Here is a 138743-nt window from a genome sequence, read left to right as displayed (position 1 = left end):
CAGCCCAAGTTTATTATCTCAGTTTCCATGGGTCATGAGTCTGGTCTTGTTTTATCGGGTTCGCTATTGGGGCCTCAGCTGCAATCCAGGCTAAGCTGCGGCCTTATCGGAGGCTCAGGGTTGTTGCCAGAATTCGGCTCCTCGTGGCTGGAGCTCTTAGCTCCTAGAGCCCACTCTCAATCCCAGCCACGAGACGCCCTCGCCATAGGGGCCACCCTCTGGTTTCACTTTCTCAAGGAGGGCTCACTTGATTAGGTCAGGACCACCCGATCCCTCCTTTGATTAAACTTGAAGTCAATTTATTAACAACCTGATTATGAGAAAGATGCCCCACCATATCGGCAGGTTCTGCCCACAACCCGAAGGGATTATATGTTTGCACAACAGAGGGTGGGAATCTTAAAGCAAGTCTTAAAAGACACTCCAGGAAGCAACGGCTGTGGACTTTGTGTCCAGGTTATTGCCCGACACTCAGAAACAAGAGTAACAGAAAATGGCAGGAGAGTGCTGCTAAACCTCCCTGACTAGCCAATCATTCACCAACTGCCCCAAGAGGAAGAACAGGACTGTATTAATATGTTCCAGATGGCTGCCCTGACAAATTACCCCGCAGCTTAGTGGCTTCAAACAACACGAATTTGTTATCGTAACAGTTCAAAAGGTCAGAATCCCAGAGCTCAGTTGCACTGGGCTGAAGTCAAGGTGACGGGCAGGGCTGGCGATGGTGCAGGCTCGCAGCACAACCTGCGTCCCCTCTCCTCCGGCTGCTTAGAGTGGCTTGTGCCCCGGTCGCCCCAGTCTCTGCTTCTGGGGCCGCATCGCCTCCCCCTCTTCTGTGGTCGAATCTCCTGCCTCCCTCTCATCGGTACCTTTGTGATCCCACCACCAGGCCCACCCAGATGATCCAGAACCAGCTCCCATCTCACGATCCCTAACTACTTCATGTCTGCCGAGTCCCCTTGTCCATGTAAACTGACATTTAGCTTACCACATTAGCTTACCATGGTGACTAAAAGCAAAGTCATGGTTTTACAGAATGCACAAAAGTTTGCGATCCTAGAAAAATGGACATAACAGCTACAGGGGTGGGGGAGGGGTGGAATGGGGTTTTAGAAAAGTGGGCTGTTTTTGTTGCTGGCATTCGAGGAGACCCACGTTGTTTCTGAGGATCATGGGAACTGAAAGTCATGAGTGCCCGAGCTGACCTCCTAACGGGAACCATGCTTCGGACTCATGTGGATTTCTAAACAACAAACTGGAACTACACAGCCCCCTTCCAGCTGGGAAAACCCGGAACACAGCCCTCTATTGCTCTGTCCCTCACACCCCACACCAACAAGCCAGGGATTTCGGAGGCAGTGATGCCAGGTGCTCTATGTTAAGACAACTTCTCAACTCTTGCACCTTCCAAGATGGTCAACCTCGTAGGACTTTCCTACCAAAGAGTGCCTCGCGCCATCTCTCCTTATTTCAGCAAGCCTAAGGTGGTGTCATTTAAAATGCACTACCAGGGGCGCCTGGGTGGCTCAGTCGTTAAGTGTCTGCCTTCGGCTCAGGTCATGATCCCAGGGTCCTGGGATGGAGCCCCGCATCGGGCTCCCTGCTCAGCGGGAAGCCTGCTTCTCCCTCTCCCACTCCCCCTGCTTGTGTTCCCTCTCTCGCTGTGTCTCTGTCAAATAAATAAATAAAATCTTTAAAAAAAAATAAAATAAAATGCGCCACCAATTTCCGAACCCCTAAGACAAGGAATATGCTGCCAATTAATTACAAAACACCACCAACAATTAGTTACAAGACACAACCTGATTTCGGAGACACTAAAACGTGAGGGAAAAAAATTTTGAAAAACAATACAATGTGAGGGGAAATATGCACCTTTGAATCAATGGGTTTATTTTGAGTCAAAGTACAGTTAAGCCCCTCCTTTCCTGAGAACCTGTTAGGTTGTGATCTGAACAATGAGAATTGTAGGATGAGCTCCTCTACACAGGATAGATCTGGCGCTTCCTCCTGAGCTGGAGCTTTCTATCCTTCCTGCCTTAAATGAGATCCCCCCAAGCATGGAACCTGCTATTTCCATGACTCCAAGACATCATAAAATGTTTATTTCTATTTCCCTGGGGATGTGTCATGGGGTGACCAGGCAGACGGAAGTAGGGTGACTCTTGTGAAGCCCTTTCCTAACTTGCTCCACTGTTCTTTGGGTTCCGAAGCCCAAGATATCTAAATGGTGATCACAGCTGAACAGGGGATCACCTGTCCTCAATGGAATCCTGAAAATAAGTTTTAATTTTGGCTACTTTATAAAGGAGAGGCCACAAGGCTTTGAAGAGAAAATGCCCTTTAACTTGGACATGCTATTTCTGCAAGAGATCATCTGTGTTCAAGGTGTGTGGACCTGGTGAAATGGTCACTGATTCTTCCATTGTTATGCCCATCACCATGGCTCTAGCTGGAGACTCAGATGCATCACCTTGATGATGGGAAAGTGAAGCAGCTCTTTCCTCCCTTAAGCAAGTTTTGATTAGCGCACTAGGGTTGGTTGGCTCTTCCTGGTTATGGTGTGCCTTTCATTTTTTCTGACCCTTAGAAGTAGCACGTGGAGGGGGAGGGGAAGCAGACGGAGAAGCATCATGGTCATCTTTGTGCATATGAGCAAAGTTGTGGAGAACGCCCTGCTGCTCATCAGGATCCACGCTTGGAAAGCACTGGTCTGTGTCCTCGTGTGCACTCACGTCCTGGGATGGGCATCTTCCACCTCAGTTCTGAGCTCCTGGAACTGTGGCTGCTACGTGTGTGCTTGCAGCCTTCCTCCTCCAGGTAGAAACACAACACCCCTCCCATGTCCGGCGTTCCAGAGGCGGGACTTACTCCTCTGTGCTGATAACCCCCGTACTCGCCCTCCTAGCTTCTGTCCTGACCCTCTACTTACGACGTGGGCAGATGGTGCATCTCTCCATTGCCTGAGAGCTACCACCCCTCTGCCAAAACACACGGTCGACCTTAAAAACGCTGAGTCTTGAAATTCTAATCTCATATTTATGGTAAAGGGTCCCACCAACAGGGCCAGAAACACTGGTCTCCAAGCATGTTTGTTGTGTTTTCTTCTCAGCTCCAGATGGTGAGACTCTCCACTGCGGTCATGATGGTCTGTGCAGCGGCTGAACTTGTCATTGCCAGAGCTTGTTCTCTTGCTTCTCAAGAATCTTTTAATATTTATATTTATTCTCCTTTGCTCCTGGGGCTGTTGACGATTCTGAGCAACTGTCAAAAAACAGACACTTTCTTACCTCTGGAAAAGTGAAAGTGTCTAAAAGGGCTTCTGTCGTGCTTATTTCTAGGTCTGGCAGGTGTCCTGCCAGCACCCTAAAAAAATGTGTAGTTCACTCAAAACATGATACTGCTATGTGTGAAGAGCTTTGGCTTAAAAAGAAAAAAAACAAAAACAAAAACAGCGAAAGCAGAGGCAACCTTTTTCTAGGCCATTCCTTTTGCTTGCAGGGTCCTTCTGATGCTGCTTTCCTCTGAAGATGCCCCCGCCCCATTCAAAAAGCAATCTTAAGAGACTAGCAAGGGAATCTTTTGTATCCACGTGATATTTGACGTGCCCCAGATGGCCACTTGGTGGCGCCAAAAGGTCCACTCTCTTCCCCCTGTTGGTGTGGGTCCTGGGGGGGTGACACTTTTTGAGTAACCCAGAGGCCCAAAGCCAGAGGGGGAATATCCAGCCAAAAGGGCAGCTGATCCTCGTCCTCGAGGGCCATTTGATAATACCCATTTTATTCAGATAGAGAAAGGTTGGGGATCTGAAAATGATTTGGAGGGCACCTTGGTGGCTCTGTCATAAGCATCTGCCTTTGGTTCAGGTCATGATCCTGGGGTCCTGGGACTGAGCGCTGCATCAGGCTCCTTGCTCAGCGGGGAGTCTGCTTCTCCCTGCCCTTCCCCCCGGCTCGTGCTCATACTCTCTCTCTCTCCCTCCCTCTCACAAATACATAAATAAAATCTTAAAAAATAATAAAAATGATTTAGTTATCCTGTGCACTGCCTTGGGATGGACAGATGCATGCATACACTCGTGTGTCAAAGTCATCAACACAGGGCCCCCTAAAGACATTTTATTTCCAAAGTCGGTCATCTCTGTCCACTAAGCATAAAGGGACTCGGGCATTTCAGACCAGACTGTAAAGGAACTTTGAAAAGCTATAAAAGCAAATAAAAACTTCACTCAGGTACCGTTTTCCATCCAATTGGAAAAAAACTGGGTACAGACAGACAGTGCTGGTGGGGACTCGAGAAACATGTTCTCTCCCACGTTGTTGGGGAGGGTCTAAATTAGAACCATATCCGTGGGGGCACCTGGGTGGCTCAGTCGTTAAGCGTCTGCCTTCGGCCCAGGTCATGATCCCAGGGTCCTGGGATCGAGCCCCACATCAGGCTCTCTGCTCTGCGGGAAGCCTGCTTCTCCCTCTCCCACTCCCCCTGCTTGTGTTCCCTCTCTCGCTATCTCTCTCTGTGTCAAATAAATAAATAAAATCTTTAAAAAAAAAAAAAAAAGAACCACATCTGTGGAAGACAGTTTGGCAAAAGTGGGCTGAATCACAAACCTGCATTCCATTTCTAGGAATGTACCCTATGAATATGTTTGCACACGTGAATGTCACATTGGAGCATGGTTTGTTTTAAGACTGGAAAAAACACTTAAAACATCCATAATAGGAAGCATGAAATTACGAACATCTACATAATGGAATACTGTGCACTAGCAAAGAGGGAGAGGTCCAGGGGAGCCCCACCCGAAACCAGTGCCCAGGTCCCCAATTTGTTCACCCCTTGTGAGGCCTTCCAGCCATCTGTAATTGCTTGCTCCAGCTCCTCCCAGGTGACCATGGTGACTTCTTCTCCAACAGGCATCAAACTCATCTTCCGGCTCACTAGGTCCTGATAGTAATAGACAACATGCAGGCAGGCAGGCAGGCAGGCAGGCAGGCAGGCAGACAGACAGACAGACAGACACACACCCCAAGTTTAATCCCAGAAAGCTTTAGGAACAGAACAGAGCTAACAGAATCCACAGCCCTAGTCCTGAGGAGAAGTCACTGTCCTTCAAGTGACCAGTGAGATTTGGGCAGCCAGTTTCCTGTCCTTTGTGGGCCCCTGGTGGGACACCGGGCAGGGATGGAAAGGATTTCCCCTCAATCCAGGGGCAGTGCCCAGAGGGGCAGAGAGCCTCACCCAACTTCGGAGGGACACAGACATCTGGGGTGGGAGTCTGGACATCCTCCCCTACTGCCTGCTTGAGGGCCCTCTGTTACAGAACTCGCCCATATTACCAGGATTTCATTCCGTTCTCTGACTATCTTCTCTAGTACATCAATCCGCTGGAGGGCTTTCTGGAAGAAAAGTTCAGAGATGGAGGATCAAAACAGCCCCTCCTGTGGTCCCTACACATACGTACACACCCACACACGCACACACACATACATGCACTCACAGGGGAGAAGAAGAAAGGAGGTGTGTGGATCTTACAGGCGCAGGGAGTAGAGAGCTGCTAAGTCAGCTAAGTTGTTTTCTTTCCAGCCAACAAGAGGCAGGAAAGTGAGGTGTGTGGTGGGGGACAGCGTGCCAAGAGCAAATGCTAACCCAAGGGTGGGAACCTTTGCTCCTGGGATTCACTTCATCCTACCCACGACCGAAACATTCTGGCACTACAGAATGAGGCTGACCTCGCCTCTCAAGGACAAAAATGATCAGGTCCTTCAGGGGTGTCTAAATGGCTGTGTGGTTTAAAGAGAAAAGCATCCCAAAAGAACCAAAACAATGGCCACCCACATGGCTCAGTCGGTTAAGCGGCTGCCTTTGGCTGGGGTCATGATCCCAGGGTCCTAGGATCGAGTCCCACATCGGGTTCCTTGCTCAGCAGGGAGTATGCTGCTTCCCCTGCTTGTGCGGGCACTCTTTCTCATAAACAAACAAATAAATAACGTATTTTAAGAGAAAAGAACCAAAACAAATGGCTAAAACTTAAGTTATTCCATATGACTTATGCAAACCTCGGGAAAGTAGGAATCTAGAGGTAAAACAAGCACTTGGTTAAAAAAAAAAAAATCTAAAAACACCACACTTCGAAAAGAAAAGCTTCCCAAGGCAGAGGTGAGTCCCGCTTGGGGCTCAAGGCTTGGGATGAGGGGCAGAACCGAGGCAGGGGCCCCCGTGGCCTCCCTCAGCCTCTCGCTGGGCTTCTTCCTAACCGCCTCTCCTCCTCCTTCCGGCGCTAAGCCCCTGGATGGCTTCTGGAGGCCTGAACTAAGAGCACTGCCTGGTGCTTTGGGCCCTACTGTTCATCTGAAGGGGGTTCTACTTCTTTCTCCAAGAAAACAAAGATCCAAGTGAAGGTGTGGCTGGGGTCTGAGAAGGGGCAGCGGAATGGCGAGGACAGGCACTGCATGGGAAGGTGGCGCCTCCGCGATCCGCGACGTGGGGTCCCTGCCGTCCCTCACCGCAAGGCTCGACTCAGGGAGCTCCTGCGCCTTTTCCTGGGCTTCTTTGAGAGTTTTCACGTCCTCCACTACATCGTGCAGCAGCTCCATGGCCTGCAAGGTGGACACGGGGCCGTTCCGAGGCCTGGCGCACCCCCACCACACCCGCGCCTCCCAGCTCCCGCCGCCTCCCTTCCCGCCCCCGGGGAGCGGCCTGTGGGCTCCGCCCCCCCCCCCCCCCCCCCAGCTCCGCACTCACCTGGGAGACCTGGGAGACGGTGGCCCGCTCGCCCTTCGCGATTTCCAACGACCCTGCTCGCGCCCTTGCCGGCGTCAGCTTGGCTGTCTCCTCCTCCAGCCAGTCCCGGGCGCCCAGCTCGCTGATGGGGGCCGTCAGGTGCTGCACGTGGCTCACGATGCCCTGCACCTGGTTCGTGACGGTCTTGAGCTGCCTGCTGAGGCCCTGCACCTGCCCGCCCAGGCCCTTCACCTGGCTCTCCAGCGCCGCCGCCGCCGCCGCCGCCGGTGGCTTGGCCAAGCTTCCGCGCGGCTTCTCTTTGGACACAGCCAGCTGCGGGGCGCTGAGCACTGCCTGCGGGGGCTCCAAGGTGCGGCTTGGCTCCGGCGACGGCAACGGCGACTGGAAGTCGATGCGCACCTCCTGCAGGCTGAGGCTCCGGAGCATGGCCACGATGAGCGTGTGCAGGGCCGTGAAGTTGACGGCGCCCACCTCCGGGGTGCCGATGGCCAGGTCGGCCAGCTCCCGGAGGGAGACCGTAGTGGTGGCCGCCGTCGCGGGTGGCATCGTGCGCCCTCTCAGCAGCGGTCCGCGCCCTCGGCCGGCGGGGCGGCCATGTCCCCCTCACTGCCCCCCGCGCGCCCCTGGGCGCTCTCCGGGGCACCAGTCACTGTCTGCCGCCCGCCTGGAGGACGGAGGGGAAGCGCCCGGCCTCCGGGCTTCCCACCCTCTGCTCCTGGGGACCCGCGCCCGCCTCCCCGGCGGGGTCCCGACACCCGCCTACCCTCCGCCGTCCAGTCTCCGAGCCACAGCCCTGGGCCGCCCTCCCCTCGCGCCGGGTCGCGGCCAGCGGACGTTTGGAACGGGAGGGACAGCCTCGTTCGCTGCCAGGTGGTGCTGGCCCCCGCGCGCCCCCAAGGGTTCTGCGAAAGAACTGGCGCCGTCTAGCTGGCCACGGCGCGGTGCGGGACCTGCCCATACGCGAAGCCACCCCCCAACTCGCAAGGGGAGCCCATCCTAGCGGGGTCTGGGGAAGCCTTGGCCATACCCCAAGGCACCACGAGTTGTTACTATCAGTTATCGCTCCTAAAGGGGCTATGCGGCTGTGTCAAGGCACTGCTATGGGAACACAGTAGTTTGGGGAGGGGAGGCGTCCTATGGCTCACCTAGATTCCAGCCGTCCGTTAACCTAGGAAGGCCTCCCATTCATTCAGCCACTAAGAACAGGACATTTAAGAGACACCATGTGTGTCCTTAGCCTGTCCCATTATTTAGGGCAGTGGCACATGTATCTAAGGGATGCAGTCCTGAGACCTCGGCCTTTTGGGGACAGTTCTCATCTCATTTTGCTTCGTCAGAAAGGAGGGTAACTTGGAAAAGACCACTCACCACCCAGGCAGCTCCAACCCGCCACCAGATGACGTCTAGACCTTCACTGTGCCACCCTGGCCTAGTTTATCTCAAAACAGACTCCTCTGGTCAGGTGCCAGCATTTCAGCTCATCCCAAGGCAGGATTAGACAAGACTAGAGGAATTTGGTGCTCTCAGCAATTGGGGATTGACTTCCCCACACCAGATTCTTCCAGAAAATGTAAAATGTCAGTGTTTACATTCAGGAAAGCTAAGGAAAACCTGTGCAAAAATCTGTACCATGTACTCCTATTTTAACTACTTCTCAAATTCAAACTTTTAGTCTGAGCTGATAAAATGTAATGGAAACCCTTCATGCCCCTCATCCCCAAGTGTTGCCTGGGAGTGGAGTTAAAACATCAGTCTAGAACCTCCAGGAAGGTTAACACCTGAGGATTTTTGTTCACCATCATAGTTCCAGCGCCTGACACTCAGTGGGGCCTTCATGTGCTTGCTGATACCATCAAAAGAACAAATTCTCTGCAGCTTTGTGCACCCCATAAAACAAAAGGCTGGATCACAAAGTTAAAGCCTTAGTAGTGGGGCATCCATGGTCCTAGAGGCTGTGGAAAGTGATCTTCTTGATTCTAAGTTCGATGTTACCCTGCTACTACTGTGCTAGCTCGGGCCAGAATCTTAACTCCCGGAATCCTCACGACCTCCTCTGCATATGCCTGAGACCTGGCATCATGCAAGGCACATATTAGGACCCACTAAGTGCCCATAGAAAGGGTGTATCTGAATATATTCTAATTCTAATCCCAGGAAATATATTCTACTAAATAAGTACATAGAAACACCTCTGTTCTTATAGGCGCAGGAAAAGAAACATTAACTGGATGTATAAATGGAATTTTGGAGTTGAAAAGGACCTCCCTCAGCTGTCAGTTCCAAACCTCCCTTTTTATATCTGATGAGAGATCCAGAAAGGACTAGTCATCTGCCTGGCCATACGAATAAGAACTAGGTCTCCTGAGTAATAGTCCATAGCCCTTCCTCCACCACCACGCTATCTGATAATTAAGTTCTTGCTCAAAATGCCCCTACTCGGACTATTAACAGAAGGCAACTTGTGTGCTTGAAAAAGCTAATGTGCTCAAAGTCTTGATTGTGGCTTGGGAACTTTTCAAGTCATTAGGAAAGGGGTAAAAATGTCAAGGAAACGTCCCTGCAGAGAAATATAATTGTACAAAGAATTGAATTGTCCTTTACTATCCCTCAGGAACAGAACCAGTTCCAGCTCATTGCCCAACAGACAGGCTCTGCTCCTTCCCATTACATCCAGTCCTGCCCAGAGCAGGCTGAAGGTTTAAAAGGCCTACCTGACAAATGTGCTATAAACTAGAGTAATTTTCATTGCTGGGTTCAGGTGCAGTCCTGAGCAATGCCTAACATTGTCACCCATCACACAGGAAAAAGTATAATTTGTTCCGTTTTCTAAAAATTTAGATTTTTAAATCCATTATTCCAACAAGGATTTGACTTCGATGTTTAGGAAGGGGATGGAACCCACAGACGGAGACTCCTGTCCAGGGTTTGGGACCAACCACGGACCTGGAACACCCTTTATTTTGTACCTGTTGTCTTCTGCACTGTCCGGGCAGAAGTCAGCCACCCCTAAGGCAGGAGAGCGGGCAGTTCTGCAATGTAGTGAACAGACTTGCAAGACAACAAATTCTTTTATTTGCCATTGAAGAGCAACGCAGGTATCCAGAGATAGGGTGCTCCTCTAATCTGACCTCCTCGCTGGGGTAATGCCACAAAGGCTTTGTTGTTCAGTGGCTGTAGGCACAGCAGCTTCTCAAAGAAAAAGAGGGTTTCCTACAAAGACTTACGTGAGGCTGACGGGGGAGAGGACAACCAGGATGGAAACAGTACCAGGGCACTCAGCTTCCCTAACCAAGTTCAATGCTGACACACATTTCCCTGCGGTAGAAATACCCGAATGTTACAGGGCTAAGACTATCTGCCTTTAACTCCTTTTCAGTATCAACAAAATTTGGGGATTCTTTTCAGGAAAGCGTCGGTAACTTTTGTTTAAGGAACAGGAGGGCGACGGCAGATACTTAAGGCCATTTATCCATCAGCTCTGTCTTGCCCTTGACTATCTTAATGCCTCCTACCTACCAACTTGGTGAGACAGACTATCTGACTTCAGGCTACTTCCAGGCCTCCCTTGAGAGGAAACACTGTGTACGTAAGTTGATGGCACTGCTCCCCACACGTTTTCCTCAGGAGTTCCACGGTCAAGGCAACGGTGACAGCTAGTCATCCACAGTGATGTTTCGGAAAAGGTACGCCATGGACTCCCCATTGTGGATTCTCCGAATTGCTTCAGAAAGAATCAGGCTGATATCCACAGTCTTTATCTTGGGACACTGCAGCTTCTGCACCTCGTGAGGGACAGTGTTCGTCACCACCACCTAGTCATTGCAACAGTGGAAGATAAGCACTGTTACTGATGTGTCCCCAGCGTGGTCACCCAGAAAAGTCTGTCCCGCATTTAGTTCCCACAGCCCAAGTTCCAAACTACAAAACCTTATTCCACAGAGTATAGTTTTTACAGACCAAACTTAACTGCCCTTATACAAGAAAAAGGTTACATGGTTCAAAACATAAGATTACGAAGGTCATGGTCTACTTATGCAGAAATGGTAGGGTGAGGCCCAGCACCACGCAGAACAGGAAGAATCCAAGTCTTGAGAGAAATGCTACCACGGTACCAAACTATACTGAGATACGAACCATGCTGAAGTACATAAAGCAAACCTTTATGACAAGAGACATCTATTCCTAACTATACATCTGTCCCAACACACTGCTAGCCACCAAGGGCACTACTTCAGAGGTCCTCCGGAGAGGGGTTAAGCAACATTGATGGAATCATTTTACTATTCACAGAAAAGAGAGCAGCAAATTCTAGGCCCATTAAGCGCAGACAGACCTCATCAATGGAGGACTCCTCGATCAGGCGGGGGGCCTCCGCAGACAGGATGCCATGAGTGGCCATGACGTAGATCTTGTAAGCACCTCTCTCTTTCAGGATCTCTGCAGCAGCAACAAAACTTTCCACATCATCAATAATGTCATCCTGAGGAGAGGCCAGAGTGAGTAGTAAGGAGCTACCCTCTATCTCTATAAACACACTCCTCTTTGCTCTTCTCTGCACTTTGTTTCAGAGGATCTCCAACCGGAGACCAGAGCCACCTGCCTGGGCCCAAGACAGAACATCGGGCAGGGGCAACAACCGTGTGGACCGTGCTCTGTGTGGCTGTCAGTACAAAGAGCAGCAAAGCCTGGCAGTCACCTGTGACATGCACAGCTAGAGTTCCAGACTGCCAAGACTCATTTCCCTGTTGCACACTTCTGATTAATCCGACATAGCTGGTGTCCCATTTACTTTTTTTCAAGACAAAGTGAGATGACAAGAACACAGAAATAAAGCAAACCATTGTAATCAGGCCCGGCAAAGGCATTCAGAGCGGGGAGCAAACAGATCCTGCTGAAGCACGAAGAATGGGACACTTGTTCTCATTAGTGAAAACGGAACCGCTCATCTTTAGTTCCTCACGTGGCCCTAAAGCTGAAGGCTGAGTAGGGCAAGTCAGCTGCTCTGGTGGAACCTAGACCCCTTAAGACAAAGGTTATTTATTGGGGTTGGGATTTTCTTATAGCAGATCCTATGCTCTTTTTACATCTGTAGGTTATAATAATCCCTGTTCAACTACCTAAAAATTTCTACTTGTCCTAAAGGAGTTTGGGTGAGAAAGGAGAGATGGATCCATTTAACTCCATCATCTTTACTAGAAATATAATCCCAAAGTGGACAACCTACAAAGAGCCAGCAGTGTCATCTGTGCACACGAAGGATGACACATGACCGTACCACTATGATTGCGATGCGCCCGCCAACATCTCCAACTACGGTTATCGGTGGCTTCTCTTTGGCCATCATCACTAGCAAAATAAAACAAACCACAAGATTCTAGTTAGTCATGTGTCACTAAATAAATATAATTGCAAACCCATTCCCTGGAAGCAGTGAAAAAAATTATTAAAAAAAAACAAAGGGCAACCCTCTTGAGTCTCCTCCCTCCTCAGGAGCTTTGTACTATCACTTTGCTGTCACTCAATAAACCTTGCTTTGCTGCCCACCCCAATCAATCAATCAATCAATCAATCAATCAATAAGGCGGAGGGGGGGAATTCTCCGAAATGAATCTCGGGGCTCTCAGAAACAGATTTTCTAGGGGCGCCTGGGTGGCTCAGGTCGTGGTCCCAGGGTCCTGGGATCGAGTCCTGCATCAGGCTCCCCGCTCCGTGGGAAGCCTGCTTCTCCCTCTCCCACTCCCCCTGCTTGTGTTCCCTCTCTCGCTGTGTCTCTCTCTCGGTCAAATAAAATCTTTAAAAAAAAAAAAGAAAGAAAGAAAGAAAAGAAACAGATTTTTCTAGAGCAGTATTGTCCAATACAAACAGGTGAGCCATATGTAATTTTACATTTTCTAGAAGCCACATTAAAGAGTAAAAAGAGGGGCGCCTGGCTGGCTCAGTCAGTGTAGCATGCGACTTTTGACCTCAGGTTGTGGGTTTGAGCCCCGTTGGGTGTAGACATTATTTAACAATAATTTTTTTTTTAAAGATTTTATTTATTTGACAGAGAGGGACACAGCAAAAGAGGGAACACAAGCAGGGGGAGTGGGAGAGGGAGAAGCAGGCTTCCCACCGAGGAGGGAGCCCGATGAGGGGTTCGATCCCAGGACCCTGGGATCATGACCTGAACTGAAGGGAGACGCTTAACGACTGAGCCACCCAGGTGCCCCATAAATTTTTTTTTAATTTTAAAGATTTTATTTATTTATTTGACAGAGAGAGACACAGCGAGAGAGGGAACACAAGCGGGGGGAGTGGGAGAGGGAGAAGCAGGCTCCTGGCCGAGCAGGGAGCCCAATGTGGGGCTCGATCCCAGGACCCCAGGACCATGACCCGAGCCGAAGGCAGACACTTAACGACTGAGCCACCCAGGCGCCCCATAAATTTTTTTTTTTTTTAAAGATTTTATTTGTCAGAGAGAGAGAGAGCACAAGCAGGGGGAGCGGCAGGCCAAGGGAGAAGCGGGTTCCCCGCTGAGCAAGGAGCCTGATGTGCGCTCAATCCCAGGACCCCGGGGTCATGACCTGAACCGAAGGCAGACAGACGCTGAACTGACTGAGCCACCCAGGCGCCCCAAAAATAAAATCTTAAAAAAAAAAAGTAAAGAGGGACGCCTGGGTGGCTCAGTTGGTTAAGTGTCTGCCTTTGGCCAGGGCTCCCTGCTCAGCAGGGAGCCCACTTCTCCCTCTCCCTCAGCCTGCCGCTCCCCCTGCTTGTGCACGCTCTCTCTCACAAATAAATAAAAATTAAAAAAAAAAAGTAAAGAGAAATGACTGAAATTAATAGATTTTATTTTACCTGGTATATCCAAGATATTTCAGTATGTCACTGATATGCAAATCTATTAGATATTTTACCTTTTTTTCATCATAAGTCTTCGATAGCTGGTGTACATTTCACAGAGTCAGCACTTCTCACTGAGACTGGCTAGCCATGTTTCAAGAGCTTAAGGGCCACATGTAACTACCAGCCACCGGTCCTCAGACACCACAGGTCCAAAGACCGAGTGGCAGAGTGAGGAAGATCTTACCACACACAGAAGCAGCACTGCAATACCAGGCAAAAGAGAAATAATCTGACTCTCGCTGAGATTGATAAATGTAAAATATTACTGATAATTACTGATAATGTAAAATAAACGCCACTCTGTAGAAAACCAAACAGGTAAAGGCTGCCAGACAGAGAGCCAGCTTTACTTCATTTTCTTCCAAAGTGACTTTATTTGGACAATGTGACCTTATTATCACATGACTACACAGCTGACATCATAAGTTTCCTGAAAATTAGGGATGTGAAGACAGTAACTATGACTCCATCATTTCTTCCTGATATTTTTTAAAGATTTTACGTATTTATTTGAGAGAGCGCGCGCGCATGTGCATGAGCAGGGGGAGGGGCAGAAAGAGAGGGAGAAACAGACTCCCCGCTGAGTAGGGAGCCCCAACGCAGGGCTTGATCCCAGGACCCTCAGATTATGACCTGAGTGGGAGGCAGACACATAACCGACTGAGCCACCCAGGTGCCCCCATTTCTTCGTGATTTGACTGGCCCTTAAAGTACAGGCTTCCTATCTCACTACATAATTTATACCTGGAACAGGCCCATCCATGTACAGACAACTCCAGGATAGAGAAGGGAAGTAAGAATTTACCCTCAAAAGGTTAGTAAACAGAAAGAGAAAGAAAGAGAGAGAATTTCAGAAAAACAGGCTAAGTATTCTTTTAAAGCTTTTTATTATTCTGAAATATTAAACCAGCAGTGGGAGAGGGACAAAAGAATAAAACTCAGAGTAATTCTCTGGGTTAGCAACTATCAGCAAACAAACCACTTTAGCAGATTCCTATCTACAGGTACTGTGAATCTCAAAGAACAGGTGTGCCTTTCTACATACCAGCACATCGGCCAAGCTGAAATCCAGCACTATTTTACTGGCAAATTTCAATCAACATTTCCTGATTTCCCATCCCAGAAACAAGGTCAATTTTTTGAACTTGGGCAGTCAAAAAGCTCTGCATATAACTACCACCTAAAAGGAGGAGAAGATAAACCACCAACATTAGGAAAGGCTTCCCTAAATTCTGTCTAAATTAGGCCATGTGGGGGGCACCTGGGTGGCTCAGCCGGTCAAGCGTCTGCCTTCAGTTTAGGTCATGCTCCCAGGTTCCTGGGATCAAGCCTGGAGTCCAGCTCCCTGCTCAGCGAGGGAGGCTGCTTCCCCCTCCCACTCTCTTCCTCTGTGCACCCCCCACCTCCACTCATGCTCTTTCAAATAAATAAATAAAATCTTTGTAAAAATTAATTAATTAATAAAACCATTTGGGTAGATGGCTGTGTTGACCTACCCACTTCTCAAAGAGATGTGGTCCCTTTTCTTGACCATTTTCCTCTATAAAAAGAGAAAAAAATTGCAAACCGGTATCCCTCACCAAAGACCAATAAAAATTCAACTCTAGTTGGATGAGGAAAACATGTCACAGTGCTCCTGTTTTAAAAAGCAAGCATCTCTCCCGGTATGTTCATTCTCTGCTCACTACTGGTTTTAGGATCTGGATGAAACTGAACATATAATTTGGTGGCTACTAAAAAACAGAAACAGACTTTATTAGTAGGGTCAAAGGAAATGAACAGTACCTCATAGGCTATTAAAAAAAAAAGTCCCCAATTTTCTAATAGGTTGCCCCAAAAATAAAACTCTGAAAATTCAAAATTTTCAGTAGAAGTAAGATATGTACTGGAGATTAAGGATAAAGGGTGCTAAAACTACCCCATGTTTAAGATTCTGTTCCCTTTCTTCATTTTCTCAAACAAAACCCAATCTGTTTTAGAATAAAATGAATTGTGTACCATTACTTATGGCCAGAAATCACAAACTACATCAACTTACCGTAGTGAAAATGTCAATTTATCAAGTGACCTCAAATCTTGAAGGAAGTAGGAAATTATCTTTTGCTTTTAAAGTTAGCATTTTCTACCTAAAATAACACTGCATTCACAACCACCCCTAAGTTTTACACACTCTCTTTTACTCTCTCCCCAGAGTCAATTAACCAAACCTTCCTCTCTTAGAATATAGGATGAGAAAGGACCAAGAGGAATTATTCAGTTCTTATCCATTTTGATTTTGGTCTATTTTTAGTTCAATGGAAGGTCAAACTTTATCAACAGACTGACATTAAAAAGAGATAGAATAAAATAAAGTCTCCAGTAGGACTGGAACTAAAATCATTCTCAAAGCTCACGACTCTATCCACATGCAAGCAAATAAAAACTTACATTTAATAGATGCTCAAGAGGAGCTAATGTCTGTTTTCACTTTAGTGGTGAAAACCACATCTTCATTTGTAAAATTATCAAGCCAGGAAAATCAAGCCAAAAAAGGTGACTTTCTCTCCTTTTTGCAATCCAAACTCTTAATTTTCACTACTGTGGCAAGCACAGAGCAGTGTTTAGAGAACCAACGACATACAAACCTTTCAAGTTCATTAGATGCCCTTGCCACCAGGATGGAATGAACTCTATCTTACAAAACAGAAAAATTTATACAACTTCACTTTTAATTTCTCAGCTTTGGCACTACCGACATTCTGGACTAGAGAACTATTTGTTACACTGGAAGGACATTCAGCGGCTTCTCTGGCGTCTACTCACAAGATGCCCGTGGTACCCTCCCTCCCGCTGGGTGGAGAGACCAGCAACGTCTTCAAACATTGTGAAATATCCTTGGGGGGGGGGGGACAAAACCAAAGATTCTGAGAGTGAGTACTTTTGGTCTTGTCATAGCACTTCAGTATCTTCATCCTCATTTCTATTTTATTTTGAGAGAAAGAGAGTGCATGCGTGCGGGCAAGCAGGGGGAGGGGCAGAGGAAAAGAGAATCTTAAGCAGATTCTGTGCTGAGCTGGAAGCCCAACTGGGAGCTTGATCCCACGACCTTAAGATCATGACCTGAGCCGAAACTAAGTCAGTCACTTAACTGATTGAGCCACCCAGGTGCCCCTCATCCTCATGACTATTTTTTAAGATTTTATTTACTTATTTGAGAGTGAGCGAGCACACACACAAGCAGGGGGAGGGGCAGAGGGAGAAGGAGAAGCAGGCTCCCCACTGAGCAGGGAGCCCAAGGCAGGGCTGGATCTCAGGACCCTGAGATCATGACCTGAGCTGAAGGCGGATGCTTAACTGAATGAGCCACTCAGGCGCCCCTCATCCTCATTACTATGAAGTAAACTATTGAAACATACTGGAAGCATAACTGATATATAGATATGAAGCCTATTTAATTTGGAAAGTATAATTACACAAAACTAGCATTTTTTTGAAGCATTCCCTTGCCCAAATCTGTAAGAAGGAATCAGAGAATGATCCTATGGCAACTGTAAAAGTTGTAATGTAAACATACTAACAGGTCTATGAGGGAACACACTGCTGTACATCACCATATAAAATATTACACTAATTTGGCAATATCTATCAAGATAACGTTTGACCCAGAAATTCTATTTCTCGGTCTTCATCCTGTAAGTACACTGAGTCACTTATGAAAGAACGTTAGTCAATGTGAGTCACAGGGAGTAACGTGTGGTGACTGAGCGCACGCTCCAAAGCCCACATCTTGGTCTGTAAATACCACTTTCCACTAAAGGAACTGGGGCTGCTCATTGAAATGACTGATTCCAGGACTAAGAAAGTACGAGATAAATATGGAACATCTAGTTGGACCAGGAAGTAAGGAAGTATCAAAAACTGATACGAACATGTCAAAAGAACACAGAGAGGGGCTTGAAGAGGCGCCCTTTGGCCAAGTCTAAGACAAGATGAACATTACAATAAACAGTAGCAACGGGTTAGAACACCCGGAATAAACTAAGATTCTATGAATCCATTCTGATATTGGTGAATGAATGAATAGGGAAGAAGGGGAATTGGAAACATCACCACTTGACCACAATCACAGTAATAACTGATTCAACCTAATATGAGAAAAAAGCCTCAATAAAGCGATATTCTATAGAACTGGCCTGTATTCTTCAAAAATATCAAGGTCATAAGAGACCAAGAACAGAGGAGCTGTTCCAGATTATATGAGACTAAAGAGAAAGGTCAACTGAGTCTGATGTGTGATTTTTTTTTTTTAAGATTTTTATTCATTTATTTGAGAGAGCGAGAATGAGACAGAGAGAGCGCACATGAGAGGGGGGATGGTTGGAGGGAGAAGCAGACTCCCCGCTGAGTGGGGAGCCCGATGCAGGACTTGATCCCGGGACTCCAGGATCATGACCTGAGCCAAAGGCAGTCACTTAACCGACTGAGCCACCCAGGCGCCCCCGATGTGTGATTTTTATTGGGTTCCGGGCCAGAAAGAAATGATTTTCCTTTGTTTTAAAGGACGCAGTGGGACAACTGGTAAAATATGAATATGGTCTGCAGATTAGGTAATAGTATTGTAACAATGTCAGTTTCCTGAGTCTGATAATTACACTGTGGTTATGTAAGAGAGTATCTGTTTTTTGAAATATTTAGTGAAGCATTTAGGATACAGGACATTATGTCTACAACTCATCTCAAATGGTTCAGAAGAAAAGAGTATGCATATAAATGTTAAATCTGGGGTCTCTGAAGAGTAGAGAGGAATTCTGTATTATTCTTTCAACTTTGCTCTAAGACTGCAGTTTGTTCAAATTAAAAAGCTTCATTGCAAACCCCAGCTCCACCAGCTCCCGGCTGTGGCTCAGTTGCCTCACCGGCAGAATAACGCCTAACACAAATACCTACAAGGCTGTGTGAAGACAAAGTCTGAAGATCCCCTGAAGAGCTCAGAAAACTCTTGGCACATAAGGGCTCAAAAGACGTTTATTACTGGCGCTTTTTCATAGCCAAAGACTGGAAAAACGCACATGTTCGTCAACAGGGGACTGATGAAGAAAATTTTTGTCTATCCACAAAACAGAACACTCACGAAACTGTGAAAGGCTGAGGGTGCTGTACAGACTGGCGGGGAAGGAGTTCTTGAAGGAGAAAACCGAGGGGTAGAACAATGTGGTCTCATATACTACTGCTGTGCGGAAATGAGAGAAAGAGAAATACAGTATTTGCCTGCATATGCATAGAGCCTCTGAATGGATATAAGAGACCAACTACACTGGGAATCAGAGTAGCTGGCTGGGAGGCAGGGGGACAGAAAAGTTTAGGTGGGGTAGGAAAGTTTTTTACTATAAAGAATTTTATACTTTTTAAATTTTCAAATATGGGAATATATAGCCTAGTCAAGAACTCTAATTATGAAATCCTCAAATAAAATTCTGTAATACCAAAAATTTAAATTAAAAGAGTTTATTACTTGTTTCTCTTGTATAAAAAATCTCCAGGGGCGCCTGGGTGGCTCAGTTGGTTAGGCAGCTGCCTTCAGCTCGGGTCATGATCCTGGAGTCCCGGGATCGAGTCCTGCATCGGGCTCCCTGCTCGGCAGGGAGTCTGCTTCTCCCTCTGACCCTCCCTCCTCACATGCTCTCTCTCTCATTCTCTCTCAAATAAATAAAATCTTTAAAAAAAAAAAAAAACCTCCAAAGTTTACACCTTAGACAGGAGTCTGTCTGAAGTAGCCTGTCTGGGGTATAACCATTCTGGTATTCCCCTCCCCACCCATTAATCTCTGTATGTTTCTGAGCTATGGCAAACAGATACAGATTTTAAAAAGAAATAATCTCCTTCCTCTAAAAAATATACTTTTATCTTCCCGTATAGAATGCCAGTTATTACCACTCAAAATCCATGGAAATAAATAGCCTCCACACTGCTGGATTAATAACAATTTAGTCAGGGGGCACCTGGATGGCTCAGTCGGTGAAGCATCTGCTTTCAGCTCAGGTCATGATCTCAGTCCCAGGATCGAGGTCCACACTGGGGGGGGGGGGGGGGGGGGGGGTCCCCTGCTCAGCAGGGAGTCTGCTTCTCCCTTTCCCTCTGCCCCTGCCCCTTCTCTCTCTCTCTCTCAAATAAACAAAATCTTTAACAAAAAAAAAATAACAACTTAGTCAGGGATCAGGTCAAAGGGTTGTATTACTAAAATAAGTGTTAAAAGTTACCTGGATCACCAAAGCCTGGTATATAATCAACGGTTGCTATCGCCCACCTTACCAAAATATAAAAGCTTAAGATTTCACACCTACAATTTTTTCACTAAAGCTAAAATTACTTCATACTCTCTGAATGCTAAGTGCTACCCAGATTAGTTCAGTTGTCCTTACACAGTCTGTGAATATAATGCCATCTCCTTTTACAAAAGGGGAAATCAATATAATACCATTCAATTATCTAAAAATACCAAGATGGGTGCCTGGCTTGCTCACTTGGAAGGGCATGTGACTCCTGATCTCAGGGCTGTAAGTTCAAGCCCCACGCTGGGTATAGAGATAACTTAAAAATAAAAATCTTTAGGGGCGCCTGGGTGGCTCAGTCGGTCAAGCATCCGCCTTCAGCTCAGGTCATGATCCCAGGGTCCTGGGATCGAGCCCTGCATGGAGCTCCTTGCTCGAGGGGAACCTGCTTCTCCCGCTCCTCCCAGCTCAGTGCTCTCTCTAATAAATAAAAATCTTAAGAAAAAATTAAAATTTAAAAATTAAAAAAAAATCTTTAAAAAAATAAAATAACTTTTAAAAAAATACCAAAATAGCATACATCCATATACGTATTAGCTCCTAGCCATTCATATTACTCAAAACTTTCTTCGATTTACAAGTGAAATAATAGAGCTCATCTTACACGGCAACTCCAGACCCGGGTGGACAGTAGCATTTTTGACCATCGGGGGAGAATGGCGACCGTCATCCATGTCCAGCTCTGTACACTGGGCTTCTCCGTGGATCACAGCTAACCCCAGACGGAGTCTCTCAGCGTATGACTGGGCCCTACGAGAAAGACAAGAAACAGGGAAATCCACGGGAAGAATACCCAAGTGTTGCTATCTCATCACTATTAATCATCAAATGAAAACATTACTCAAACTTCTAGGGACACGCAAATGATTTAGACAAATCAGAAGATAAGGCCCAGACCAGAATGTAAATGCCTCAAGAGGCACAGTGAGGCACAGGAGTTGAGACGTGCGCCAGCATCTGATTCTAGATAATTTCAGTTCTACCCTTTGTCCAATATTCTAAAACTCATCTTCAGAAGATGGAACTTTGTTCAAAAAGGTCTCTTAAAAAAACCACTGCCTAAGAAATGCTCATAGCCCTCCGCCGTCCTTTTCCTGAGAACCTGAAGGAAGAACTTCCTTTTCTCCCACAGGAAAACCGAGTAACTCAGGGACCGCCTTGTATTGTTTGGAGAATGGCGATAAAGCCCTGGTGGGGAACAGGACAATAACGTGGGGGAAGCTGGAGCCAATGAGCTTTTCCAGGCCATGTGACAACAGACGCTGAGTTCCAAAACAGCTCATTTTGCCTTGAGAAGCTCCCGAAAGGAATTTTTATGAATGTCCAACTTCCTTACCTTTTGGCAGCATCAGGAGACTTAGCCACAATGACTGCATTCCTGTAATTTGGAATCTAGATTTGAAGGAAAAATAAGAAAATACTGAGAAGTTATCACAAAGTAACACCTGGATGCTGGTATGACACTTTTTCCTCTCATAACAATGATCCATACTAGCAAGCAAATAACACTAGAATTTCATGGACACATTTAAAATTTAACACTTAACAATTAACATCATTGCAAAAGTACTGCTATTTCAAGAAGATAAAAAATAATTACTTCTTAACACCTTCATTTAAGAAAACATAAGCAAATTGCTAAAGATACTTAGAAGGAAATCCATTTTTAATGGCTTTAAAAAAATGATCCTCCATGCCTACATGCTGACCCTATCTGGCTGCCTCAGGCATTGAGACTTAAGGGAAAGATATCTGATGTGCCTTTCAATATTGAAATCTGATACCAGAGAAAAACTACATAGGGTCTCTTTTGAGGACAATGGGGTGTTTGCTGGTGGCTCCTCACTTCTTCCTGGATATACTGAAGCAGGAAAGGTGAGGCTCTAAGGTTGTCCACGGGAAAGCTGAAAAAGCCTTGTATTTCCTTTTGATGAAGATCCATAGTGATAATGTGAGTTAAACCTGAAATTTTAAAACAAAAAATTACAAAGTTCACCCCTACAAGTTAATGGCTACAGTGGACACAAATTAGACGCCCACTCCTGTTTCCTAACCGAAGACTGAAAGCAGGGAATATATTGTGAACAAGCATATTAGTTACAGACTTCACTGGTAACCTTAACAACACTTAATGAACTAAAGAATGTTGTCAAGCCTCATGTAAAAGAGCCTATAACCTTCCACATGGACAGAGAGCTAAAGCAGAGAAAAAAGTGCTCTCCCCTACTACCATAACTAGCTTGGCCCTGAAAATTAAGAAAAATCAGGCAGAAGCAAAAATATTAATATGGAATTAATAAACACTGAAGAAGTAATGGATGTAAACAATAGCAAGGCCTTGGTTAAAGAATCTAGGAAGAAATGTTAAAGGCCTGTGGCTGGAGCGGAAGGAATAAGAACACAAAAGCAAAGTAATAGACGTATTAGAAGAAAAATCCATATCGAAGAGTTTGGAACAGCTTCTAAACGTCATAAAACAATGAGTCAAGGAGTACTCTTATAGAACAACAATAAAGACATACTCTTATAATCACTCGTGCTGAACAAATAAAAGGTACATATATAAAAACATTGCAAATGGACGAAAGTCACTGCAACCCTTCTAGAGCAAAGAACCAGTATTACCCGTTCCTCCCCAAACACTACACATTTTTAGAGAGAATGGAATCCAAATGTTTCTCAGGACTTGAATGTATATTAGAGTTTTTAAGTAAACATACCAGGCAAATAAAATCCCAACTGCTATCAAGTGTCATTACATTTGGCTCATAGGCCAGAAAGCATGTTACTGCTATAAAAACACAGAATAAGAGCAATGAGAATGAGCTGCTATACAGAAAGATGTCAGAGAGGGAGGAAAAGGAGGATTATATAAACTGGAGAAGCAGTAAAAGAAAAACCCAGTTTTAATATTATGTACATAAATGGAATCTAGCTAATAACCAAGGCAAATAGGTAAATCTACACCTGCAGCTCAAAAGATCCCATACGGACGCCAGGATCGCAGCTAAAGTTTTCATGAGAAGATGAGATGGCACAGAATGATGAAAAAGCCCAGGATTAGAGAAGAGACAAGGTCACTCACTGTCAAGTAAGACAAAGAGGAAGGGAAAACATAAGAGTTTATACCTCGGCTCACATATCCCTAACCAGGACTATCAAAAGTAAACAGGAAGAAAGGAATTAGTGAACAACACTTAAAGAAAACAGAGGTCCCAAATTAGCTCTCTGACGTAAGGCCTAAGCTGGTGCACCAAGAGTCCTAAATGACAGGGCGGGACCCCCGGGGCCTGCGCCCACACTCACCCGCTTTCGCCAGCATGGACGCCAGGAGCTTGCACACAATGGAACCCCGCTTCCTCATCTTGCTCTGCTTGCTGTAGGGGAAGTAAGGGATGACTCCGATAATGTTCCTGGCACAGGCAGTCTTCAGTGCGTAGGCCATGATCAGTAGCTCCATCACAGCTGTGTTCACATCTCTGAAACGGGAACAATTTGTATTTTGGGGTCAGGTTCATTGAAACGGCAGCATTTTAACCTGGGCTGCCAGGATGGGCATCACGGACATTTTGCCATCACACCAGCTGATGACGGCACCTCACCAATCCAGGGGAAAGCTTATTAGCTCTTCTTTTGAGCTGTGGTTTGCATCTGCAGTTACGTAAATCCAGTGCCCAGTTATCCATGCTCACCTTTGCCTGGATCTTCTGTCGGTGACATGGTCACTGGGGTGGCACACGAAGCAGATGTCAGCTGCCGGCCAGGGCGAGCCAACACCTGCGGCACCGTCCCAGGGACCATAGGCTCAGGCCAGCACACCAGCCCCTCGCTTCCTATGGATGCCAAGGGAAACCCACTGCCCTGCTGTTGGGCTGCCAGGGCCAGAAAGGATTTGTTCTCTTTGTTCTTCACAGGGTAGAGGGTAGGGGGGAGGATGGGGAGGTCTTGGAACTAAGTTTACAAAAATCTCCTCATTCCTTTTTTCTAAAGATACACAGATGCCCGACAAAGATTACCCAGAGAGACAAAGAAAGAAATATGAATCTGGAAGATATTCAAAGGAAAGGCTACTTCCGATTTTAAGGAATGTGGATTGCTACCCCTTGCCATGACTGGTCGAGCCTAAGGTGGGCTCTGCCCTTAAAAAAGGTGAGAACCTTAGGGTAGAGGGAAGCTCATCAGTGGGGCCATGAGCTGAGTGCCTTGCATCACTCTACCCCATGTTACCTGGGAAGGTCTGGGACTAGAGCCAAAAGTGGCCCTAACAGGATCCTCCCCGAGTTTCAAAAGAGGTGAGTTTTCAGAGAATGCAGCTTGTTGCTCCTGAGGGCGGACTGGGTAGGAGATGCAGTGGACCCTGCCCTTGGGGACGGGCCTGGCTTGGGAAGGGGCCTGGCAGATGCCTCCTTAGCCTGAGCTTGGAACAGACTCTCACAGCCAGGGAGATGAGTTCAATGGCTGCGGTGAGGTACCCTGCCCGGGGGCCTCATAACCCAATTCAGATCACTTTCCCCTATCCTCCAAAGAAAGGAAAAAAAAAAGGTGAGAGTCCTCAAGTCCTTCGGATACTCTTCCAATGCTCAACCTTCCCTCTCTAGCCTCTTCCCACTCCTCCATGGATTATCCAAGAGTCCTCAAACACCCCCTCTTTTGGATCAGGAGTGTATCTCCCTTGCCTTCCTGAGAAAGAGGATCATTTCCCATGTAGTTTCTACGTGAGGAGTAGACTCTCAGGTGTCAGTTCTTGAATTGTCGATACATAGCAGTGATGCTGCCCTCATTTAGAGCAAAACGGAAAGCTTGCCGTCAACATAGCAGAGACTTCATAATGCTTAAGTAGTTAAATGAAATACTCATCACGAGATTGCTTTTTAGCCTGAAGGACAGAGAGACCATATCTTCGCAGTCTGCCAGTTTGTTTGCCTCTCTCCCCAAGGGCGCCCGTCCTTAGTACACCTGGGAGTGACACACTGGAGACATCGTCCTCTGACAGTGTTTTCCACGTCCACATTCAACTTAGAGAACTCCCAACCTCACCTTTGTAATTTGGATTTTTTGTAAGTATTTCAGGGTTCTGTCATAAAAGCATTTCTCCCAGAGGGTAGATATAATTGATTCAGGATTTGACTTCAAGACAACTACAACATTCCTTTTGGATTGCTGACAGGTTACACTATTTTCCAGTTGTTTCCTTCCTCTGAAATATACTGGAACATTTTCCTCCTCATCGTCCCAAATTAATAATGTCCCAAGTCTGGCATCAAAAGGTTAGAGGACACACAATCTTTTGGTAAAATCAGGACAAAACACTTATCAAACACTTTCAAGGTACTTGGGAATTCATTATACTTGGTCAATGTTAGTTCATTCATACATTCAACAAATATTAATTGAGCAACAGGAATCAGGCAGTGTTAGGTGGTGAAGATAAAATGGCAAACAAGGCTGACGACATCTCAAGAAAATGCCAGAGACCCACACTGGACCACCCTTGTGGTAATCATCTGTCCCAAGAAGGAGCACATCTAACTCAATATTCTGCCTCCCAAAGGCTTTCATACTTGATTCCAGAGGGGAGAGCGTCCCTTCCCCCATCACATCACCTAAATTGATACCTTATGGGTTCTGAATGTTCAGCTGGAAGGCTACGCAGTACTTGAAGGATAGTGTGTAAAGAACTCAGGAGTCCACATCTAGACTAAACACCGGGCATCATATACAATATAGCAAAAATCCTCTTCTGCATACAGACTGTTGGTCAATGTTAGAAATACAATCAGAGCTTTCTTAACCTTCCACTGGTGTGATAGTGTGTGGCAGGCAGCATAAAAGCTCCACTGGCCGTGGATTTTTTTTTTTTAAAGATTTCATTTATTTGACACAGCGAGAGAGGGAACACAAGTGGGGGAGTGGGAGAGGGAGAAGCAGGCTTCCCTCCAAGGAGGAAGCCCGATGTGGGGCTCAATCCCACGACCCTGGGATCATGACCTGAGCCGAAGGCAGACGCTTAACAACTGAGCCACCCAGGCGCCCCCTGGTCGTGGTTTCTTACGTCAGCTGTCAATACAGCAATATATTCAGAGTTGAAGTTAATTTAATAGATTCTGGAAGAGTATCTGTCCAGGTGGTGGGCTCTTAGCTGGCCTTGTGACAGCATTTATAACACACAACCACAGGCTACAATGAGGTTTCGCTAGCACGCCACAAGGTGGGCCCAGATAGTGAGATGTTAACGTAACAAGATGAACACTTTCGGAAGGGCCTTGATTTCAGTATAACTTTCCTTCCATTAATTACTAATTTCTTTTTTTTTTTTAAAGATTTTATTTATTTATTTGAGAGAGCGAGAATGAGAGAGAGAGAGAGAGAGAGAGAGCATACAAGAGAGGGGAGGGTCAGAGGGAGAAGCAGACTCCCTGCTGAGCAGGGAGCCCGATGTGGGACTCGATCCCGGGACTCCAGGATCATGACCTGAGCCGAAGGCAGTCGCTTAACCAACTGAGCCACCCAGGCGCCCCCCATTAATTACTAATTTCTGCCATGAGGTTTCATTTTCTACTTGTCCCTTTTCCTAATGACCCTTGCCAAGGGATTCAACATCCTCCAGCTCAAGGCTAAGGAAAGCCTCCCATGCCCCACCCCTTTGGTCAGGAAGGCGACAAAAGAGCCTTTGTCACATTGGCTTTCCCCATGCACTGCCGGACACCAGACAAACTGGACACCAGGCAGTTAATCTGTGGGCTAGCAGGGTGAAGAGAAGTTGGCTGGCAGCCTCTACTTTGTTTATCTGTTCCCTAAGACTGTTCCAAGTACATCCTGGCTAGTTCTTGGGGCCTTTGTATCTAAGTAGGACAATCTTAATTGTTTACCAACCGACTCGTTTTTCTTTCCCCTAAGATAAGCACATCCTATATTAAATTTGACCCTTACTGCTCTGTCATTTTTGATAGACAAGGACAAATGTAAGGAAACAGACATGGTCTATACACATCAATTGAACAGAAGGGGACTGCAAAGACAGGCCAACACCATAGATGAAAGTCACGAGGGCACGGGAATGCGGTAGGATTTCCCCCACCCCCAACCCTAAGAATTAATCATCTGCAGCAAATAGTAAATGTGCTTTTAGTGACCCTTCTTACATTACACCAACACACTAGAGCTTGTAACATAAACAGGGAAATTGTCCCTCAAGAAACACTTGGTAAGCTTCATATCCATTTTACTTTCCTTGCTCAGTATAACTGAAAGCTCCTCGAGTATCACACATTTCACTCATGCAACAAAATCACTTCCTTCTGAATGGCTTTTTGCCATTTCCAAATAATTAAATTCCGCCCGCAGCAATCAAAAATGTACCTTGACTGGAGTGGTCACAAGAAATAGGCTGTAAGCTCTGAGTGGTTTCGGAAGGTGAGCCCCAACGCCGGAGGTGTTGGGGCGGCGGCCACAGCAACAGGAGTGAGGACAATGCAGCCTTACCCTTCGCCAAGGACAAAAGCCAGGGTGACAAGCACAACACCAGAGGGCGGCCTCGAGGGGTGTCCCAGGGCCCTCACTCCGCAGCATTTTACTCCCAGGAAAGACCCACAGGTCTTCCCCTCCTTTCCAAGGTGCAGCATCAAACAAAGCACTAGGCAAGAATGCCATGACCAGGAGGCAACCAGCACAAAACCCAAATTGCTGGAGGACTAGAGGGCGATAGAGGAGTGGCCATCAACACTGCGCCCCATCTACCAATACTACAAAGGCCGGGATCCTCGCACCCAGCACTCTAGTTTCTTGGAATCTTCCTGATCACCGCTAAGACAAATAGGACGCAGGCAGGTTTTTGCTGCAGGCACCTCTGTATCGGCTACTGAGGACTGATTCACCCCCCGCCCCAGGGGGAGGGAGGAGCTGAAAGTTCCAACCCTATAAACCGGCTGCTGTTGGTCCCCTGGTAACGAGCCCCCATCTCAGGGCGCCTGGGTGGCTCAGTTGGTTGAGTGACTGCCTTCGCCTCAGGTCATGATCCTGGAGTCCCGGGATCGAGTCCCGCATCGGGCTCCCTGCTCAGCAGGGAGTCTGCTTCTCCCTCTGACCCTCCCCCCTCTCATGCTCTCTCTCTCTCTATCTCATTCTCTCTCTCAAATAAATAAATAAAATCTTTAAAAACAAAACAAAACAAAACAAAACAAAAAAAACGAGCCCCCATCTCAGCATTACCTAGGTGCTTTCCAAAAACCACCTCAGGCATGGTTGAAAGGGGGCTTGTTAAATACAAAAGACACCTTTATTGCTCTTATCCCTTAGGAAATTCCAAGGGTTTTAGGAACTCAGCACCAGGAAAGGAAGACCAAACATGTATTTCTTTCTTTTTATTTATTTTTTAATTAAAGATTCTATTTATTTATTTGACAGAGACACAGCGAGAGAGGGAACACAAGCAGGGGGAGTGGGAGAGGGAGAAGCAGGCTTCCCGCGGAGCAGGGAGCCGGATGCGGGGCTCGATCCCAGCATCCTGGGATCATGACCTGAGCCGAAGGCAGAGGCTTAACGACTGGGCCACCCAGGCGCCCCCCCCAAATATATGTTTCTTATTACAAGTCACATTGTCACTGAGGCTCAGAATAGCTTCCAAGCCCGATGTGGTTTAAGGATGAAAGATGATACAGGTACGTGGGTGCGCGCTGCTGGAGTTCAGCGCCATTCTTATTACTGACAGTCTCAGGAATCTAAATTAACCAAGACACGAAGGTCTGCATTTTTCAAAGACACACATAGCCTAACTACCCCATTCACTGGGAGGGGATCAGAGTAGATAATCCCACAGGGAAGGTCACCCTCAGGTAGGCTAGGATTTCCCTAAGGGAAGGGGTGGCAGATGCTATCTACAATAGACAGCTAGAAATGGGCCACTGTGCAAAAAAAAAAAAAAAAAAAAAATACAGTGCAATCAAAAGCTAATAATGTACCATATGCTGGCTAACTGAACATAAATAAATAAATAAAGTGCAAAGACTGTCTTGATGGGTACCAATCGGCAGCAGTTATGCATTGCATTTAACAACAAAAAGCTTTTTAGCAGAGCGGAGCAGACATGGACTAGGTTCAGTGCATATGGAGGTAAGGAAGGTATTTTTCCCCTTGAGTGGTTTAAGCTTGGATAGGAAGATCAATAGTACAATGTGACAAACAGGGTAGGAATGTTAAAAGCCTACAACTGGATTTTGGTAAGCATTCAGCTGAACATGCAAACACATTTATAGTGAAAGAAAACTCAATTGTTGTTTATATGATAACATAGTAAATTGCATCACTAAGATTTTTAGAGGAAAAGGGATACATAAAGTAGTGCTAACTCTTACCTGGGTATTGTCTGTATAATGAAAATATCTTGGCCACGAACAGACTCTTTTATTTCAACTCTTGTTTCTGAAAAATAAAAAAGTTCTATTGTTTAAGAAAAGCACTTTGTGATACAATAATTAGGCAGCAGTTGGAGGGAGTAGAGATGAATCTAAACCAACACTTCATCTAGTGCACCAAAATAAATTCGGAATAGATCTCAGAATGACAAGTATGTATACAAAAAATGTGAAGCTAAAGGGAAAATAAGCCAAAAGTATGCCAAAAGGCAAAAGTAACACCAACAGGTCCACAGAAAATCTCAAGGTTCAAAAAAGAAAATCCAACACCAAAATAAAGATGAGAGGCTTGGGGAAAAGTCTACAGCAAATAAAGAAGTCAAAGGTTAACATCCTTCTTTCAACAAATGCCAAGGCCTCCTCTGTGCCAGGCCCTGTCCTTCGGGTCCTGAAGTGGAGGACGTGGGCCAAGTGTATGAAGACCTATACAGCAGAGACAACGCAATGCCAAAGGCTGGCCGACTTTTCAGGCCAATGTGCCAGAAAAAGACCAAGAGATGGGGTACCTGGCTGGCTCAGTCGGGAGAGCAGGCAACTCTTGATTCCAGGATTAAGAGTTGAAGCCCAATATTGGGCATGGAGCCTACTTAAAAAAAAAAAAAACTCAACAACAAAAAGAGGGGCGCCTGGGTGGCTCAGCTGGTTGAACGTCTGACTCTTGGTGTCAGCTCAGGTGGTGATCTCACGGGTCGTGGGATCGAGCCCTGCATCGGGCTTCCTGCTCGGTGGGGAGTCTGCTTGAGGATTCTCTCCTTCTGCCCCTCACTCCATTCGTGCACACTCTAATAAATAAATCTTAAAAACAAGAAAAGACCAGGAGAGAGAATAATAGGGCTGGAAACAATGGCCTCACTGCAAGCTGGAACATGTACCGAGGAAGGGAGCACGGAATATGCAGAGATACGGGGGCAGAGCGTGCCACGCGGAGGGCTAGCCAGTTACCCGCTTGGAAAGCGCAGTGAATGAGGAGGAGAGAGAGGTCAGGTAGCCAGCGGGGGCCAGACCATGCAGGAGTCTGGACTTCATTCTAAGGGTGACAGGAGAGCCACTGGTGAAGGAGTCAAGGATGGAGGGGGTGTGATCGCTGACTGCTATGTGAAGAAAACTGGAGGGCGACAGTGGCAGCAGGAAGGCTACCCTAGTTGGTTCTGAAGGAGTCCCGGCAAACAAGGACAGTGGTCCAGCCAGGAGGGCGGCAGCGGAGGTGTGAGAAGCCGACAGACTGAAGGTGTAGTCGTGAGTCACAGCACACATGTCAGACAGGATGGACGATAAGCAGCGAGTGGGCACAGCTCAGATCCCAAAGGGCCCTGGGTGGATGCTAAGGAGACCGGACTCTAGCCCGAAGGATTTCAGCAGTGAAAAGTCAAAAACAGTTGCATTTTGGAAGCACCTTGGTGGAGGTGAGTAGAATGGCCTAGGGAGACTGAAAATGGAGGCAGGAAGGTCTGTTAACAAGCTACTGTAACAGCCAGAGGGGGAGGAGAGGGGAGGAGAGGGGAGGAAGGGAGAAGAGACCTAGGGAGAGGGGAGAAGGAGGGAGGAAGGGAGAAGAGACCTAGAACAGTGATGGAAGGATGGAGAAAAAGGTCTTTTTTTTTTTTTAAGATGTTTTAAAAGATTTATTTATTTATTTGAGAGAGAGAGAGAGTGTGCAAGCAGGGAGAGAAGAGGAAGAGTCTCAAGCAGGCCCCTAGCTGAGCGCAGAGCCTGAGGCAGGTTCAATCCCAGGACCCCGAGATCATGACCTGAGCCAAAACCAAAAGTCGGAGGTTTAACTGACTGAGCCACCCAGGCGTCCTGATAAAGGTCTTCATGAAACCAGCTTCTCCTCCTCCGGTGCTTATTTTCAGGAGATTCCCAAATGCCATCACCATAAATTAAGATCGTTATTGCTAAATAGAGTAGCTCACCTATCTGCCTTCACCTTTAGGGGTTTTTTGTTTTCAAAGATTTGAGAGGGCAGGAGGAGGGGCAGAGGGAGAGGGAGAGAGAATCTCAAGCAGATCCCACCCACTGAGCATGACTCGGCGCTGAGATCATGATCTGAGCAGAAATCGAGTCGGACACTTGATGGACTGAGCCACCCAGGCGCCCCCATCTTTAGGTTTTTAAATACCAACATCTCCTGTCTTGGCAGTAAAGTTTCTAGTCACCAAGTAGAAACTTACTAAGTATGGGGACCCCTGGCCGGCTCTGTCAGAGGAGCATGGGACTCTTGATCTTGGGGTCCTGAGTTCGAACCCCACATGGGTTGTAGAGATTACTTGGATAAATAAAACTAAAAAAAAAAGTTACTAAGTGTGGAAGCTGGCTGAAGGATATCTAGGGGCTAATTATATCACAGATGGAACTTATAACATCCTGGGTGTTAAGTGCTTTCCACTAAACTATCCATTAAGTTACCTTTCCCTTTTCAAATACCTTGTTTTTTTAGATCCCTGAACATCATTATGTCTCAGTAATTTATCATAGATAGTTATACCTTAGAAAGAAAAAAGGAAGCACAGGGTCATAAACCTAGGTTTCAACTTTGCAAAAATAGCTCCAAATTATTTTATATTAATTTGTCTCCGCAGGGCATTATAGTCTGAAGTATGTGGCCCCACTAGGGAGACTGATGATGCAGCATTTCCTAGGACACTGGCCATCAACAAAGGGCTTTCAAGCATTATCGTTTAATGTTACAATTTTCCACAGAAATGCGGACAGCAGCAAAAATGGGTTATCAACCCAGGATGAGAGTGTACAAGAGACCTGAGAGCAAAATTTGCGGATGAAAGAACTCAAAAGACGGTTTTTCAATAAGTCACTACTACCTGGTAACAGATTGCTCTTGATACCAGTTGATGACCTAATGAGACAGATAAATGTAAAAGGTATTTATCAAATGTAGCCCAATACAGAAGAAAAAACATATTCTCTACATTTCTCCTTTTTTCATTGTAAAATGACAGGACATTTGCATTATCTTGGGAAGAAGGGGAAGGAGACTAAGAAAGAGAACAAAGAAAGAAATCAAGACTTGGAGGGAAGTAGAGCGTCATGGCTGAGACCTGATGTTAAAGAGAAAAATGTTTTTGTGTTGCATGTAATATCTGACTTTTAAAAACATGTCTGTTGACTAAACAGAGTTAGAGAACAAAGGATGTTTAAGAAATCATTTTAACTCACCTCCATTGGTCTCTTGATAGACCACAGATTTCCCCAATTCAGCACCAAGACGCCTATGCAGGGGGGAAGGCAATTAAGAATGCTCTTTAAAAAAAAACCCTCCAGTTCATATGCGTAGTTTAACAAAAAGGCTAAAATAACTAGACCAGCATTCTTTCCCAAAAAAACCAGACAGTTCAGAAAGTTTAACGCATTAAGAACTACACATTTGCTACCCCTCCGCAAGCAGCTTCGAGCACCCACCATTTCGTGACACACTCCTCTACCGGGGTCTGCGACCAAAGTTTCACGTCCAGTTCATTGTTTTCTGAATCATAACGGCCTTGCAAAATCATTCCCAAACAAACGCATGGTTATTAGCACTAGTTGCAAAACCACAAGCCAGAGGTAAAGGCCTCAATTGTCAAAAACATATAGACTTCAGTGCCATTAACCAAATGCGGTGTGAATCTTGTTTGGATCCTGATTAGAACAAACCAAGTATAAAAAGCCTTTTTGAGAGAGGGAGGGGAATACGCACAAGGATGGATACCAAATGATAACAAGGAATTAACGGCATCAAAGGTTTTTGTTTTGTTTTGTTTTAAAGATTTTATTTTTAAGTGAGCTCTACACCCAACGTGGGGCTTAAACTCATGACCTGGAGATCAAGAGCTGCATGACCTACCGACTGAACCAGCCAGGCACCCCTGTGGTCGATTTTTTTAGTTACCAGCTAGCATTACCACTTTGATGAGTGAAATATTATGACGCAGGGGTGGTATCTGTTTAGAAATACTCCAGCCAGGTGTGCAGTGGAGCAGTGAGCAAGGACATGGGGTTTGAGGTTTGTATTGAGATGGACTACCGCGGCTTTCAGGGCTTTGATGACACCTCAGATGCAAGGGCTTCTGGCCAAGCGTCAGCCATTTCAGACTGTCGAGTGTTCTCGTACCCCGGCGGGTAGCAGCTTTCTCTCAAGTTTGCTGTGGCTCAACCAAGAAAGGAGACATACATAGATTTCTACAGAAATTACGATTCCATGATCGATTTTGAGATGAAGAAGGCTGGTATCTTATCTTTCAGAGTGCAAAGTGATGCTGGAACATAAAGAATTTCTGTGGGCTGCATTCCATGAAAGTCTGTCCCTGACCTGTGTTCCCCAACTATGAAACACGAATCCTGGGGTATGAAATAGTTTCTCTTTTTTTTTTTTTTTTAAGATTTTATTTATTTATTTTTTTATTTGAGAAAGCGAGAATGAGAGAGAGAGAGCACATGAGAGGGGGGATGGTCAGAGGGAGAAGCAGACTCCCTGCTGAGCAGGGAGCCTGATGCGGGACTCGATCCCAGGACTCCAGGATCATGACCTGAGCCGAAGGCAGTTGCCGAACCAACTGAGCCACCCAGGCGCCCTGAAATAGTTTCTCTTGATAAATAAACAGTTAACAAGTAGTGTGCACAGTAGGGGTACCTGGGTGGCTCAGTCGTTAAGCGTCTGCCTTCGGCTCAGGTCATGATCCCAGGGTCCTGGGATGGAGCCCCGCATCGGGCTCCCTGCTCCGTGGGAGGCCTGCTTCTCCCTCTCCTACCCCCCCCGCTTGTGTTCCCTCTCTTGCCGTGTCTCTCTGTCAAATAAATAAATAAAATCTTTAAAAAAAAAAAAAGGAGTGTGCATAGTATAAATAAAAAAATAAACTTATTCCAGTCAGGTCTACAAAGGAATACTATTCAGCCTTAAAAAGGAATGAAATTCTGATACATGCTATAATATGAACCCTGAAAAAGTTGTTATTCTAAGTCAGACACAAAAGACAAATATTGCATGATTCCGTTTATAAGAGGTACTTAGAAACAGGCAAATTCGGACACAGAAAGTAGAATAGAAATTACCAGGGACTGGGAGGGAAGGGATTGGGGAGTTAGTTGGATGTGGAGTTTCTGTTTGGCATAATGAAAAAGTTCTGGAAGTGGATCCTGGTGACAGTTATACAACACTGTAGATGTACTTAATGCCACTGAATTATATACTTAAAAATGGTTAAATGGTATATTTTATGTTATGTATATTTTACCATAATTAAAAAAAAATACTCCTTAGGGTGCCAGGATGGCTCAGTCAGTAGAGCACGTAACTCTTGATCTCCTGGTCATGAGTTCGAGCCCCATGTTGGGTATAGAGCTTACTTAACAAAACAAAACAAAACTCCAGCCAAAAAAAGGTGAGAGATGGGGAAAGTAAATGAAATAAGATTAACAAAAAGTTGCTAAATTGAAGCTGGATGAAGGACACTGGGGGTTAATTCTAACACACGTGTAACTTACATACATCCTGGGAATGTAACCCACCTTTTTTATTGATTAAAGTGCATAACCAAAAAAGTTTGAAAATTCCTGCTTGGAAGTTCAGATCCAAAAGCAATCAGGAAATAAAATATCATAACCTCAGGGACCTTCAAACTTTGCCTAGTGGTAAAGGCCTTTTTTCAAATAAAATCTTACTCAGAAACTCCAGATATGAAACAGATAAAGGAAGTATTTACAAATATTATTTACAGTAATTTAAAACATTTCTGGAACAAGGTAGGGAAGAACCTAATATTTAAAAAGCAAAACCATTGACCTTTTTAAATGTGCCCTCCTCCCTCAGCAAGGTCACTGTCGTAAATCTGACCCAAAATAAACAAATATGAGCTTTATATTTAAAGTTAGCATTTTAGGGCGCCTGGGTGGCTCAGATGGTTAAGCGTCTGCCTTCGGCTCAGGTCATGATCCCAGGGTCCTGGGATCGAGTCCCACATCGGGCTCCCTGCTAGGCGGGGAGCCTGCTTCTCCCTCTGCCTCTGCGCCTCTCTCTCTCTCTCTCTCTCTCTCTCTGACTTTCATGAATAAATGAACATTTAGAAAATAAATAAATAAATAAAGTTAGCATTTTAGTTGGCCTCCAAAAGCCAGACATTTATCAGGGGTTAGAAACAGAAACTAGGTAGTAGATTGCAAAAGGATTTACTCTTCTGAACTCACTTAAAACTCCAACGGAAAAGAACGTAGGTCTTACTGAGTAAATATGACTAAAGTTTCCCTTCTACATTTCCATCTAGAATCTAAAAACCGATTCTTGCAATTATTTATCAACTCTGAAAAATCCAGAGGAACTCTAATGTAAATCGCTTAAGATACGAAAATGACTTTGAACGTTAAAAAACAAGCCATTCATTTTATATCTTAACGTTTGTCACTCGTTTATCTGGAAAGGGCTCCTAAGGCCCTTCCTTTACATTAGAGCTCTGGGACTCTCCAACAGAGCCAAGGAGAAAAGAGGTATTAGGGGCGCCTGGGTGGCTCAGTTGGTTAAGCAACTGCCTTCCACTCAGGTCATGATCCTGGAGTCCCGGGATCGAGTCCCGCATCAGGCTCCCTCTGATCCTCCTCCCTCTCTTGCTCTGTCTCTCATTCTTTCTCTCTCAAATAAATAAATAAAATCAAGAAAAGAAAAGAAAAGAAAAGAGGTATTATTCAGAGGGCCACTGTGAGCCCCTGCTCTGCTACATGCTTTACCGTCATTATTTTGTTCATGCTCACGACGTTCCTGCCCAGTAGATAGCACCGTCCCTATCTTACCAGTGAAATTCAGGAAAATCAAGTGTCTTGCCCAGTGCCACAGGGCTAGTAAGGCGCAAGACTGAAAAGGCATCTCAGAGCTGTCAGATCCCAGAAGCCACGTGAGATCACTGGCTTCCTCGGGTTGAAAACATACGGAGAGGCAAAGGCTTTAAGTGATCGAGTCTGAAGTCGACTTGGGAAACACGATTAAACTTATCATTTCTACCAACTCCGACAACTCTGTTCCCCTGGAGTCGCCTTGCTTTGCTCTTACTGCCCTTCCCTCCACCTCTGCTTCGCTGGTGCATCCTGCGCCTTCCACCTGCAAGGCCCTGAAGCCGCCCCCCTAGGGCCGCCGTCCCCCAAGTGTAGCAGGTCCCCTGGCGCCGCCAGGCCCGGTCCTGCGCGTCTCAGCTCCGGGACCTGCGGGCCTCGGGCCCACCGAGGAGAGCTAGGGGAGGGGGGGGCGACGACCTGTCTCCGAGGTCCACTCCCGCCCTGGCACAGGGAGCCGCACCCAGAGCCCCCCGGTCCAGGCGCTCCCTCGGGGGGTGACGGCAGCCTTCGCCACCCCGGCCCGGGAAGTGGGAGTGGGGCGAAGGAGACAGGGCGAGCGGTGCAAGGAACCCGGCGCGGGGAGAAGTCGGAGAGTCGGCCGACCCGCGTCCCCGCTGCAGAAGGGCCACCCGCCAAGGGTCGGTCCAGTGCAGGACCCGCCCGACCGCGGCTCCGCGGCCCGCGCGCAGGGCGACGCGGAGGGAAGGGGCCCCGCCCCGCCCCCTTACTCGGTGATGCGCTTGGCTAGCTCGGTGCAGGCGGCCGTGGAGTTGGCCGAGAAGACTCGGTAGCCGGTGCGGGCGGCGTTCATGGCCGGGCGGGCGGCGGGGCGGGCTCGCGGGGCGCGGAGGGTCGAGGACGCGGAGAGCGGGGGCAGCAGCAGCAGCTTCTTGGGCATCGTCCGGCCCGAGGCGCGGTTACGACCGGCCCGCGCCCGGAGCGGCTCTGACCCAGGCGGTCGCGAGGCGCGGGGTCCGGCCGGGAAAGGCGCCGAGAGCCCAGGCACGGGAGGGGAGAGGCCCGAGACCCTCACAGTCCTCGTACCCGAGGCCGCCAAGGGCTGGGGCGGAACCCACGCTCGCCGCGACCGGCGTATCAGCACCTCAGAGCCGGAGGCGAGGACACCGCCCCCTCTGGGACTCGGAGAGGCGCCGGCTAGAGCGTCCGCGGAGCCGCCATCTCAGATGAGGGCAGGGCGGTGGGCAACCCTTCTAAAGCTTGTTCGGCCCAGGGAAGCCTCACGAACCGCTCCGCTGCTTGCTTTTGTCGCTCCCACGGGAGCTCTTTCGCTCTCACGTTCTTGGGCGGTGCGACCTCCCTTGATAGTGGTCCCAGCCGTTGCCAGCTTCTCTGCCAGGATCCAAGATGTCTGCGTCTGTGGGGGCTGACGATCTAGCTCTGCGCCTCTATGCTAACGCCGCCCGAGCGCGGGGCGAGGCTCGAGCGCCGAGCTGGGATTGATTTGAAAAGTGGAAGCGGCGTTGTTTTCCGCGGGTTGTTGCCGCGCCCCAGAGGTGGTGTGTGTGGCCCCGAGCCTGATCTGTATTCCCCAAACAGGCTCTAACCTCGTATCTGCACCTAAGGCAAAGTTCCCTGAACGGGTCGAAGGACTCCTGCCAGTTACCGCTTTGCTCTCCATCATGGAAGCCCTTCTTCCTCCTCTTCCACAAGCCCCCGTCCCTCAAAGACGTTTTGGGAGTAGCGTCTGCTTGCTAGATCACCTCAGTCACAGTAAGCCACCCTCCGCCGCCGGACTGAACCACGTAGGGTACCATGCATAGCTGCTTGTGTTTCATTTACCGTCGGGAACCATTTGTCTTCCCAACTAAGATGTAAACCCTCTTAGGGCACGATTGTGTATAGTTTGGGGTTCAGATTTCCCGGTGTCCAGTTCCAGAGGCACGCAATCAATACATGTTGAATGAGACCCAAGAAGTGAAAGGAGGGGAAGCCTTTGGGTCACTAGTTATCAGCTGCCCCAGGATTGGGGAGGGAGGCCGGTGTTGTGCTTCTCAACACACACAGTACCGTCTTCTGAAAATATCTTTTAGGGACTCTGCCTGCTGTGACATTGGGCCTGAGGGAACAATAGATTGTGACTCATCACCTCAGGAAGGCTCACAGCCCTGAAGCTTCAGGATTTGGAAATTGAACTACCCTGGGGCCCCACAGCAGCCTGGTCCACATTCGGCTGGCTTTCCAGAATTACTGCCCCACCCACCCTCTCCCTCCCCTTGGGACAGGTTAAATTAAAAAATAATAATAATAAAATAAAATAAAATAAAAAATTTTAAAGCACATGAGCTAAATAGCCTAAGCCAAATTATTTTTTATTTTTATTTTTTTTAAAGATTTTATTTATTTGAGAGAGAGTGAGAGAGAGAGCACGAGAGGGGGGAGGGTCAGAGGGAGAAGCAGACTCCCCGCTGAGCAGGGAGCCCGATGCGGGACTCGATCACAGGACTCCAGGATCATGACCTGAGCCGAAGGCAGTCGCTTAACCAACTGAGCCACCCAGGCGCCCGCCAAATTATTTTTTAAAGATTTTATTTATTTATTTTTGAGAGAGAGTGCTCTAGTGGGGAGGGCGAGGGGCAGAGGGAGAGAGAAAGATCTCAAGCGGACCCCAAGCTGAGCAGGAGCCTGCGGTGGGGCTCCATCCCATGACCCTGAGATCATGACCTGAGTCAAAACCCAAAGTCAGAGGCTTAACCGACTGAGCCACCCAGGTGCCCCCCAAGTTATTTAACCATAAGCCTTGTCACCCTTTTTTTTTAAGCTTTTATTTTTAAGTAATCTCTACACCAAACGTGGGGCTCAAACTCACAACACTGAGATCAAGAGTCACATGCTCTGACTGGGCCAGCCAGGCACCCCACACCTTATATTCCTTTCTAAAACAAAAGGAAACCACTTCCCTTCTCATTTTCCTATCTGTATCCCCCAGGACCCCTGTACCATGTTCATTTGCTCAGGTCTCCTTGAACTGTACCTCCTCCTCTATTCCCCCTGTGAGTGAACGTGACCATGAGGTTCCCAGCCAATAAATCCCACGATTTATTGTCTTTTACTCTTTTCTTCCCCTCGCTTTCTACATCTATCCGCTTATCCATGTGTTAACATTTACTCAGCACCTGCTATTTGCCAGGCCCGTTTTAGGTGTTTGGGATACTTTAGTAAAGAAAAAAAAAAAAAGACAAATTCCTTTTTTTTTTTTTTTAAGATTTTATTTATTTGACAGAGACACAGTGAGAGAGGGAACACAAGCAGGGGGAGTGGGGGAGGGAGAAGCAGGCTTCCCGCTGAGCGGGGAGCCTGATGCGGGGCTCGATCCCAGGATCCTGGGATCATGACCCGAGCTGAAGGCAGACGCTTAACGACTAAGCCACCCAGCTGCCCCAAGACAGAAATTCCTACCCTGGAGGGGTACAATCTAGCAGGGGAAGAGAGATTAAAAAAAAAAAATGAACAAACATCATAAATGAATAATTTATGTAGTACGTTAGCAGGTTTTTCCTCTTGCGGCAGTAACAAAGTACCACAAACATAGTGGCCTAAAACAATACAAATTTATGACTTTATAGTCGTTGAGGTCATAAGCCCTAAAATCACGGTGTTGGCAGGGCTGCATTCCTTCTGGAGGTTCCGGAGGAGAATCTGTTTCCTTGCCTTTTCCACTCTCTCGAGGCTACGTGCATCCGTTGCTCGTGGCCCCCCCTCTTGAAAACCAGCATCTTCAAATCTCTCTCTCTGATCTGCCCTTCCATTGTCATGTCCTTTCCCACTCTGCCACTCCTACCTCCCTCTGATAAGGACCCCTGTAATTTCACTGGACTCAACGGGATATGCGGATATGCGGTAGAATCTCCCCTCTCCAGGACCGTCACTTCACATCCGTGAAGTCCCTATCACCCTATGAAGTAACCTGTTCACAGGTTCTGAGGACAGGATGTCAGCATCTCTGGGGGGGCTCTTATTCTGCCTACTGCAGACGGCAAAAAGCAAACAAACTCACCACACACACACACACACACACACACACACACACACACACACACAGGAGGGCAGAGGAAGGGGGTTCCAGAGAGCCGTAACAAGCTTTGTCTTTTCTACCTTCCAAATTACCTCTGGCATCCCTCCCAGCCCCCCCCCCCCCCCCCCCCGCCCCAGGCCCCTCACTAGGGTCAGCGGGGGGGGGGGGGGCCTGTGGGTTCCTTCATAGTGATCTCTTTCTCATCCTTTCTCATCTGGGATGTCCTCCACTTAATCTGTCCTAAGAATCCCCTGATGGATCGGAGTCCATGCTTCTTTCTGATGCTTCTGATTCAACAAGTTTGGAAAATACTTAGTAATACATTCTCCACATAAGCTGGAGCAAGCTTTACATATACGGACGTGATAGTGACTCCCCTCAAAACCTATCCGTGGCTGCCTGTCACTTTTAGAATAAAGACAAACCTCCCTGTGATCTCGCCCGTCCATTCCTGTGTCTTCAGTTTTATCCTTATTCTTGTGAAGACCACCAGTCATGACCCTATATCCTTTCTCCTTTCTTCCTTTTAGTGTTAGAACCAGCCCAGCTGGGGTCCTGGCCCAGCCTTCCTTGCAGCTAATACAGCCACGTGCCCGCATTTGGCCAGTCGAGGGAGAATGGAAGTGCCCAGGCCTCTCCTCCCCCCTGGTCTTCCACTGTCGGGAATCGACACCCCTGGCACATGCGCTGTTGGTCCAGAGAGGGAGGCCACATGTTGAGGATGGAAGAGCCAACTCACCACCTGGGGCGCTTAGACCACCCACCTCTGCTCTGTTACACACGCCGGTAAGGTCGGATCGGCTCGGAGAGCAGCTTAGCCTGTCCCCAACTGGTCCTCACTGGTTGAGTGATTGTTTATCTCCCACCAGACTTAACTCCAAAAGGCAGGGATGGACTCTGTTCATCCTTGCATCCCTATCTCTGGACTGGATCTATCTCTGGATCCATCGGGTGCAGCCAGCCCATCTCAATTGTACAAGTCTCGATAAGAAATCACAAACTGTAAGGTTGGGAAGTACTCACCCTCACAAAGACCCAGTGCCAAAGTTCCTACAAACATCCCTTATCCCTCCACTGATGAGATGGGGAGGGCTACAAAAGATGAGTTTGGGATAACCATTTGGGAGCCATCTCATGGTCCCCGGAAAACAGCCAGGCTCCTAGACTGTCTCAGGATGAAACTGGGATTTGGGCACCTACTGTCACCAGAAGCACCCTCAGGGGAGGTGGGTAATCTCAGCTTGGGATCAAGAACAGCAGAGCCATGTTCTGTTTTAATGTGATGCTTCATTAAAAATGAACATTTGGGGGCTCCTGGGTGGCTCAGTTGGTTGAGCGTCTGGCTCTTGATTTCGGCTTGGGTGGTGATCTCAGGGTCATGAGAACAAGCCCTGCACTGGGCTCCGTGCTCAGCGGGAAGTCCGCTGGAGACTCTCTCTTCCTCCTCTACCCCTCCCCTTCGTGAACTCTCTTTCTCTCTCTCAATAAATAAATAAATAAAATCTTTAAAAAAAATAAAACTGAACATTTGGATTATACTGTTGAAAGTCTTCCCCAGATTATTTTCTTTTTTTAAGATTTTTTTGGCTCAGTCGTTGGGCGTATGCCTTCGGCTCGGGTCGTGATCGCGGGGTCCTGGGATCGAGCCCCGCATCGGGCTCCGTGCTCGGCAGGAAGGCTGCTTCTCCCTCTCCTGCTCCCTCTGTTTGTGTTCCCTCTGTTGCTGTGTCTCTCTCTCAAACGGATAAATAAAAAATCTTAAAAAAAATAAACCCTTTAATCATAGAGAGTGTCTTTAAAAAAAAAGATTTTATTTATTTATTTGACAGAAAGAGACACAGCGAGAGAGGGAACACAAGCAGGGGGAGTGGGAGAGGGAGAAGCAGGCTTCCCGCGGAGCAGGGAGCCCGATGCGGGGCTCGATCCCAGGACCCTGGGATCATGACCTGAGCTGAAGGCAGACGCTTAAGGAACAGGTGAGCCACCCAGGCGTTCCTAAAGATTTTTTTTTTTTTAAAGTAATCTCGGGGCCTGGGTGGCTCAGTCGGTTAAACATCTGACACTTGATTTCAGCTCAGGTCATGATCTCAGGGTCGTGAGATTGAGCCCTGTGTCAGGCTCCATGCTGAGCAGGTAGCCTGCTTAAGATTCTCTCTCCCTCTCCCTCTGCTCCTCCCTCCCACTGCAGGCATTCTCTCTCTCTTAAAAAAAAATTAAAAATTAAATTAAATTGAAAAATAGATAATCTCTATGCCCAACATGGGGCACGAACTCACAACCCCGAGATCGAAGAGTTGCATGTTCCACCAACTGAGGCAGCCAGGTGCCCCACCCCACACCACACTTTTTTTTTTTTTCAGTTTTATACCTTCATTTGACAATCAGCGATTAGTTCTCATCCACATTAACTGTAGATTTCTGAAAGTGGTGACAGGTACATAGGTAACCAGTGTGTAGAGCTTGTTTGGTGAATCTTCATCCTCATTACGTTTTCTGGACAACCACACATGGATACGGTATGGAACATTCCTTATTCCTTTGGCCCAGACAGCTTTGTTGAGCCTGGTGTCAATGCGCACATCTGGAGTTCCCGTCTCCTTCACGGCAAATTTCCGGATCTCTTTGCCTGAGGGGCACGCTTCTTGAAACCCACTCCATGGATGCGCTTGTGAATGTTGATGGTGTATTCTCTATTCTCTGGTCACTACCTCGTTGAGGGCAGGACGGCCCTTCTTCTCGCCACCCTTCTTCACTGGAGCCATTCTGCCGGGCCCTGGTTGGAAAGCCACACTTTATTTTCTATGTAAATAATTAATGTGGCATCCTGGTGGCTCCCAAAATATTCCAGGTCCTGGCACATAGTAGGTGCTCAACATGTGTTTGTGGACTCAGTCCTGGGGTGAGCCTGCAAACGAGGCTGGAGACGGTCATTATTTCTAGCTGGGCAGCCATGTGCTCAGCAAGAGGGGAGAGCAGGTCTTGGGTATAACCAGTTAGTCGCTCCATAGTGCCCCCTATTGGTCCTTGAGCTCCTTGCGAGGTCGCTGCCACGTGGTCCCATTACTAGGTCCTGCCCGGTTAGCACAGCCCCTGGTGCACAGTTAGTGTTTGATAAATGCTTTCCCGGGGACCCATCTCCCAGCCCTGCCTGGGCTTTGCAGCAACTCCAGGATGCCTCGGGGCTGCTGAGGGTCAGTCAGGCCAAGCCCTCGGGAGGGTGTGATGCCTCAGCATCATGACTATCAGGCGGTCTTGGCCTTAGTCTGGTTTATCGTCCTCTGCTGCCCAGGTAGATACGTCCTCCTCCTGCGGAGTGGTGATGCTCACACCACGTCACAATATTCGTCGTGTGTGGCTCCCAGGGCCGATGCCCCCACGGCAACATTTCAGGGGCTTCCCTGAGGAGAGGCGTGAAGTGACAGCACAGCCCGCTTCTCAGTGCCCAGAGAAAGAACCCACAACTGAAGAGCAGCTACTCCATTTAGCCGCAGGAAAGTGAGAAGCAACCCATTGCCCCTTAATAACACAAGGGCTGACTAAATTACGGCACCTCCACGCAGCAGAATATTTGGCAGCTCTCAAAAAGTTGGCTTCTTAAGGAATCACTGATGATTTGGGAGGTGCTCATATACAATGTAGCTTGAACTATGTGGCAAGCAAACCGATTTAGAAATGATCTGTGTGGGGAGCGCCTGCGTGGCTCAGTCAGTTAAGCATCCGACTCTTGATCTTGGCTCAGGTCTTCATCTTGGGTCGTGAGTTCAAGCCCCCCGTTGGGCTCCACACTGGGCATGGAGCCTACTTTTTTTTTTTTTTTTTTAAGATTTTGTTTATTTATTTGACAGAGAGAGACACAGCGAGAGCAGGAACACAAGCAGGGGGAGTGGGAGAGGGAGAAGCAGGCTTCCCGCGGAGCAGGGAGCCCGATGTGGGACTCGATCCCAGGACCCTGGGATCATGACCTGAGCCGAAGGCAGACGCTTAACTTAACGACTGAGCCACCCAGGCGCCCATGGAGCCTACTTTAAAAAAAAGAAAAGAAAAAAGAAATGATCTGTGCGTATTTTTGTGGAGACAAAGTGAGAGCTGACAGATCTCCCCCTGTTTCGAAGCAGCAGTGTCAAAAGGCCTTGGTCCAGCGAGTCACAGGGCTGCCCAGAGAAGAGCCAGGGAGTGAAAGCCCAGCTCCTTGCCACTCCCTGGGGACAACTCTGAGTCTCCCCAGCTGTCCTGGGCCATAACCTGCTCAGTCACACAGCGCCCCCCCCCACACCTTTACCATCTTCTTTCTCTTCCCTATTGGTGCTCCCTGGTTTCACTTCCCACATAAACTAGTCACACATTCTTGTCGCGGTACCTGCTGCTGGGCGACTGCAAGCTGAGACAAGGTTGTACCTACTAAGCTTCTGTTCATTTCATCTCCCACCAGACTTAACTCCAAAAGCTTTTCCTTGTGTAAATTCCTAGGGGTCTACAATGGTTCATTTGATGATCAACTTGGCTGGACCATGGTGCCCAGGTATTTGGTAAAACATCATTCTAGAGAGTTCTGTGAAGGTTTTTTTTTTTAAGATTTTATTTTTGGGGCGCCTGGGTGGCTCAGTTGGTTAAGCGACTGCTTTTGGCTCAGGTCATGATCCTGGAGTCCTGGGATCGAGTCCCACATCGGGCTCCCTGCTCAGCGGGGGGTCTGCTTCTCCCTCTGACCCTCTTCCCTCTCGTGCTCTCTATCTCTCATTCTCTCTCTCAAATAAATAAATAAAATCTTTAAAAAAAAAAAGATTTTATTTTTAAGTAATCTTTACACCCAGCATGGGGCTCAAACTCACAACCCTGAGATCAAGAGTCACACATCCCACCAACTGAGCCAGCCAGGTGCCCCAAATGAAGGTATTTTTTGGATCAGGTTAACGTTTAAATTGGTGGATTGTGAGTAGATTACCTTCCATAATGTGGGTGGGCCACATCTAATCAGCTGAAGGCCTGGCTAAAACAGAGATTGACCTCTTGGAGCAAGAGGGGATTCTGGCAGCTGACTGTCTTTGGACTCAGACTGCATCTCTTCCCTGAGTCTCCAGTCTGCAAGCCTTACTCCATCAGATTTTGGATGTCCATCTACATACAATGTTGTAGATATAATGTTTATATTACATGTAATGTCGGTTCTGTTTCTCTGGAGAACTCTGATATAGGGTCTGAAATTAGGAGAAAGGGGTCCTTTTTTTTTTTTTTAAGAGAGAGAGAGTGAGCGGGGGTGGGACAGGGAAGAGGGAGAATCTTTTTTTTTTTTTTTTTGAGAGAGAGAGAAGAAATCTTAAGTAGGCTCCACACCCAGCATGGAGCCTGATGTGGGGCTCGATCTCACAACTCTGAGATCATGACCTGAGCCAAAAATCAAGAGTCCGATGCTCAACCTACTGAGCCACCCACGCGCTCCCCTCTGCTCATTTACATTATAGGAGAAAAACGGAGGCAAAGGAAGACATAATTATTTGCTCAAGGTCACACAGCTGTTAAGAGTCGGCTCCCAGAGTCTGGCTCCCAAGACCACGCCCATTCTGGGCAACCTGCAGCCTCTCTGAGAGTCCCTGGGGCAGTAAAGAGACTCTACCCCCCGATAATGTCCCAGTTTATTGACGGACCTCAGCTATTGTTGGATATTTGTACTGTTTGACGGTTTTCGCTGTTAAAGAGCCTAGACCCTCTTGAACCTGAAATGTGCACACTTGAGCCAGGCACCTTGTGACTTTCTCAGTTATTTGGTCCATGACTTGTTAGAACCTCTGTCCTCAACGTTCATCTCCTACCTTCTCAGGCTCTTCTGCCTCTGGCCTTTTTCCTCCTTCCATGTCTTTCTCTCATCTTGCCAGTGCTGCTTGAAATCTGGTGATATGGGCAAGGAATCAACTCTTGCTTGGCAGGAGCTTCTGCAGAAGTTCTAGAAGTCACTAGAAAGCACCAGAAGGTTTCTAGTTGAACCAAAGTCTTCAATGATGTATGGATATTTGTGAGACCCTGTAATGCTTCCAAAGGCCTCCAGCAAGAGTTACTAAAAACCCCATGACAGGTGGGTTCTGTCCTACTGAGGACTCTTCACTGTCATTCCATTTCAGGTTTTCCAGCGGTCAGCTCAGCAGCTATTCCCTACCACTGTCCTTGCTGAAGTTGGGAAGGGTCACTCCCTGCATACTTGGCTCTGTCTGCTCAGTATTTTGCTCTTGCCCCCAGCATGGTTTCTGGTGTCCTATAGAGAGAATCAGCTCCGAGATCCAAGTTGGTATTATTTTTAGAAATAGAGATCATTCCGTCTCAGCTTGCTGAGGCCTGTTCAGAGAAAGAAAACAGAGAAAGGCTTCATATTTTTCCAAAGTTCAAGTGGGAGTGGTGCATCGTGGATGCAAAACTCCTGAATCATTGCCTGAACTGTTCTCTTTTGTTCCAAAGATGACCTTGCCTTCCAAATCATTCATCCATCAGGGGCCAAGGCTGAGCAATCCTAAACACACCTCTCTTTGTCTTATTCAGACCCTTCTTGGACAATTCTTCCCGCCCAACCTGAACCTGTCCCCCCACCCTCGTCTTCACGTTGTTAGAACAGAGGAGATCATGTTTCTACTGATCGTGCTGAACCAGCAGTTCATTTATCAGCACTATCATTGTTTTCTTAGACTTGAAGACCGAAATTAGGTTGAATATGGAAAATGTCACCTTGTGCTGAGCAGAGCGGTTTCGTTCTTGCAGGAAACAGTCAGCGGGTCTGGACACTCAAGGATCAGACGGGTCTTACAGAGAAAGAAAAAACTGAAACTGGTCAAGTGAAGTCTCACTTCAAACTTCAAAGAGGATATTCTTTACAAAATGAGCAGAGGGGGGCGCCTGGGTGGCTCAGTCGGTTAAGCATCGGACTCTTGACTATTATATATAATATTATATTATATATATAATAATTCCTACCTAGAAGGGTTTTGTAATGGGTAAGCTTGTTAATACATGTCAGGCAGTTAGAATAGGGTCTGGCATGTATGAACTATGAAGCGAAGGGAGGTGAGAAATGTTTATACATATTTATTCATCAGGAGGCAATCAGGAAAAGGAACCACATTTGTTACATTATTTTTATTTGTTTATTTTTAAAGATTTTATTTATTTTTTTGAGAGAGAGAGTGAGAGAGCACAAGAAGGGGGTGCGGCAGAGGGAGAGGGAGAAGCACTCCCCAGTGAGCAGGGAGCCTGACGCAGGGCTGGATCCCAGGACCCTGGGATCATGACCTGAGCTGAAGGCAGACGGTTAACCAACTGAGCCACCCAGGTGTCTCTAAATAAATAATCTTAAAAAAAAAAAAGAAAGGGGACACCTGGGTGGCTCAGTCGGTTTTGCGTCTGCCTTCTGCTCAGGTCATGATCTTAGGGTCCTGGGATCAAGTCCCACATTGGGCTCCTTGCTCAGCAGGGAGTTTGCTTCTCCTTCTCCCTCTACTGCTCCCCCTGCTTATGCTCTCCTTCTCTCTCTTTCTCTCTCTCTCTCTATCTTAAAACCTTAAAAAAAAAAAACAAAAACAAAGATAGGCCAAGGGCCATCTGGCTGGCTCAGTTGGTGGAGCATGTGCCTCTTGATCTTGGGGTTGTGAGTTCGAGTCCCATGTTGGGTGTAGAGATTATTTAAAAGAAATAAAATCTTTAAAAATAAAATAAAAAATGAAGGTAGGCCTGAATGAAAGTGTGGCCATAGGAGGGAGAAAACAGCACAGATGGGCATAATGGACTTCAGCATGTGAGAAGCAGTATGGTCTACCCGCAGCCCTGAGAGTGGGGGCTGAGGTCAGCTGAGGATGCAGAATGTTCTAGGCCAGAGAGAGATTGTGGCAGGGTCCAGTTCTCAGATCCCAAGGTCCTCCATATTCTCAGAAGGAGTGGGAGCCGAGAAGATTGTGGTTGGAGACCAGAGATGTCCCAGATGAGAAGAGGGGGAGCCCCTCCCGCCCACAGCACAGCATGAGAGCAGGGAGAGCTTTTCAGGAGGAAGACAGGTGTTTGTGGAGGCTGTGTGGGGAGCTGGTGGGGTGAGGATGCTGTGCCTGTCAGGGCAGGAGTCAGGGCTCCCTGGCCCGTGAGGGGACAGCTCTGGGGTCCGATGCCCCTGCACTCAGTCCTGGTTCTGCTGGATCGCCTGGGGGCACTCCCTCATCCCACACCAGTGTTTCTTTTTTTTTTTCTTTTTTTTTTTTTAAAGATTTTATTTATTTATTTGAGAGAGAGAAAATGGGACAGAGGGAGCATGAGAGGGAGGAGGGTTAGAGGGAGAAGCAGACTCCCCGCTGAGCGGGGAGCCCGATGCGGGACTCGATCCCGGGACTCCAGGATCATGACCTGAGCTGAAGGCACTTGCCCAACCAACTGAGCCACCCAGGCGCCCCTGTGTTTCTTCATCTATAAAACAGTGACCACGGTAACACCTGCCCAGGGTTATGAGATGGTGCGTGTATGACAAGGTGGACGGAGGTGCCCGATGGGATCTTTCCTGTTTTCCAAGAATTACCTACCAGACCCCACCACCAAGAATAAAATGCATCCCACATTTTAAGTTCAGAAGACTACCAGCTGGTGGGCTGGCTGGGAGATGTCCCTCAATGCTGACACTACAAACCCTTTGTGTAATCAAGAACTTGGCTGACCTTTGTCCCTGGGTCCTCAGAGGTCACCTCTAGATCCTTGGAATTTCCCAAGTGATAGGAATGTCTGCTATTCATGGTGGGCCCCCCAAGCCCCCCCAGATCATTGATGATAAACCATGTTATATGAGGGAACAGAGGGGTCTGGAGATTGCATTCAATCGATGGTCAGTAAATTTTTTTTTTAAGATTTTATTTATTTATTTGAAAGAGAGAGAGCACAAGAAGGGGGAAGGTCAGAGGGAGAAGCAGACTCCCTGCCGAGCAGGGAGCCCGACGCGGGACTCGATCCCGGGACTCCAGGATCATGACCTGAGCCGAAGGCAGTCGCTTAACCAACTGAGCCACCCAGGCGCCCGATGGTCAGTAATTTAATCAAGGTGCCTATGCAATGAAACCCTAATAAAACTCTTAGATCCCAAAGCTTGGGTGAGCCTTCCTGGTTGGCAATGCTCTGCATATTGTTACACAATGATGTGCAAGAATGTGTAACTCAGGGGAGCCCTTTGGGAGAGAGTGTCTCGTGGGCAGGCCTGTGGGGCCCCTGCTTGTCCACATCACGTCTACAGGGCACTGGTTCTCAACCAGGTCGTTTTGCCCCCAAGGGACATTTGGCAATGCCTGTACACATTTTTGGTTGCAAAGCTGGGGAGGAGCTACCAGCATCTAGTGGGCAGAGGCCAGGAATATTGCTAAATTATGTCCAGGCCAGGCCCCCACGACAAAGCATGATCCAACCCCAGAAATGTCAATAGCGCTGAGAATGGGCAACCCAGCTCTAGAGAATGAACTAGATCGGCAGTGAAGACCCAGAGCCCAGGACAACCACATCGCGGCCACTGGCCAGTCACCATAGGGAACACATCTGGTTTCCATTTCTCTCCTCTTGGCCTCAACCTCAGAGAAGTAAGCACAGAAGAGGGGGACACAGTGATATCAGAGACATACGTGTCCCTGCTTCTTCCCACTGGGGCCTCAGGCCTGGCCTGCGGAGGGGAAGGATGGGGAGTAATCTGAGAAAACTTTGACTTTTGAAAAGAACAAGTGTTGAACACCAAGGTGAGGCTGTGTTAACAACCAAAAATGGCTGGAAGGCAGACCAAGGTGCCTTCTGCCCAGTGAGAACAGGGATTTTGACAGAACAGCTGGTAGCAGCTGTTAGAAAAAAACAAGATCTTTTGCTCACGTGCACGTCAACAAGATGCGTTTCCTTAGTGAAAGCTGCTCCTTAATGAAAGTTAGCACACACTGCCTGGCACAAATTAAGAGCTTACTAAAGGCTAACCAGTTGTGTGTGTTAAGAGGGAAGTGGAATGTCAGCAGAGCCGGCTGAAGGATAAGTGTTGTCATGCAGAGACAGCTGGTTTCAGTTAAAGCACAGAGATCAAGGAAGCCGGGGCCTTGAGTAACAGGGCACCCGGGTTCCTGAAAATATATTTGAAGGAGTCTGTTCTTTTTTTTCCCCTAAGATTTTTATTTTTAAGTAACCTCTACACCCAACTTGGGGCTTGAACTTACAACCCCAAGAGCAAGAGTCCCATGCTCCACTGACTGAGCCAGCCAGGCGCCTCTTATGGAGTCTATTCTTAAGCTACAAACCAGTTTCCTTAAGGGCAAAGCAGTTCTCTAAAGTTGCACCAATTTTGGGGCGCCTGGGTGGCTCAGTCAGTGAAGCGTCTGCCTTCGGCTCAGGTCACAATCCCGCAGTCTTGGGATCGAGCCCCACGTTGGGGTTCCCTGCTCGGGGGGAGCCTGCTTCGTCCTCTCCCTCTGCCCCTGCTTGTGTTCGCTCTTTCTCTCTCTTAGATAAAGAAAATCGTAAAGAAAATAAAGTTGCACCAATTCTTACTTCTTGAGGTAAGTAACCAAGACTCTCCCAAGATGGCCGCCATCAATTCCTTCCCTGTCTGTAAGCTGATGCCGCTCCTCATGCCATAGGCGGGGGCCCTAATCCCCTTCCCTGGAATCTGAGCAGGACTCAGTGATTTGCTTGAGCAGTAGAATGTGGTACATGTGAGGTTCTGGGATTTCCAAGGCTGGGGCACGAGAAGCCTCGAAGCTTCTGCCTGGATCTCTTGGAATGAATGCTCTTGAGACATTCCCTCTTGTAACCCAGCGGCCATGTCACATGGAGAGACCACAGGGCGCTGCTCTGGCTGACAGCCCCAGCTGAACTCTTCGCTGACAGCCAGCCACAACCCCATCACTGCATGAGAGAGGCATCGCAGACATTTAGCTCATTGCCCCTGTAACCACATGAGTCCCCAAGTGCGGACCACCCATCTGAGCCTTGTCAACTCACGGTGAACCCAATAAATTATTGCTTCAAGCCACTACGTTTTTTGGGTGATTTATTACTCAGACACAGATAACTGGAACACTTCCCTAGGGAATCTGTGCTTTCAGACACATATGCTCCTTTCTTGGATGAAAAATTAATTCTTTCTAGTGATTGCCCAGGAAGGGTTCACACAAGTGGGATATCCGGGCTGGTGGAAAGACAGAAGGCAAACAGCAACGCAAGCCCAGATTCCAGCTTATGCATAGTACCAATTCATAAGCCAGCTACCCTTTGGTGTGAGAGCATTTCAGTCCCTCCCTTCCCTTCCCCCTGTGACAATGTCTTCCTCCTTTCCGTTCCTCCATAAATTTCCAAACTGCTATTCCAAAACAGTCATTACAGAAACATGGTCAGGGTGTTAGAAATCTGACTGATGTCAGGAAGTACTGTGTGGGGGCGCCTGGGTGGCTCAGTCGTTAGGCGTCCGCCTTCGGCTCGGGTCATGATCCCAGGGTCGTGGGATGGAGCCCCGCATCGGGCTCCCTGCTCCGCGGGAGGCCTGCCTCTCCCTCTCCCACTCCCCCTGCTTGTGTTCCCTCTCTCGCTGTGTCTCTCTCTGTCAAATAAATAAAGTCTTTAATTAAAAAACAGAAAAAGAAAAAAAAAGTACTGTGTGGACGGGTTGAGGGGTGGGCAGCTGGGTAATTCAATCCAAGTATCCGAGGTTTAGCCACTAGGGTGAAGTCTTAAAGTACTCCTAATGGGAAGGCAACTTTATCTTTCATGGACACACAAGGGAGAATAGAATCCTCTGGTAATTAAATACCAATTAGACATTAAGAAAAAGTGCTTATAAAATTGTATTACCATTCAACCGGGAAATAAGATTTAATTGAGCTTTTTTAATTCACGAGCGTTCCTGCTTTGACACCACCTAGTGGGGGTGACTGTAATAGCTTCAGAAACCGGAGGCCCCTTCTCACGCCGCCAGCTTGGCCACCGTCCCCACATTCCCACGCCAGCGTCTGGGAGGATGTGGGGAGAGACCGTGATAGTTATGCATCATTTCCGCACTATGCCTGCCTGATTCATCCCCAAACGTGAAGTAGTCGCTGGGACCATGACAGCTCATGATGCCCTTCAAGAAGTTTTCTGTGGCATTTACAGAACTCTGTGAGTTCTTTGAGCTTGCCCACCTGCTTGGGAAACAGGCTGCAGATCCCCTTTTTATGCTAAGTCAGCGGTTCCCAAATTTGTCTGCACATTAGGAGATCCCCAGGGGGGTTCCAATGTGTTGCCTCGTTTGGGAGCCTCAGTGCTAAGTGACCCTAATTCCCCAGGTCATCAGCAGACCTGGCGGCTATTGTCTCTTGACTCCTCTCTGCTTTCCATTAGGAATATCCCAAGGCCAAACCCAGTTAGAAACCTCTTAGCACTTACCACCTCTGCCCAGTTGGTAGAGCCTTCACGGATTAAAAAAAAAAAAAAAGGCTGGATTTAAAATTCTTCCATCTCTAGGGGCGCCTGGCTGGCTCTAGAGCCTGCGACTCATGATCTTGGAGTGGTGAATTCAAGCCCCACGTTGGGTGTGGAGCCTACTTAAAACAAAAATTTTTCCCCCGTCTCTAATGTATTTTTACTTTGGTTAAATTTTAAGTATTTTTTTTCCCAAATAAAAATACATTGCATACGTGGTTATCCTTGGGTGGTGGGCAGGGCTGGAAGGGGGCACAAGGAGTTTCTAGGATGTATTTGTTTTTATTAATATCGGTGCGTTGGGGCGCCTGGGTGGCTCAGTCGTTAGGCGTCTGCCTTTGGCTCAGGTCATGATCCCAGGGTCCCGGGATCGAGCCCCATGTCGGGCTCCCTGCTCCGCGGGAAGCCTGCTTCTCCCTCTCCCACTCCCCCTGCTTGTGTTCCCTCTCTCGCTATGTCTCTCTCTGTCAAATCAATAAATAAAATCTTAAAAAGATAATATCGGTGCATTGGCTCATAAATACAATGTTTACGATCTGTGCACTCTTCTGTAGGTATTTATACTTCAGTAGGGAACCCAGCACATGCATTGCAGACCTATTGGGAGAAACACAGAGAAGTAAATAGAAAATAGGAGTGAGGGACCGCCAGAGATCAGCACTTAGGGCCTCCGCAGGTGACACTGCTTTTTACAGGAGGTAAAATCCCTCCCACTAACACTACCCCACTGATGACTGCACCCCTCATCCTCGGAAGGAGAGGGAAGCTGCCCCCGGCAGTTACATGAGGCTGAAGGACTGGACTCCAATGACTCCATGCCCAAGAGGGACTGGTTGGAGAAGACAGCGGGGTCACCGCACTTTCTCGCCAACTGAGACTCCCTCCCTGGTCTAATCAGGCTCACCTGAGCTCTCCTTTTGCTCAGGCCTCCCACCCTGGGCTCCCCCTGTGCCTCCCCTTGCACAGTCCGGTTCTAGCAAGAATCCCGCGTGGTCAGTTTTGCCAGAATGCCCCACCCTCCATGTCTGATCACCTTCCATATCTGTTGGGGTCCCTCACCCTCCACCACAACCCCCATCCCCCGCAGGGGTGGTGTCTGATCACTCTGGTTGTCACTAGCAAGGTCTGCTAGGTTGGATGAGCCAGAATCTCGCCTTACTCCTGTTTCCTTTTAGCAATTTCTCGTCCACCGACACCCACCCCCCACACCGTCCCCGGCAAGCTCCTTGGCTATAAATCCCCACTTTTCCTTGTATTTGGAATTGAGGCCCCTGTCTGCCTCCCACCGCCTCCACCGCCAGACCCCACTGTGGGGGTCCCTACACCTGTCACAACCTGCCTCACCCATCTCTAACAAGAGTCTTGAATAATGTTATCTTTAACACCGCCCAAGTCCGAATTTCAGCTGCAGCTCTAAAAATGGAGATTTTGTGCATCTCACAAGAATGATCCTGAGAGGAGGCACTGCCCTTTCCTTCAAGTCCCTTATTGAAAAACAAACAAACAAAAAACTAGAGGTGAAATGCACGGAACACAAAATGGACAATTCAGTGGCATTTGGTGCATTCACAGTGTTGGGCAACTGCCACCTCCACCTAGTTCCAAAACATCTTCATCGCCCCCAAAATAAAACCCACATCCATTAAGCAATTACTCCCAGGTCCCTCTTACCCCAGCCCCTGGCGGCCACCAGTCTGCTTTCTGTCTTTACAGGTTTACCCATTCCGTGGGGCGCCTGGCTGGCTCAGTTGGTAGAACATGTGACTTTTTTTTTTTTTAAGATTTTATTTATTTGACAGAGAGAGAGAGAGAGACAGTGAGAGAGGGAACACAAGCAGGGGGAGTGGGAGAGGGAGAAGCAGGCTCCCCGCCGAGCAGGGAGCCCGATGCGGGGCTCGATCCCAGGACCCCGGGATCATGATCTGAGCCGACGGCAGATGTTTAATGACTGAGCCACCCAGGCGCCCCCCCCCCCCCCCGCCCCGACCTGCTAGTCTTTATTGAGCGCTCACAACATGTAGGTCTTGGTCTAGAATTAGAATTAGCCCCCCCAACTTTCCACTCAGGGTCTCCAGCATTTCAGAAATGCCCAAGACGGCAGGGACATGGCCCTCGGTGTCCTGAGTTTTGCTGTGGCTCCCCACTCCCACTCAGTCTTGCCCCAGCCCGTGTGCCTCCCGCAACGCTGAAGCCTGCAAATCGAGTAAGAGATCCACCCCTGAGGACTCAACATGCCTCTCCCCTTGGGAACATCACTCGTGCCTGCCAAGAGCTGAAGGAGGCAGACCCGATCCCATGCTAATCACAGTTTGCAGATATTGAGTGTTTTCCCTCCTTAAGTGCTCAGAGTTCTCAGTCTGAGAACCGAGCAGTCACAGACACTTGTCACATGGCACCTGGAACTCAGCCTAAAATGGTAGGACTTTGTGCTTGTTTGCAAGTGCCAAGTTCCGATGCTATGGGTTTTCCTAGGCCATCCGAGTCAGGAAGACTAATGTACCGTTTTAACTCTGCATCGGAGCCATCTGTCCCTCCCTCCCGGGACCCGTCAGCCTGCCGTGCCCAGCGAGGAGGAGGTGGGGTGTCAGACCGTGCCCTTCCGGTCTCTCCGCATCAGCACAGTGGCCACCTGGCACCCGGGTGCAGCCCCCGCCTCTAGCCGTCCTGCTGCATCTGCCAGGGGGATGCCGTTGGGGGAGGTCAGCCCGCAAGCACTTCTTGAGGAATTCCGTGTGCAGACCCGCCATGTTTGCCGATCTAGGAAGGAGACAAGAAGACAAAAGAAAAGAGGTGTTCTGCAGCCACCTATAAGCTCCCCACGACTCAGCACTCGCCAGGCCCATTGTGTTTTTGGTTTGCTTCTAAAAAATAATGTCACTAACTAGTTAGTCTGTAAGCTTTGACAGGGGATCACTTGGTTCCCCATTCCGTTTTGAAAGTGAGTTTCAGAGAAGGCTGCTAGGATCATCTGAGGATGCCTTGAGGAGAAATGACATCTTAACTCATTCTCAAGATGCTAGTCACGTGGCCGTGGCCAGGACTTCTGGGCGGTGAGCAGAGAGAACACGGAACTCTGCTTTTGGAAATGGCTCTCCTGTCAGATCAGCAAATCACTCCCCTTGATGCACAAAGGCTTAGGGGTACACGTGTGCAATTAGGTTACAGTGTCCCTTGCCCCCAGCTCCCCTCCTTGGCCCCAGCTGTCCAGCCCATCCTGTATAATCATTGCTTAGATTACCAGGGTCGTGTCTGGAAAAGAATCGAAGTACCGTTTGACCTTCAAGAGGCAAGCCTCCAGGGAAGGGAAATTTCTATTTTCAGGATGTGGATAATGAGCAGCAGGGGTAGGCAAGACCGGCTCCAGCATCTGCGTGTTTGTGCAGCTGGGCGAAGTAGGGCATCCGTGTCCCCCTTGTGCCCCCAAGCAACCACCCCCCAAATGGCATCTATGTTGGAGGACACCTGAGCCGCGGCAGGATTTGGATGGAAGAGGAGAGGGACGCATCCCCCAGGTGGCCACCAGGGGTCAGTGGGGTGCCTCCAGCCGGCCTTCCCAGAGGCAGCACGTGCTTCTCGGGATGAGAAGGCACTTCACCTCCCCGCTGGCAGGCGGGGTCCACCCTCAGGTAGGAGGGACAGCGCCGGACCACTAGCGCAAACGCGGTGTCCAGCTTGGGGCTGTGTCCAGCCCACTGTCTGTTTGCTTTGGGAACAACCCAAGGATACATCTCAGCGTTTGAGGGATGTGAAAGTGGAAAACATTGCACAAGCCCCCGGAAAGCTGTGGACACACCCATCCCCCTGGCCCGGATGCTGCCTGCTCTGCGTTCCTGCTCCCCCACAATGGTGCCAGGGCTTTCTTCCTGATGCCCACAAGTTTTCCTTTGGGGAACTGCCTAAGGCAGTTTGACATGGCCCTTCTTCCCTTGGGTGCCCGGGGTCTCCAAACCAGGGCAAATGAGCAAGGGGGCATGGTCGGGTGGGGTGGAGGGCTGGCTGGGGCCTCAGAAAGGGACGCTCTCTCCCCTCGCAAGTATCCAGGATGTGGGGTTGGGCACTAGAGACCAGGCCAGGGGCTGCTTTAGGCCCAGACCGGAGCTGAGGTCAGCGACAGCCTGTGGAATGTTCCTAGCCACGATTTTCTGTGTGGCTGGTCTGGGTCAGCCTTACCACAGAGGAGGGGCTGCCAGATCACATGATACGAGCTGAGAGGGCCACACACTTCCTTTCGGTACCCAGGGGGCCTGCGCCCTGTGGCAAACTCTTCCTGCAAAGCTGAGTGGGGAATTCTGCCAGGCCAAAAGAGGATGGGTTGGTCTGCTTCCCAACCCTTCCTCAGGTGAAAAGCTGGGGTTTTGAAATTCTGGAATGACTACGTTTAGCCAAGACGCCCATTTCTCTCTCTTGGGTAGTTTTCAGAATTGGAAACTGGTTTTCTTCGTAGGGACCTCTACCCACAGGAGTCGACAGAACCACGTGTTGATGTCAGCAGGGGAAAGCGAGCTTCTGGCTCGGGTTCACTTGGCAGTGCTGGGGGAGGTGGGGAACGTCAGAAAGTTCTGTTGCCGGGGCACCTGGGTGGCTCCATCCGTGAAGCGTCTGCCTTCGGCTGGGGTCATGATCCCAGGGTCCTGGAATCGAGTCCCACATCGGGCTCCCTGCCAAGCAGGGGAGTCTGCTTCTCCCTCCCTCTGCCTCACTCCTACTTGTGTGCTCTGTCTCAAGTAAATAAAATCTTTAAAAAAAAAAAAAAAGTTCTGTAGCCAAGAAAGGACACAGTTCCCAGACTTTCCCTCCTCAGCCGTGGTTGGCAGAATAACAGCCCCCCAATGTCCAGGTCATAATCCCCGGCACCAGTGAGTATGTTACCTTATATGGCGAAAGAGACGTTGCGGACGTTTAGGAAGCCCTACGTTAAGGCTCTAGAAGGGTGAGATTATCCTGGATTATCTGGGTGGGGCCAATGCAATCACAGGGTTCCTAGGAGGAAGAGGGAGGTAGGAAAGTCTGTCAGAGATGCGACAACAGAAGTAAAGGTCAGACAGATCTGAAGTCCTGTGCCACTGGCTTTGGAATGAAGGGAGGGTCCTGGGCTGAACAATGCAGATGGCCCCTAGAAGCTGGAACAGGCAGGGCAACACAGCCCTGCTGATCCTTTTGAAATTCTGATATCTGGGCATCAGTGGGAACCTAATATGCTAACACACAACTCAGTTTTGTTCTTCCAAGGACTGGGGAATAAACGCATCTTCTCAGGGAGCCAAAGACACCATAAGTCAAGGTGCGAGGTGAGATCTGAAAGTCAAGGGAGCAGTGTGCAAGCCTGGGCGTGCAAGGAAGGAAGTGTGGCAGCCGGTGCAGACATAAACAACCCCTCCCAACAGATCGCTCCCTGACAACACAGGGAGGAAGGTAGGTCTGGCTTCCAGACACCCCTTTCCTCCAACACCCGCATGAGCATGTCCCTTTTTCAGGACACCTCGTACGTGCGTTTTTGATCGAAAATGTGCAACATTAAAAAAATTGTAATACATTAGTTCACACTAGAGTCCTAATGACTCCTCAGTTCTTCCTCCCAGAGCAATCTGCATTTGCAAAAGAACACTCCCACAGAAGATCGGGCAGACCCTAAGGAACAGATTCAGCCAAATCTATCACAGGGAGAAGGCCAAGGGCCGATGAAGGCAGAGGTGTGGTGATGCATCGCCCAGCCAAGGAACAGCAAAGTTTGCCAGCCAACCACCAGCACTAGCAGAGTGGCCTGGGACAGATCCTCCCCTACAGCCCCAGAAAGAACTGACCCCGCCAACATACTGATCTCAGATTTGGGCCTCCACGTCTGTGAGACAGTAGATTTCTGGCAAGCCACCCGGTTCGTGGCACTTTGTTACAATGACCCCAAGAAACTAACAGAATAGCCTTCAGCTGCTGAGCAGGCTTCAAAAGTGAGCGGAGTGGGCGTGGCCCACAGGTGGCCACATTGAGAGGGTTCCCGAGGCTAATGACCGTGTCAGCGAGCTAGAATCGGCAGGCCTGGAGGTGAGGGTGGAAGGCAGAGCCCAGACAAGACCTGTGCTCCCAGCCCCAGCAAGGAAACCCAGGAGGACGAGAAGGCCACTCAGAAGGTAGAGCGAGGCTGACCGCACCACACGCCCAGAGTCGATGAGCTACAGCAGAAACAGAAACTCTGAACACTCCCTGCGAGCAACCAAGAATCCTGCGTGACCAGTCTGCCCTCCTGGATGGCCACGTGCGGCACACCCCGCCACCCCCCAATGCCTGGCACGGTCAGCAGCGTCTAGGAAACTCTCAGAATGGAAAGCCACATCTGGGGCTGTTCTAGAACACCAGTCTGAAGAAGAGTTTGCAGGGACGGACACCTTCCTTCCCTGCTCTTGCAGCCTCCCAGGCAGAAAAGACTCAAGGTCAAGGGAGGCCTGGAGGCTCTGCAACTCAGCTTGGGAGCTGAAACTTCCCAGGGAGGACTGCTTCAGGGAACGGTGGGATGGCTGGCATCCTATCCTAATAAAAGCAAGTCATTTGCCATCTGGCGGCCTTGGCTCCAAGTTTCCGGAGAGCTGGAGCCAGGCCCAGTAAATTCCTGCTTTAGGAGCTGTCAGGTGTGTCTCCCTGGGGAGGGGGCTGTCCATGAGGAGGAAGGGGGTGGCTGGGAGAGACGGAAAGGCGGTCTTTTTCACCTGTGAGACAAGTATTACCTTCAAGGCGAGCTGGGAATCAGGTCCGATCAAGCCAGAGGCCAGGCCCACGGTGGACCTGCTGGGCACAGGGCCTAGCTGCTTGATCAGGACATGGGGGAGGAAGCCTGGAGAGGGCTTCAAGGTGTTTCCTCTTTCTCTGGGAGACCCTGCACAGCGGGGGCATGGGGGCAAGCTCTGTGGCAAGCCACCTACCAGGTCAACGGACACTCAGCCATCAGTGAGAAGTCTGGGGTGGGCTCAGTGTATCAAGGCTGGGGGCAGGACTCCTGGGCCCGCTTCTCAGCTCTGTTGGGAACTGGTTTGGCAGCTTGGGCAAGACCCTTCACCTCCCTGGGTTTCGGTTCCCCCAACTGTCAAAGGGCCACAAGCATTGTGTTCTTGCCCAGTCCTGTCTTTTGAGCCTGGGATACTGATGGGTGAATTGCTGGAAATAGATATGGTTCTTTAGAGAGAGGATGGAGGTCAGTGGGGGCCTGGAGAGACGGAGCCTGGGAACCAGGAAGTGAATGACAAGAATGAGGGGGGCAGAGCAGAGACCGTGGAGGTGAGGGGGGCAGGGGAAGAGGCGGCAGGGAGGACAGAGGAGCCATTGTGCGGACTGGAACCGGGGCCAGAGGGCTTTGCCCTTCACCTCCCTCCCACTGGGCCCCCGGAGGCCGGATAAAGAAGCCAGCAGGCTGCTCCGCCTCCCCTCGCCGGCAGGCTTTCTGGTCAATCCCGCCCCCGCCCGGCCCTGCGACTCCAGGGGTTCCAGCCTGGGGCGCTGGGAGGAAGAGAGGGACCCTGGAGCAGGCGAGCTTTCTCACCACGGACTCCTGCACAGCCAGGTCTTCACTTCCCTGTGCCTCAGTTTCCCACCGGACTCCAAGGTTTAAAGCGGCGGCTCTTCAGGCCTGATTGAGGTGCCCTCCCGAGCGGGGGAGAGGGGGAGGCTACGCTGGCCTTCTCCGCAGCCACCTCCCTCCAGGCTGAGATCTCGGGGAGCACTGCCCCGCGTCCCGCGTTTTCCAGGCGCCCAATCCAGCCTTCGACCCTAGCCTTCAGTGGAGGGGAAGACGGGAGGGGAGGAGGAGGTGGGGAGGGTGGGCTGGATCTGGCCCTCTGGCTCCCCGCACGGAGGCTCCCCCTCCCGCCGCCGCTCGCGTCCCCGCATCGCGTGACCACGGCACTGCGGCTGCAGCGCTGCCCTCCCCTCGCCGTGCCGGATTCCTGGGGGGTGGGGGGCCCGGACGTTCAAGACCGCGGCCGCGGCGCCGCGAGCGGGTGACGACGCCCCAGGTCCTTCCCCTCGTTCTTAGTTGTACGGAGTTTCTCGACCCGGCAGCGCGTCGCTGAGTCACCTTCCCGGAACGCGCTCGGGACGCTCAGGACCCAGCCAGGGCCGCCCGGGGGCCGCGCCAGGCGCAAGCGCGCACCACTGCGACGCGCGCCGAGCCGCGAGGCCCCGGGCCCGCGCGTCCCAGCCCGCGCCTCCCTCCTAGCCGGGGACCTCGGGCTCCGCCCCCCAGGTGCTGGGAAACGGGGCCGGGCGGCCTGCGTCCCCCGGAAGAGACCCCACGGAGGCGTGCCCGAGTTACGGACGCCGCGGGCCCTGAGTCTTCTCGGTTTTCAGGGGCGTGGACGAGAGCTGGGGGTGTAGGGGCTGGTGGCCGCAGCTGGGGGCGCGTGAGCACGCAGCGGGCTGGGCCCGGACCACCTCCGCGCCCTTCAGGGGGTTAGGCCTTCTCTAACTTTGGCCCCACCTGGTCAGGTCACCTAGTCGGCTTTGGCAACGTCCTCCTCCGGGTCTCCGCAAACAACCCCCCAGGGACTTAACCCGAGTTGGTCGCGGACACGTTCAGGTCAGACCCTTGCCCGTGACACGTATATCACTCACTCACACACACACTGACACACGTGTCCCCGTTTGCCTCCGTCGAAGTGAAGACTCCCGGGGCGCTTGCATCCTCCCGCTGAGCCGGTGGGGCCGGGAGGCGGCGGGGGCCACTCTCCCGTTGTGCGGCTCTCCAATCCCGACGGGGGACCCCTAGACCTTGTTTACACCGCCAGGCTCCCCTCTGGCGGGTGAGGGGCGTGGGCCAGGATCGCCTGCTGCCGGGCAGCTTCTCTCGCCCAGGTGAGCCTCGATGGTTTCCTCTGGGGAAAAGATCCAACTTTTAAGGTTCTTGAGAAGGCCCCCTCCTCCGGACCGCAGCCCCCCCCCCCCCGGCGGGTCGCCTGCCTCCCCGCGGTGTGGGGGTGGGGGGGCGCCTGGCTGCCTCGGGCTCGGTGGCTGCGCTGCCGAGCTGCCGCGCCAGGAAGCCAAAAATAATCCTTCGGGGGCGAGCGGGCGCGGCAGGAGAGACGCCTCGGCACAGAGGAGGGGTACCCAGACGGGTCTGGGCCTCGAATTCCGGTGGACTGGGGCGGGCCGCGCGCAGGGGGAAGACCCCGAGGTGGGAGGTCGCAGCGTCCAGGGGCAGCCTAGGGTCTGCCCCCAGCTCCGAGCCGCGCGCGCCCCGCGCCCCACCGGGGCCGCTCCGACTCGGCGCCGCGAGTTCACCCTTGCGCGCCCGGGACGCTGAGCTCGGGGCGCGCCGCCCGTGGCCGGACCCGGGGCTCTGCGCCTTGCCGACTCCGGCCCCGCGGCGGCACCGCCTTCTCGCCGGTCGCCCAGTCTGAGCGGCGGGCGCGCGTGACCGCGTTCCGGGACCCAGCCAAGCGTCTGCGCGTGGCCGAGCCGCGGGCGCTGACCGTGCGGAAGGCGGCGGGGTGATGCCGGGGGCGGGGGGGGGGCGGGCAGGCCAGGCCACGCCAGGAGCCGGTTCCACCCCCGCCAGCGCGGGGAGCGCGGGGTGTGGCCAGGCCGGGCGCAGGGGCACAGCGCCCTTCCCGCACCGCGGCGCCTGGCGGCGAAGTTGAGCGAAAAGTTTGAGGCCAGAGGCGGAGAGGCCGTGCAGTCAGCATTAGTCCGGCGCTCCGGTTGTCGGTCAGACGTGGGGCCGAGCCCGGGACGAGCTGAGTTCCGCCCTAGGCCACTGTAGGGAACGGAGGTGGCGCCTCCCCCGCAAACCGGACCGACTGGGTAGGGCCTCCCGCCCTGCCTTCTCGCCGCTCGTCGCTCCTGGGCGCCCACTCGGCGCTCCGCTGAGGGAGGCGGCGGCCGGTGGCGGGGCTCGGGCTCAGCCCTCGCGCGACCCCGGCGCTGCTCCCACGAGCGAGGCGCGCGTCCCTGCAGCGCTGCCCGGCCCTGGGGGGCGCGTGCGGCGACCCCCGCCGCCCTGGAGCTCGGGGTAGTGGGCGCAGCCACCCGGCGGGCTCGGGGCGGCGATCGCTCGCGCCGAACTTCGTGCCCCGCGATGTCCGCTCAAGTTCTGGCATTTTTACGCAACTGGACCCCCGTCCCCCTGGCAGCCCCGGGGCGGGTGAGGAGCTGGTGCGACCGAGAGAGCTACGGGGCTCTGACTCATCGTCGGGCCGGAACCCGACGCCCCTGAGAGGAGATCCCCCAGAAAGAGACCCTTCGCCTCTGCGGGTGGGGGCTCAGCCCTTGGTGGCACCAGACCTCGGCTCTCTGGACCTCTCGGAGGACTAGGCGATGCCGGAGCGCGCGGCTCCCCGCGCATGGTCCGAGGATCTAGCTGGACGCTCCCCACCTCAGGGGGCCGTTCCGGACTCCGCCAGCGCTGTCTCCTCTCCCTCAGATCCGGCAGCCGCAGGGGATGACGCGGGCGCCTCCACGGCCCCGGCTCCGGGCGGGGAGGGCGACCCCCTCAGCCCGCACCGCGACGCCCGCCTGGGCAGCACCGATAAGGAGCTGAAGGCAGGAGCCGCCGCCGCGGGCAGCTCCCCGACAGCGCTGGGGACGCCCTGGCAGCGGGAGCCGCGGGTCGAGGTTCTGGATCCAGGTTTGTGGGGTCCCGGGGGGGAAGGGGTGGGGGGGGGGGGGGTGTCTCTTCCTCCCTTGCCAGGAAGAATGGCCAGAGTCAGCTGGGCAAGAGAGAGGGGCTGGGGACAATCGAAACACTTTTCCTGACACGAGGCCAGAAGCTGGCCCGGCTCGAGCCAGGGACCGGGGTGTCAAGGGCGAGGTGCTCCCTCCTGGAGCTTCACTGGAGGCCGCTGCCTCCTGCCAGGCTCTGTTGGATCAATTTCCAGGAGATTTCAGTCCCCACGTTTCCGTCCCGGTACCCCTGTGGTGATCCGCGGCCCCCTAGTGGCCGGTTGGGGACGCGGCCTTTTGGGGCTTGTTTTTCCAGCGGGCGGCGCCAGGAGCCAGCTGCCCCGGCCCTGCCGCGTGCTGGTCCTGTTAAACCCGCGCGGAGGCAAGGGCAAGGCGCTGCAGCTCTTCCGCAGCCACGTGCAGCCCCTGCTGGCTCAGGCCGATATCTCCTTCACGCTGATGCTCACTGGTGAGTGCCTCCCCAAGGGGTTGCAGGGAGCATCCCCTGCCAGGGCCCCCCAGACCCCCGTGGCCACCCTGTCTCTCCATAGAGCGACGGAACCACGCTCGGGAGCTGGTGCAGGTTGAGGAGCTGGGGCGCTGGGATGCGCTGGTGGTCATGTCTGGGGACGGGCTGATGCATGAGGTGAGGCCCGCCTGGGAGGGACTGGGTGTGTGTGGGGGGGGCTGTGCTACCCAGGCTGAGCCGCCCCGCCCCCACCCCGCGCTCCAACAGGTGGTGAACGGGCTCATGGAGCGGCCGGACTGGGAGACCGCCATCCGGAAGCCCCTGTGTAGCCTCCCAGCTGGCTCTGGCAATGCACTGGCAGCTTCTTTGAACCATTATGCCGGGTGAGAGCCCAGGGTCAGAGTGGGCCTCGGTTTCCCCTCGGTGCCACTCTCCTGCCAGGTTTTCTTTTCTAAGTTCCCATATACTGACGTAACTTCTATTCCTTCTTCTCTGGAGACTGCACCCCCAGTTCTGGGGCCCTCTCTGGGTGACTCCAGCTGCCTGCCTCCACCTGCTCCATCTGTCATTCCTCCCAGTGCCCTAGGGACCCAGTGTCCCCCTGCCCGCCTTGAGTCCCCAGGCCGAGGAAGGGGAGGACGCGTGAGGCCTCCTGCCCGGCTCCATCTGACCTCTCTCCCTTGCAGCTATGAGCAGGTGACTAATGAGGACCTCTTGACCAACTGCACGTTGCTGCTGTGCCGCCGGCTGCTGGCGCCCATGAACCTGCTGTCCCTGCAGACGGCCTCGGGGCTGCGCCTCTTCTCCGTGCTGAGCCTGGCTTGGGGCTTCATTGCCGACGTGGATCTGGAGAGTGAGAAGTTTCGGCGTCTAGGGGAGATGCGCTTCACTCTGGGCACCTTCCTGCGCCTGGCGGCCCTGCGTGTCTACCAGGGCACGCTGGCCTACCTCCCTGCAGAAAGGGTGGTCTCCCAGGTGCCCGCCCCCCGCTCTGTGGAGCGGCAGGACCAGCAGGGGCCTACGGATGCCCACCTCGTACCCCTGGAGGAGCCGGTGCCCCCGCACTGGACTGTGGTCCCGGAGCAGGACTTCGTGCTGGTGCTGGCACTGCTGCACTCCCACCTGGGCAGTGAGATGTTTGCTGCCCCCATGGGCCGATGTGCGGCCGGCACCATGCATCTGTTCTACGTGCGGGCCGGCGTGTCCCGGGCCATGCTGCTGCGCCTCTTCCTGGCCATGGAGAAGGGGAGGCACATGGACTATGACTGTCCCTACTTGGTGTATGTGCCTGTGGTTGCCTTCCGCCTGGAGCCCAAGGACGGGAAGGGTGTGTTTGCTGTGGATGGCGAGCTGATGGTCAGCGAGGCTGTGCAGGGCCAAGTGCACCCAGACTACGTCTGGATGGCCGGTGGCTGCATGGAGCCCCCACCCAGCCAGAAGCCTCAGCAGGGAGCACCTCCAGGAGAGCCCTTATGACTCCGTGGGCCTTGCCGTGCCTTAGCCTCCTTGGTCACCTCGGAGCTCAGGACCCTCCACAACCTCCACCCAGGCCTGGAGGGCCTGTCCACAGCTCACGTGGTAGGGAGGAGGACCCCTGAAGACGGTGGGAAGGTGGAGGCTGTGCTTTAGAAGGCCAGTCTCTGCCTACCGAAGGCCAGAATGAGGCTCTGGGCCAGGAGCCCAGCTGGTTGGGCTCCTCCCTGCCTCTGGAAGCCACTCCCATTTTGTTTCTGGGAGCCCAACCCCATGAATCAAATAAAGTGACATTCCCAGCCTACTGGTTTTATCCTAGGTGTTGGGGAGGGAGTGGGATCTCGCTCCTGCTGGGGCTCTAGAACTTCACATTAGCGATGCCCAGTAGTGGGCAGTGGATGGGCCAATGCATGGTACTAACTTGTAAGCATCATTTGGGTGGTGGGCACAGGACCAGGGCTAGCCCAGGCTTTTTTTTTTTGCAGGGGTTAGGGTCCTGCCCCAATGATTATACCACCTTTGGCCTGGGAGAAGCCAGGGAGGTCAGCCAACTCCCTGGCCCCGTGTGGAAGACAAACTCAGAGCTAGTATGTGGTACCCAGGGCCACACAGCCAGATGCTCTCAGTAGCACGAAGAGGGAAGCGTTCTCTGATTTCGGGGGCATTACAGAAATTAGCAAGAAGCGACAAGGTCACAACGGAGGCACTTGTTCTCTCTTGAAAGGAGTCTGTTATCCCTCCAGCGAGGGCGCTGGGGCTCCCCTGCCCTGCCGGGTCCTCAGGGGGCGGGAGTGAAGAGGAGGAAGCAGGGAGGGGCCGATAGCAGGCCCCCCCACTGGTTGTAACCATTTTGGCTTAAAGGCCAGGCGCTTCGACTTGGGCTCCCCGAGCATCTGGAAGGCCCCCGGGGACCACAGCCGCTGCTGGCAGATAGTGCTAAAAACCGGCTCTGGAGGACAAGCTGTCCCCACAAACAAGAGCGCTGCCCCAGTGAACGAGGCCCCCCCGTCTTCCAGCCCCCAGGACGCCCGCGGCTGCAAACACGGAAGGCACAGACGCAGACCGGCTAGGGTGGAAGGAGCTGGTGTCGTGAACCTTTCTGGCCACGGGTCTTGCCTTCCCCTGGGGAGGGACGTGTGAGGTGCCCCGGAGGGGAAGAAAGGCGACAGAGCCCAGATGAACGGCAGAGGCAGGTTTAATGGTGCCATCTAGTCTGTTTGGTACATTGTAATGAGCCAAACAAAAAAAATGCAAGTAAAAAAAAAGTTTAATCACACAGCACTTTATACAGAGATCTTAAGCAGTAGGCATTCACATCTCCACATGAACAGCGCACAGCCCCACCCGTCACTCTGGATGTTTCTCAAACAAGATACCGACTCAGGGCTCCAGATGCCGCGGCCCGTGGCGGCTCTGTCCTTCCCCGCGGCCGCCGCCTGCCGGGGGTTATGGCACAAGCCCAGGTGTGGAGCCAGCTTAAGGCGGACAAGACGCATCATGCTTTGGCTTCTTTTTTTTTTTTTTTTTTTTGTCTTTTTTTCTAATAAGAGTTAATATCTTTGCTTTTGAGATTTTCTTTCAACCTTAAATATTACATACATACACCAAAAATTACATAGCTGCAATGTGCTCAACAGCATCCTCTTAACCTGGAGCTTCACATTATCAAAAGCTTAGAAAACTTGTAAACCTCTGGGCCTGTCTGAGAGGGAGGAGAACCCCCATCGGCCACCTCTCTCTCCCCGGGTTGAGCCTGCAGAGTTTGTCAGCGACGGGAGGCCGAGTGCGGCTGGCTCCTTCTGTGTTCAGTGAGCTACAGGCCACCTCCCAGCGTTAGCATTTGATGGTGGGAGGGGCAGAGTGTGCGAGAGAGGCCCTAGCCCTGGCCCTGGCCCTGGCCTTGTCCGCGCCGCTGCCCGGCCGCCCGGGGCCCTGGGGTGGGGCTGGGGTGGAGCCGGGAGCCGAGCCGGGAGCGGAGCTGTGGTGGCGGGCCCAGGCCAGCGGGGGGAGGGGAGGCCGGAGCGCCAGAGCAAGGCACCTACCGCCGTTTTTCCCAGCAGCTCCCCGATCCTCATTCCATGTCACATGTGAGGGCTGCCACCTCTCCTGGGTGTCCCCCTGGACCCAGCCTGGTCCCAACCTCTCTTAGAGAGCAAGTTCAACAGGCCTGAGGGTTATCCTGTGGTAAATGGTCCAGAGCAGAGCCAGGAGTCGGTGACAGCAGCTGTGGGGGGGGGGGGACAGGGGGGGGGGGGGGGGGGGGGAAGGGGGGGGGGCTGGTGGCGGTGGCAGCAGGGGGGCCTGGGACCGGGGAAGCTACAGGGGCACTGGGGAGGTCGACAGGGACTGGGGGAACTGCTGGAGCAACCCACACTTCATGCAAGGCACATCCACTCGTCCTGCCGCGGGGCCCAAAGAGAGCCCTCGTGTCAGGCCCCAGGAAGACCCACCTCCGACCTGAGATGGGGACGGCAAGGGAGCAGGTGCCAGGACACTCTGCCTAGGTGACAAGTGGAAAATCAGCAACAGGTTTCAGATTCTCGTTGCCACAGGGGACCAGCCTGCTGAAAGACTGCTTCGGGAAAGAAACGGCAGCATCTCAAGAAACTTCTTGCACTTCAGCATCAAACTCACCTTGGGGAGAGGGCAATGAGGGGCTTTTGCATTGGGGACAAAGGAGAAAACAGGAAGACAGGCGATTCCAGGGGAGGGAGCGAGCGGGCAGCAGCTGGCCTCCCCCCACGGGACATTGCTTCCTCAAGGGCGGGCAGCTACTTGTCCTCTGTGCTCTCAGGCATGCCCGCCTCTAGCAGAGCGGCCCGGAACTGCGTCAGGACACCCCGGATGCTCTTGATGAAACCCTTAGAGAGTGGGAAGAGAGGGAAGCCGATGTCAGGGTAGCCGCTCTTCTCAGGCAAGAAGCTCCGGTAGCTCTTCCTCCGCTTCTTTGGTTTGACGCTGGGTGGCACCGGGGCGTCAGGCGCTGCCTCCGAGCTCTGGTCTGTGTGGTCCCTGCTAGCTGAGGCCGGGCCCTGGGCACCGCCCTCCGAGTCTGAGCCCTGGGAGGCCTCTCCAGGGGCCAGCCCTCCGTCCTCAGGTTCTTCTCGGCTGTAGTCGGAGAGCTCGGCCACGGCAGGCGGCTCCGGGGAGCTGCTGTCCTTGGGGATCCCGTTGGGCAGCGCCTGGGCTCTCTCCAGCAGGGCGTGGGTTTCCAGCCAGGACTCGATGCGGCTCACCAGCCGCCAGCCACCAGTGCGGAAGTGCTGCCGGATCTCCTGCTCGAAGACCTCGGGGGGCCGCCGCACCAGCTGGGTCACGGACTGCACCACGCGGATGAGCGCCATCTCGTTGTAGCAGCGGCTGTTCTCGTAGCCCTCCTGCAGGCCCCGGTCGCTGTCGAAGCCCGCCTCGTTGTAGTAGGGCTCGTTCACCAGGATTAGGCCTGCGGGGGCGGGGGGGGAGCCATCAGGGCCGGGCTGAGGGCCCCCCGAGGACAGCCGGAGCTGGAGATGGGCGGGGGAGGTGGGAAGGCCAGCGAACCCTCCAGCAGCGCCCCCCGCCCCAGCCCTCACCCTGCCCACCGTACCTTGGATGGAGATGAGCACCTGGAGGAGGCTGGACTTGCTCGTCCACCTCTCCGTCCCCTGAAACACACATACCCAGGACGGTCGCCTCTGTCCCAGACACCCGCCTCCGACCAGCTGCCCTTCCACCCCGGCTGGTCGGCACTATACTCACCTTTCCAATCCAGGTGCCCAGGAGGCTGACACACACCTTCCCATTGTCATACAGGTTGGGGTTCAGGCGGCCACTGCACTGGGAGAGGTAGCAAAAGTGGGGGGGCACGGCTGGGTAGATGTTGGGGAGCTGGATGTCAAACAAGTAGAGGCCATCCTCGTAGGGGGTGCGAGTGGGGCCCTTGATTAGGGCCGAGAAGAGGTCCTACAGGGAGGGAAGGCTGAGGTTGGTGGAGGCTTCTGTGTGGATCCGGGGGTGGGGGGGGCAGGGGAGGAGAGAACAGCCCCCGGGGCGTCCAGACACCACCAGCTATGGGGAAGCTAAACGCAAATATCTGTGTGGGCTGACAAGGCATGTTTTACCTCCTGGTGTAAACAGAATTATCTAAACTTGTTTTTATTTTACCAGGTGTTTTACATTGTTTTTCAGTCATTACTTGTAAGTAGAAGATGAGAGAACATTCCAGTGGGCAAGGGGACCTGGAACTCCGGTGGAAATGTGGCAAACCACCAAAGAAACTCAGGTCATTAAGTCATCGGGAGACTCCCCACAGCTGTTAGAAATCTGTGTATCGGGCGTGGGGGCGGTGTCAACTCAGAGCCACGCATGTGACATCGCGTGATGGGAAAGCAGCGAGGGCAGAGGGCTGGCTGGAAGGACGGAGCCTCTTATGCATGTGCTCACTGGTGCCACCCTGCAGGCCTCGAGGTAACGCACCACTTCCCCGTCCCTCCGAGTGAGACCTGGGAAAAACGCCATTCCCTTCTTCTCTCAGCAGAGCTGGGACAGGCTGGAATTTTCAAGTTTTATTAAAACTCAAGGAAAAAGCAAAAGTGTCCCTAAGAACCCTGAGCAGGGGGGGGGTGGGGGGGATGGGGTAACTGGATGATGGGCACTATGGAGGGCATGTGATGCATGAGCACTGGGTGTTCCATACAACTGATGATCACTGACCTCTACCTCTGAAACTAATAATACACTCTGTTAATTGAATTTAAATAAATAAAAAAGAGGGGCACCCGGGTGGCTCAGTTGTTAAGCGTCTGCCTTCGGCTCAGGTCGTGATCCCAGGGTCCTGGGATCGAGCCCCGCATCGGGCTCCCTGCTCCGCGGGGAGCCTGCTTCTCCCTCTCCCACTCCCCCTGCTTGTGTTCCCTCTCTCACTGTGTCTCTCTCTGTCAAATAAATAAATAAAATCTTAAAATTAAGTAAATAAAAAATTAAAATAAAGGAAGAAAAAAGAAAAAAGAACCCCGAGCAGCCCCACCCCGTGGCTTCCAGCCTGCCACAGGCAGGGCCAAGCAGCGCCTGTCTCCTGTTCTGTGGCCCCTCTGACCGGGGCTGGGCTGTAGCTGGGGCCCGGGTCAAACTCAGGTTCAGTGTCTCGCACAATGCGCGGCTCACATCAGGGGCCCGGTGGAGGTGTTGACTGAACGACGTGACAGATGGACCAGGCTTGCCTATGCCTGGAACGAGGAACAGCGCACACCACCTCGGGTGGCATGACTCAACCCTGGGCCCGGGCCGCAGGGAGAGGAGTGGAGAACGCAGTGGGACAAGGCCACGTGGGGGGTACTAGTCCACAGCCAAAAGAGCATGAGCTAGATCACGAGCCACCAACATCAACAGGTCTCAAGAATGACGCCACTGAGCAAAAAAAGCAAACTACCGGTGATGTGTACAATGACGGGCTGTTCACATAAGACGAGTCACACAAAATAATGTTTCTGGTGATGCAGGAGAATGTGAAGATATAAAGAAAGGTCTTCTGTAGGGAGACCCACAAAACTCCTAAAGTCATGACGCCTACAGGCTGGGTGAGGACTGGTCAAAGGCAACTTTAGCTTTTTCAGTAACGCTCTAATATTTCAAAAGAACAGCACTCAGGTAACAACTGTGTACCTTTAAGAGCAGGGGGAAGAGAACACCCCGTGTGGTGTAGACAAGCGTGTGGGACCTGCCCCCTCCCCCGGCTGAGCCTGTCTCCTGCCCTGTAAGCAGCGTGGGTGGCCTCTCAGGTGCTGCTCAGTCCTGGGGCTCCAGGAGCCCAAAGCCAGCCACCTCCAGGGCACCAAGCACCCACGCAAGCATGGCTGCACCTGCCCGCGCCAAGCCCATGCCAGGCTACTTGCCATTCTGTCCTCGAAAGTCTTGACCATGATGCCATCGGGCAGCGAAGTAGCCAGCAGCGCCATCTCCTTCCGCACCGTGCTGAAGAACTTCTTGGCTTCTGGAGGCTGGAACTCAATTTTCTTAAAAGAGTGATTTGCTAGAAGGGGAAAAAAGAAGGGTCAATCCCTAATGGCAAGGCCTGAGAGCTCTATCTGGAAAGATAGCTGCCGCCCCTGGGAAGCGTGGGCCCGGAGGGAGCAGCTGCTGGGTGCGCTCCCTGGACAGGCGAGTAACCCCACATGCCTCACACCCACTAGCCTGGCATCCGCACCACTAGCCTGGCATCCGCACCACTAGCCTGGCACCCGCACCACTGGCCTGGCACCCGCACCACTAGCCTGGCATCCGCACCACTGGCCTGGCACCCGCACCACTAGCCTGGCATCCGCACCACTGGCCACACCAGGGAAATGGTGTCCTCCCCTCCGGCGGCGGCTGGGGGCTGGCAGGGGAGCGGCCCCGACAAGGTGAACTCACAGGGCGCAAACTCCAGCACCGAGAAGACCTCGCCCTTGGCGCTGGTGAAGGTGACCCCGGGCCGGCCGCCGCACTGCTGACAGAGCACCGGGGTCTCGCTGGGCCGCTCGGCCCTCGCCGGCGGCGGCCGCTCGGGCTTGTCCTCCCCGCGCTCTGCGTCCGGCGCTGCCTCCATCTTCTCCTCCTCTGCGATGGCCACGTTGTCCAGGGTCTTCTTGAGATTTTCCTGCAGCTTCTTAATGTCATCTAGAAACTTCTTCTCCCGAGTGGGCTTCTCAGGCTCCACCGTGGGGGAGGTGGGGGAGCCCGTCAGAAGCTGCTCCACGGTCATGTTCTTGAGGCTCTCCAGGATCTTGATGGCCTCTTTCAACTCGCGGAAGCTCTTTGGGGGCCCGTCCTTGCCAGCCTTCTCCATCAGCCCAGCCACAGGGGCGGCCATGGCCACAGCCCCCTGAATGGCGGCCGTGGCGGCCTCCTCGCTGACCACCACCCCCTTGTCTTCCTCTGGGGCTGCCGGCTGCTCAGTAGGTGGGACGGGGGGCTCCTCGATCTTGGGGTGCTCATCCTCCACCAGCCCGTTGTCGGTCTCCCAGCTGTCACTGTCGTCTTCCCACTCATCTGAGGATGCCCCGCTGGTGCTGCCTTCCACCGAGTCATAGTCTGACTCCTCAATCTCAGACTCAATGTTGTACAAGTGCTGGGGGCAGATGGGCACAGGCAGTTCAGAGAGGCTCTACCGGGCTCCGGGGTGGACCCCAACCCTCAGAGCTGATGGTGACGGGGCGTGCTGAGGCCTCAGCGGGCCCCCTCCACCCTTTTCCCCCTTCCTGCTCTGGACTCTGCAGTTGGGCCTCTCCTTCGAGGTGGTCCCTGGGTCTCTGGGAGGTGCCTCTGCCTGCCCCACACCCGCCAGCGGGGCTTGAAGCCCCAGCCAGCAGCCAAGGGCTGTTCTGGCCTCCTCTGCCCCTGTGTGTACAGGCTACTATTAGCCCTTGGTGGCAAATCCAACCCCACCCCAGGGGATTCAGGTCAGCCACCTCTGTGGGGCTGCACCGGTAGCTGAGAACATGCAATAGGAGGGGGAGGTTCGGCAGAGCTGGCCTGTGTCACATCCTGTTCCCGTATTCCTGGAATGGCCGCCCGGACGAAGGGGTGAGCCACTCCCTCCCCACCCCATGAGGGGCCAGGAGAGGGATCCGGGAGTAAGGATCAGCTCAAACAAGGGGGCAAAGAAACGGTACCGAGAACAGCTTAGCTGGGACTGGACTGGGGCCAGCTCTTTTCCTTTCTCTTCCTGATCTGGGGAAGTTTTCCTAGAAATGTTCCTAGAGGAAGTAAACTGCGTTTCTTAGCATAGTGAGATGGGGCTGCAGAAAACCCGGAAGGCTTGTGACAACCTGCACACATCTGGCAACCTGGGGAGCCTTCCAGGCGGGGCAAGACTACAGGCCAGCTACGGGCTGCCCCTCTGCTCTCCTGCCTCCCCCCCACCCCCCCCACCCCCGCCCAGAGCGTGGCATGTAACACCCCCTTCCTCTCAGGCTCTCCCTGAGACCCAAACACCCAAAAGAAGAGACCCTCACCAGGAAGATCTGAGAGCCTGCCTGTCCCCCCATTCCTTGAGCAGGGACGGGAGACAGGCCATGGCTCCCAGCCCAGCTGCCACGGTTGTCAGCCAACTGGTCTGGGTCTGCGCAGGGGCTCACCTGGGGCAGAATGATGGTCTTTGAGTTGTCAGCCCACACCACCTCCACCTTGCTGCTGACGTCCACACGGGCCACCTGGCCAACTGATGGCTGCAGGGCAAACGGGACAGGGTCAAGGGAGCAGCTCTCTGAGGGGTGAGGGCCAGAACACTTCCAAAAGGGAGCTCCGGCAATGGGTGACAAGGGGGAGGCCATAAGAAGGGAAGGAACGTGGGTGCCAGCCAGAGGCCACACGTGGTGAGCAGCTCAAGTGTGGGACCCTCTGGTTCCCGCATGGGCAGTCAAGGACACAAGTCCCTATAACTCCCTTCCTATGCTAGCGTTCTGCTCCCGCCGGACGTCCTGCCCCTCTCAGGATGGGGTTCCTGCCCTGGGACTTTTGTTCCTACTCTTCTTCTGCTTGACCCCACACCATGTTCCCATCCTCACCAAGGCCCAGCTCAGACGCCACCTCCCCAAGCCTCTCCTGTGCCCCTACAGCACTCAGGACGAGGAGCTGGACTAAATGGAGCAGCTGCATGAAGTCTGATCCTGACCGGCAGGCAGATCCCTAGGAGGCACTTGAGGCAGCGGTGGAGCCGAGGACTTGCAGGTCTGGTCTCCTGGAGCCACCTGGTGGCAGCTCCAGGGACTGCAGACGCTGCACGGGAGGCAGAGCAGGGAGAGACCCCCCCTCCCCCAAGCCCCCGGAACTGGTGCGGAGGCATACCTCATCCTCCTTGTGAGGAACTCCATCCTCGGTATTGCCAATGCGGATGACGATGTCGGTTGTGCGGAACCGGAAGTCAGGGTGGTCAGCAATGTCATAGACGCTCACGTCTTCCTCTTCTCCGATCAGCTGGAGGATAGGATGGGCTGTCATGAGCCCCGGGGCCTTAGAGCCAGCCCACCCCGAAGAAGCAGGGGCCACACACACTCACCTCCACGTCATCCCCACTTGGCCGCAGCTTGAACCACTTCACCATGCAGGTTCGGCCCACGTGGTCCCCAGACTGCACCACGCCGTAGACAGCGGGGTCTGGACAGCTCTGGACTGGGGAACCAGAGGAGGGACCATCTAAGGAACCGTGGTGGTGCTGCCTGCAACCCCCCAGACATCTCAACCACAGCAGGGCACAGAACCCCAATGTTCTCTGGCTAGGCTGAGGGAGGCCGGAAAAGACTGTCCTAGGCCTTGAAAAAGCGAGTCATCTTTGAAGGGGGAGTCTCCTCCCTGCCCCTAAGACCTCTGGCCCATCCTTTCCAAGCTCTGCCCAGGCCCTGAGCTGGGCGGCCTTCTAGAGCCAGCACTACCTCGCTTGTCCACCACGAAGTCTCCGGGGCAGAATTCGTTGTTGTCCAGGTGGTGCACGGGAAAGAGGTCGTTGGAGCGAATGTTGCACTCCACGGAGCCATCCTGCCACATGACATCTGCCGAGGTCATGGTGGTCACCACCTCCACGGCCACCCTGCAGGTGCGGTGCAACCAGCCAGCCAGGCCGCACAGAACAGGCAGGAAGGAAGACAAACAGATCCCTACGTGCTCGCCTACACCTCCCGTGCCCTGCGACCTCCTCTGAGGAAGGTCTCATTTGAGAGAGCTCAGTGAATGTGGTCCCAGAGGCCAGACTCGGGGCCGGTGCCACCATGCCACCCACCGCCCCACTCTCCGATCTCTCCTTTCCACCCAGGCCAACCCCGGGCACCTACATCGCCTCGGCTGCGCATCCCTGAGCCTGAAGAGGGCCTGCAGAGTGAGCGAGCGAGCGAGCGAGTGAGTGCTGCGTGCAGGCGCCAAAGGGGTAGCCTCAGGCTGGACACTCGGCCAGGAGGGAGAGGGCGCCCTCTGGGTTTACCTGTCCCCTGGCTTAAAGTCACGAGTGATTTTATTCTTCTTCCGCTTGTGTTTTCGCTTTAAGTTCTTGATAGACAAGGGGATGCTCTTTTTTCTGCTCGTGCCGCTGCCGCTCTGGGAGGAGGTGGTGGAGCTGGCGGAGGAGGTCACTGAGCTGGTGTCGTCCGTGTCGTCAGCAGCCTCGTCATCCGCGTCCCGCTCTGCCGAGTGCAGCCTGTCGCCTCCACCTTCCTTCAGCAGGAAGGGGGGCAGCTGCTCACCCACATCCTGGGCCTCCTCTGAGCCCTCGTCCTGCATTTCCACCGGGCTGGCGGACCCATCAGGCGTCTCCTCGGGGCTGACGGACCCTGTTTCACTCTTGGCTTTGGCCCCTTTCTTTCCTGGGTCCTCCATGGAATGGTCTCCGGAGCACTGGGTGTCCGGGGAGCAGGACATGATCCTCACAACCTGCTTCTTCAACAGGCGCTTCACCTGTGCGGGCAGAGCAAGGAGGGCAGGGGCTGTGGGGCCACCACAGCCCCAACCTGGGCACGTGGAACACGCAGGCAGCTTGGGGGGAGAGGGGCAGCTACACACACCTACGTGGCCTGCAAGGGTGATCGGGGCTGCCCCCCAAGGCCTAGAGCACAGACTGTCCTTCCTGGCTGTGGAAATAGCTCAAGGCCAGTTCCTCAAATGCCCACCGATCCCAACCCCAAGGACATACCTTCTTGGCCATAGAGCCCTCCCCCTGGGCGCAGTGTTTTTCTGGACATTCACAGGCAATCTTGGCCGGCTCTACCTTGGCTGGGAAGACATACAGACAGCGCTCCCCAAGCTGCCGCTGAGCATGGTCAAAGCATCCGAGACGCTTCACCCTGGGAGGGAGAGGAGAAGTGGGGACTGGGCCAAGGATGATCTCAGCGCCCCCCCACCCCCCACCCCCCGCATCTATGACTCTGGCCAAGAGACTTGCTCAGGGCATGCTGCTGCGCTTGTTGGAGTGGGCACGCCGGAGCCACTCACCTGCCTAGGTTTTCCTGGGTAATGACAGAGGGTGGGGGGCTGACGCTGTCCGTGCCCCCTGGACAGAAACTCTTGGTAATCCATGTGACTTTTAGCTCTACAACCTGCACCTGGGGATGGTGGGTGGGACAGGGCCTTAGTCAGCAGCTTAACTGCTCTCTTAGTTAAGCAGCTGCCCAGAGCCCACCTGACCTCCGGAGCAGGAAGTGGGTCATCACAGCATAGCCCCAAGCATGACACCCCCAGAGGAGGCCCCACCTGTAACACCAGGTTACCTCACCCCAGGGACTACCACCACGTCAGAGCCCAGCCGATCTGCCACTTGCCATGGTCCCACCTTGCTCCGTCTGGGTTGGTCAGGCTGGGGGTCATCTGCCTAGCAGTCACCCCATGACCACACCCTGGCTTCCCTTTATTTAGAGCCCTTTCAGATCAACAGGGCTAAGGAGCAGGGCTTAGCCCTCGGAGCAGACAACGAAGGAGTGGGCAGAAGCTCAGCTCCAGGGCATGGAGGCTGAGGACACAGCCCCACCCCAGCCCCTACCTCTTCCACCACCACTCGGAATTTGCTCTTGGTGCTGAGCACAGGCTTGACCCCTGACAGCCACTGGACACTAGAGAAGATCTTGGCGGGGCCAATGAGCACCTGGCCCGGGTAGAAGCCATAGGAGTCATCAAAGAAGAGACCCTGCAGGGTTTGGGGCCAGAGGAAAAGTCCTTTTGAGTGGCGCCTCCTTGAAGGCCAGTGCTCTCTGCATCCACCCCTCCCTCACCTCACACCTGCACACTCCCCCACCTCCCCAAGCTGAAACAGACCCTAAGGCTCCAGAGCAGCACGTCTCAAACCTAAAGTGCATATAAATCACCCAGAGAGCTTATGAGAATGTATATTTTCCTCATTCTAACACGCTCTCAGGCCACGTCAATGTTGTTGGTCAAGGGTGACACTTAGAGGGGTCTAGAGGGCAGTAGTCCCCAAACCTGTTTGATCATGTAACCCCTACCCCATACTTATTTATAACTTGTGGTCATACATGACTGTTCCAAAATATCATAATGTAACAACATAGTATCCAGACTCTAATACCGAAGAATGGATATTTTTTAAAGGGTGAGAACGAGTTAACAAAATGCAAAGAAAAGTTCCAATACCTTCCGCCTACACCCAGACTTTTAGACCTTCTGGTGCATACCCACCCCTTTTGTAGGAAACCACTCTGCCTAGAAGCAGCGCTTGCTTAGCCTGGGCTAGCCAAGCTCTTTGCTAAGCAGTCCTCCTTCCTGTGCCGCCCAGGGGGCAAAGGAACAAGAACCCTGTCCCTCCAAGCCTGCCCCCCAAGAAGATTGCCTGGGTGGGGCACACGTACAGAGTCGCTGACATGGGGGCAGACATCGTAGAGCTTGGCGCCATCTTCTGTGTTCATGGAACACCTGAAAGAGTGAGTAGGGGTTCGGTTCACTGGGCACAATGACAGTCTCAGGGGGGGACGTGGCCACTGGACACACTGTGGTGCTGACCAGTATCAAAAGGAGTTATCCAGAGGCATCGATATGCTGGCAGGCCCTAAAATGGTGTGCTTCATCCCCCACCCACAGCTCAGCCTCCGCATTCATACAAGTAACTCCCTCAAAACAAACAAGACCCTAACCCACATGGGAATGCTCACTACCATTAAAAAGTGTCTAAAATAAAGCATCAGGCCCTAACAGATACTCTAAATGAGGCCAGGGAGACAGAAGACCAGCCCAGCGTCAGGCCTGGAGTGCCTGCAGCACATGTCATCCGGGGCCCGGGAGAAAACACCCTTGGCCCCTCCTCCCCGGGTGGCCCTCGCCCAGTGCGGGCCCGTACAGTGAGCTGTGTACCTGGCACCGTTGGACAGCTTCAGAATGATCTGGTTCTTTAAGTCGTAGACCTTCCCCAGCCAGCAGTCATAGGCAATGTAGTCCCCATACATGAAGGGCTGCAGACCGAGGGAATCGGGGTGTGAGAGATGGCAGGCAACACTGGTGTGCAGCGCACCAATTCCTCTCTGCCCCCTGAGACACGGGAGGTGGGATCCAGATGGCTTACTGCCTGGGACAGTCGGCCAGCAGCCTAAAGAACGGGCTTCCCCCCGAGAGTTCTGTGCTGCAGCCCAGGTCCCCTTCCCAGGGTGGAGGCGGCAGCAGCGGGGGGCTGCCTTGTGGCAACCAGAGAGTTGTGCGGAGGCTTCAGGGCCTCCAAGGACACAGGAGCCTTGGGTGGGAGTGGGCTGTGGAGGTGGCGGGTGGATGGTGGTTAATGGACAAATAAGTAAAGCGATAATTAATAAACTGAGGATATCAAGAGCCAAGTTCCTCACTGCTGGGGAAGTACTCACTGATACAGAAAGGGGGAAGGAGACGAACTCACATATTTTCCTGTGTATGTAGAAAAAGTATTGACAAATGCAGATGTGCCCATGTGTGTATACACGCATGCGTTTCCAGTGTTGTCCTGAAAGGCCCTAGTAGCCTTTCAGTACCAATGAGTACACCTAGCATACATCCCGATCTTGGCTTTTAAAATACCATTCTCTTCTGAAAGGAACCAAGGCTCTTTGGACAAATGATTCCAGGGCTGGATCAGGAAAGGTAGAAAGTAAGAAAGTGCTTAAATGGGAAAAAAAGAAAAGAAAAAAAAAAGATGGGGGTACGTCAAAAGGACACAGATGTAAGCTCGAAGGGGCTCTTACCAGCCAAATCTGGGATAATTTAAGCAACAAAACAAATAATGGTAGTCATGGATTACAACTGATTGGACAATACAGGAATCTGAGTCCACACGGATGTAAAAAACAAATGAATAGGGCGCCTGGGTGGCTCAGTTGGTTAAGCGACTGCCTTCGGCTCAGGTCATGATCCTGGAGTCCCGGGATCGAGTCCCGCGTCGGGCTCCCTGCTCGGGGGGGAGTCTGCTTCTCCCTCTGACCCTCTTCCCTCTCGTGCTCTCTATCTCTCATTCTCTCTCTCTCTCAAATAAATAAATAAAATATTTAAAAAAACAAAACAAATGAATACATAAATGAGGCTGAAGGAGCAGCTTTTCCACAGAATGCCGAGTCCTAAAAATGAGGAGGAACACCGGCTTCGTACAGGCCCCTCAGGGACTGTCAGAGCACTGGCTGCCAGGGCTGGGCGGGGGGGGGGGGGGGGGGCGGGGGCTAACAGAGGCCAGGGCCAGCAGATCAGGGTTTCACAAGTGACAGATGACTGCCGCAATCCAGAAGCACCTCCTCACAAAGCAGAATCACTTGCAAAGGCCTGAGAGGTGACTTCGTGGGGAGGTGTGGCCGACACCAACAGGATCAGAGTGAGTAGCCACCTGCTCCTGGTGTGGCCACCGGACGTGCGGGGCCAGGAAGAGCTCAGGGTGTCACTGGGCAGGCCTGCTGAGGACGCAGGTGCCTCAGTCTGGTCAGGAGGCGCCGTCACAGAGCTCCACGCTCAGGGTCAGCCAGTGGAATGTACCAGGGTGTGGACGACAAAGCAAGACTGGGGAGCAGTTCCAGATGAGGAATCAAAGAGCTGACAACTAAATGCAAAGTGTGCTCCTGAATGGAATCCTGGATCAGAGAGGGAGAAAGGATATTGCTGGGACAGCTGAACGGGGTCTGTGGATGGGGCAGCAGAGCACAGTGCTGACTTCCTAAACTGGGGGCCGAGCGCTCCTGTTTGCAGGAAGTCCACAGGGCCACGGGGCCATCTCTCTGCAGCCTGCTTCCCAAGGTTTCAGAGAGAAGAGCAGGGAGCGAGAAGGAAATGTGGGGAAGGGAGGAGGAAGGTGATGGGGCAAATGGAGGGAAAGGCTCACAGCCAAGGAGCCTGATGACGCAGGGAGCACAGGAACTCACAGTTTTTCCCGAGTTTGAAATCACTTAAAAAAGAAATTAAGGAAGAAATTTGTTTTTAAAAAGAGAGCGTTAGAGAAGAAACGGAACGAGGTAATGAAAACCATACCAGCCAACTACGCTGGAGGCACAGGGATGTGTCCCGACCTCCTGTCCCGATGGCCTCCTCGCACGAGGCGCCACTCGGGTACACACAAGCGGACCTGCCACAGGGGCCTGCCCGCGAGCTGGGAAGGTGCAGCACCGGTGTGCGGCCAGAGACCACCGGAGAGCCGGGGGACGTTCGAGGAGGGCGGGCAGATGGGGCTGCTCACCCAGATGTGCTGGAGGTCCTTGCTGTTGACGGGGTAGATGATGCAGTTGGTGCCAATGAGCTTGACGGCACAGTCGATGCTGACGTCTATCACAGTGCCACACTGACTGTCCTGGGGAGGAGAAGGCATCCAGGCCCGAGCAGGCGCACAGCACCAGCCGCCAGGGAGACCCAGCCCAGACAATCCCCAGGCCACCCCCGCACCAAGACTCACGGTGGATCGCATGTGCCGGACCACGTCCCGGGGCACCACGGAGCGGTCCTCTAGTTTCAGCTGAGAAAGAGAACACAGCGTGACACAATGGCCTCTGACGTCAAAATATAAGCCGCATTTTTCTCCCAACTTCTTACCCAAGTGGTATCATGCATAGAGCTGAACGCACAAACCCCAAGTGCGGCTTCGGCAAGCACCACACACGGCTCCGATCGCGCCCAGACTGAGAGGCAGAACTGCAGGCAGCACCCCACCCCCGAAGGCAAACACTGTGATGACTGGAGGTAACTGTGACCATATGGAGAAGGGGGGCTTAAATGGCAGATCGAAGAAGCCCTCAGTTAAATTAAGGGGTCAGTAGCCCCTCATACAGCGAAGCACTTTGCTAGGAGTGAAATCCCTTTTCTTTCTCCAAGTGCCGGCCCAGCCCCTGCTGCTGAGCACTGAGTAGAGGGCCGGAGGAGGAGCGTGACACGGGGCTGTGCAGGTCACCCCGAGGCCCGCTATCACCCGACGCGACCTTCTAATCTGGGCCACCCTTTCTGGCCAGCGGCAGCCTGCTCCTTATCTGCGGCGCTGCAGAGGACTGCGGGCGGGGGCGGACTCTCAGGATGGCCAGCTGTGGAGCCCAGCCAAACGCACGGCGAGCACCTGACCCATCCCTCCGCAAACACCCCGCAGCAGCGGCCTCCGAGGACAGCCGGGCCTCGGAGAGCTGTCCCCTCCCTCTGCCAGGCACCGGGGTCCCCTCCAACGGCCCAGGCGGAAGACGGTTCTCCACCAGGCCAGCGTGTCTTCCTTGCTGGCTCCGTAAACCGGGGGGCTGCTGCTCTGGAGTTCTCCATTGAGCCGTAGTACCGGGTGAGGCTCTGTGACTGCCCACCTCCTCTGGACGGGCACCCCCACCATTCCAAACCACAGGGATGCAAGAGCTGTTCTCTCAAACAAAAGCCAACCTAAGACTCCTCAAGATCACTGCCCCCACTCCAAAGCCTGGGCACCATGAAAAGAGAACGGAGACACTAAAAAGGAAGACGCTGGCTCAAGGTCCCTGAAATTGTGGCAGTGATGGCTAAGACAACCCTGCTATCAGGAGGCTATGACTTACAAAAAAACTAAAGGGGAGGGGCCCCTGGGGGGGGGCTCAGTCAAGAGCATGTGACTCTTGATCTTGGGTCCTGAGTTCAAGCCCCATGCTGGGTGCAGAGGTGACTTAAATAAATAAAACCTTAAAAAAAACCCAACAAGTAAAGGGGGAAGCAATGGGCTCCACCACTGACAAGCAACAGAAATTTTCCTACGTGGGAATATAAGCCCATGATCCAGACAAGAGTGAGCCCAGGTGTTAAACTCAGGGGTCCTTGAGCCAGACACTTAGACATGTCAGCTCCGAAACCTCAGGCAAATCGTCCCCGTCCACATGTACAAAATGCAGTGGAGCAGCCATCTTGCAGCAGGCGAGGGGATGAAGAAGGCAATGAAAGCCAAGATGATCCCAGGGCGCCTGGCGCACAGTGCTCAGCAAATGCCAGATGTGATCACTCCACCTGACTCCACTGTCCCCCAGGCCACAGGCTGGAGACCCTCTGAGTTCAGGCTATTCTTTGCTCTGCTCAAAGATCCCAGGAGTCTGGGAGGACCCACAGGGAGCTCTGCTAAGGGCCTGCTGGGATGAGGGTGGCACTTTTCTAACTCAAAGAACTTCCTATCCCATGACCCTCTGTGCCCAAAGCTCTGGTCTGGGACACGGTATTTTCAGTGCTGTCCCACCCTATCTCAAACCTCTGCCCCCATTTTAGACTTCAGAAAGCCACAACTGCAGGTCTTTCCAAGTTGCCATGGAAACCAAAGTTGCAGTGCCAGGAAATCCAATGGGAGAGGGACTGTGTTGTGCGGGGCAGGGGGGGATGCCATCCTTGGTGTGAGTTGAGATCTCAGGCACAGGCTGCCTCGCCTGCTCAGGGAGCCCTGAGAAAAGCCCCAAGTTGAGTCTACAGATCGTGTCCCCAGCCGGGGGTCTGTGTCGGTCCCTGACAGAGCTGCAGGGGAGTGGCACAGGTACAGATCCTGAATCGATGGCACACTGCCCAGACTCACAGCACCCTGGCCGTGGGACACTGCTCCTGAGTGTGCAGGGGAAACTGAGGCTCCCGCTGTGAGGCCGAAGCAGGAACAACACACTAGTGAAGGCTGGCGTCACCGGAAGGCCAGAAGCAGGGTAGCAGTTCAGTGTTCTCGGGAGAGGGGGTCTGGTTAGCAAACTCTGTCCTCTGGACCTGTGCCTGGCCTTTTGCCAGAGTCCACTCCACCATGAGGTTTGGTCTTCAGGCTCTTCTAACAACCTTCCATGACAAGGAGGGACATTTCTCCAAAGCCCTGACAATGCTGGGAACGGAGCAGAGTTAAGCAACAAGGAGAAGAAAGGGGTGTGCTGGCCACTCTTCTGACTATATTGCCCTCCCTTGCGAATTTCAGAAAATGAGAAGAGAGTGTCTGGAAGGGCTCTGAACAACGTGCAAGGCTCCCCCTTATCTTTCACCACTCTCCTTCCCAAGTCCCTATGTCCCACGCACACAGGGCACTACTTTCGTCCACACAAGCCAGTCCTCTGCCATCTGTGTGCCTCTCCACTGCACAGTTCCTTCCAAACAACCCCTCCCCTCTCCCCGTTCCCATCATGTGCTACCTGCCTCACGAAGGCTCCCCATATCCCCACTCTGGAGGGCACCGCTGTGCTCCTGGGGGCTCAGGAGCTCGGGAGCTCAGGCGTCCTCTGCCTACAGCAACTGGTGCTTATTACATGTCAAGCAGTTTTCTTGGCACTTCGTGTCTTTTAGCCATAGTGCTATGAAGTATACTATTACTGCCATCCCCATCTTACAGATAAGTGAACTGACATGGAGAGAAGACCAGAAACTTGTTCACGGTCACACAGCTCCACACAGGTGGACCTTGACTGGAACTCAGGCGGTCTGGCTCCAGAGGGCCATTCTCTTAACTATATAACGAGCTCATCCCTCCGCGGAGCTGCAGAGATAAGAGCGGAGTAAAACATATTCCTGGCGGGTCCACACGTTGTAAAAGACAGTGATTCTTAGGCATTCAACGCTCTCTATTCATTTCTGGGATGGAAGAGGTCAGGCACCCAGACAGCAGGGGCCGGAGGCCAGCACGAGGGGGCGCTGTGCCTGCTCTACGAAAACGCGGGATTCTGGAGCTCCCCTAGTCCCCTCACACAGCCATGTTTTTCTGTTAGGTGCACTCTGACTGCAGTTAAAAAACAAAACAAAACAGGGCGCCTGGGTGGCTCAGTTGGTTAAGCGACTGCCTTCGGCTCAGGTCATGATCCCGGCGTCCTGGGATCGAGTCCCACATCGGGCTCCCCCTTCTCTGTGGGGAGCCTGCTTCTCCCTCTGCCTCTGCCTGCCACTCCCCCTGCTTGTGCTCACTCTGTCTCTCTCTCTCTCTATGTCAAATAAATAAATAAAATCTTTTAAAACAAAACAAAACAAAACAGTTTCCAGAGTGGGATCTGAGGTAGGGGATGGGTAGATTTCAACTGTCATGACTGGCTCTAGAATGCGGTGGTGACTATCAACAATTCTTGAGGGACAGTGTGGCTGTCAGAGGATTATGAGCAGGAAAAAAGTTACCATACCAAAATGTTAACATGTCTCTCAGTGAGAAGGAACTATGGCTGGCTTTTAGAGGGGGCATGCGTTATTTCAGACAATTTTGGGACGTGACTGTGGGACCTCTTTTGTGGGGGCCCCTGCCTGCTCTGGAAACAAGCAGCCGACACCACCGCTGCCCTCCAGGGACAGGGATGCTGGCACTGCTCTGGAGGAGGTGACTCATCCGAACAACGATGACTGAGCACCTCCCACTGCCAGGCGCTGGGGACACAAGTGCCTGCTGCTCTCACAAAGCTTACATTCTAGCGCAGTGGAGGAGCTGCACATGCGCGCGCGCACACACGCACGTGTAAACGCGTGCGCAGGCACGCACACACATGGACGCGTGCACACACAAACACGCACGCGTGCAAACACGTGCGCGCACACACGCACAAACACGCATGCATGGATAAACATGCACGCGCAAACGCACACACACGCATGCACACATAAACGCACACGCACACACGCACACGCACAAACACGCATGCATGGATAAACGCGCACGCGCAAACGCACACACGCACAAACACGCGTGTGCGTCAGGTGGTGCTAAGTGCCATTCAGAAAAACTAGGCAGTTGCAAGGGCAGGGGTGAGAGACGGAATGGGAGGAAGTGAGTTATTTAAAACAGCTGCTCAGGAAAGGCCACTCCAAGGTGACATCTGACCAGAGATCTAAGTATAATATGGGAGTGAGCTTTCCAAGCAGAGAGAGGGCTGCCGTAAAGACCCGTGCGCCCCGTGTGTTCGAAGACCAGCAAGGAGAGCAGTAGATGAGGCTGGTTCACTTGGGCCTTAGAGAAAGAACGGCAGGAAGGACTTGAAGTTCCATCCTCGTGGACATGGAAGCCCCTGCAGGGCTCAGAGCAGAGAGCACGCATGACAGTAACCTTAAAAGGATCCTCTGGCTGCTGGGTGGAGAACCTGCTGTAAAGAGGGGTAGGGAGAAAAGGTGGCTTCATTCCTGGTCGGTGGCACCAGCACTGGGCTCCCAGTGTGAGGGGGGAAGCGGCAGGAAGTCCCCAACAAAAGGCAAGGAGGGGCTTAAAGGTGCCTAAGCCTTTGTGTCAAGGCCAGAATCCACACACCCGACCACTGTCATCTCCTGTCGGACTCCAGGGAAGGCCAAACAGAGGAGATGTGAGTGTTCTCCTTCAGTCCCACCGGAGGAAAACCGAGCTGGTCTTTCCTGGGAGTTAGTGATGTTCTCAATACCAGACCTTCAACTTACAATGGGAACAGCTTCAAACTCAAAAGGCTCAGCATCGTGCCAAGCACTCAGGAGGACTTCATAACGTCTCAGCTCACAAGGCCCAGCTGACGGCCAGCCCCACACTGTGCCCCTGGTAAGCAAATGGAAAACTGGGGACAGCCTACAGCGGTCCTGATTTGGGTCTGTACTCAGAGTGAGGTTTTACTAAACTTCGCTGGACTGAGCCAGGCCTGAGGCCTCAGGGAGACCTCTCAGAAGCCTCACGATGCTCAGCAAGGAAACCAGAATCTTTCTTTGGAAAAGAAAAACAAGCTACCTTGCTGCTTTGCCTTGGGAGGGGAAGGCGGGGGGAGGGGGTAAGTGGCCCAGCAGACACACGTAGGAAGGAGGCTGTTTACCTAGGCCAGGACTCAAAGAACAGAGTCCTGAAAGGAATATGAGGTCAGACCAGCACTGGAAATTTCTTTTTTTTTTTTTTTTAAGATTTTATTTATTTATTCGAGAGAGAGAATGAGAGACAGAGAGAGAGCGCATGAGGAGGGAAGGGTCAGAGGGAGAAGCGGACTCCCTGCCGAGCAGGGAGCCCGATGTGGGACTCGATCCCGGGACTCCAGGATCGTGACCCGAGCTGAAGGCAGTCGCTTAACCGACTGAGCCATCCAGGCACCCCAGCACTAGAAATTGCTAAAGGCTTACTACTTCCCAAGGGGTAGGAACAACCTGCAAAAGAGCATCCCTCCTGCCCGCCATACAGCAGCATACTAGAGAAAGGTGGAACAGGTCAACGGGCCTTCCACTTGTGTTGGGGACCCAGGGCCTCCTAACCAGACCCCCACCCCTTCAGCTGAGGTCACAGACACTTCTTTTTTTTTTTTTATTAAAGATTTTATTTATTTATTTGAGAGAGAGAGAATGAGAGATAGGGAGTACAAGAGGGAAGCGGGTCAGAGGGAGAAGCAGACTCCCTGCCGAGCAGGGAGCCCCATGCGGGACTCGATCCCGGGACTCCAGGATCATGACTTGAGCCGAAGGCAGTCACTCAACCAACTGAGCCACCCAGGCGCCCGGTCACAGACACTTCTGATGCTGTCCATCCCTGAGCTTGAGGGCCTAACCACAACTGCCCGTAGGCCTGGTCCGCCGCTCGCACAGCACCGCACAGCACCGCACAAGGAGGGGCAGCCCATCGGCAGAAGGCGGGGAAGGGGGGGGGGCGTGCTTGTGAGCACACATACAGATGCTCCTTCGGCTGAGAAGCCCCTCAGCCCGACTCCGTTTGGGCGGGGGTGAGAACAGAGAAAAACATTACATAGGAACTTTGCTGAGACCTAGAATTGAGGTCAATTAATTTTTCTTGTGCTTCCTGTAGATTCAGGGCTAGCGAAGAACATACAAATATAAAATAAGGAGTGCACACCGTCTTTAAAGAATTTACATGGACCTGGTACAGAGACCTTAACCTTTTCCCCTCCAATGCAAATGCACCTGGGTGGGCAGAGAAGCTACTTATGCCAGACTGGAATATGCTGGCAGTGAGGAATTCTGGAAAAGCTTTGGAAATCCTAGAATGGAATGCTCCCTAGAGCAGTGTTTTTCAAACTGTGGGCTGTGTGACCCATTAGTGGGTTATGGAATCAATTTAGGGGGTCACAGCCAACACTAGCGGGAAGAAAAAGGAAAGTATCTACACGCACGACACATAGTAAGGCTAGGTACCGTTCAAAGAAAACCTTTCCAGCTGCAAAATATAATGCACATGTGTCCTCGGTCACGATGTAAAATGTATATTCTACAGTGGGTCACTTTTAAGAAGGCTGAGAGCCCCCACCCTACCTACCTATCTGCCCAGTCCCCATGCCCAGCTCTGCCGGTTCTCTCTCTGGCTAGGGTTCCAGCCAGTTACATCAAGGGGAGAGAGACTTCTCTTCTCATCAGAAGTTGGTCTGGAGCCAAAAATAAGCAAACAAACAAAAAACCCAGGATCTATATGTTCACATATAGACACCGTGGGGGTGGGGCACCTTGAACTCTTTCCGGCATCACTTACAGACGTCAGTGTAGCGGCTTTCAGTACAGGAAAACTGGAGGGGGCAGGAAGTGGCACTGTGGGTGAAGCTAGGCTCCTCTTCCGGTTTCTTTCTAAGTCCGAGTTCCCAGTTCACACTGGGTCCGGGGATATGACTGGTCAGGGATTCTAGCGTATGCCAGGGTAAGGACTTTCTCAGAGCAGTTGACTGTCATGTGGCTAGCCCCTGACAGCTTCTGACAACAATTAGCAAGCTGCCCACCTGAGGGTAGAAGGTTTTACCAGCAAACCACAAATGGCCAGAGGGCCTCACATGCCTGGGGAGGAGACAGGACAGCTGGAACTGGCTGGGCAGTATGGAAGAAAAGACAAAGGTCAGTGCCCTTGACTAGAAAATTCTGTCAACCACGTGCTACAGAAACCATTCATCAGAAGTTCTGCTAAAACCATAGACTCAGGTCAATTAATTTCATAATTTTTTAGTGTTTCCTATGGATTCAGAATGAGACAAGAATAAAAATCTGTAGGAACGTGCCTTGTATTTAAAGTACATTTAGATGGGGGGACAAAATGAAAAATAGCTGAAAACATTTATACACAAGTACGTGTACTGCTTAGCTGGGTGGGAAGACAAAAGTCCCTGCTCCTGGATGGGAGGTGGGGGAGGGTGGGAAGGGCCAGGCTGCACAGGAACTAAGGGCAAGGGACGTCCACCACCTCCTTGGCTTCAGATGAAAATTTCCAGGCCTCTGGTACTCTCCGCCCCCAGGGGCACCCCACTCTGTTCACACACCCCAGACCAGAAGCTGCAGTTGGGGCTGGGCAACGCAGCATGACTGCACCATTGCTGGGAAAATGCAGCTGCAGCCTGCCGGCTTGCTGGAATGGCCTGGAGGCACAGCCTGCCCCAGGGGACAGAGCAAGGGGACGGAGTCCAACGGCCGCTAAGTGAGGGGGCAGGTCAGCAGGAGCCTGGGTGGCAGAGCTGGGTCTCCGCAGATGCCGTGGTTTTTGGGGGGGGCGGTTCGTGCATTCGGCGGCCAGAGGCAGCATGGAGAAAGAACCCGGGCACTGTCCCCTCGTCTTGGCCCCAGGCTTGTCGACCTTTCAAAAAGACAAAACAGCCCGGGGCCTCCTGGATTGGAAGGGAGGGTACAAATGGGAAGCTTTAGGAGGAAACCTCCCTCCTCAGGAAGTATGACCAGAAGGCAGAAAACCAGACAGTAAACGCGACTGCATGCGGCTCCTGTGGCCAAGCTGCTGTCCTGAGGCTGCCGGGCACCCCTGGGAGTAAGAAGGCGGCAGGCCAACCGCCCAGGCGCAGAGAGGGCTCAGGGCCTCAACACTGCCTTCTAGACCTCCACCCTAGTTATACCCCTGGGCGTCAGCTCAGCTCAGGGGACCACGACAGACCTTTACTGAGCTTGCGTGGAACGAGGAGCCGACGTGCGCTGCCTCTGCCACACCTCTCAACCTCCGCGGGGCACCACCATTCCCCGTGCTCTCGCTCCACAGAGGAGCCCGCAGGCTCACAGAGGTAGGTGTGCTGCCCAAGGTGACCACGGCCCCGGGACTCCAGTTCTTGCTAGCTGGTCCTTCCTCATCGGGCGCGCACGGCCTACGGCGCGGCCCTCGGGCACAGCCCTGGAGCGATGACAGCTGACACTCACAGGGTGGCCTCTGACGGCAGCCCCACCATCTTCCCAGAGCTCCCTGGAATGCAGACTCTCAGGCCCCACCCCAGCCCTGCTGCCTGGGAATCCACAGGGGAACAAAGTCTCCGGTCCCTGGGGGACCTGTGTGCACAGTACCTTCTCTTCACATAACAGAGGATCTCAACAGAGAGAATATCAGGATAGAGGGAGGGAGGGCCCTGTCCCCAGGAGGGCATTCCGAAGAGACGACCCCAACCCTGGCTATTCTAACTGGCATCTTAAAGGCAACAAGGGAGGAGAAGTAGCTCAAAGGGACGGTCTCTGAGTCCAGTGGGGCAAGCCAGGCCCACTCAACTACGAGGGACCCCACGCAGAAGAAACATAACCTCCCTGAGCCCACACCAACCTCTGCTTGTTTCTCCAACACCTGCAGTTACTATTTCAAGGCAGACAAAATGAACACCTATCCTGGGGTACTTACTGCACATCACCCGGGCACCAAATGGCCTGGTAACTCTGGCACAGATGGAATGGCTCCCGGGGGCTGATGCTACCTCTTGGTTTGGTCATTAAGTCTGAAGAATCTTGACTGCCCACCCCTCCGATGCCAATTACCCAAAACTCACCCACAGCAATTCATGTCAGGATAGGATGCTTCACTGAGCTGGGACTGAAAATACTTGCGAACGGAACAGGAGAATCGCCGAGACTGGGGGAGAAGCCCTCCGCCCTTCTGTCACAGCGAGAGAGCATGCCCCCAGCCCATGCACGGAGCACGTCCTCTTACCTCCCTGGGCGTGAGAGGCCTCATCCGGAACGACAGCCCTGGGCTGGACAAGCTCCAGGCTCTTCCGTCTTGAGCTTGTCCCTGCAACATCTCCAGGGGCCTGGCTGCCACCACCTGCCCACAGCTGTCACTGCTGAGGGGCCACACGGGCGGCCTGTCTGGAGTGTGCATCCCCACAGACCCCCAAGTAAGCAGGCTGGACGGAAAGATGTCCCTGGTCCACCCAGTCTGGGGAAGCCCCATGCCAGGCGCACCAGGGCACAGCCTAAGCCAGGCTCCTGACAGTTTCTCCTCCGAGGAACTTACAGTTCAGCTGGAAAAAGCAAATACACGAAATGGTGTTTACCAAGACTGCAACAAGATGCAAAAATTAACGTAAGGGTGCGTTTTGATTTAGATGCCATTACTAAAAAGTCTTATAAATTGAAGGATTTTAGGCACACCAGGGGCGCTACTTCAAGAAAACCCACAGGAAATCGTATAGTATGCAAATAACTGTGTTCTTGTTCATACGGTCAAAATTCTCCCCTCCTTTTAATGAGTGTGGACACACCCACCCACAGTGATGAAGAGATCCGACGGAGCGTGAATCAGAGTGTGGGATAGAGTGCTCTCGGCTCGGTCTGCGGGGACCGCCCTAACACTGGCAGACAGTGCTACCCAGGCTCTGGCGCGCAGGGGGGAACAGCCCTGCTTGGACCAAGGGGGTCCGGCAAGCAGGTCGTCTCAGGCCTGGGGGAGGGGTGGGGGGGGAGAGGAGGAGGAGGAGGAAGGCGTGTCTAGGCGCTCCACAGACCTCATTCACCCCCCACTGCCGCCTCAGGGGGAAGGGCTTCTCCCCATTTCAGACAGGAAATGTGCAGGGATAGTCACAGAGCTGTCCCATCTCCTGGACAGAAGAGCCTCCCCACCCCATGCTGCTCCAGGGTGTGTCCTTGTGGGGTCAGGGAAGGGTAACTAGTGGAGAGACACCAGCACACAGGACCTAGGCCTCCCAGTGACCCTTTCTGTACAGTCAGGCATGAAACTTCCTTCCCTCCTCTGGGCCCCTCTAGGTTCCACGTAGGAAGGACCTCTCAGTCAGAATTCATATTATCACAGACCTAAAGGGGGACACGTTTCCTGAGAGCAAGAGATCACAATTTATTTGCACTACAGGACACCCACTTTTAGACGCCAGGCCTTAAAATCAGCAACTGCAAGGTGGTGTTTTGGCTGACCACACACTACCGTGCTGGTCTTTGAAGGGCAACTGGTGGAGACCAACAAATGGCCCCATAAAAATAGAGTGGAGGAAGTCTAGATATTTGATTTAGCAGTGTTGAAATAGCAAAAGATTTTGAGGAAAGACCAAGGCGGCCTCAGCAGGTCTCTCAGGAGGAGGCCTAAAGTTCAAAGGCAGGTACTCATCAGAACCCTCGGCGCTCTTTAAAATAGACTCTGGGGCGCCTGGGGGGCTCAGTCAGTTAAGCGTCCAACTCCTGATTTTGGCTCAGGTCACGATCTTGAGGTTGTGAGATCGAGCCCTGTGTCGGGCTGTGCTGCGTATGGAGCCTGCTTGGGATTCTCTCTCCACCTGCCTCTGCCCCCCTCTAAATAGAACACACACACACACACCACTCTTTTTTTTTTTTTACCCAAAACCTAATGAATAAATCTCTGGGTGAAGCCAGGAATGTACTCCTTAACATTGCCTGGGTAAGTCTGATAATCAGCGTGGTTAAAACAGTTCTGCTCCAACCAGTAAGTTTCCCTTTCTTCTACAACAAAGTAGAACCCCAGTGACTTAGGGACATCTGTTTTTACTTAAAACAATATTTTAAACATATAAGTCTGAGGACCAAGATGCATAAACAAGGTGATTAAAATAATTAACAAAGTGAGTTCCGCCTGATTACCGCTCCTCGCCTCAGTTTTCCCTGACACACTCGTGGTTCAGCCCTTGAACAGACACACAGGCACCAGATTATCAAAGCAACGCAGCCCCCACTTTGACCGACCTCTGCTCAGGTGGTCCAGACCCTAGTCCAGGCCAGATACCACACAGATGCCAAGAACAAAGGCCCAGGCTCTATAATAGCGTTTAGCACGAAACCCCCACTGACCAGAGACAAGGGACCTGACCCAGGCCAGCTGCTACCAAGGTGGCAAAAAAGAACAGATTCTGCCAGCATGCATCCTCGGACACCTGGGGGACATGGTTTTGCCACCTTAAAGACTTCCAGGCAGGAAGGCAGACACGAGAACTTGATTTTTAGGACACGTTCCTGGACAGGCATGAGCTGGTACATAAAAGGTAGCTCCAAATCTGAGAGAGAAGAGCCCTGGCACGAGTCACCATCTGGTCCAAATGCTCCAAGACAGCTACCAGGACCTCAGCTTACAGATGCTCCTGCTCTCTTCCTTCACCTTCTTACTGTGAGCCCACGGAAATAGGACGTGATCTTCAAGATGACGTAATCTTCAGTCAACAAAGCTGACACCTCATTTCCACAGTGGCTTGTGACATCCAGCTTTACCTCCCCCCACAACACCTGCATCTCCTTCGGGCCACACTCCCAAACACTGAGAATCAGCTGCTAATCAATAGCCACACTCTGCAAAATGCATCCTACCTTCTGAAGCAGACTCAGACTGAAAGGGATCCACTCAGCACTGCTATTTTTAAAAATGCAAATATGGTAGGAAAAGGCAGTAAAAATAACACACCAGGGCCCTGATCCAAGGCCGATTCTTTGCTGAGGGGCCAGGTTCTCACTGAGAACCTGGGGTGGTAGGGGTGGAGTGTGTGGGGCTCAGGGTGGCCGATCTTCCCACGGAGTTCTTGTTTTTTATCATACCTGTGAGCGCAGAGCCAAGAAGACCGTACAGACTCCCCCCACCCCCACGCGGCCATCTCTCCCCAGACACACAGCTGAGCCACGCCACAGCAGGTAAGCTGAATCCATCCCGGAGGGGCAGGCAGGCTTCTTGGGCCTTCCCAGAATGACTATGCCAAACACTGATGGTTCTCCGCTTTCCTCAATTCTAAAACCGACATCTTTCCAAGACAAACAGGGATGCAAACATCCCCTGCCCCCAGGGAAGCAGGAGCTTGGTAAAGGCACAGCAAGCCAAGGAGGAAGACACACAAGACCCTGGGATGGAAAGCAAGCTGGGTCTTGCATCAGTCAGCGATGGTCCTGACAGCTGCATGATCCCAAACTGCGGCCAGCCTTCCAAACTGGCCTGATCCACACCATCCATGCCACGGCCACAGACAGCCCCACAGACAGGCAGACCCAGCTGCCGGGGGTCAGCAGACACAGCCTCACCACTGCAGGGCCAACCATGACAACCGAGCCCTCCTTTCCTCAGCCCCCCATGTTACCAGAATTAGGTCAGGACAGAAGCAGGTAGCCTGTCCCTGAGCAAGGATTTCTAACAAAATTGAGCACAAATAATTAGCAGCTGGGTTCTGGGCAGAATTCATTGTAATTGGCATGGCTGGGAAAGTGGGAAGGACTCACCAGCACGCACTGGAAAAAGAGGCAAGGATGAAACACCTACTGGTACAGCAGACTTCTTTCTAACATGCCCTTTGGCCCTCTACCAGGGAACGAGAACATCACAGCTCCAAGTGCCCCACAGCTGAACCCAAGGCTCTAGATGGGCTAGAGACTTTCTGGGGTACGGGTTGCAGCTTCTGCGGAATAAACATCTCTCCTACCTCCCCTATCCGGGCTGGCTGTTTCCCTTAATCCCTGGGTCCTGGGAGCTGGCCAACAGGCTGCGGGACTGAGAGTCTGAAGGAGAACCAGAGGCAACATCAGACTGGCATCCGGAGAACCCTTCCCTCTCTAGCAGGTTGTACCCAGGCCTTCTCAAGGACCACCAATTCTAAGTGGAGGAAGACAGGGACAGATAGATGAATACGTCTCAAGGGCCCTCCTACAGGGCCACAGAAGCCACAGAAGGGTGGAGGCAGGCCTGAGGCGGTGGCCTTGAGATCCCTACGTGGAGTAAGCCGCGGGAGGCGCCAGGACACGAGTGGCAACTAGTACGTAATCAAAATTGATTTCCCTCTCGTGCCGCCTGCCCATGCTTTCCCAACCGTTTCTGAGGAGTCTGAACCATCCCCAAACAGTAGACGGCGTACAGGAACTGTTAAGGAGCTACACAGGGAGAGGTGTGTTGGGGCATCTAACCTTAACCCACCTTCCTCAGGCTGCAGCTCCAGTCCTCTCCTCTCACAGGGGCTGCGCTGGGACAGAGTCTGCCCCGTGGAGAAGTCTGGGCTCTGGCGTTGGGAGTGCTTCCTTTGAGAGTTAGGATATGCTGCTCACTTGATCGACTACAGACCATCCAGCCAGCCACTCGGGCAACCAACGAAACACCTCCGAGGAAGCCAGACGCTGTGTCTGATGCCAGTGTTAACACGGAAACTAGAGAGACTCAGCCCCGGCAGAGCCAAGAGAAGGGCGGGGAGGACAGGTAGCTCCACAAGCAGCTACCTATTGAGGAGTGCCAGGCTGGGGGCAGTAGGAGTTGCCACAGAGGACAAGCGTTGCTTTTATGTTTTTCCAGATGGCTGCACTCAAGTCTTTGCTCAGATGTCACCTACCCAGAAAGGCCTTCTTTGACCACCCATCTGGACTTATTTCTCCTCATTCTCTACACACACCCCACTTTTTCTCCACGCCACTCTCCATTCCCTGCATCTGTTACTATCTGTTTGCTTCATCAGAATGTGAACCCCACGAGGGCAGGCACGGCTCACCACCGCATCCCCAACAGGGTGCCAGGAACCCACATGGTGGGTGACAGGTGCACCTGAGGAGCCGCCGGAGGGATGGTGGAGAAGAATCTGAAGATTCAGGCCCGAGAGGGAACCCACAGGGGCAGCCTACAGCAGCACAGTGTCCACGAAGGAACGAGAGCCCAGCCACCTGCATACCAGAGGCTCTCAGTCAGAAACCCCCCTACCTCTGGGAGGTTGGGCTTTCCGAACAGCAAGCCCAGAATCCGTCTCCTGGCACCTCTGCTGCCCAGTGGCTCAGCTCCCAACCCCCAATACCAGCAGCCTTCTGGTCTCATGTGACAGCTCTGATGGGTGTCCACACGGGAAGAACCACTACACAGGTAACTGCAATCCGAGAAGGAGCAGTCCTGCTGAACAGGCAGGAGCCATAAGACGCACACCTGGAAGGGTGAGGCAGCCTCACTGCGCTGAGTCCGTCAGCCTGTCAACAGTAGTTTAAGCCCAGTTTTGATGATTACACTCACAGAATGTAGAGAATTTTGAAAAGATTCAGAGCAGCACTAGAAACAGGATCTATGAGGAAAGAGGGAAACAAATTCTAGGACAGAAAAGGGAAGCCCAGGATTATTTCTGTCTTCGAGTCTAGAACTTCCATGAGAACACATGACGACTCCAAACGTCTGTGGAGAATTTGAAGGAGGGATGGTTGGGCCAAAGAAAGACACCAGGGTCAGGAGCTACCTGCCAGAATGGGCTTCTCCCTCGTTTCTGGGTCAGACCTGCACTGTCCCACAGGCCAGCCACTGGCCACCCTTGGATACGGAGCCCCTGAAACGTGACCAAGTCTGAGAGAAGATGTGCTTGAGCACAGACAGGAGTCGTAGACGGAGGATGAAGAACGCAGACCACCTCATGAACAGGTCACATCCCTTACGTGCTGAAACGATACCCCGGATCTATAGTAGCTTGAATAAAACATTAAAATTAATTTCACCTGTTCCTTTCTGGATTTTTCTAATATGGCCACTAAAAACAATCTAAAATTACACATGTAGGCTTATACTGTATTTCTTCTTCTTCTTCTTCTTCTTTTTTAGAGAAGTGGGGAAGGAGCAGAGGGAGAGGGAGAGAGAACCCCAAGCTGGCTCCACGCCCAACCCAGAGCCCGACGTGGGGCTTGATCTCATGACCCTGAGATCATGACCTGAGCCAAAATTGAGAGTCGGATGCTTAACCCACAGAGCCGCCCAGGTGCCCCGGCTGCTACTCTATTGCTATTGAACAGTGTTGGTTTAAACCAGTAAATTCTTAAAAACAACAACAGCAACAACAGAGTACCAAAGACATAACAACACAAAAGAGCAGCCCCGTCTTACTGTCTCAATGGTGCTCCCGAGGCAATCACTTTCTATGTTTTGGTGGGTAGAATATTCAGCCACATCTATAAATGATATGCTTGCATCTCTAACTCCTACCTGTTAACCGCAGACATTACCTGCACACTGTCTCTCCCCCTCCCTCCAACAGCCCCAGACCTCGGGCCCGACCTTCAACAGTCCTGCGGCTCTGAGACAATACAGACATGCCATCGGAGTGAACAGAGCGCAGAGCTGACCCAAGGGGCACTCTGCCAATACATACAACCCGCGTGGCTACCAGTGATTCTGCCAAGAACCTATCCCTAACTTTTCCAAATGTGCTCAAGTAATCCGTCAGGGGTTTTCTGGGCTGCGCCTCTCTTGGAGACCGTCCTCCTGTGGAGTTCCATGCTGCCTCTCCAACACGGACTTCCCTTTGCAGCAGGGAAACAAGGGATCTCTTGTTTCCCAGATCCCAGAAAACCCCCTTGTTTTGGTGAAGCACACCTCCCACCAGCTTCCAGAGAAAGGGTCCATGGGAAGCACATTTTTTTTTTCAGTCCTCGTATGGCTGAAAAAAAAAAAATTCCCTGCTGGGTAATCTGCCTAGATTCGGAATTCCCTCAGAATGCTGAGGGCTTTGCTCTGCTGTCCTCCGACCTAAGTGGTATGTTTACTCTGTTTATATTCACTGTGATCATGTGGATTTATTTCTGTGACCTTTAGGGCCTTCTACCTACCATATTTTTTCTTTGTTCTCTTTTTTTCTAGAGGAGTGACCTCGTTTTTATAATTCTGAGTATTTTGCCTCTATTGGTTTGAAAGCTTGCAGGCCTATTTCTACTTTTTTAATGGTTACCCTTAATATTTTCATACCTCTACTTGACTCAGAAAGGCTGAAGCACATCAATGCCCCTCCTGCTCTTCCCAAACAGTTCAAAGATCTTAGAATGTGCTCACGAATGCTGTTCCCCGTTAATGTTTGTTTAGACCCGCCCCTGCACTCCCCAGTGCCCTTGTGCACCTTTCCTTCTTGTTCCCTTTCTCCCGCGTTTAGTCTCCTTCTGCCGGAAGTACCGCGAAGGTCTGGTAGTGAATAAACTCCGCTTTTTCTTTCTGTGAAAATGCCTTTATTTTGTTCTCACTATTGAATACACGGGGGGTTACTGAAAACTAAGTTAACAACGAACCTTCCTTAGCACGCTGAAGGGTTTTTCCACTCTGGTCTGGCCGCTAAGCTACTACTTAGACCTCTGCTGGGCCTCACGGTTGAGCCCTGGGAGTAATCTGTATTTTTCCCCCCAAGCTGCTCTTCAGATGCTCTTTTTCCCTGGGAGAACTCCCATTAGACACAGGTTGGGCCCTCTCTCATCCTGTGCTCTTGCTGGTTACTTCTCTTCCTTGCACACTGTCTCTCTGAGCTGAATTCTACTTCACTTCTCCAGATCTCTTTTCCGGTTCATGTAATTCTCTCTTGGGGTGTGTCTACTTTGCTCTTTAACACTTCCACTGGGTTTTAAATTCAATTAGAATTTTCATTCTGGAGGGCTTTTAGGTTCTTTAAAGAAAAAAAAGCCCTTTTAAATGTATTGTCAGGGCGCCTGGGTGGCTCAGTCGTTAAGCGTCTGCCTTCGGCTCAGGTCGTGATCCCGGGGTCCTGGGATCGAGCCCCACATCCGGCTCCTTGCTCAACGGGAAGCCTGCTTCTCCCTCTCCCACTCCCCCTGCTTGTGTTTCCTCTCTCGCTGTGTCTCTCTCTGTCAAATAAATAAAATCTTAAAAATAAAATAAAATAAAATAAAATAAGTGTATTGTCTTGTGATTTCCTTCATCCCTCCACTCACTTCAAACATTTATCTTGTAATCTCTCCTATTACCTGGGGTTTTAAAATGTTGGAAATCCTGCTTGTTGTAGCAGGTGACTCTTGCTTATAATTTTTTAAAAACTATTTTATTTATTTATCTGACAGAGAGAGACACAGCGAGAGAGGGAACACAAGCAGGGGGAGCGGGAGAGGGAGAAGCAGGCTTCCCGCGGAGCAGGGAGCCGGATGCGGGGCTCGATCCCAGGACCCTGGCATCACAAGCTGGGCCGAAGGCAGACGCTTAACAACTGAGCCACCCAGGCGCCCCTCTTGCTTGTAATTTCTGCACATTTAGGAAATTCCTGGTATGAGCTCATCATTTGTGGAGATGGTAGGATTCCAAGCGGCCTGCATCATGGAAGGGTCATTCAACACAAGTTTTGCTCTTCCTTCTGCAAGGAGCTCCAACGGTATCAGGAGTCTGGTGCTAGCGTGGGGATTCCTAAAACGTGGGGATTATAAATATAGAATTGAAACCTGGATGTTTCAACTGCTCACGGGAGACCTCCCCCAACACCTCAGAGTGTGAGGCAATGATAAACTTCCTTGCTGGGGCGCCTGGCTGGCTTGGTTGGAAGAGCATATGACTCTTGATCTTGGGGTCTTGAGTTTGAGCCCCACGTTGGGCACAGCGATTACTTAAATAAAACTTAAAAATCGGGCGCCTGGGTGGCTCAGTTGGTTGGGCAACTGCCTTCGGCTCAGGTCATGATCCAGGAGTCCCGGGATCGAGTCCCGCATCGGGCTCCCTGCTCGGCGGAGAGTCTGCTTCTCCCTCTGACCCTCCCCCCTCTCATGTGCTCTCTCTCTCTCTCTCTCATTCTGTCTCAAATAAATAAATAATCTTTAAAAAAAACCTTAAAAATCAATAAACAAACTTCCTTGCCCATTTCTCCAGCCGCACAGGGGGGATCTTCTTGAATTCCTTTTATTCTTTCTACCAGGGAAGAGCCCTTTGAGGGGATTTCTATTTCATTTGTACACATGATCATTAAAATCCAAACCTCTATTATTGTGAGGGTCTGTTTTAAGGTCCAATGAACACCCCCCGAGATGCCACCAGTCAGCAGGCTCCTCTGCTCTGGTTTTAAACTCCCTCATTGATTTTGGTTTCTTGCTATCCCTTTTCTTTCTTCTAAGCTTAGCTCCAGACTGAAAACCTTTATTACATTTGTTAAGGCACTACTGAGTGAGTGGGTAGGAGTGGTTCTACATTAGCTCCATCTACCATGTGAGACTGGAAATCCAGTCCACTGCCTTCTGGCTCCCACGACGCTGAACAATCGGACGTATCTTCATTCCCCAATCTTTTGTATGCGACCTGTTTTCTCTCTTTGGAAGCTTCATCCCCAGTGTTCTGGAATTACACAATGTGCCAACCAGACCTTTTTCCATTCACCATCCTGGAGCCCTGTGATCATCAATTCTGGAAACATTCCTGATTTCTTTGATACATTTCTGTCCTTCATTTTTCCTTTCTTTATAGACCTACGTGTCAGACGTTTCCATTCTATTTCCTGAGAGTCTTTGTCAACTCTTTTCTCTCCCCTAACATCATGTTTTTAATACCAAGAACTCTTCCTTGTTCTGAGTTTTATAGCACTGTTTTATTTCATTAACAAAATACTGGCTCTTATTTCTTGGCGAATACTCACTGTGTTCTGAGGGTTTCTTCTGGGTACACCTTTCTCTTTGCTTTTTCTAGCCTCTACCCTTCATGTTGGGAGCTTTTAGAATCCATTCAGTGACCCTTAGCTGTCCACTCCTATTTGAAATGAGTCAACAGATCTTTATGATGACAGAACAGTTCTGTATCTTTTTTAAAAAATATATTTATTTATTTATTTATTTGAGAGAGAGACAGAATGAGCAGGGAGGAGAGGGAGAAGCAGGCTCCCCGCAGAGCAGGGAGCCCGATGCGGGGCTCGATCCCGGGACCCTGGGATCATGACCTGAGCTGAAGGCAGACGCTTCACCAACTGAGCCCCCCAGGCAACCCCAACATATCCTGACTGCTATGGCGTCTCTATGAAACCTCAGGTGACAGAATGGCAGAGACTGCACACACATCGTATGCGCGCCAATGTCAATTTCCTGGTTCTGATACTGTTTGTGGCTGTGTAAGATGTAACCACGGGGGGGTTAACTGGATGAAAGGTGCACCGAACCTCTCTGTGCTGTTTTGCAACTTCCTGTGAATCTCTAACTATCTCAAGATAAAAAGTGAAAATAAAAAAAAGTTGCATCAATAATAAGATGATGGAAGCTTTGCAAACACAAGCAAGGCTTTGGATTGCACAGATCACAGGAGCTGGGGTAGAATCTAGCTTTTGTTCTGAGGGACTGCCAAACCCTACCAACGGCAGGTCTGTCTCTGACACTGCTCATTTTTTTCCAGAGAGGAATCCTCCAATGCCAGGCCTCAGGCCTGGTTTCAGCACTCAGGGAGTAGGCAGGGAACTCAGCTGACGCTTCCCCTTTCAGTGTACAGACTTTCCTGAATCCCCGTTTCATCTCCGAGTTATGCTGCCCTTTGCTACATCTGAGCTTTCTCAGTCCAAAGTCTCTGGTTCGTCCCCGGAGCATAAACCTCTGCTCTTGGGTGGGGTTTGTACAGGTGTATCCCTCTGTCTTTGGGCCCAAACCTCACTTGTGCCTGGGGCAACAGCAGGTGCCTCCAATTCCTGAGACATTCCGAGGGGCTGCTCCTTGGTCTCCGTGGGCCCCAATGTCTCAGCTTCCTTGGCTCTGCTCGGTCTTTGTCCCCCTTCCATCTTCTAAGACCTGAAATCTTTGTCTACTGTCTTCCCTCCCATTCTCTGTCCTCACAGGTTTACACATTTAAAAAATTCATTTACTGGGGTGCCCGGCTGGCTCAGTCGGTAGAGTTGCGAGTTCAAGGCCCACTCTGGGTGTAGAGATTACTTAAGTAAAGAAACTTAAAAAATTCATTTATGTCATTTTAGAAGGGTTTCTGGAGGAAATGGAATAAATGAATGTGTTCAATCTACCATGTTCACCAGCCAGAGATTTTTTTTTTTTAAATATCTTATTTATTTATTTGACACAGAGACAGACAGACAGCACAAGCAGAGGGAGCGGCAGGCAGAGGGAGAGGGAGAAGCAGGCTCCCAAGGAGTAGGGAGCCCGATGCGGGGCTTGATCCCAGGACCCCGGGAACATGACCTGAGCCGGAGGCAGTCGCTTAACCCACTGAGCCACCCAGGCGCCCCCAACCAGAGATCTTTAACCTTAATTTTTCAAAATAACCATGGGACATAACCGAAGATGGAAAGATGATAAGGTAACAAAAATAAGAAATCACAAATTCAAAAATTAGAAATCCAGGGTGCCTGGGTGGCTCAGTCAGTTAAGCACCTGACTCTTGATTTCGGCTTGGGTTATGATCTCAGGGTCCTCAGATCAAGCCCCACAATGGGCTCTGTGCTCAGCGCAGAGTCTGCTTGAGATTCTCTCTCCCTCTCCCTGCCCCCCTCCCCCACTCGGGCGCACTTGCTCTCTCTCAAAAAAATAAAATAAAAAATAATTTAAAAAATTAGAAATCCTTAGTTCCGACATCCACCTACTTAATTTAGAGACCAGTTCATCTTTCAGGGGCTCTCCCAGTACTGCTATTCTAAAATGCAAAATGGTAGGAAGGGAAAAGAAAGCACAACTCCATCAGAAACTCCCCCAGTCACCCCCAAGGGGCCACCTATCTGCGCAGACATGTGGCTTTCTGTTGCAAATGTCAAAAAAACTTTAAATTGCATGGATTTCTGGGATTCAAACACAGTCAGACCCAATCCAGGGCAAAACTGGGCTCTGGGTGGAAGAGACTTATTGTCAAGTGTCATGCGAGAGGCATGGGGAATCAACAGCTCACACACTTACAAAATTAAATTAGATTCTTAAATGCTAAACTAAAAACAATCACTGAGAAAGTCACAAAACATAAATAGCAGCACACGTGCCCCTCAGACCGCCGCCCTGCTTGAGGACGGGGGATCTGTGAAGCGCCAGTAGCCAAGCCGCGCTGGGCCGGCTGCTGCCTCCGTTATCAGGCACCGCGTGTCACATGCACGACACCCGCTCTCACGCCTTGGCCCCACTGTGTTCGGACCTGCCACATGGCCACAGAAACAACTCGGTTACCAAGGCACATTCGCGTCGAGCAAGGAGCATTCCATCACCTGCCGCAGGAGAAATACTACAATACGTACTACGAGAGAGCCAAAAAGGAGACTAGCTGGACCAGGCTCTGCCTCTGAAAGACTTCGGTTGTGACTGGCAGTCTGTGCATGATTCATGAGACTGGTAAACGTCTGAAGGCCTGCCCTGCTGCACAGGAAGCCCTATTTAGCAGCCCCTTTCTTATTCCTGGGGACAGTGGAGCCCCACATGTAAAACAATTAACTTAGTTCTAGAAAGATTTAGAATTAAGAGCCCTGTCAGTTTATAAGGATCGCAAATCCTCTAGAGTATGTTTAGGAAAGGCAGTTAGATCCCAACGTAACGCTAGACGCCCGGCAGAGACCCCAGTGACACAGAGAGCACCTACCATAGCAAGTGGCCCACCTGCCCGACCCTGAAGGACACAGAGCAGACCCAAAGGCACGCTCTACTAGGCAAGCCAACAAAGAAGACAATTAACAAGTGGGCAGATGATTTTCTGGAAAAGACATTTTTCCAGAGCAAATTTACAAATGGCTACTAAGCACGTGAAAAGACTTTCAAGGTCATCAGTCGTTAGGGAAATGCCCACCACACCACAGTGCAAATCCCATTCCACACCCACCAGGATGGCTGTAATGCAGAGGGACCGAGGGCAGCAAGTGTTGCTGACGATGAGGAGCAACTGGAAGCCGCACACGCTGCAGTTGCAAACAAGGTTCAACAGCGAGTCACCGCACCACCCAGCAATTCCACTCCCGGGCATAATACCCAGGAGAACCAAAAATATACCCCCCCCCAACAAACTTGTACAGAAATGCTCGCAGCAACATTATTCAAAATAGCCCCAAAGTGGAAACAACCCAAGTGCCCATCAACTGAACGGGTAAGTGGCCAATCCACACAGCAGTTGCCACAAAAAGGAGTACAGGTCCGCACCACAACCCGAAGGAAACCTGAAAACATGCTCAACGAGAGGAGCCAGACCCAAAAGGCCGCACATTCCATGTTTTCATACAACATACAGAGAATCAGCAAACTCACAAAGACAAAAACCCAAACGCACCAGCACACAATGTGGTTACCAGGGGCTGGGAAGTGGGGGGAATTCAGTGCGGCAGCCAAGGGGTAGAGGCTTCATGGGTGAAGACGTTGAAAATGTTCTAATTTTGCATAGTGGGTGCACAAACCTTGGAATATACTAAAAGCCATTTGCATTGTTTAATTTAGAAGGGTGAATTTTATGGAATGTAAATTATATCCCAAAAATGCTGGTGTTGTGGGTTTTTTTTTTTTTAAAGGCAAGCCCAAGGTTAAGCTGCAATTAGTGACTGCCTGGTTCCTCTCTTGAGCAGGAGGTTCTTGAGCATGTCTCCCGACTCACGCTGTAAATCCTATAAATCCTCTATATTACAGATTTTATTTTTTAACTCAAATACCAGAACCTATCTCAACTGTAACTAAATCACAAGAAAACTAAAATCAGCACTGCTAACACCCTCTACTTCTACTCCTAGAAGTCAGATGGTTGTCCTCCTATGAACTTTTCTTTCCTGAGGACTGAGTGTCTTTGTCCATTTGTGGCTTCCATCAACCTTAACCTGAATCATTCAGTTTCCTGGGGCCTCAGTTCCCAGACTATAAAATAAAGGAGTCAAATCAAACCCTCCCTTCTAGTACCACCCCTGAGGGCCCAGACACACCCTCAAACCGAGTATACAGCCAATGTCAATCATCTCGGGGCTCCTGAAGACCCTGCCTTCACTGGGCACCTGGTAACTGGAAACACCCGCGTCCTCTGATGTCACCAGCACGGGAGAGGAGAGCTTGAGGTGTCAGGGTCTAGAGCAGAGATGGAGAGGATGGAGACCCCAACATACCTCGGGCACTGCTATACAGGACACAGTCATCGTCCCACTATGAACTGTGTCTTCTGAGAAATGCCTCAGTGGAGCCACGTGAAAGAGACGGGGATTCTGAGAGTCCTGCAGAGGGCCCTGTTAAGAGTCTCACCTCTACAACTGCCAGCCCACGTCTGAGCCGCCCCCTGCCCCCCCCCATGCCCCAGCCCAACCCTCTGTTCGGGGAATGCAGGCCTGAGCTAGGGCACAAGAGACTGGCCCGCAGTCCTGCGGAGCTCAGGGACACGTCCGGTCACAACAAGGGCCTGTTTCTTGGCAAGAGCACGGTAGAGTCAGAAAAACGCCCCGTCAACTGACATGAGTCCTAGGCTCCTGGACGCTGCCTACCAGCTGGGACTCCTGCCTCAGCCACCAAAAAATCCCACCATCACGCCGGGAAAACAGGCATTCTAAGATGGAAATATAAACAGGTACTACTTTTGGGGATGACAGTTTGGTAAAATGAATCCAAAGTCTTAAGAGTATATTCCTATCCCCTGACCAGTAATTCTGTTTTAGGAATTTATCCTGAGATACTTAAAGAATGTAGACATAGATATAAAAAAGTATCCAGTATAAGATGATAGTTACATTATTTAAAGCTATGAAAATTTGGAAACATTTTGGTCAAAAGAGGTGCCTGGGTGGCTCAGTCGTTAAGCATCTGCCTTCCGCTCGGGTCATGATTCCAGGGTCCTGGGACCCAGCCCCGCGTTGGGCTCCCCACTCAGCGGGAAGCCTGCCTCTCCCTCTCCCCCTCCCCCTGCTTGTGTTCCCTTTCTCCCTGTGTCTCTGTCAAATAACTAAAATCTTTAAAAAAAAAAAAAAAAAAAAAAAAGAGGAGATTGGCTGAAGAACCTTAGGTCCATCTGATGGAATTACGGGCATTCATTAAAAAGCACGCTACCAAAAAGGCACCTAAGTGGTGCAGTCGGTTAAGTGTCCGACTCTTGGTTTCGGGTCAGGTCGTGATCTCAGCGTTTTGAGATTGAGCCCTGCGTCAGCTCCATGCTCAGCACAGAGTCTGCTTAAGACTCTCTCTCCCTTGGGGAGCCAGGGTGGCTCAGATGGGGGACTCGTGATTTCGGCTCAGGTCATAGTCTTAGGGTCCTGGGCTCAAGCCCCACATCTGGATCTGTGCTCTGCAGGGAATCTGTTCCAACGCCCTCTGCACCCTCCCCCTGCTCTCGCTCTCAAATAAATAAATAAATCTTAAAAAAAAAAAAAAAAAGGCATGCTACCAAAATCTGAAGTGGGTTGAAAATGCTATGACACAGAAACACCACCACCTATGCACATCTAACTTAAGAACACTGCAGACAGGACCAAAGACATGTTCCAGAAAAAGGGCAGTCCTACCTGGCCTTTCTAACACACTTAGTCTGTGCGTGTTTCACAAACGTTACACCTGAGAGGAGCAAAGGCAGTGGCACCAAATCAAAACTATTAAGGGAAGCCATTTGATTATGGAGGCCCCCAAGGTACAGACAACAAGCACAATCAAGAGATGGCAGAGAGAACACAAAGAACAAGTCAACAGGACACGGGATGAGCTGATCAATGGTAGAAAGGACCCTATGGGCTGAGCAAGTCTCTGCGAGATGCCAGCAGTGCTGTGCCTGGGCTGGACAGAGACATGGCTGGGCTGCAAGGGCCTGAGCACGGCCTGAACCCCGAGTCGACTGCTGCGTTGGCAGAAGGCTCAGAACGAAGACCCTGATGCCGAAGCAAGGGAAAGGGGCAAATGAGCCTTTGTTACTGGTGTTCTCTCTCTTTTTATTCACTCATTTGAGAGAGAGAGAGAGAGTGCGCACGTGCATGAGCAGGGCGGAGAGGAAGAAAGAGAGGGAGAGAGGGAGAATCTCAAGCTCACTCCCTGCTGAGCGTGGGGCCAGATGTGGGGCTCGACCTCACAACCTGAGGTGAAACCAAAAGTTGGACGCTCAACCGACTGGGCCACCCAGGCATCCCTGGTGTTATCTGTTTTTTAAAATACAATCCAAGAATGATTCTTTAGGTTTGAGCCCTTGAGAATCAGGGTAACATCAAAGTGAGGGCAAATGTCAAGTAGCTCCTGAAGAGCTTCCCGGAACACCTGCAAAGACTGTCACGGGAGGGTCACCTGCACGGCAACAGATCGGATAACCTGCAACCAGGAAAAAAAACAAAAACAAAAACAAAACCTATAAATCTAAGATAAATAAGAGAATCCATCAATTTTTCTTCAGTGTTAGATCATCAGGGACTGAACAGGCCCCTGAGCCTGCAGACTTTCCCTACTTCCCTGACCACCGGGCCCCACACTCCCACGCTCTGCATTCACCTGTCCACCCGCTGTTCTCGCTGCCAGCCGCCATCCCTCTACTCTGAGTACTATCCATGGTTACAGCCGCCATCCCTCTACTCTGAGTACTATCCATGGTTACAGATCACTTCCAAACTGCCTCATTTTAGAGAGCATCTTGCTTGACCTCTACTCTCTGGCATTAAAAGCTGTTAAAAAGGGCGCCTGGGTGGCTCAGTCGTTAAGCATCTGCCTTCGGCTCAGGTCATGGTCCCAGGGTCCTGGGATCGAGCCCCATATCAGGCTCCCTGCTCAGTGGGGAGCCTGCTTCTCCCTCTCCCTGCTTCTCCCCTACTTGTGCTAATAAATAAATAAAATCTTAAAAAAAAAAAAGCTGTTAACAAAATTCTCCAGAAAGATAACTCATAGGGAAGAGGATGAACTGAGGATTAGATAAAGTAAGAGATCAATCAGAAGGGTTTTTTCCAACCTTCAAAAGACAATTATGGGAAATGCAATATAGTATAGTGAATTGGATGCTGAAACAGAAAAGGGACTTTAGTGGAAAACTAATCCAAATAAAAATGTGCCGTATAGTTTATAGAGTAAAACCAATGTTAATTTCTTACTTTTGACAAACATACTGTGTTACATAAGATGCTAACATTAGAGGAAGCTGAGGCGCCTGGGGGGTTCAGTTAAGCGTCTGCCTTCCGCTCAGGTCATGATCTCAGGGTCCTGGGATCGAGCCCCATGTCGGGCTCCCTGCTTAGTGGGGAGTCTGCTTCTCCCTCTCCCCCTTTCTTCTGCTCGTGCTCTGGCTCTCTCTCAAATAAATAAATAAAATCTTTATTAAAAAAAATTAGAGGAAGCTGGTGAAGGGTATACTAGGATTTCTGCAACTTTTCTGTAAATCTAAAAAGTGTTTATTTTTAAAAGATTTTATTTATTTGACACAGAGAGAGAGCACAAGTAGGTAGAGCGGCAAGGCAGAGGGAGAGGGAGAAGCAGGCTCTCCACTGAGCAGGGAGCCCAATGCGGGGCCTGATCCAGGACCCTGGGATCATGACCTGAGCCGAAGGCAGACGCTTCACCGACTGAGCCACCCAGGTGCCCCTAAAAAGTGTTTATTTTATTTTATTTTATTTTTTAAAGATTTTATTTATTTGACAGAGAGAGACACAGCGAGAGAAGGAACACAAGCAGGGGGAGTGGGAGAGGGAGAAGCAGGCGCTCCGCTGAGCAGAGAGCCCGATGTGGGGCTCGATCCCAGGATCCTCGGATCATGACCTGAGCCAAAGGGAGATGCTTAACAACTGAGCCACCCAGGCGCCCCAAAAAGTGTTTATTTTAAAAATGTAATTATGAGGGCATGAAATAGGACAACAATAAGAATAAAAGATGGGGGACAGACGGGGAACACACATTTCTGAGGTAGGCATCTCTCTTCCCATGGAAGATTCCAAGTATCTAAGACACTGTGCTTCCAAAACTGAACCTCCCTCACACTTCTTTGTCCACGCAGCTACTGGCAGACTATTACCTGGGCGTGCACTCCAGAAGCCTGAGTCTCTGCCCAGCTTCCCACCCTTACTCCCTGGACGTCAGGAGACCACATGTCTACAGTGAACCTCGATTACTTTCCTAAAAGGTTATTGTTTAAGGGGGACAGAGCTTCAGTTTGGAAAGATTTTGAAAAAGTTCTGGAGATAGATGGTGGGGGTGGTTGCACAAGCGTGAAGGTGCTTCGTGCCACTGAACTGCACACTTCAAAAGGGTAAATCTTATTATGTATATTTGACCACAATAAAACCCAAACATAATGGCTCCCTAACTCCCTCCCAATCATCGAGAGCCCTGGGCGTGCTCACACCCACTGCTCCAGCCCCATCAGTGGTACACCTGCTTTCCCGGCCACTCCCCAAATGCGCCTCACAGCTTGGGCCTGCCACCCCGTCTGAGAAACCTTCCACAACCACCCCTCCATCCCTATTGCTCTAACTCAAAGTGCCATTACTGCTCTGATTCAATAGTCCTAACTGTACTTGGGAGTTTGGTCGCAGGGGTCAAACCGAGCATCATCAGAATTATCCTTAAAAAGCCCCTTAAAGCTATCACTAAATCCAACACACCAGTTTTCCCTCTGGCATGGGAACAGGTCGCCGCTTTGTCCACTGAATACTGGATGGAATTGTTGGTTCACACGTAAGAGTCTTTTTTTTTTTCTTAAAAAGATTATTTATTTATTTGAAAGAGAGTGAGAGCGAGAGAGATCACAGGAGAGGGAGAAGCAGACTTGCCACTGAGCAGGAAGCCTGATGTGAGGCTCGATCCCAGGACCCTGGGATCATGACCTGAGCTGAAGGCAGTTGCCTAACTGAGCCACCCAGGCTGTTTTTGGTATGAAAATACAGCACTCTCAACACTCTTGCGGTGTGTGTGTGTGTGTGTGTGTGTGTGGTCACGCAAATTAGATGCACATTAACTCGCCTGCACTGAAAAAGCCTCCTAACTGGCCCCAGGCTTCCAGCTACCCCACCTCCTCCATCGTATGGACTGCTGCGAGATTATTCACGGCTAACTTTGAGGCGGCTCCGCATGACGTGGAAAAACAACAACAACAGCACAAACCCAAACTCCTTTACACCACAGAACCAGTGTGATACGAAGTCTGAGGGGCCGCAGACCACATGGCTGTGGGGGCGGCTACCTGGGTTTCACCCAAACTCTTCACTTAGGACGTGACCTTGGGCAGCCTCATCTGTAAGACACATAAAATAGTAACACCTGCTGCACAGGGTTCTCCCAGAGAGGCTTCAAGAGCCCACCCACGTGAAGTGCTTACGACACGCTGAGAGCACAGCAAGGCAGGAGCCAACACTGTCGCTGCCACCACGATCAGACCCAGGCCGGCTAGCTGGCCCCGCTGTCGCCTGCCTTCTCCTTACACCTTCCCGCCAGCTCAGCAGCCCTCAACGTGTGGTCCAGGGAAGCTGAGAGCTTTCAGGAGGTCCAAAGTCAAACTTTTCCACAGTCCCACTGGACGGTATTTGCCTTTCCTGCTCTCATCCACTCCGGAGTCTCCACTGGAACTTCCAGAGGCTACCTGGTGTAATGCTCTGAGGGCTAGAGTGAGTGCTTGCTTATTCTTGGGTTTTAAGTTCTGTTTCAATTTCTTACCTGTAAATATCGATACATATAAATAAAAGCTCATCGGGATATTCAATAATTTGTAAGTGTAAAGGAGTTCTAAGGCCTAAGTGAACTATTTCTCCCAAATGTCATGCAAACTTCCCGCATCTGGCTTTACTCCTGTTGATCTGCCCGCCCAGGATACCCTTCCGTCCCACCACTGTTGATCCAAATTCTTCTCACCTTTCAAGGCCTAGCCCAAAAGCTACCTGCATGAAAGCTTTTCCGAATGCTCTCCCACCAAACCCCTTCAGAAATGCTGTCTGTGCCCTCCAGATGGGACTAGCACTTTCTACCTTATGAGTACCCCATTTGCTCGGTTGAACAGGGATCCCCGGGCACCAGCTCTGGGCCAGGCTCTGTTCAGGCATGGACAGCAGCGAACAGCTTGTTCTGCCCTCCTACCTTCTGGTCAGGAAGACAGTAAACAAGGAAGCAATCAGATCTCAAATCATGCCTGATACTCTGAAGGAAATAAAGGTGAGCAAGGGATTGGAGGGAGGGTTTTCTCTCCCACCAGACTAAGTTTCTGAAGCAGCGCTAGCTAATACATGAGCCACTACAGAAAGAAGACTGTAAAATATTTCATTAATAATTTTTAGGGGCTCCTGGCTGGCTCAAGTCGGTAGAACATGAGACTCTTGATCTCGGGGTTGTAAGTTCAAGCCCCATATTGGGCATGGAGCCTACTTAAAAAAAAAAAAACTAACTAAATAAAATCTTTACACATAACAATAACTTTCATACTGATTACACGTAGATATGCTATCTTGGATGTAATGGGTTGAATACAACCTACTGGATGTAACCTCACCCCTGCTTCTATTTACTTTTTCAAATGTGGCTCCTATCAAGTTTAAAATTACAGATGTGGCTCATATCCTATTTCCACTGGGCAGGACTCTTCCAGAGCAGAGATCGGCAAATTATGGCCTGCAGGTCAAATCCAGCCTGCTGCCTGTTTTAAATAAGATTTTACTGGAACACAGCCATGCCCGTTCATTCACTTATTGTCCCCAAATGTTTTCATGCTACAATGGCAAGGTTGACTAGTTGTGAAGGAGACAGCATGGCCTGCTAAGCCTAAAATATTTACTATCTAGCCCTTTACAGAAAGAATCCTGGCCCGCGATCTAGAGTGCAGGGCCTGTGTGGGGGTGCTCTCTGGAGGCCCCTGGAGGCCCACAGCACCCCACTGGGGGCAGGGGGTGGCTGGGCAGCCTGAGGAGAGAGCCCGCGCTCCAGCAGAACAGACATTAGGCTCCGCCCCTCGCCAGCCGTGTGGCTTTGGGAGAGTTACATGCATTCTCCAGGTTGGAGGCTCTCCCTCTCTAAAATGGGGACACTGGCTGCTCTAGGGAAGAAGAAGATAATGTAAAGCATGTGTTACACCGCCTGGCACACAGCAGGAATCCACTGATACTGGATGGATAAAAAATAGCAAATTTCAATCATTTTCCTCTTGGACTGGTTGAACTATATTCATAACAACTCTCATTTTTCGTCCTAAGAAGAAATGAAATCCAATGAAACTCTCAGCAGCAACTGTGTATTAATACTGGTCAGTAGGCAATGGGGCAGGGAGGGAGAAGCAGGTCTTTTTAACAGGAACACCATGATCTGAAAGCACTACCTGGTTATTAGGGGCACTTAATGTCCCTTCCCTCCTGTTGCCCCCCTTTTGATAATTTCTGGCATTAACACTGCTACCAGAAGACTAAGGCAGAGGGGAGACAAAAACCTCAAACCAGTGAGGCCCAATAACATTTGGGGGGAACAGGACACACACACACAAACAGAACCTACTGACATCAACGGGTTTTTAAGGACCTACAGGTCAGTCCCAGCCGGCAGAATCAGCCTCCCAGGGACCATGTGAGACACGTGCGTTCTCAGGCCCGCCCCGGCCAGTTTCAGAAGCCTGCATTAGCAAGAACCCCAGGTGATGCCACACACATTAGCCTTTCAAAGTGCTGGTCTAGACTCCATGTATCTGTGCTCTCCCCACCCTCCTGCCGCCACTGGTGAGCAGTGTCAAGCTGATGGTGCCCGATTCCTTCAGAGTAACAGGCTGGGCATGCTTATGCCCGTCAGCAGGACGCCCCCCCAGAGCGCTGAGGCAGGCAGAGCACAAAGCCTAAACTGCGTGCCCGGTTACTGCGCAGCTGGGACAGCATTCCATCTCCAGCAGAGGAGCCTCACGCTAAAGACTCAACCATCTCCATTCATGAACTCACACGTGTGAATGCAGGTCTGGCAAGTGTTTTCAGCTGGGTTGTTAGAGCTGCTCCTTGTGACCACCTTGAGAGATGGACGTTATACCATTTTATAAGCTGAGAAACTGAAGCTCAGAGAGGATGGGTGCTTCCACCAATGTCTTGAAGTTACTACAGACGCTAGAACTCGGACGGCGTCTAAATGTTAAACGGGCGCTTTTTCCAGATTATTCAGAGCTTGCACCGAGGACTTGGAGGAAACCCAGAATGGCACCAACCGGGGAGACTTTTCACTGGCTTCACGAGACAGCCTTAGTTCTCATCCCAGCCCAGGCTCCTAGGGAGCCTGTGGCCAGCAGAGTGTTTCAGTTTCGGCTAGGTTTTAACCCCAGACACAGCTGCATTTCGGCCACAGCTGACACCGGCTCTGGCTAGCTTTATCCTCACCGACTGGGCTCCTACTCTGCCTGGGGAGCTTCGTGATGGAAGCTGCTGAAACAGTCAACTACAACATGGCGTACTTTGATTAATCTGCTCTTCCTAGTGTCGGGACACCCACGTGTCTCAGTCCTGGAGCAATTATTCACAGTGCTCTCAAAAGAGCCCAGGCTGGACAATAAATTACATGGTCAACTTACCTACTCTACCCTAAGGGGAGTGTCAGCTGCCAGGTGCCCACACAGTTCCCACACAGACCACGAAGTGTCTGGGAAAAGGCTAAGAATACTCTTTGTAGGTGAATGGGAAGGATCTGGTCATTAACTCAAACGCTTCCCATGAAAATGCATGTGAGCCATTCAGAATATCTTTCACTGCATATAAGGAGTCACTGTCTTGGTTTCTCAAGAAGCTTCCAAGCCAGGGAGAGAGAACTCAAGTGTGTCGTTTAAGCGCCCGTGGAGCATCAGAGGTAGAGAAGAGCACATGTGAATGGGGGAAGCAGATGAGATGCAGTCTACTGAAGGGGCAGGAGATTAAGTGTGAACCATGGGCGAGGAGCCTTGAGTGACAAGCTAAGGCACGTCAGGAGGCTGGGTCCTGCCTGACACAATCCAAGCAGTCTTCTGGAAGGTCAGCCTGTGGTGCTGCGTGCTGGGCTGAAGGAGGGCCTAGCGACAGGGAGACCAGACGAGATCAGTCCAGGCACGAGACCATCAGAGAGCGAGCCCGTGTTTGCAGCACGGAAATGCAGAGGATGCAAGAGGCATTTCGAACAAAGATTTGATGACAAATTAGAATGGAAGCCTGACGCCAAAGGCACAGGCAACAAAGAAACAGACAAACTGGACTCATGAAAATTAAAACAACATTATAATGCACTAAAAGACACTATCAACCGAGTAAAAAGGCAACCCACAGAATGGGAGAAAATATCTGCAAATCATGTATCTGATAAGGGATTAAACATCCAGAACATAGAGAGAGCTCCAACAACTCAGAAACAAAAAAAAGCCCTGAACAACCCCATTTAAAAATGGGAAAAGGGCTTAAACATTTCTCCAAAGAAGGTACTTAAATGACCAAGAAGCACATGAAAAGATGCCCAACCTCACTAGTCATTAGGTAAACGCAAATCAAAACCATGGTGAGGTACGACCTCACACCCATTAGGATGACTACTATAAAAAAATCAGAAAGTAACAAATGTCGGCTAGAATGTGGAGAAACCGGGATCCTTGCACACTGCTGGTGGGAATGGCACATGGTGCAGCTGCTGTGGAAAACAGTATGGCAGTTTTTCAAATAAAAGTAAAAATAAAATTACCATATGATCCAGCAATTCCACTTCTGGGGATATACCCAAGAGAACTGTAAGTCGGGTCTCAGAGAGATACTGACACACCCGTGTTTGTCAGCTGTGCTCTTCCCGACGGCTAAGCCCGGGGAGCACCCCAAGCCCCCTGCGTCCGCTGACGGAGGGATGCGTAAGCCTAAAGCTGTGGATACAGCGGACTTTCCAGCAGTCTTTAAAACAAAGGGAATTCTGACCTATACTACAGCATGGATGAACCTTAAGGCTATTATACTAAATGAAATAATATTTCACGTCAGAAAGTAGAAGGGTGGTGGCCAGCGGCTGCCGTGGGGGGAAACAGGGCATTGTGTAGCGGGCATCAAGGTTCAGTTTTACAAGACAACTAGAGGTCTGGAGACAAGAGGGTGGTGGTGGCTGCACGTTGTGAACGTATTACTACCACTGAGCCGCACATTTACATTAGAACGGGGGCCCAAGAAGGTACATTTAAAATGATCCCAAATATTCTGAATTTTAGAAGACACGCGCTGAAGTATTTAGAGGTGTCTGCCATCATGTCTGCTTCTAATTTACCAAATGGCTCAGGTGAAAATGTATTTACACACAATCACATGTTCAGGTAAAGCACACAGGACAGAATGTTAGCTGCTGACTCATGATGGTTGGTGATCAGCATTCACTGGCCTAGTCTTTCAACTTCTCTGTATGTTTGAAGATTTTTCCATCATCAGAAGTTGGAAAAAGGAATTTTTTTAAATGCCACAGACCTGGGGGTGGGAAGGGCAGTTACACTCATGAGACTTTACAGCCACAATGTCTGCAGTTCTAGATGACAGGAGGGAGCCGTTAGGTAAGGGGCAGGGAACGCGGCGCGGGTGTGGAAGCCACGTCGACGCAGGGGTGGCTGCAGCCCTGTGGGGAACAAGAACCCTGAAGACAAGACAGGAAGGCGGCAAGGGGAGTAAGAACATGATGTGGGAAGAAGTCTCACAGAGAGAAGAGGAAAAAAAACAAAAGGCAAAAGAGAAAAATTCAGTACAGTCTGGTATACGGAACCCCCGGAAGAAAGTTTCCAGTGTGAGGAGGGCAGGACTGACCACAACCAACAAGGCGGACAGACCCAAAGGACAAGAACTAGGGAAACGCTGGTAACTGCAGTAATGGGGAATCCACTAGTCCTCTGTGACCTTCAGGAGAGCCACTGGCATCCAGTGGTGAGAGAGGCCAGGGAGAGGCGAAGGGGCTCGTGGGTCGTGAGGAAATGGAGCAGACATCCCTCGTGAGCGGCAGAGTGCTGGGGTGCCCCCAAAACATGCTGAGCATAGGGAGAGACGCTCTTCCTTCTACTTGAAGATATCATCAACCTTCAGGGCCCTCAAACTCCCTTAAGTAATTAAACAGAGCAGACAAATAAGAGGATGCTTTCAGCACGGAGTATGTCTGCTCCTGATGCTCCTGGAAGCCACACAAGACACCGATGTGTGTGTGTCTGCTCCTTCCCACCTGCACCTGCGAGGGCCAGCAGGTCGTCCTGTGAACACGCCAGTCCCAACAGTGTCCCTGACCATCGCCACAGCAGCAGCTCCCGCAAAAAACATCAAAATTAAAACAAGGTGGAAAAACCTCATCAGAGCTGCTGAGTGTGAAAGACCAGCTCTCACTTGCAGGATGCAAATGAAGATCACTCTTTTTAAGACTGCAGGAAATCTCTCCCGCTAGCTGGGGGTTTTCATTTTATTATTGGATAGGATTGACGACTTTTTCTTTCTTTCTTTTCCTATTTTTTTTTTTTTTTAGCACTACTTAGCATCTTTTTTTTTTCTTTGGTAAAGATTTTATTTATTTATTTGACAGAGAGAAACACAGCGAGAGAGAGGGAACACAAGCGGGGGAGTAGGAGAGGGAGAAGCAGGCTTCCCGCTGAGCAGGGAGCCCGACACGGGGCTCGATCCGAGGACCCCAGGATCATGACCCGAGCCGAAGGCAGACGCCCAGCGACTGAGCCACCTAGGCGCCCCAGAGATTTTATTTACTTATTTGACAGAGAGACACAGTGAAAGAGGGAACGCAAGCAGGGGGAGTGGGAGAGGGAGAAGCAGGCTTCCTGCTGAGCAGGGAGACCAATGTGGGGCTCAATCCCAGGACCCTGGGATCAAGACCTGAGCCGAAGGCAGACGCTTAACGACTGAGCCACCCAGGTGCCCCAGCACTACTTAGTATCTTAAAAATTTTTTATATTGCCATAGCTAGAAGGAATCGTCACCAGATATAGCTATGCTAGTGATTTAAACCAAAAGTGATCTAGGGTCTTATTCCTTTGACCTAACCACAAAAAATGTTTCAGCCTCAAAATATATAAACCCCTCGACCAGTCAACCAGATTTAACCCCAAAAGACCTTTCACTCCAGTACATATCACCTAGCTGAATACTTCTGAAAAGTGTATCATTTGCCTTTACGTTTATTGTGGGTTTTTTTTAAAAAGATTTTATTTATTTGAGAGAGAGTGTGAGCACAGGAGGGGGAAGGGCAGAGGGAGAAGCTGACTCCCCACTGAGCAGGGAGCCCCAAAGGACGCGGGGCTGGATCCCAGGACCCTGAGCCTAAGGCGGATACCTAACCGACTGAGCCACTCGGGTGCCCCTGCATTAATGTTTAAAACGAAAACTTGCTTTTCACAATCCTGCTTCAGAAGAACACAGTTTATCATCTGTGGGCAAAACTGACCAAAGGATCCATTCAACACGGCCAACCCTGGGTTGAAGGACAGGTAATCCTCAACCTCAGAGTGCAGCTGAAGAGCAAAACAAGGGCAAATAACCTTGGAGTAGATAAATTCAGAGGCCTATCCATTAACATGATTCAATTTTCTTCTGAACTACAAAAATTTTCAGTAAGCATTTTACTTCTCCCTGCCCTCAACCACACATATGTCAGGTGGTTCCTAATACAGCCCCCTGAGGCCAGCAGAAATGTCAGAAACAGAAGCAATTCTGAACATGCGCCCCACTCAGTAGAGCTCCAAGTGTTGGATAGGCAATAGCCTTGAAAGCACGACCTTCTCAGGCTTGGTGCCCGGCCACTGGGCAGGTGGAGCCTCAGAAGGAGCTACAGTTAAAAATACCAAAATCCTAGTAAATATAAGTGAGAGAGCATCTTGTAAATGAAAAGGTACATTTCCTTCTTTTCATTATCCATTTAAATCAGCACCCTCCCACCCCCATGCAGAAGCAGGCTAAGCTCTGGGCAGGGAAACTCTGAAAACTTCCGTCAGTCCAACAGGAGCACAGATCATGTCTTCCCGGTTAGAACTACAGGACGGCTCTTAAAAGAGATCACCCCAAATCCAACTCTGAGGGGACTACCAGGGGCAGCTGAAACTGATCCGGGGCCCAGCACTGTTGTGATGGTGGTTCAGGTCACACGCTACAACTGCACCCCTTTTGAAAGTACTGGCCCCACAGAGGTTCCACTGGACTCCAGGAGGCCCTTGGGTAAAACAGTAAACAAGCAAAATTTCTCTAAATGGAATGGGAAAATAAAAAAGAAAAGAAAAGCAGGGATAACAATGAAGTGGGGATGGAGAGGGTGCAAAAGGACCTTTAATGTCCTAAAACAAAAACAAGGTGGAGAGCAGTCAAGTTCGGGGCAACTAAAGGGGAAGGAACTGAGTGGCACTCAGCCTCTCTCCAAGGAGTCCTTCTGAACCTGTCTCATGACTCAGCATTCCCAGAGGGAGGGTGACAACAGCAGCAAGAGAGGGGACAGGTCTCTGGGGGCAGGAGGTGAAGCTGGATTTCCTAACACTGACCATTTCTAAGACAACACAGAAATGCCAGTTCCTCAGACTTTTGGTCGGGGGAATAAACCAGTGTTGGAATGAATGACACTTTCATTCAACACCTAGGGGTACTCACAGGTTCTCTAGAAATAAAATGTGCTTTCTGACAATTATTTTGAGAATGACTACAGGGGCAGGGAAGGAAAGATGCAGAACAGAAGCACACTGAAAGTGCCAATCTAGTGTCTCTCCCATTCTGCTCCCTAGCGTGATCTCCCTCTGTCTTTCCCCCCATCCCAACACCCTGTTCCTTTCTCTCCCCTTACCTGTGGTTACATCCTCTCCACTAAGATTTTCAAGTGTTTAAAGACTGGATGATTAATGCCAACCACAGGGTCTGTGACTCATGTTTAATCAGGGTGCTTGATCCAGTAATGATCTATGAATCCTGAACTTAAACATTCTCAGGTGAGAGCAAACTACATTTACTTCAATTTGTAGTCAGGTTCCTCCACTTATTAGCAGTGTGACATCAGACAAGTTATTTAACCCTGCCCCTCAGTCTCCTCCTCTGAAATACACGGGTCATAATAGTACCTAATTCACAGGGTTGTTGGGAGCACTGAGTAATACACGTAGAACACTCAGGGCCTGGCACACAGTAACACTACATAAAATGTTTGTCCTTATTATTATTTTAAAATACAAAAGCAACACTCTACCATCCTTGTAATTCATTCTTTTGGAAATTTCCAAAAGATGTCTTCCAAATTCTGGAAAATATACACACATAGACATATATAGTCATTCGACATCGCTCCCCCCACCCCGGGAGGTTAGTGGACTTTGGCAGGTATTACTTTAAATGTGCATAAAGTTTCAGAGGAGGGAAGTTATGGGTATTTATAGAAGAAGCTTAATATATCCACCAGCTCATGAGCAACAATGTGATTGATTAGCAGGAATTCCACCACCACTGAAACAGACCCCACTGGGGCATCTTTTGCCTCTGGAGGCATGGCTCTCTCTGATGCACAGAAGTGATCTCCTGAAGGGGTGGGGCTGGCRTGGCTCTCTCTGATGCACAGAAGTGATCTCCTGAAGGGGTGGGGCTGGCGTGGCTCTCTCTGATGCACAGAAGTGATCTCCTGACGGGGTGGGGCTGACTCTGTCTGATGGACATCAGGATGGTGGCTGCTAACAGCCAAGTGGCCATACCACCCAGCTACGCTTCTGGTTCAGGCTCGTTTCAGGGGCTAGAAAGACAGATCCTGTCTTTTATTGCAGTGAGAAAAATGAGGCAGTGACTAGGCCAAGGTCATTCAGAGTAGGTGACGGCTGGGAAGAGCACCCAGGGGTTTTGACTTCCAATCACAGGACACAAACACACATCCCTCATCTGGTGAAAGTGCCCTTGAGTGAAGCGGCAAGTCAGACAGAGACATAATCAAGGCACTGAGTCCCAGGAGCTAGAAGGGGGGGGAACCAAAGGACAAAGAATAAAGTCATAGAACAGCTGTGCCAGTCTGCAAGTGCCGTGATCCTATCTGAATAAAGTGCAATTAGATGCACTCAGTCCTGCATCTTGGTTAACCTTACATAACTTCTTCCTATTACATCACTAAGAACAATTGCTTTTAATGAGTCCAGCACCTGGACAAGTGAAGCAAGCAACCTTCACATGCTATGATGCTACATCTAAATAGTTTTCCCCAGGGAAATGTTGGCCTGAGTAGAAGCCAAAAATAAACCGAAAAGCCAATTCCTAAGGGACTTGTCATGAGGGATGCTACACACAAACACAGAGCCTTAGAAAAGCAGAGTGATCACAGACACAGCTTTAACTTAAAGACATTAAATCTCAAATCAGGAGAGACTCTGGATGTTGTAGCACCTTTAAACAAAAGACAGCACACAAGAGATGGGAAAACGAAAGCATAAACAGGAAGCCCCCAAACTTGGACTGACAGACAGCAGTCTGTTCTCTTCCTAACAGGGGCCATTCTGTCCAACCATGACAGGTGGAGGCCGGAAGGACCCACCATGTCTAGCCAGTGCTCAAGAAGGCAGAGACTGGAGGCATTTGGCTTTATTCCAAAATGTTACTCAAGGATGGCCACTGATGGGGAAGGGGTAAGTCACATAGAAGATCCCTGGGCAAATGGGAAAAGTTACAAGTGGGTAAGTCAGATGAAGGGGACAGGTGGTTGAGGAAAAGAAGCAGCACAAGGTACGTGCTTGTTTTAAGTCCTAAAGAAGCTTGGCTTTGGCTGCTGGAAGCCTCAGGAACTGGCCCATAAATCCTGCAATTTCAAGGAAGAGCTATTTACTTTATTTTTTTTTTTAAGATTTTATTTATTTATTTGACAGAGAGAGACATGGAGACAGCACAAGCAGGGGGAGCGGCAGAGGGAGAAGCAGGTTCCCCACTAAGCAGAGAGCCAGATTCGAGGCTCGATCCCAGGATCCTGGATCATGACCTGAGCTGAAGGCAGATGCTTAACCTACTGAGCCACCCAGGCGCCCCTGCTTATTTTATTTCTGTTGATGGTTTTCACAGAAGTGGCCAGGAGCGGGTAGACCTTGTTGGCCAGCCTCTTCATCTCTCTTTATGAATTTGTTCATTAAAACCTAAGAGACTAGTATTAAGCCTTTACTCATTGCCCAACAAATTAACCTGAAAACTACAAAAATACTCCACAGCCTACTAAACACTCCACATTAAGAGGGTACTATTAAAAAAATTCCAATAGGTGGCAGCTTTAAAAAGAAGTATGTTTCTCAATACTGTCACCACATTATTCTATCAGTAACTGGGTTCTCAAATCTCATAACCAAATTAGTGATGGAGTAGGAATCAGAACCTAAATGCTCAGCCTTGGTCTAATGGTCTCTCCTTTACAGCACACTGTCACCTCCACGGATTTATAAGGGGTGAGAGGTGAGAAGAAAAAAAATCTTCCTACCACTTCCTAGACTGCAAGGTCCCACCCAGCCCCCTAGTTGGAGTCATCTGTGCCTAGGGTTCATGGTAACCTACAGCTACCTATCAGGTATACACCCCCCCCAGCCCCCAAACAAACCTACTCTTAATTTCTAAAAGAACCAGGTCTTGCCATCCACAAATGGACACTACACGCCACTGCTTCCTAGAGTTCCTATGCCCTTTAGCTTTTGCTAAGCTCAGAAGCTCAGACACTCCAGGGGCAAAGAAAACACCACCGCTGGAGCCACAATGGATTTCAACAAATTCAAAGCAAATCACAAGAGGGCAGCTTCAAAATGTATCCAAGCTGGTGCCTTAAAATTGCTTTCTACTTAATTCCTAGATAGGTATTTTAAGTCAAACTTGGTTTAATAACACACGGCGGGAGGAGGCAGACAGAACATAACTGTAAATAAAGTTAACCACCAAAGTCAAGATGAACAGAAACAACAACTGATAAATATGGCAGCTCCCGGTAGTGGAGCTTGGCCTGCCCGCCGAGTCCCAGGGCAGGAGGCCATGACACAGTGAAATGAGTTGCATTCCAAGAGTCACCAACCTCTAGAGAAGATGGTCAGGGAAAAACATTTTTCAAAAACCCACAGGAAGACATCAGCAGCCATTCGTTAGTTAAGACAATGTAGAAACACTGTATAAAGAGCAAAAATCTTCTCTTTCCGACGTAACACCACCAGTGGTAATTTTTAACAAGCATTCCGCTATAAAAAGTACAATTTTCCACATACTTTTGCACACGAACTTAAAATTTCTCCCCGAGTCAGAGCAGCTAATGCCTGATTTGCATTTCTCTGAGGGGAAGCCAGGGGTCCCGTACGCGGATTTCTGTGTCTGTGGATGTGTGCACACTGGCAAGGAGAAAGACCCTGCTGGTATCAAGTCACTCGTGCCACTAGGAAGTGGATCACAGGCTCTTCCTGGGAGTGGGGACTTTTCCCCTGCCAAGAGCTGTTATCACAAACCCCCTTTGTAGCGTGGCAAGCCCTAACCCTCTGTGGCCTTTTCTCCAAATGTGTGAGAAACCCAGATTAACTTCTCAAGCGCCCTCCCCTGAAATCAAACCTGTCAACAGCCCAGGCCCGATTCCTGCTTAGAAATGTTTTCTTGAAGAGGAGGAGGAGGAGGAGACGAAGAAGGTGTGAAAGATACAGGGGTGTGTGTGTGTGTGTGTGTGTGTGTGTGTGAATCACTCATAGGGATTCACACTCAGGAAAACAAGACAGAAGAAGCCACCAAACCAACCTTGGTTCAAGGTTTCAGGTTTAAGATGATAAACCCCTTTGTCTGTAAAACTGCAATATTCACCAGCCTCACCCCAACAGCGTTAGGGAGTTTGATGTTTGCCTGACAGCCTCAGGTCAGGAAAAAATCTTGGGTTTCCAAATGGGTGGCTCTTGTCCATCCATGGTTCCACAGCATTTTTTTTTTCAAGAAGTCCAGCTGCACTTGGGAGTCATCAATCCCAGCCGCAGCTGTCACATGCCCCCCCACCCCGTACTATTAATATCACGGCTCTGATGGTTAATGATTTTACTCACAAAGTTCCCCGCAGCAATTAAAACAAGGCAACAAGGTTAAAAAAAAAAAAAAAAAGGCGGGGGGAGGGGGTTGGGTTTCTTTACCCATTATAACGCATTCTGTCATCTAGAGAACTTCTTGGGTTTTTATGCCATACGAGATTTTCACCTCTATCTTTGTTTTGGAACGCCCACAACCCTTCCCCGCACGGACCCGGCACGGCCTTCCTCTCTGGATGCACAATGCAGTATGTAGCTCCTCGGGGGTCAGCAAAACGCCGCACTGGTGTAATGCCGAGCGTGCCTCAGAGCCTGAGGAGTTCCCCACTGTAGTGGGTCCACGTACAGAATCTTGAGGCCGACACCACAGCACCGCAAGGCTTGGAAGTCCCTTCGCGTGGGAAAGCCCGGGGCCCGGTGGCCCGGGGCTGGTGCAATGACTTTGCACCGGAGCGTCCCCTCCGCGGAGGCTCGTCCTCTCGCCTCGGCCCACTGCAGTTGCACCATTCCGGCCAGCGCCTCGCGCACCTCCCCTCCCCGGCCTAGGGCTCCTGCAGCAACTCCGTCCCTGCGTCGGTCCCCGCCCCGGCCCCGGCCCCGGCCCCGGCCCGCCCGCCGCACCTTGGTCTCCTTCACGTGCTGCTTGACTCCCTCCGGGTACCACTGGACGCGCACGTAGCCGCGGCGCAGCGGGCTGGCCCGGCCCTCCTCGTGGCCCGCGCCCCCCGCCTCGGAGCAGCCCGAGCTCCCGCGGCCCTCCTCCTCGCCCTCCGAGTCCGAGTCCTCGCCGTGGATGAGGCGCACCAGCCCGAAGTGCACCGAGCCGCGGTAACGGCCCGACACCAGGTCGTGAGAGAACAGCAGCCGCTGCGAGCCGGCTTCGGGGCCGGAGTCCGAGGACGGCCCGGAGGCCGAGTCCGGGGCGGGCGCCGGGGCGGGGGCCGCGTCCGGGGTCGGGGCCGCGTCCGGGGCCTGGGCGGGAGCCGGAGCTGCGGGCGCTGCGGGATCCGCCATAACTGCTCTGCGCGAGTCTCGGGCGGCGGCGGCGGCGGTGGCGGTGCTGGCGGTGGCGGCGGCGGCGAACAGGGCACGGGGAGGCGGGGCCAGCCGGCGCGGGGGCGGGGCCACGGCGCGCTGACGTGGCCTGCGTGCCGCCGTCGTCAAGGAACCGAGATGCGGTTGCTAGGAGCTCTTGCCTCGTCGCTAGGGGACGCTGGAGATGCTGCCGGGGACCGGGGGGGAACGGCGGACTTCGCGAGGGAGGGGCGGGGCCGGAGGGGGTAAAAGTTAGGGGAGCGGGACTGGGTGGGGACCCGGGAGGAGGAAGTGCAATGGGCACCGAGGAAAAGGGGAGTGGCCGAGGTGGGGCGAAGGATGGTCCGGAGACTGTCAACAACATTTAATGAGCCTCCTTGGCGTCTCCAGCCTGGTCCTACGCACTGGGAGGGGTAAGAAAGAGCAAGATACCGTCCCTGTCCTCTAGGTGTTTACAACCTAGTTGGAGAGACAAAACATATACATAGTAAATAGCTAAAAAGCAACTCCAAGGCAGCTTGTAAGCAAGGCTATAAAAGATGTAGAGAGAGAGCATATCTAGAGTGTATTGTATTAGGAAATTACATGCAAAGCTTGGAAGGTCATGACCCCTCAGGGATGGGTCATGGGGTTGGTGAAGGAGGTCCAGAGAAAGATCAGAAAGATAAGCATTAGTGGCCTCTATGGTTTGGCTTTAAAACCATCTAGAGGGGCTCAAAGCTCCATGAGGCTTAGTATACATGGCAAGAGGTAGGATGGTGAGGTAGTTAGGAGTGGGAGCCATGGTTGTTGCTGCCACTTACTAATCTTATAAAGGTAGGTAAGCTGATAAACTTCTTTTCACCTTAATTTTCTCATCGGTAAAATAGGGGTGATAATACCATTGGTGTCTCATCAGGCAATTGGGAGGATTGAAGGAAACAGCACCGTGCCTGACATACAGTTCCCTCCAAAAAGCTTAACCATTACTATAATATTTCAACCCTCCCTTCCTAGACGAAAATTCTAGACAGACAGAACTGTTATACTTACGGTTTCCTCCATATTGCTATTTTAAAATATAAAAAGTAATTATACTAATGTGTCCCTTAAATAAGTTCCAAAAGATTTAGATAACATTCTCAGAGGACAGATTCGCAATGGGTTTTTTTTTTTTTTAAGATTTTATTTATTCATTTGACACAGAGAGACACAGGAGAGAGGGAACACAAGCAGGGGGAGTGGGGGAGGGAGAAGCAGGCTTCCTGCTGAGCAGGGAGCCTGCCTCTGTGGGGCTGGATCCCAGGACCCTGGGATCATGACCAGAGCCAAAGGCAGAGGCTCAACGACTGAGCCACCCAGGCGCTCCTCAGAATCGTAATGGGTTGTTAGAAGGCAACTAAGAATACTTAGGCTATGGCCCTAAACTTTCTCAGTCAAAATCATTTTTTTCCACATTTTCCTGCAAGACCATCAAAGATAGATTGGTAGGATGGTTCAATATTACAGTATTTGGGTTATTTTCAAAAGGCAGGATCCCTGTTCTTTGAGCAGCTTACAGACTGCCAAGGCTATAGAACTATACTCCTGGAAAACTCATAAGAACATACATGAAGCACCGATGGCAGCCTGAGTATATAATGTGTCCTGAGCCAAGCACTTCGAGAATATTGATGTAATATTGGGGTTGGGGTGGTTGTCAATGGACCCAGATCTTAGAAAACTCACAAACTAAGGTATAGATAAAAACGGTGGCTAAATGAGCTGAAGGGGAATTAGGATACAATTTAAGGGCAAAGCCGAGCTCACAAACCATGGCCTTTCCATCCCAGACCACTGTGAAGAGTGGCCATCTGGAATCACTGCTGGGAGGACTCTGTTCCCCACTCCCTCCCCCATAAAGACCTGGCAGGCTTAACAGCAATAATGTAGTAGCTTCGGTTCCACCTACCATGCCCCCTTAGCCCTGTCTCCTTAGTCCCCTGATAACCTAACATTTATTGAGCACCTATTATTGACCAGGTGCTGTGCCAGACACATTCACATATATTATCTTGTTATCACAATTGTGGATATAGGTGTACTTTTTTTGTTTGTTTTTGTTTTTGAAGTGAGCTCTAGGCCCTACCTGGGGCTTGAACTCATGACCCCAAGGTCAGGAGTCACAGGCTACACCGACTGAGCCTGAGCCAGCCAGGCTCCCCTAGATATAGGTGTACGTAACCCCATTTTATCAATGAGGAAACAGGGCCCAGGAATTCAGAGCCTAAGATCACAACATAGTAATCTGCAGAGCAAGTTGGAATCCGGTTTTCCTGACTCCAAGTGCAGGGGCTTCTCTAGTTCCTGGGTCTATCGGGATGGGGGAGGGGGCAAACAAGTAGGGTGAAGGGACAGGACAATGCGGGCCCCAAATCGTTGATGTCAAAAATCCAAGTGAGTTTTGCACTGTACTCCAGCTTATGCCTGTGTTCGTTTTAATATAAAAGGAATGTTCTTCCTCCCTAATCGGTAAAATTGGCACTCCAGGAAGATGTGCCATGTTTATTCTGTGGCTTCTTGTAATGATGGCTAATAATAGCTACCAGTTATTGAGTTGTAACTTAATACCAGGTACTATACTAAGTGCTTTACATAGATTATCCACCTTTACATAGATTAGTCCTCTGTGAGAGAGCAAGTATGAGCCCCCCTTTTGTGAAGCTTCATGCCCACGCTGGGCTGCCCCCCTCCCCCAGGAAACTGCTAGGTTGTAGGTGAGAGCCCTTGGTTTCAAATGTTGATCTCTCCCTTACTAACTAAACCCCTTTTGAGCATGTGGATCATGTCTTAGGCATGTGTGTTGCCACAGTGCCTAGTACAGTGCCTGGCACAGACTGGGTGCTCAGTGATGTACCATATCAGGGGGGGTCAAAGGCCTGAGATTCCTGTCCCTCCATTTGGTCAGTTTCCCATCCTCCCCCTATACACCCAAGGAGCTGCCCCTGCTATCTTTCAGCCTTTTTTGTCGCCCCCAGTTTGAGCTGTATCAGAGTCCTTTTAGAAGAGGCTCCGTATGTTCCTCCCCACCTCACTCAGACTGGAGATGCTCCAGTCAAGGTTTGAGGTTTGACCCCTTTCCAGTCCTTGAGCCCCCAACCACAGTCTGCACACCCAAGCTGGTGAGTGGGGTGAGCTGGGTTGGGAGCATTGGCTCAGTTTATATTTTCATAATTGCTGAATGAAAAAAAAAAAAAAACCTTCATTCCCCGGTGGAGAAACCCCTTCTCTCGTGGCCCCAACACCCAGCCCTCCTTGGAGAATAGAGATTCTTCTCAGGGGAATTTTGCTTATTTACAAATATGCCTGCAAGAAACTGAGCCGGTCTGGCCACTCCCCTTGCTAAGGGGCTGGCAGGGTACAGGAGGCAACAGGGCTGTCTGCTGATCTCTGGGAAGCAGGCCCTGTCTTATCCCTATCTTAAACAGCCACTGGTTTAAAGAAGTGTGCATGGGCCTCAGGGCCTCACACTGCCTCATGGGGGAGCCCCAGCCTGCTTGGCTTCTCCAAACTTCCCTGTGCGAGAGAATCCAGAGAACTCCTACCCTGAAGTGCGTGCTTGGAGGCTCTAGGGTGCCTTCAGCACCGGGGTCTTCAGCTAGGAAGGTGGAGTGGGAGGGGAGCTACCCTGAGGGGCCGTTGCTAGCCTACTTGGAGAAATGCCCCTGCCTGAGGCTCCAGCTAGTGGCGGCTCAAGAATCATGGGCTTTTGGAAATAAACGGGTCCTTCTTGCCCCTGGAGCCTTACCCCTTTTTGTGTTGATGCCCTGGGAGAACAGTGGGATTTGCCCAGGATCACCCTGCAGTATGATCAGGATTAGGACCCAGATGGGCCGGCCCTGAGCCTTTCTCACTCCTGACTCAGGAATGGTTGCAATCCACGGGGCAAACTACTTTGTGCTGGGGGCACCAGTGAAAAGGTTGAACAGTAAGTGAGAGCCCAGGTTTGGCAGGTGCACTCTGTTTCCCTCCTTCCTTTGGATATAGGGGCCAGGGACAGCACATGCCCCTGGACCAGCTTGAAGAACAGTGGGGCTGCAGTCACTCCACCATCCCCCCTCCTCACCACCAAGTCCCAGACCGCCAGGGCCTTCCCCTCAGCGCCAACTCATGGATACTTCCTGGATGGCCAGCCAGATGTCACAAACCCATTTCCCCCAAACCCATGTCTTCTCCCAGACTCCTCATCCAGGTTGATGGCAGCATCACTTACCTGGGTACCAAGCTGGCCACCTGAGGGTTAATCCTTGATCTGAAGTGCCACATGTGATCAAAGTCCAGGTCATGGCCCCTCTACCCTCTTTCCAGCCCCCCTCAGGTCCAGAGCGGCTCCCCTGGGGGCCGCTCCACGGGGAGATAGGGTGGTGCCATGGTGCCGTGGCTAGGAGTGGGGTTCCAGAATCAATGGACCTGGGTTTGAGGCCTGCGATAGATACCATTGACTCACTATGTGACCTTGGGTAAGCTATTTCACTTCCCTGAGACTCAGTTTCCTTTCTGTGAAATAGGAGTAATAATAGTACCTACTTCCTAGGGCTGTTGACAATATAACTGGCATGGTCAATATATGGTGCTTTGTGTAGGGCCTGTTCAGGTAGTGGGGCCTGATAAACGTTACCTGCTGGTATGAGTTCATCCCCATCTCTTGCGCACACCACGGCTGTAGCCTCCTTCCCCTACCCCTGCCGCCACCTAATCCATCCACCACCTTGTTCCCAGGGACATTGAAAATGCAAACAAGATCATCCAGCTTCTTGGCTTACCATCTCTCTGGGGCTGTCCTGGGTCAGCAGAGAATGACACGGTAGCCCTTCTGGAATTGATCTTCTCTACCTACCTCTAACCCTGTGTTCCCGCTCTACGCCCTGCACACATGCTCCATGCTCCAGCCTTGGCCGCTTCCTTCAGGACCCCAATTTTTGGTGCCTGGTGCCTTTTCCCTTGTTCACCATCTGCCTGTAAGTGTTTATGCCTCAACTTCAACTCCTGTTTTTACCAAAAGAACTCCTTTTCATCTCACAAAACCCAGATCGGGCCTTCTTATCTATGATGTCCTCCAAGCACCCCATTCCTGATTATTTCCCCCATTTACCTGGTGATACCTGTGCGTTGTATCTTTTCCCCCCTCTGTGACACTCTTCTTCATCTTTATACCCCAGCATCCAGCACAGGTCTGACCCATAGTGCGTGCTCCAGAGATTTCTGTTGAGTGAACAAAACCAGCCAACTTCTCCCAATGGTTCGAAATGTGTCAGCAAGACTCCGGGACACCTCTGTCTTTCCTCAAGTCCCCTGCTGTCCATGTTTCCTAGATATGGAGAGGAATATACACACATACACTCTAGTTCTCTCTTTGGGCTTTAGCCTCTAGATCTGTGCTGTCTGTTGTGGTAACCCCTAACCGCACGTAGCTCTTAAGCACTTAACATGTGGCTCCTCTGAATCGACATGTGTTGTAAGTGTAAGATATACCCTGAATTTTGAAGACTTGCTTGCAGAAAAAAAAAAAACATCTAAAATACCTTCTTAATAATTTTATATTGATTACTTGTTGAAATGTCAATACCTTATATGTATTAGGTTAAATAAAATACATTATTAAAATCAAGTTCACCTGTTTCTTTTGGCTCTTTTTAATGTGGCTACTATGAAATCAAAAATCACATTATGGGCTCACATGACCTTTCGGACCGCAGGGCTCCCGATGCTCAGGGAGCCGTAGGTCCCTTCTTTCTCCAGGAGGTGGCGATCCCTCCCTGCCTTTGACACCTTGATTCCAGAAAGGTCTGGAAGGTTCTTGAGGAAACAGCCTGTGTCATATGTCAGATTTTGAACTCCAAATAAGGATGGGGCTCCATTCAGCCATGCAGTGAAGCCAGCATATTTACGCAAATGAGGCTTCAAAATAAATCCACAGGAAGTCAAGAAGCTAAATGCCATCCTTCTCAACAGAAGAATCAAGTTGATAGCTACTCTGCGGGGCACATGCCCCACTTTCAATATGGTCTCTGTTTTCCAGGCATTTATAAAGCCTGTTTGGGAGATGGGCGTCAGTGGATACCGTGTGCACAGCCCGAGTCCACGTTCCAATCCCAGGAACCCTTCCCCCAGCTGCCCGGCACTGGCTGCTGAGCCTCACAGCTTTGGTACCTTTCCAAGGATTGCCCTTGGCTGAAAGAAGGTGCCTCACCCATCCAATGACTGTCCTTAAGGAGGAACAAAGCCTGGCCCTCTCACCTCCATTCAGGACACCTGGGAAGGGGCACCCCAGCTTCAGAGCTTCTGGGATCAGCTGAGGTCTCCACTGGAACTGGCTCTTCACAGTTAAAGGTCCTCTGCCCACCTCTGCTGACTTTGCTCCCTGATGGCACTTCCAGTAAATGTTTTCATGCAGATCTGAGTCTTTAAGTCTAGATCCTGGGGAATCTGACCCATCATCATTGGTGCCAAGTGTGGTGTTAGGGAACAGACTCTAAACGGGATTCTAGAGCTGGATCACCTGCCTGTTAATGAGGAGCCCCACCAGTAGTGGGAGGTGTAATATTCTGGGCCCTAGCACACTATAGTGGTGCAATCATTACAACTTTTGTGGGCAGTGAACCAGTGGAAGGAACTGCGGTAGTGGTGAATAATCTCAGGCATATGGGAGAGCAATCATTATAAGGACCATGGGACCTCGTGACTATTGTTGGGGGCAGTCACACTGGAGAAAGACAGCAAAAAGCTGCGGGTGATGGGTCACCACTCGAAGGCTCGGCATAAAAGCCAGAGGGTCTCCTTGGCAGCATGTAATGAAACTTACCTCCTGAAGTCAGGGACCAGAGAAAAATAGAGAGCCAGGTTCCGGACCTAATAGGGGAAGCAGGGCCCTAAAAGAGGTTGAATCCCCAACCTTAGTGAGTCAGCTATGTCAAGGAGGACCCTAATTGGGAAGAGGGGGAACTCTGAGACATCTGGGGAGATCTGGGTCACTGGACTCAAAAATGTCAAATCGCCAGGTTCTCCTTGAGCCTTCTGGACCCTCACAGCTGTGGCCCCCTCCTATGTGGCCCTCTCGTGCCTGTGACTGGTTAGTGCTTTCTCCTTGCTAGAAGACAAAACTCCTCCTTGTGAGACAAGTGCCAACCCTCCCCCTGCCCCCACCCCAAGGATCTATGCCATCTCCCCTCTTTGCCCCAGATCAATAGCTGGGTCTAAAGCACAACTTAACTCGGCTGCTAGTGCATGCTGGGCCACCGAAAGGGAGAAAAAGGCTGTATCGGGAAGGGACTGCAGGTCCTGGCCAACGGTGCCGACAGGAGCTGGGAGAATGTGGGCCTAGAGTGAAGGATACTGGGTCGAGAGAGGCAGAACATTAAGTTGGACAAGAATGTGTTGTTCTGGGAACACACTTCCCCGCCACAGGATTTATCGCCCTGGCGAGGCCCCCGGAAGCTGGTGCTAGCATTCTGCTAGGGTAGCTCTTTGCAGCTTGGCGAGAGTGATCCAGAGCACCCACCCCTTGGCTGGCAGGATTGCCCTCAGCTCAGGAAGCTGCCTCACCAAGGTCAACGCAGGGCGGAAGGGTCTGCCCTCTGCCTGTGGCTGGGTGTCTCTGAAGGGCTTCTTGGCTCCTGAGCTCCCACAAGATGGGCTGAGGCCTCTGTGGCAAACCCCACCAACATGACTGCCTTCTCCCTCTGCCCAAGGCTGCTTCCCCTGCTCCCTGGTGAACCTCCTGCACGCAGTTCTCCATCTCACTTTCTGTTTCCTGGGGAACCTGCCTGTAAGAGACGAAGGTTGAAATGGTAAATACGGTTAGGCAAAATGTGCTCAGTGCCAGGTGCACAGGGCAGACCTTAGGTCCAGGGAAGGAGTTGAGAGAAAGAAACCACCCTCAAAACCACCAAAAAAAGGCAAGTGGTCGTGCAGACGCCCTAACAGAGAGCTGCCTTCCCTGCCCGTTATGGCCTTCCAGTGGCTGTGTGTGGAAAGTTGGGGGTCTCAGAAATACCATCATAGTGTCTCTGGGCCCCGTCTCTCAGGGGCCCACCCCTCAGTCTCCTCCAGGTGGACTCCCCTGGGCCCTGCAGTGGGAACCGGGCAGTTGTCACGCTGAGGGAAGGAGGAGAGAGAAGCAGGGGCTCCCGGAGGTTCTGGGCCCGGGGGGATGCCCACCGCCACGCCGGGCCAGGCTCTGCAGTTTGTCAGAGTTGCCGCAGGCTGGGGGCCAGTGTTGGTGACGGGGGAGTGGGGGAGGGAGGGAGAACATGGGGGCTGCCCCAGCCATGCCAAAGGGCCGGTGTATCTTTAACAGATGACCTCTGCTCTGTCACCATGAGGCTGCTCCCCCTCCGAAGAGTAGACATCCCTTAGCTTCCCTGTGGCAACATGCAGCCCTTCAGAACACTTCCTATACCGAGACCTCCGTTGTCTACTCGACCATGAGGACAGCCACCTCTGTGCCCGTCATCCCTTTGCTGCTTCAGATCGTTAGTGGGATAGGGGCTCAGCCGGGTCAGAGGTGAGGCTGTGCTGGGACAGGTGGGGAGTTAGGTAACACGGCCCTCTGGAGGGGATCTCTGTGTGCCTTCCACAACCTGGCTCCAAACTATCATAGAATGTTCTGGAACCCTGAAGCAGGAGCCAAGCCACAGCCTGTGGTTTGCTTGGGACCAAAGAGCCTTGTGGGAGAGGGCTGGAGCCCAGCCCACCGCTGTCATTCAGATGTGCGTGGACCTGTCTGGTGGACGGGGAGGCCAGCCTGGAGGGAGTGAGGGGTAGCACCCCTAAGGAGAGCGGTGCTGGGAGAAGAAGTGTGGTATGGAGGCCAATGGGCAGAATCGGAGCTGGGGAGCAGTGGTTATTACAGGACCCTTTCCAGAGAGCTGGTGCTGGAAGGAGAAGACTGGCATAAAGAGCAAAACTGTATCAATAGGGGGCCTGACAAAAAGCACCCCGAGCCAATGGTCCCCATGCGGGACACTGGGTTACACTGACTCTCTATCAGATACACAGCTCACCTCTGGTTCTGCTGTGGGAGCGTCTGCGATGTCCCCTGTGATGCCTCTCAGATAGATGGTACTCTTCTATTGCCCCCCTTAGCCTGGACAGAGCCTCAGAACCTGCCTGTGGGGATGGTGTTCCAAGGGCCACACGGGGCACAGGCGCTCTAAGATGAGTCTGTGCCTCTGAGGGAAGTCCATTTCTCTCCAGGGGCCCCTGGTGGGATCCATATTGTTCCAACCTCATCTTGGCAGTCTTCATGTCATTGGCGGGAGTTCCAGCCCAGGGCGGGGGGGCGGGAGATGTGTGGGGTGTGGGGTGAGGGGGGCTCTTGGTCTGTTTTACATGCTAGAGTTCCGCCAAAGACTCCACTTGCAAAGGGGTACAAAGGTTTGAACCCCTGCTCTATGCACATGGCTAGCTGGGCACACTCTTTTCCCACAAGAAAGACAAATAGGATGCCAAATTACAGCTCAGAGAATGTGCACTTCTTCTTCTTCTTCTTCTTCTTTTTCTTTTTTTTAAATAAACTCCACACCAATGTGGAGCTCGAACTCATGACCCAGAGATCGAGAACCACATGCTCTACTAACTGAGCCAGCCAGACGTCCCTAAAAATTTCTTTTTTAATTTAAATAAAGTTGACATATAATGTTGCATTAGTTTGAGGTAGAAATCAGAATTTGGGATAAACAATTTTTTAGTAAAAGTATGCCCCAAATATCACATGGGACAGACTTATACTTAAAAAATTATTTGTGGGGTGCCTGGCTGTCTCAGTCTGTGGAGCATGCACCTCTTGATCTCAGGGTGGTGAGTTTGAGCCCCACGTTGGGTGCAGAGATTACTTAAAAATAAAATCTTTAAAAAAATTGTTTACCTGAAATTTGAATTTCACGGGGCTTCCTGCATTTTTAATTGCTAAATCTGGCAATCTGATTCACCAGGTACATCTCCTGAGGCTACCCTGCCGGTCAGATGAATTCGATGACAGCCCCTGGGGGAGGATGCCCTGGTGTCAGGACCCAGTTAGTGTTCTGAAATGCCTTAGCAGATTATCACTCAGCAAGGCTGGGACTAGAAACACAGGCAGTCACTCTCGATGTTGGTGTTTGACCTTTTTTTGTTTTTAAGATTGTATTTTTGGGGTGCCTGGGTGGCTCAATCAGTTAAACATCTGACTCTTGGTTTTGGCTCAGGTCATGATCTCAGGGTCGTGGATCAAGCCCTGTGTCAGGCTCCCTGCTCGTCGGGGAGTCTGCCTCTCTCTCTCCCTCTGCCTCTCCCCCCGCTCGAGCTCTCTCTGTCTCTCAAGTAAATAAATGAAATCTTAAAAAAAGAGAAAGAATTGAATGTTATATTACCGGCACCCCAGAAGCCCCGCTTGGGCAGCCACTGCCTCCAACACATAGATTAGAACCGAATCCATGGACTCAGAACCGCTCTTGTTTGGGGGCTTCTTTCATTCCCTGTTGCCTTGGTGAGGGTCCTCAGTGATGCCATGTGTCCTCATGGTCGTTTGCTCTCACAGCTGGATGATCCTCCATTTTGTGTCTATTCCATAGTCCCTTACCACTGATGGTCATTTGGACTGTTTCCACCGGGGAACCTTCTAGCTCTATTGGTGTTTGAGTGGGGACTGCGGGTCCCAGGGCATGAGTCCAGCTTTATTTTATTTTTTTTTAAAGAGCCTGTCTATTTGTTTATTTTATTTATTTATTTTTAAAGATTTTATTTATTTCTTTGACAGAGAGAGACAGCGAGAGCAGGAACACAAGCAGGGGGAGTGGGAGAGGGAGAAGCAGGCCTCCCGCCGAGCGGGGAGCCAGATGCGGGGCTCGATCCCAGGACCCCGGGATCATGACCTGAGCCGAAGGCAGACGCTTAATAACTGAGCCACCCAGGCGCCCATGAGTCCAGCTTTAGCAGGTACTTCGAAGTCTTCCAAAGTGGCAGCCGCAGCCCCTTGGGGTTATTTAAGTACCTCAGGGTAATGGCAGGTGTGGGAGACTAGGCAGGGTACCGGGCCGGGGCGGGGGGGGTTGGGAGGAGGGTGTGAGTTGCTAAGGACCTCTTGCTTGTTTGGGTTGGTTTTTGCTACAGGTGACCGGCTGGTACGCAGGAGGATTTGACTCTCACTTCTGGATCTGGGGATTTTCTCCAGAGCGCTCTGGAAAGAGTTATGCTTGGTTGCATCCCTGGAGGAGGTAATTTATGAGGGCAGGATGTAGAGGGGCTTGTCTGGTGATCAGTGGCTTGCCTCTGCCTACACAGCAAGGTCCGGATACTGCCTGCCTCTCCAGTCTCCCTGGCTCTAGTAGACGGCACATCCTAAGAGCCAGATTTGGGCATCCCCTCCCAAGGCCGATGGGTCACTCACTGGCTCCCCCCTGCTTTGGTAGACCCTGACTTGAGGATACAGTCTGATGATTGGTAGAACTGTGAAGACGTGTCCCGGCCATTTGGAAAATCCACGGGGCCTAACATCCCTGGTGGGAACAGCGTGATGCTTGGAGACATACCTGCGGTTGCCTCTCCTGCCCCGCCCCCTCCCCACAACTTGCTGGGAGGCTCTAAGCAGGTAATTCAGTCTCTCTGAGCCTCGGTGTCCTCTGTAAAATGGGGTTAATATTCACTGGGCTCTCATGTGGGTTAAAGGATATTCTTTCCTGAGGCTCAGCCCATAGCAAGGGCTACAAATGGTAGTGCTCTTTGGGCAGCAGGGGCTGGAAGGACCCTCCGGGCTGAGTGTGTCCGAGCCTCCGGAGCACAAAGGGTGAATGCCTGGCCCAGCCAGGCAAAACCGGAACAGGGATTAGAGCTGGACCCCTGAGGTTTAGCCCTGTGCTCTTCCCCCAGATTCTGGGCTCTCAATCAATCACTTAATCCCCTGTGCATCCAGTGTGTCACACCGATGTTTGACCCTCAGCAGGCAGGGTCACAGTCTGCTGGCTTTGTCCTGCTGGCGTAATACGGAGGCGGGGCGGGGATTATAAATCTGGGAGAACATCACGTGTTCCCCAGTGACACCTGCTGCAACAGCCACGCAGCCCAGAGTCCCAGACTTCCCTGGCTCCCGCGCCTGCAGGCGACCTCCAGGGTGAGTGGCTCTGCGGTGGGAACATTGGGCCCCTGCTCAAAGTCCTGGTAAGTGGGCCGCCCCCATCCCACCCTCCAACCCCTGGCTCCCGGCCTCTAGGAACAGGAGCTACTTCTGCTTGGGGCTTCTAGGCATAGGGAGAAAAAGTGGAGGAGGGAGGGCAAGGCAAATATGGAAGAATCTGCAAGAGCATCACGGGAGATACAAAGTGCCATAGGGACATAGTCAGATGCCCTCCTGGCCCGCTCCGCCCTACCTCCTCAGACTCTCCTGATCCTCCCGATGCCCTCATGTGTGCGTGGTCCAGTCTGGGGCCATCTGAGTAAACGTGAAGGCTCCTTGAGGACCCACTTTGATTAAGGGTCTTTTTCTCCAGGGCCTGCAGCTGAAGCTGCCTAGAAAGCTGGAGCCATAGCATCCTACACCCAAAGAACTGGCGAGTCGCCTTCTGGGCAGGTGAGACAGACCGACCCACCCCGCTCATCGTTGTGCTAGACGTGGTCAGTGGTCACCCCTCCCACCTTGGGCAGCAAGCGGCGTTGGGATGCCTTGGGCTCCATGGGGCCCTGCCCACCCCTCCCACTGCCTCCTGGGACTTAGATGTACCTGGAGCGCAGCGAGGCCAGGATCTGGAGGTTTGGAAGGGCTGCTCTGCGGGTACTTCTGGCTGAGAGGGAGAGACGGAGAGACGGCACCAACATTTACAGCCCCCAGGATCCGCACTGGGACTCGCCCAACCCCAGGTCCACTTACAAAAGAGGCAAGGTGCACCGTCACCCTGGCCTGCCCCTTTTGGAGTTGAGGACCATACCCCTGGCCCTCACTCCACTCCAATAGGTGCTGGAGGGCCCTTTTAGGTGACGAAGGCCACTTCTGAAGTTGGGGCATCCCAAGGAGGCACCAGCAGCCAAGATGTCCACACAGAGCCCTCCCGACCTGGAGCCCGAGGCCTTGGACCTGCGGTCTGGGATCCCAGAGGCCCCAAGCCACCAGCGGCGCCACACACTTCCCGCCAGTGAGTTCCGCTGCCTCACTCCGGAGGATGCTGCCAGCGTGTTTGAGATCGAGCGCGAAGGTAAGCGGGCCCCGCAGAGGGCCTGTGGGGAGGAGCCCCTGTCCTTGGTGGCTGGGTCCCCAGGGGATCAGACTGGAGGTGTATTTCTGTGTGTGCGCATGCATGCGTGTTCAGGAAAGCGGGGATGGGAACAGCCCTGAATCCCATTTTCTTGTGGGCGAGGGCGGGGGTGGGCGGGGCGGGAGACCCCACCTGGGCTTTTGAGCAGATGCTTGGTGTGCAGTGGCCAGTGGCATGTGGCGGGGTGACCACTGAGTCACCTGCCGCACCTCCTGCAGCCTTCATCTCTGTCTTGGGCATCTGCCCCTTGTATCTGGATGAGGTCAAGTACTTCCTGACCCTGTGTCCAGAGCTGTCCCTGGGCTGGTTCCAGGAGGGCCGCCTCGTGGCCTTCATCATCGGCTCGCTTTGGGACCAGGAGAGACTCACTCAGGTGAGGGCAGGATGGGGCTGGGACGCTCGGACGCTCCCTCTGGAAGGGAGGCTGCCACCCCCAGGCCCTGGCTTCTCCTGCTCAGAGGGACGCAGAGGAGGCCAGGGGCTGGAATTTCTTCCTCTGGTCCTCTCCCGGGTCAAAAGGACTCACCTCTTTGGGGCTCAAAGGCCTTCATGAAGCGTCCTCCATGGGGCGGAGGGTAGAGTTCCCAATTTGGGGCCCTCCATGGCTGGGAAGGGAGCCCCGCCTGGAGGCACTCAGGAGACACTTGCCCTTGGCCAGGTTGGGGGTAGTTTGGGAGGCAGGTATGGGCAGAGCTGGATCTGGACTCACAGCCCTGCTTGTTTCCAGGAGTCGCTGACGCTGCACCGGCCCGGGGGCCACACTGTCCACCTGCACGTGCTGGCAGTGCACCACGCTTGCCAGCGGCAGGGCAAGGGCTCCACGCTGATGTGGCGCTACCTGCACCACCTGGGCAGTCAGCCAGCGGTGCACCGGGCCGTGCTCATGTGTGAGGACAGACTGGTGCCCTTCTACCAGAGGTTCGGCTTCAGCCTTATGGGCCCATGCGCCATCACCCTGGGCTCGCTCACCTTCATGGAGCTCCAGTGCTCCACGCAAGGCAACGGCTCCCTGCGTCGGAACAGCGGCTGCTGACACCTGCCGCCCCATGGTGCCTACAGCCACCCGGCACCGGTGTCCCCTTCTCTCCCCAGCCCAGGCTGTATGCCGAACTGTGCTGGAGGTGGGGCCGGGTTGGTAACTGGGGACAGCAGGAGGTGTCCTGCGACCCGCCTCGGTGACTCCCTCATTTTCAGGAACCGATGGTGGACCCTCTGGGCAGGCAGCCTCCTCGACTCATGCGAGGTGCCTGGTTCTCAGGCCCTTATTCTCCCCAGCCTCAGGGATTTCCGTTCTCGTCCTCAGGCCCAGAATGGGGCGTACCTGGGAGCAAGGAAGTGCAGGGGCTACCTCCCAGCTACCCCCATGTGCCCCCCACCCCTCGCCTCGGAAACCCCGGGTCCTGTTCCCTCTAATAAAATAGTTGTGCCGCATAACCTCCCAGGTGGCTTCTTGTGTGGGGTGAGGGTTGCGGGTGAGGCACAGTGAAGGGACGAGGTCTGTGCCTTCCCCCCTGCCGTCTCTGCCAGGAAAGCCAGCCCCTCACTGCCCCTGGGGTCCAAGGATTTGACCCGGCCCTCTCAAGGAACCCCCTGAGGCTTTCCGTGGGACCCCAAACCTGGTTTCCGGTCCAACCAAATGCCCCACAAGTTTTCCACCGTCCCTTTGGGCCAAGGCCTTGCCCTTGAGCTCACGGCTGACCCCCCACCAACAAAAAAAAAAGTCCCGGCTTTCACTCTGCCAGGTCAAAAAGTGATACTTTTAGAGAATATCATTTAATACATTCGAGACATCATCCATATAAAGTTAGCGTTACTTTTAAAAATTAGAACCATAATATAAGCCAGTAAAAAATGGGCCTGACTGAGCCGTGGGCAACCCCCTGGGAGCAGGTCCTTGAGGTGGCCCAGCCCCCACTCCCACTTGGGCAGGAGTGAGGCAGAGTGGGGTAGGGCCAGCCTTCTCAGAGCCAGTCCCACAAGGCAGAACACTGACTCGGAGGAAGGACCAGGACAGACAGAGAGGGGAGAGGCTGTCTGCGACCACCAAGGGGAGGCTCTCAGCTCCCCAGCCTCGCTGTGTCTCCATGCTCTTTCTCTGCCCCAGGCCACGGCAAAGCCTTTCCCGCACGGCTGGTCCAGGAGCATTAAGGGCAGGCTCACCAGGCCACTGCTGAATAAGGGGCACGGGCTCATAGGGCAGGGAGGGGAGGCCTCAGTGAGGCAGGGGTGGGAACCTGGTGGGAACCCTGGCCACGTCCCAGTAAGGGCACGGCCACAGTAATGGGGTGTGTGTGTGTGGTGGGGGGCGGGGGGGCCAGGCCCCAGCTGGGGCTGAGTGGGGAGATCGGCAAAGCCGAGGACCTTGGGAAGGAGAGAAGCCCACCCCTCGGCAGGGGTCCTGCTGGCAGGGGAGCGGCAGGAAGGCAGGGTCCGAGTCCCCGTGCTGTGGAGAAGCACATGCTCGGAGGGCTCCCCAGACTGAGGAAGGGGGGGGCCTCACTCCCCCAAGGACCTCGCCTTTGTGACTGTCACCGCGGGGTCAGTGTGGCTGGTTGGAGGGAGGGCCGGGGCCCCCGGCGGCGGGTCTCTGGAGCGCGGGCTGGGGCGCTCTGCAGACAGGCAGCCCGACCCAGGCCCACCTGGCGGGGGTCAGTGCAGCACCTGGTCCAGCTCGTACTTCTCGCAGAAGCGGCCGGTGAAGGGGAAGCAGGTGAGGTACTCGATCCAGGGCCAGTTGATGGGGTAGACGTAGAGCCAGATGACCAGAGAGGCGAAGAGGCCGGCGAAGACCAGCA

At 51.6% G+C, this 138743-nt stretch overlaps 6 protein-coding genes and 2 long non-coding RNA genes across 39 annotated transcripts in view; 2 read left to right on the top strand and 6 right to left on the bottom strand.

The window, feature by feature from the left end:
• QRICH2 (glutamine rich 2) overlaps positions 1-7823 on the bottom strand; it is a 31351-nt gene extending 23528 nt beyond the window's left edge. For 9 of the 14 annotated variants that reach the window (XM_073885985.1, XM_073885987.1, XM_073885986.1 and 6 more), the window contains exons 1-4: positions 6739-7822; positions 6501-6593; positions 5334-5393; positions 4831-4941 (exon numbers count right to left, since the gene is read on the bottom strand). In XM_073885985.1, coding sequence (XP_073742086.1) covers positions 4831-4941; positions 5334-5393; positions 6501-6593; positions 6739-7284 — 810 coding nt within the window. In that variant the 5' untranslated portion in view covers positions 7285-7822. Of the gene's footprint in view, positions 1-4830; positions 4942-5333; positions 5394-6500; positions 6594-6738 lie in introns of all 14 variants that reach the window. The other 5 variants (XM_073885981.1, XM_073885983.1, XM_073885984.1 and 2 more) reach the window with 2 other exon arrangements.
• Positions 7824-9787: 1964 nt separating this feature from the next.
• Positions 9788-37272, bottom strand: PRPSAP1 (phosphoribosyl pyrophosphate synthetase associated protein 1). Of its 2 annotated transcripts, XM_025859860.2 has the most exons (10): positions 36883-37272; positions 32516-32568; positions 29282-29348; positions 23238-23410; positions 21778-21893; positions 21268-21323; positions 20536-20681; positions 12014-12084; positions 11072-11218; positions 9788-10550 (listed from the first exon to the last, which is right to left on the bottom strand). In XM_025859860.2, exons 1-10 carry the CDS (start codon positions 37050-37052, stop codon positions 10392-10394), a joined length of 1158 nt encoding a protein of 385 aa, XP_025715645.1. In that variant the 5' UTR covers positions 37053-37272; the 3' UTR covers positions 9788-10391. The 2 variants fall into 2 exon arrangements, with proteins under 2 accessions (XP_025715645.1, XP_025715646.1); XM_025859861.2 differs by lacking the exon at positions 32516-32568 and having other exon boundaries at positions 36883-37012.
• Positions 37273-41993: 4721 nt separating this feature from the next.
• On the bottom strand, positions 41994-47297 carry LOC141371337 (uncharacterized). Its single transcript, XR_012376224.1, has 3 exons — positions 46896-47297; positions 45995-46511; positions 41994-43988 (listed from the first exon to the last, which is right to left on the bottom strand). It is a non-coding gene; the product is annotated as an uncharacterized lncRNA (long non-coding RNA).
• Positions 47298-53688: 6391 nt separating this feature from the next.
• LOC112814346 (uncharacterized) lies at positions 53689-62260 on the bottom strand. 4 transcript variants are annotated; one of them, XR_012376221.1, is made up of 3 exons: positions 57483-62260; positions 55496-57348; positions 53689-55370 (listed from the first exon to the last, which is right to left on the bottom strand). It is a non-coding gene; the product is annotated as an uncharacterized lncRNA (long non-coding RNA). The 4 variants fall into 4 exon arrangements; XR_012376220.1 differs by having other exon boundaries at positions 53689-57348; positions 57483-57593; positions 60139-62260; XR_012376222.1 differs by having other exon boundaries at positions 53689-57348; positions 57483-60370; positions 61209-62260.
• Positions 62261-62542: 282 nt separating this feature from the next.
• Positions 62543-65500, top strand: SPHK1 (sphingosine kinase 1). Of its 4 annotated transcripts, XM_025859841.2 has the most exons (6): positions 62543-62743; positions 63016-63219; positions 63571-63723; positions 63806-63900; positions 63991-64106; positions 64410-65500. In XM_025859841.2, the coding sequence occupies exons 1-6, from the start codon at positions 62671-62673 to the stop codon at positions 65197-65199; spliced, it is 1431 nt and encodes a 476-aa protein (XP_025715626.1). In that variant the 5' UTR covers positions 62543-62670; the 3' UTR covers positions 65200-65500. The 4 variants fall into 4 exon arrangements, with proteins under 4 accessions (XP_025715626.1, XP_025715623.1, XP_073742280.1 ...); XM_025859838.2 differs by lacking the exon at positions 62543-62743 and having other exon boundaries at positions 62777-63219; XM_073886179.1 differs by lacking the exon at positions 62543-62743 and having other exon boundaries at positions 62777-63219; positions 63448-63723.
• An 873-nt stretch (positions 65501-66373) lies between these two features.
• Positions 66374-122753, bottom strand: UBE2O (ubiquitin conjugating enzyme E2 O). 3 transcript variants are annotated; one of them, XM_025859712.2, is made up of 18 exons: positions 122297-122752; positions 80528-80587; positions 80315-80425; positions 77995-78092; positions 77496-77559; positions 76673-76816; positions 76129-76238; positions 75830-75980; positions 75125-75594; positions 74583-74737; positions 74210-74322; positions 73999-74127; positions 73290-73379; positions 71584-72280; positions 71067-71203; positions 68935-69138; positions 68783-68840; positions 66374-68638 (listed from the first exon to the last, which is right to left on the bottom strand). In XM_025859712.2, exons 1-18 carry the CDS (start codon positions 122687-122689, stop codon positions 67968-67970), a joined length of 3855 nt encoding a protein of 1284 aa, XP_025715497.1. In that variant the 5' UTR covers positions 122690-122752; the 3' UTR covers positions 66374-67967. The 3 variants fall into 3 exon arrangements, with proteins under 3 accessions (XP_025715497.1, XP_073742264.1, XP_025715495.1); XM_073886163.1 differs by having other exon boundaries at positions 75905-75980; XM_025859710.2 differs by having other exon boundaries at positions 80315-80587; positions 122297-122753.
• Positions 122754-134711: 11958 nt separating this feature from the next.
• Positions 134712-137130, top strand: AANAT (aralkylamine N-acetyltransferase). 2 transcript variants are annotated; one of them, XM_025860038.2, is made up of 5 exons: positions 134712-134860; positions 135190-135269; positions 135651-135888; positions 136167-136321; positions 136676-137130. In XM_025860038.2, the coding sequence occupies exons 3-5, from the start codon at positions 135726-135728 to the stop codon at positions 136979-136981; spliced, it is 624 nt and encodes a 207-aa protein (XP_025715823.1). In that variant the 5' UTR covers positions 134712-134860; positions 135190-135269; positions 135651-135725; the 3' UTR covers positions 136982-137130. The 2 variants fall into 2 exon arrangements, with proteins under 2 accessions (XP_025715823.1, XP_073742101.1); XM_073886000.1 differs by having other exon boundaries at positions 134749-134813.
• A 572-nt stretch (positions 137131-137702) lies between these two features.
• RHBDF2 (rhomboid 5 homolog 2) overlaps positions 137703-138743 on the bottom strand; it is a 25085-nt gene continuing 24044 nt past the window's right edge. For all 9 annotated transcript variants that reach the window (XM_025859646.2, XM_073886138.1, XM_025859641.2 and 6 more), the window contains one exon: positions 137703-138743. This exon is cut by the window's right edge and continues 274 nt beyond it. In XM_025859646.2, coding sequence (XP_025715431.1) covers positions 138598-138743 — 146 coding nt within the window. In that variant the 3' untranslated portion in view covers positions 137703-138597.

Source organism: Callorhinus ursinus, unplaced genomic scaffold (genome assembly GCF_003265705.2).
Source record: "Callorhinus ursinus isolate GAN/ISIS: 27379988/994484 unplaced genomic scaffold, GSC_fseal_2.0 scaffold68, whole genome shotgun sequence".
Lineage (NCBI taxonomy): Eukaryota > Metazoa > Chordata > Mammalia > Carnivora > Otariidae > Callorhinus > Callorhinus ursinus.
The sequence above is the reverse complement of the archived record's forward strand: the minus strand, read 5'-3'. Positions and strand labels throughout refer to the sequence as shown.

Excerpts from the sequence above, each read along its gene's own strand:
- AANAT (XM_025860038.2), top strand. The coding sequence starts at position 135,726 with ATGTCCACACAGAGCCCTCCCGACCTGGAGCCCGAGGCCTTGGACCTG. Across the intron at positions 135,889-136,166 it reads GTTTGAGATCGAGCGCGAAG|CCTTCATCTCTGTCTTGGGC; the intron begins GTAAGCGGGCCC and ends CACCTCCTGCAG. Across the intron at positions 136,322-136,675 it reads ACCAGGAGAGACTCACTCAG|GAGTCGCTGACGCTGCACCG; the intron begins GTGAGGGCAGGA and ends GCTTGTTTCCAG.
- SPHK1 (XM_073886179.1), top strand. The coding sequence starts at position 62,910 with ATGCCGGAGCGCGCGGCTCCCCGCGCATGGTCCGAGGATCTAGCTGGA. Across the intron at positions 63,220-63,447 it reads GGTCGAGGTTCTGGATCCAG|GCTCTGTTGGATCAATTTCC; the intron begins GTTTGTGGGGTC and ends GCCTCCTGCCAG. Across the intron at positions 63,901-63,990 it reads GGGACGGGCTGATGCATGAG|GTGGTGAACGGGCTCATGGA; the intron begins GTGAGGCCCGCC and ends GCGCTCCAACAG.
- PRPSAP1 (XM_025859860.2), bottom strand. The coding sequence starts at position 37,052 with ATGCCCAAGAAGCTGCTGCTGCTGCCCCCGCTCTCCGCGTCCTCGACC. Across the intron at positions 21,324-21,777 it reads TTCAGTATATCCAGGAAGAA|ATTCCAAATTACAGGAATGC; the intron begins GTGAGGAGCCAC and ends CTTCAAATCTAG. Across the intron at positions 12,085-20,535 it reads CCCGGGTCTGGAGTTGCCGT|TGATGATGGCCAAAGAGAAG; the intron begins GTAAGATGAGCT and ends TTATTTTGCTAG.
- UBE2O (XM_025859710.2), bottom strand. The coding sequence starts at position 122,689 with ATGGCGGATCCCGCAGCGCCCGCAGCTCCGGCTCCCGCCCAGGCCCCG. Across the intron at positions 76,817-77,495 it reads GCCCCCATGTCAGCGACTCT|GGTCTCTTCTTTGATGACTC; the intron begins GTACGTGTGCCC and ends CAAACCCTGCAG. Across the intron at positions 74,323-74,582 it reads CTTCGTGGTGGACAAGCGAG|TCCAGAGCTGTCCAGACCCC; the intron begins GTAGTGCTGGCT and ends CTGGTTCCCCAG.